The 144,179-nt window shown below is 39.5% G+C and overlaps 2 protein-coding genes, 1 long non-coding RNA gene and 1 pseudogene across 4 annotated transcripts; 2 read left to right on the forward strand and 2 right to left on the reverse strand.

Moving 5' to 3' along the window:
- Positions 1 to 8,029: 8,029 nt before the first annotated feature.
- KCNV2 (potassium voltage-gated channel modifier subfamily V member 2) lies at positions 8,030 to 18,519 on the reverse strand. Its single transcript, XM_039886857.1, has 2 exons — positions 17,143 to 18,519; positions 8,030 to 8,408 (listed from the first exon to the last, which is right to left on the reverse strand). Exons 1-2 carry the CDS (start codon positions 18,517 to 18,519, stop codon positions 8,127 to 8,129), a joined length of 1,659 nt encoding a protein of 552 aa, XP_039742791.1. The 3' UTR covers positions 8,030 to 8,126.
- On the forward strand, positions 12,064 to 12,182 carry LOC120593284 (uncharacterized; annotated as a pseudogene).
- Positions 18,520 to 29,024: 10,505 nt separating the features above from the next.
- LOC120606522 (uncharacterized) lies at positions 29,025 to 60,736 on the forward strand. Its single transcript, XR_005653906.1, has 3 exons — positions 29,025 to 29,377; positions 59,791 to 59,843; positions 60,683 to 60,736. It is a non-coding gene; the product is annotated as an uncharacterized LOC120606522 (long non-coding RNA).
- A 10,832-nt stretch (positions 60,737 to 71,568) lies between these two features.
- Positions 71,569 to 103,890, reverse strand: VLDLR (very low density lipoprotein receptor). Of its 2 annotated transcripts, XM_039886970.1 has the most exons (21): positions 103,790 to 103,890; positions 103,719 to 103,724; positions 103,485 to 103,620; positions 91,884 to 92,003; positions 88,259 to 88,381; positions 86,758 to 86,880; positions 83,230 to 83,601; positions 83,008 to 83,130; positions 82,799 to 82,921; positions 82,218 to 82,337; positions 81,988 to 82,113; positions 81,326 to 81,497; positions 80,513 to 80,734; positions 79,505 to 79,623; positions 78,775 to 78,914; positions 78,315 to 78,456; positions 75,490 to 75,636; positions 74,526 to 74,609; positions 74,068 to 74,148; positions 73,092 to 73,261; positions 71,569 to 72,208 (listed from the first exon to the last, which is right to left on the reverse strand). In XM_039886970.1, exons 3-21 carry the CDS (start codon positions 103,564 to 103,566, stop codon positions 72,173 to 72,175), a joined length of 2,625 nt encoding a protein of 874 aa, XP_039742904.1. In that variant the 5' UTR covers positions 103,567 to 103,620; positions 103,719 to 103,724; positions 103,790 to 103,890; the 3' UTR covers positions 71,569 to 72,172. The 2 variants fall into 2 exon arrangements, with proteins under 2 accessions (XP_039742904.1, XP_039742978.1); XM_039887044.1 differs by lacking the exon at positions 74,526 to 74,609 and having other exon boundaries at positions 103,790 to 103,889.
- Positions 103,891 to 144,179: the final 40,289 nt, after the last annotated feature.

The raw sequence follows: 144,179 nt of genomic DNA on the forward strand, positions 1-144,179 counted from the left end.
GCCCAGAACACACAGGTCTGCTGATTCACTTTAGAAATCTATAGGGGTAGGGAGAGAAAAATTACTCTTTTATGCTTTGAAGTCTCTTCCAGCAAGAGGAAGGAGGCAAAACTCAACAGCTCATTGCATTAGCTTTCCATTTATTCCTCGCAAGAGCCCTAGGCACCTGGTATTATTCTGCTAATCTTCAATAGAAGAAACTGAGGCTCAGAGATGTTAAATAACTAGCCCCAGGTCATAGAATCAGTGAGTGGCAGAGACAGGTTTGAACTCAGATATGTGTAACCTGAGCCACAGGCTGTGGGCCCTATAGTGCTGAGCTCCTATAACATGCTGGTCTGTATCTTCTAGAAGTTTCTGGACAATATCTCATTTTAAGCATTGCAACAACCCTGTGAGATAGGTATTTTTGGGCCACTCGATGGATTATGAAACTGGCTCAGCAAAGTTCAGTAGCCTTCCCAAGGACACAGAGCTTTTAATATCTACATAGATGAAACTTCCAAATACCCTTATCTCTCAGGTCTTTCATGCCTTTTCTTTGAATGGTTTTATCTTTTACCCAACTTCAGACACTCACTCCCACGATCTTACTCTAGAATGTGTCATCAAGGGAACCGCAGCCATTCTCTTAAGTCAACTTCAAATATCTCACTTTCTGTTCATCACTTTCTATTTTTCTAGTTCACTCTAAGTCTCTAAACGTCTAAAATTCTAAGTCTCTAAACTTCTAAAATTCTACCACACCTATTGGTTTTTCCACCTTTTCATTGTTCCCCATTCCCTCCCTAAGTGAGATCTTGTTGAGGAAAGGATCCAAAATCAGACCGGTGAGAAACCAAGCAGCACTCAGAGAGTTGGACAACTCAGGTTTATTACACCGGCGGTTCCAGAGGACCTAGTGCTGTGAAGATCTGGGTGCAGAGCTCAGTTGCAACAGCCCTTATATAGATCTGTTTTGGCAAGGGCTGATTGATTGATTTGTCCTCAGACGGTTACAAAGTGTCAGGAGTTGCTATGGTTGCAGGTAGTTACGTTGCATTACAAGGGCAGGAGTTGCTATGGGCTACCTGCAGTTACAAAGTGTTAGAAAGTGCAGGAGTTGCTAAGGGGTACAAACAATTGCATTTGTAGCTTAGATCAAACAAAAGGGAAGGTGAGTCTTTAGTTCATTTCAAGTACAGCCCATGCAGCAAGCATATTTACAGAAGCAGAACAGAGGGCTGATTAGCCTTTTGAATAAAAATTCCTCTTCAGTCTCACCTGAGGGCATTTGCTCTTCCCCAAATACCTTCAGGGTTAAGTCTTCAGCTTTGCTCTAATATCATCCTTCACAGTGAGGCTTCCCCCCATCATCTCATTTAAAAGTGACTCCCAAATTTGTTACTCCTTATAGATTATTTGTCTTCATAGTATGTATCACTAAGATACTACATTTTTTCCTTTTTATTTATTCCTCTGGGATGGAAGCTTTATGAGGGCATATCATTTTATTCACTGTAACCCAGTGGTTGGCACATATATGGATATCAATACTGTTGAATGAAAAAAATGTGCTAGGGCAGCATTTTGAACCCAGGTCCATTGGACTAGAAAGTTTCTCCTCCCCACTACTTGTTATTTCAAAATGAACTACAGTTATGAACCAGACTGGGAGCCATTGAGTAGCAGCTTTTCTTAGGGAATGCAGGTAAGGGGACTCCTTAAAACACCCCAGATGTAGCTGACTGGCAACATGTTATCAACTAAAATTTTCAAAAAATGAAAATTCAGATGGATTTCTGATATCACGAAGGCATGAACAAGTTTCACTGCTACTCTCCTCTTTTCTCTCTTCTTCCTCTTCCCTTCCCTCCTATCTTAACCTCCCTCTATTCTCCTGTTGTATACATCTTTCTATTTTCCTTTTCTCCCTTTTTCCCTCTCTGCCTCTCATTTTCTTAACTCTCACACCTTGACCCCTTTTCTCCTTTCCTTAGCTTTCTCAGAGAACAAAGAAAATTATTTTTCTGGAAAGAATTTTAATTTCTGAGGTGTGGATAAAATGAAATTGCCCCCTTTCCTGAGGTTCCCTTGAGCATCCTGTGCTTTAATGAAATAAATGGCCTGAAGGAAGATATGGTGAGCGGAAGTTGGTTGGTAGGTCTGTCGGGTTTGAGTTCTTTCTCTTCCTCCCTGTTTGGCCCCTGCAGCTCTAGGGAGATGGGCAGGACAGGACAAACTGATCACTGGCGCCTTGCCTGTGCTACTTCAAAAATAGGAATAAACAATAGCCTAGAGATTTTGAAGAAATCTGAAAGAAGAGAGGAAGAAGCCCCTCTTAATAGTGAATTTTGAAGCTGGTTGAAAACAATCTTTTTCCTGAAGGCCAAGTTTTTATTTCCATGGATGAGTGGGTTTAGGGGAGTCCAGTTTCTCTCCTTCCTCAATGAATTAGCCTATAACTGTTGCAAATGGTATAACCAAGGGGACAGATCTGATGGTGGGACATTGGCCCAAAAAGTGGGAAGCAGAGGTATCAGAAAGGGACACCACACAGAATTTGACAGTCTTCATTGGAATGTATGGAGCAATGTGGAAAGAACAAGGACTTTGGTTTCGGGCATACTTGAATTCAAATCCTTGCTGCATTTTTCTCCCTCTGAAACCTTGTCATATTACTTAACTGCTTTGTGCCTTAGTTTCCTCATCTGTCAAATGGAGATGAGAACAATCTCTACCTCTCCGAGTTATCGTGAGGACTAGAGATGATGCGTAATAATGATGTAAGTGATAATGATGATGATAATTAGCGTGAATTTGGATATTTACTATATGCCAGATATTGTGCTAAGTATGTACATCAGCTCACATAAAATGCTCAGAACAATGCTCAGCATATAATGGGCATTTGACACATTTTAAGTAGTAGTGTGTAAGAGAATGAGAAAATGACTTAAAGGAGACATGAACATTTAAAACACATGAATATTTCAAGTCACTTCTCTGTTGTGAGATGAAGCTTCCCTGGAACTTTGACACAAAAAGAAGTATTCATCGAGATGGATTAAGTTACGGTTGCAGAAAGAAACAACTCCACTTATGTATTTCTCACTTATATTAGGTGCCCAACAGGGGTCAGCCTAGAGTTCTGTTCATCATTGTCACTCAGAACACTTGGGAGATGGGTGCTCCATCCTGACATTTGATCCTACAATTTGGAAGACAGAAAAACAAAACAAACAAAAAATTGGTATAGCAAACAGTAATTAAATGCTTCTGCCCAGAAGAAGTAAAATGTCTCTTTTGCTCACATTCGTTCAGCCAAGGCAAGCCACTAGGCCATATATAACTTGAATGTGGTAGAAAAATACAGTCTACTTCCAGGAGAACTAAAATATTTGTCAACAAACCAATGAGCATGGATCCTAATGAGCACCACAGAAAGGCACGTTCTGGGTGGCGGATATCACTGGCATTCTGTTTATAAAGAATGAATAATAAGAGCTATCATGAACTAAGTAAACATCTACTATACGATAGGTATTGTGTCAGGTACTTTGCATTTAGATGTCAACCATCCCAAGAAGATTTTAATAATCTCCATATTACAATGTATAAACTGAGGCTCAGGGAAGTTCAATTACAAAGGCTCGTAATATTGAGGATAGCATAAGTATAGTCTGCAGGAGTTTTCTGAAATTACAGGAAAATCCTTCAAAAAAGGAAAGTGTACTAGAAGGCTATAGAGATGTTTCTAGTACCACTTTCTAATTTTTAAAGTGAGCACGTGCCAAGACAGTAGATAGGTCTTGAGTGTCACCTCTGACAGATTTGCATTGGCTGCTAGAGAACTGTGATGAAAAGGCTCTCCAATGGGAGAGAGTGATGTGATTAAGAATATCTGCTATGAGCATAGGAAAGGGGGATGGCAGCATGAAGACAGATGTTTGTCATCTTTGGGCACATTTCTTCTCTTGGTTTCAGTTACATCACTTACAAAGTAAGGTTAATAAAACCTTACCCGAGTGAAGGTAGAAACCTGGCCAAGATAATTTTTTGATGTCCTCAGAGGATACCTTCTGTCCCTAGGTGCATATATTCCAACTCATTTTATGCACACTATTCCATCATGTCATGAAAATTCATTACTATGTGTGGAATGGGGCAGAGGAAGTGAATTCAACAGATTGAGTCATTGAAAACTAAAAAGAGCAGAGACTTTGACAAGAAGAATAAATCATTTATTGGCACTTAAGGGTGCCAGTCATCACTGCCCTACCAACCATCTGTGAGCTGGATATGCCTCCTGGTGTATAAATCCAAGGGCTGTGTTTTTCATTCTTGGGTGATATGTGGGGGAGACATAAGTCCTCAGATAAACATGCCTCATCTTTTCAGTGGTGATTTGGGGAATGTGAATAATACATTTCTTTTAAGGTAGACAAGATGTACTTATCAGGATCCCAGTGGGAAATAGATGGCACATTCAATGGGTTTATTTAAAGAGATTTTAATAAAAAATTACTTAAAGAGGTATGGGCAGGATTTAGAGAACCTACAAGGGGTGGTGAGAAAATGAGTGGCTAGCAATGCAAAAGGCCATATGACTCAGGGATGACAGGAGAGAAAGGTGTTACTGGGACCCGTAAGTGCTGCGGCCGATCAAGAGGCTGCTCGGCTGATCATGGCTGTGAGAACTCAGCCACTGCCCAGACTATGGCCACATAGGGAGAAGGCGGGGGGTAAATATCCAGAACACTCTCTCCTCTCATCTGCAGATATCCTGCCGGAGGACAAGGGAACCAGGGTGGTACAGACGCCTTGGTCCATGCAGCATGGCAGAGTAGGGCAAATAATGGCTGTAGAAGGACACATGGAGAAGGCCCAGCCCACAAGAATAGATAACAAAGTAGAAAACACATGTGTTTTAGAGATGTCACATCAGAGTTGAACAGGGAGGGAAGAGGGAGCACTGAGGTGTAGGGAACCACATTCATCTTGATTTTGGGGGCCAGGGCATTGGCCTCGGAGAAGAGAATTTAAGCTCAGCAAAACTTAAACCTATTTTCCCAGTCCTAGACTCTTTGGGAACTTTTTTTCATGTGTGTGGTAACCTAATGTTTCCCTTTAATTTTAAGAAAGATTTCATGTGAACATGTCTGCTTATATCCTTGAAGCTGAAGTAAAAGAAGGGAAGTATGTTTTTGACCAATTTGGTTTAGGAGTTTGGGTGTTATATGGCCTTGGGCTGGCACGGCGAGGGATCCCAAAAGTCCCTCAGGGTAAAGGTTGGGAGCCACTAAAATGATGGAGTTGATCCTTTTAGAGCTCTTTTTGTGTTGCACATCCTTTGGAAGATTGCATCTTCTTTCTTCTCTAATAAAGGAAGTCTTTCCAAGCCACCAATCAGATCAACAACCTCTGCTTCCATTAATATCTGTGCTGACCTGGAAACCCATCCCACCTTCCAGGCCAGAACAGGGGGGCTGCTATGTTTTCTTCTTTTCTCAATGCCATTCCCCACAAAAGCCAAGCACCCCTCCTTACCTCAGGGCACATGCCCCCACAAGGGTAGAAGGAAGGCCTACAACTGCATTGCCCAACATGCAGCCTATAGCTATGTGTGGTCATTTAACTATTAAATAAAATTGATTAAAATTAAATAAAATTTAATACCTGAATCACACTAGCTGCATTTCAAGTGCTCAATAGTCATACATGGCTATATTGTATTAAACAGTGCATAACATTTCATCTCTACAGCAAGTTCTATTGGATAGACTGGTCTGGATCCTCGTGCATGGCTCTGGATAGGCTAGAGGGTTGGCAGCAGGATTCAAAAGCTGTCCCCCCACAGAATCCTCTCCTTGATAACAAGCGACTCTATCTGGGCTTGTATAGTTTTCCTGCACAGACAGCAAACTAATGATGATGATGATAATTGCAGCCCACATTTATTTAGTTCTTAACATGAGCCAATCAGAGTGCTTATAATACATATACCATTTAATTACTAGCACAGTTCTGAGAAAGACACTATTATCTCCATTTTAACAGTGCAAAAACTGAGGCTTAGAGAAATTAAGTAACCACACAACTGTTAAGTTGTACCATATGAAACTGCCAATATTCAGCCTTTTTTTTTTAATGAAAATGACAATTGCACATGCTTCAAACTCACAGTAAATGGCAGAGCCACATTTCAAATCTAGATCCAAAGACCATGTCAAGTTCGATGTGGCTAAAGTCTCTATAGGTGACTACCTTGAAACCTACTCTGTAGGGCTGTTGAAGGACTAAATGATGTTGATTCTGTGCCTGGCGCACAGTGGAGCTCATGGAATGTGGGTTTTTTTGTTTTGTTTTGTTTTTCATTTTCACTCCTTTCTGTCAGTCTCACTCTCTTGGGAGGCAGAGCGCAGCTGTCTGAGCAGATGTGGCCAGTGAGATGGGGAGGAGGGGACTGCTGTCATTTACCAGATTCCCTCTCAGGGACCTGGAAAAGTTCATCTTCCTCACCAGGGCCTCCCTCACCTTTCCCCCTACCAATCCCCATCCCTCTCTCTCAGGGAGTCTCTCCTGCTGGGCTGGTCAACCAGGGGTCATTCTCCCTGGGCCTTGAGCAGACAGAGGGGTGATGGACACTGGCCCTTCCTATTGTCTGTGCCCTTAACAGCACCAGCAGATGTACTTCATCAACAAACCCCTCCCATAGAGACCTCGAAAGGAGCCGGAAAGTTGGAGGTGGGCTGGAAAGGGGCAGCTGCTGCATTGAGCATGTCAGGTGGTTATGTAAGCTGTGCTCTGACCTCCAGCATGTTGTAACTCTGTTTTCATATTTCCTTCTGAGCCTGATTCAAAATTTTTCCTTCTTATTTGACAAGAGGGAAGAGAAGTCCAACTTGGCTGAGGATCCTGTTGTTTGGGTGAGGTTTTAAGACTAGGGGGTAATTTCCATCCATATGAGGAACCTTTGTCTCTCAAAAGCCATAGTATAAGATTGCCAGATTTAGCACATGAAAATACAGTTAAATTTAAATTGCAGATAAACAATAGATAATTTTTTAGTGGAAGTATATACCATGTAATATTTGAGACATACTTCTAAAAAATATTCCTTATCTGACATTCAAATTTACTTGGACATTCTGTATTTTATCTAGCAACCTTCCAATAGTAGGGCTTCTGTCCACCTTTTTTCAGATGTCAAGTCACTTATGATGTTAAGGTTTCAAAGGAGTGGGCGGGTTAGCACACTTGAGCATGTTTCACAGGGCAGGTCCGGAGGCCCTCCTATTAAATCTAGACCAGGGTTTCTCAACTTCGGCTCTGTTGACATTTTGGGTCAGATAATTCCTTGCTACGGGGCTGTCCTGTGCATGTTTAGCAGCATCCCAGGCCCCTACCTACTAGCTGCCAGTGGCTCCCTCATCCTTTCTTACAATGGTGACAATCAAATAGCGTCTCTAGAAATTGCCAAATGTCCAGGGAGGTGGAGGGCTGGACAATGACCAGATCTCCTCAGTTGAGAACCTACTAGACAACACCCACTCAAACAGTTTGAACAGCTTCCATTTATTGAGCATTTACAAATATTATCTCCATTCCCCATGCTCATATTATAAGGTAGGTCATATTACTTACATTTTACAATTGAAGAGACTGAGGCTCAGATAGTTAAAATAACTTATCCCAACCCCTACGGCTGGTAGATCTGGGCTTTTGAGCAAGACTGGTCTAACTCCAAAGCTCATGTAATTCCTGCTGCAACACACACACTCTGGAAATTTAAGGATTTTTTTTCTTTAAGGTAAGAAAATTTTTCTCAAGTCAACTCAAGTCCAAAAATATTTATTGAGTAGCCATGAGAAGCTCTAAGAGAAATCTAAAATGTTGTTCCTCAAAGAATTTTCAATATCTGTCATTGGGAAGGTCAGTCAGACTCTCACCCAAAACAACATGAGGCAGTCTGAGTTTCGGTTAAAATGAACATTTCTAGAGAGAGAACTCTGTAAACGTAATGCCCTTTGTGCACATCTGCCTCACGTGTCCTTTCACTGCCAATCCTGATAGTAAAGAGAAGGAAGGAGGAAGGAAGCGTTGGAGGTCACGGGATCCGCTGGCCACATGTGTCCTCTGGAATATTAATTCTCTTGCCTTGGAGCGGGCTGCAGGTTGCTTCTAGCCAAGCACTCAGCCACCTTCTTTCTGGCTCGTTGCATGAACTCCACCTTTCCCCTTTCCCTTCGTATGGCAGTGTACTCATAAGCCTTGAGCTTGCTGTAGTAATCGGAGAATTTATTGTAGAGAATGGAAATTGGCATTCCATTGAGGATAATCCCAAAAGCAATGCAGAGGAAGGCAAAAAGCCTGCCCAGATGGGTCTCCGGGTACATGTCTCCATAGCCCACAGTGGAGATGCTTACCTGTATTGGAAGGAAAGCAGGATTGAATTATTAGCACCTTGAGGGAGGAGAAGGGAGAGGGCAGGCAGGGAACTGTCTATCTCCCTGAAAATGCTTGTAGATTGTGTAACAGCTCCCCATGGAGCCAGCTTTAGGAGGTACCAGGAAGTTTGCCTGCAAGCCCTGTGTCATGGAAAGAACACAAGCTTTGGAGCTGAAAGACTTGGGCTTAAATCCTGGCTATTAGTTATAAATTTTTCTTATATATATTACAGGGGAGACAACACCAACTTTAAAGCGTTGCTGTGAAGAGCATATAAGACAAGGTGTACAGTCCCTCGTGTAGAGCAGGCTCAGTAAGTGTTGGTCTTTGCCTTCCCTCAGCTGGGGTCAGCTCTAGGATCAGGGTCCCTGGCTTTGCTTACATGACCAAGATGCTGAAAAGAGCTCGGGCTTGGAACCAGACAGACTTGGGTTCAAATCCTGACTCTGACCCTTCCCAGCAGAGTAACCTTGGGCAAAACATTCCTAGTTGCTACGCCTTCATTCCTTTATCTAAAACAGGAGCATATCACCTAACTCTCAGGCTTCTTGTGAAGATCCAATAGGAAAATGAATCTAAAATACTAAACACAGTATCAGACACACAAAAGTCATTGAACAACCTCCTTTGTTGTCCTTCTCTCGTCTTTAAGATGGAGACAATTATAATACTTCTCAGAGTTATTATGTAGTTCAAATGAGATGTTTTATATAAAGGTGCTTTAATTGCAAATATCTGGAGAAATACACTCATTATTTTGCGAAGGAACTCTTTTGTAAGACATTGCCAACCAAAGATATGTTCACCTGGCATGAAATTCTTCCCATCACTATTGTCACACTGCTTTAGATTCCACTAATTAGAGATTTATTTAGGTTAACAAGCTTCTTTTTTAATGTGCAGATACCCACGGGACTAGTTATTAGTCAGTGTAGCTAGAGAAAACCCGGGAAAATCTCTTGGGCCCTGTTTTTTATGCCTCATATACTAAGACTCACTTTGGTTAAATTACTAGAAGCCTTTGAGGGAGGGCTGTTGCTTACAGTGTGGGGGTGGAGGGGAAAATGCATGCACAACTCCAGGGACCACTGTTTCCTTCATTGATTTGTGTTGTTGCCACGATTTTCGGCCAGGTGGTAGTAAAATGTACATAGTCATCCTATAGACCTGTATCAAGATGCCTTTAAGTTAGAGATGTAAATATTTTTGTTTTGATGATGTAAGGGTTAGTTTGAACTTAGAACAAGTGTGATTGATTCGTTAAGATAAAATGGAGAAGTGGGCCAGCTAGGCAAATCTGGTGGAGTTGATAAGAACTGCAGCTCCATCTAGCCCGCAAAAAGAGAAAGCTTGCACCTCTCCTTCGGAGCAGATGAAGTACCCGCTCTGCTCTGTCACTGGTGAGAGACCTGCTGAAGGACGGGCTGCTACTTCCCCTGGGAGAATAATACAAGCAAGCATCTAAGAGGCAGGATGGTATAGACTAGGCTAAGGAAATAGGTATTATGTTAGGCTGTGTGGGTCTGAATCCACTTCTCAGCTCTGTGACTAGGGCAAGTCACATAAACTCTTTCTGCCTCTGTTTCTACTTTTGAAATGCGGGGAGACTAGTAGTATCTACCTCATGGGGTTGCTCTGGGAATTGAAGCAGTGCCTGGCACAAGGTGTGTGAGAGATAATGTTAGTTTTTATGCTTAGGAGCCCAACAGGCTGTGAAAAGAGGCTCCTCTCTGGCCCTTGCTGAATGCTTTGTGAGGGAGATTGGGTGAGTGGCATACTGGCCCCAGGAAAGAATCTCTTTTTCCTACCTTCTGGACCAAAGGATGATGAGAGGCAGTGATAAAGTGAGATTGTGGGTTATTCTCAAAGTGTACTCATATTTGTGTGAGTGTGCATGCTTCTTGTCACTGGCTACACCAAAAGTGAAAGAATCTAAGTTAGAGATCTGCCCAGGTGTGTGAACTGAACAATAGCTTTCATATGTCACTATCAGCATCACTCACACCTCTGTATGAATGTTTAGTTAGCCTACATTCCCTGGACGAGGACTAAAGGGAGTTTGGATATAGGGATGAGTGACAGGAAAGGTAGTTTAGAATAGGAAGTATCCATGAAAGGCCAAAGCAGAGACTTTGTGGTAAACCAGGCCCTCAAGCGTACAGGATTGGTGTGGGAAGGGCTAGGATACAGAAAAAGGAAAATAATTGAGACTAAGTACCTTTGTAAAATCTCTGATCAATCTCCATTCTGGTTTTGCTTCGCTCCCAAACCCAACTTCATTTTTTTTATTTTTTGGCTGAACTTTGAGTGAAAAGTCAAGAGCAAAGAGAACTGGCTTAAGGAAGATTAAATATTTGATGTGAATAATATGGTCTAAATATTTTTGTATATTTCGAATCTCTATTTTTAGAGAAAAGATATCTTCTGCTAGAAGGCTCTTTATGACTAGTGCTGAAGAATTTGTTCAAAACGCATAATTAATTTATGCATTGTCTGTTTTGTGGCTAATTTGACTCAACTAGTGATCTGCATTCTCGTTGGTTCCAAGAAAAACTCAGGATTCCTTGGCTTTAGGGAACTTTTTCTCCATGTTCCACAATCCAAACCATTTCTCCCAAAATGAGCATTAAAAATTGAAGATACCAGATTGATCCATGTGAACTCAGAATAAGTTCTCACATTGGCAGGAGTTGGGTTTGGAAAGATGACCAAAATTTCTACAATCCATCTTAACATCCTGAAAAAACTGCCTGGCTCAGCTATTCTATAAACTGGAAACTTACCATCCTGTTGAAAACTTACATATTTTCCCTGGCCTTTTCGTCCCCAAACCAGAATGTGACCTTCCCCCAGCAGCTCACCCACTAATCAGCAAATCCTGGCCTGCCAAACATTACAAGGAGGACAAGCATCCAATTTTTCTCCAAAACATTAGAATGACTATACTTGAATTTCTCCCTCAAAAAGGAATGTTTGTTTCCTTCATAATATACTAGACATAGATTAAGCCTTCGTAGCCAGTAATCCATGCATCTAGGATTTATGATCCCAGGGAATAAAACTGATTTTTCAAAATAATTAACACCCCTTCTAGTTTTCCCAAAGCATTTAAGGTGCTAAAGACTAACGTTTTCTTGAGAAAATTATTACATACCTCAATTACATACCTCAGCCCTTCAAAAGATTTAGTTTTAAAGGCTATACTTAGCCTACCCATGTTGCTGTTGCTGCAGATATTTTAGGAATTCCTCTTTGGATTATAATCTGCACAGAGGATTCAGTGGCACGACCTTGAAATAAGTGGTCTTGTTGGGCCATAATTAGGGCGCAATTATCTAATGCCTCAATTTAGATTAACTACCCCAAGGATTAACTTTAGATGCCAGTCTTAAACTCAAGGGTCTTGACTATTTTAAAACATTAAATCCACCCTCCAAAAGGTAGATTGAGCACCATTACAAAGAAGCAAATGGACATGTCACAGGCTCTGAAGATAATTCCTCAGTGGAATTCGAAGAATGTTTGATCAGTGGAAGCACTGATAGAATCAGGTCATGGGTGACTACCTTGAAGAGAACAACCAGCCTCATCTGACTATTATAGTTCTGACATGTATGTAAATTGCGTAATAAGGTCTACGGCCATGCCACTCTGAACAGGCCCGATTCCATCTGATATCGAAAGCTAAGCAGGGTTGGATTTGGTTAGTACTTGGATGGGAGACCACCCAGGAAGACCAGGTGCTGTAGGTGTAAAAAAAAAAAAGGATTGTAAGCTGACAAGGTCCTTTCTGTGAGGTCAACCAAGGGTTGCCTCGCCTAAAAATAATTGTGCTGTAAGGAGGAAGTGTGCAAAAGCTAAAGCAAGTTTGGGACCTATTAATCTACTCATAGAAAGGTACACAAGAATAATGATGCCCTTTACATCCTCAGCTTCTCCTTGCCCCATAAGCCTATCATGACCCACTTTGATCATATTGGTCAAATAGGAGGAGCAGAGTTTAAAGAGGTAAAAGGGCACCACTCCCAAATCAGGAGTCCACAAGATCAAAAGTCATAGAAGTGTCTAATAGCCTTTGCCCCATTTGTATAGCTCCTGTGCAATTGCCGAAGGAGCTAGAACTTTAATGGCTTCTGACACCCTTCTGTACTCTATTCTATAATTCTGCAACTGGGAGTCTGCAAACTACATTTCCCAGATTCCCTTGCCTACTGTCTTCTGGTTATGTTCTGCCAATGAGAGACACTGTTGGGAGACTGGAAGGTGCAATGAGGAGATAAGGGTCTCTATTCCTGTTTCTGTTTCTGTCATCCTCCAATAACAGCGGACATCTATGGCTCAGGCATATTCAGCACACCTGGCACTCATGGTGACATCTTAAAGGTCCTTGTGACAGCTACACAGAGGCTCCTCCTCTGTACTCCTTCATTCTGGTAATTCTGCCTTTTCCTACTTGTTCCCCCAATTCTAGAACCAACAGCTATTTCCTACAGTTACCAATCTTTGGGTTATCTCAGTTTCCCCTTTTTGCTTCTATCCTTCCCTGTATCAAATTTCCTCTGTTTAAAACACACTGTTTTCTGTTTTCCTGACTGTAACTTGACAGAGTCACCTTCCAAATGGGTCTCCTCAAAGCAAGCAAGCAATCAATAAAAAGCAAATAATATAAAATCTCAGTGATATTGTTAAGTACCACTCATTTGCAAGAAAATTATGTCATACTTTAGGAAAACAAAGATAGGAGCCAGGTCTCTGGGGCACAATTATCTAATGTCTCAGCGAGAGATATATTTTTTCTTTTTGAGGAGTTTTTGTTATTTTTTTGAAGGAATGAGTTCATGACATAGTTTCCTGTTTGGTTTCTACAGCTTTAACTCGCTCTGGTAAGCTCAGGAGGAAATTGTTTGTGGAACCGTCCAGTTTGCCCTTTTCTACATAAAAATATAGCCACACTGGAAGCCAATGGTTACAGCTTCATCATAGAGCTAATTGTTCTTGTTGAGCCGTGCCCAGCATTTCCCACACCCAGGCAACCCTGAGAGTTCCAACGTGGCTGGAGCTGCTCCAAGCGTGGGCCTATTTATCTGGACACTCAGAAGCTTTCCCAAGATGAAACAGTTGACCCTTTTGTATGTCTCACAGTCTCTCTCTTTCCTCAGTTGAGAAGGAGTCACTTCTGTTTTATTTTCCTCCAAATGAATCTGGCAGCAAAGGTTGTTGCCTCCATGTGATAAAGACTATTCGCTAGTCAGATACGGTAGCTTCCATTTATTGCAAATTTACTACAGGCTAGCATTTTACATATGTTTCCTATTACATTGGGGTTTACAAGTAACTTCCATATGATAGATGAGTAGGACCGGTCTATCTTACATCCTAACACATGAGCATTTGCAGACATGAGTGTCCATGAGGGATTTGTTTTGCAGCTGTAGGAGAATTCACAGTAATGAAAATTACTATATTCCTCTGAAAATACTGAGTAGAACAGAGGAAGGTTGCGGGTCCTTAGCATAGACAGAGGGAAGACCAGTAATAGTAAGTCGGATTTAGTAAGTTGGGGTTGACTGAAAGCACTAAACACACACACAAGAGTGGATTAGAGAATCTGTCTCCAACGTGGGTGACTGCATCACAAGGGATGCTGCACTGGACTGGGAGAAGAAAATTTCAATCCTATTATTCTGTATCCCATCTTTTAAATTTCAATGTGTGAGTATATGTTTTCTGATGTGTATAATATATTTGAGCAGGAATATCTTACTGAAATAGAATGACTGAATTACTGCACCTAATTCTTTATATCTTCCTATTTCTGAGCTCTTTACCATAGAACTTTACAATGCTTTCTTATAGCAGGTAGGCTAACCTGCCCTGCCCTTTAACTCTCAGTCTGGCTTTGTAACTTGCTTTTGCCAATGGGTTATGCAAATGACGTGGAACAGAAGCTTATACACTTGCTTGCGTGACTGGGGTTGCACTCCCTCTCTCTTGCCCTTTGCCTTAGCCATGGATACATGTCTGTTGGAGGATGAAAGGCATGTGACCTAGTTTCCTCCTTGATTTCAGCTGTCAGCCAACTGACCATAGGTATGTGAGTGACTGATTCTAGTCCAAATGAGAAGAACCTTCTAGATGAATTGCCAGTCTAAATTGTTGGCAAACTCATGAGCTAAAGAATTGCTTGGCATTTTAAGCCATTGAGTTTTGGGGTGCTTTATGAACCATCATAGTTGTGGCAATGAATAACTTAGAATTTATGAATAACTATATATTTATCATAGATGTGCTCAAAAATTTTTAATTATGAGACGTGTGACCAATAAAATGCTTGGAGACTGTTTGATCAGAGTTACTTCTAGTATTCAACCTCTCAGATTCTCATGTCTGTTTAGTCATGTCTATTTAGACGAGTTTCTTCTAATTGCTCAAAATTTACCTAAATGTGATCTCCAAGAGGGCTTCTCTGACCATCCCATCACAGGTAGATTCTGCCATCCAAGTCACTCTCTATTATCCTATACTACACACACCAATATCTGAAATTGTTATCTTTCTCCTTTGGAATCTTAACTCCACACGGAGTTAATAATTTTTACTAGTATAAATAATTCTCAGATAATAAAATGGACAAAGGGCATAGGTAAAAGTTAAGATTTGGAAATGGTAAGGTTGACATGTGCAAATTTTGGATTGTGAAAATGGCGCCTGATAGAGATAATGGCCACAAAAGAAAACTCATATTGGTAAAAAAGCAATAATTGGTAAAAAAAAAATAAAAATAAAAATAAAATAATAATAATAATAATTACTGTAGATAAAACCTGAATGTTGATTCAATTTTTATTGTAAAATTTATAGAAAACACTGTTCTTGAGTAAAGTAATCTTGTGCACTGTAAAAATGAGATAATTTGAAAGTTTTAAACATCCTTGAATGTTAAACAGATCAAGAAAATTAAATGGGATTAATGGGCATTCACATTAGGAAATTTTTTTAAAAGAAAAATCCAATATTAGCAACAAAACTAAAAAAAATACATTTATATTAATACACAAAAAGTTTTAAAAAAGATTTTGTGGGTGATAAATATAGTATCAAAGAGACCACTACGCCCAGCCTATCTATGCTAGCCTTCTAAGATATTTGGATGAATAGAAACTTGACTCTCTAAAAGTTAGAATTCTATCATCAACATTTGGCTTTGCTCTTTTCCCTTCCTGCTTTACTCAACTCCAAAAGTAAATGTCATTTGCTGGGGACAAATCATCCTCTATCTGCTTCATCTACACACACGGTTTACCTACTATGGGAATAACCTTTTGTCATTTAGAATAAGATCAGAAGAGAGGCATTTGGCTAGCTCATTTGGAAGAGCCTAATGTCATCCTGTCACTGAAGAACGCTCACAAATCCTGTTGTACATATTAGCACTTGCTTTCCAGGGAAGGAAGACTCAGTGAACTGTCCAGCTCTCCATCCTCCCCTTTTAGAGATGAGGAAACTGAGGGTGGAGAGTGAGAGTGAGGTTTCACAGCTCATTATTTAGCAGATCTGGAACTAGAATCTAAATCTTCCATTTCACTACACGACACTGTTAGGAGCCCTGGGTTGGCTCATCTCAGAAGTTTACACCAGACTGGGTTCTAAAATACCTAATGTTAATGTTGAAAATATCGACTTTCTAACATGGGAAAAACTGCTTATATTTGTTTAATGTCTTTAAAGGCATTACAAATAATCTACTTAAGAAAATAAGGAAACTGTACACCGAGTTCTTTTCTATGCCCATATGTCAACTTATTCATTAACCTGAAAAGACCCAGTCAGCATTTCCAGGAATTTGGGGATTTTCCAAGGATTTAGTCTAGCACCCCAGCGAGTAAATGCCATGTTATTATAAAGGCAAATATAAGTAATATATTAATTGTGCAAGGCCTGTAGAAGAACTAAAAGTGTGAAAGAGGCAGTGCTGGGATGCGGAAAGGGCATGAATTTTGCAGTTGACAAACAGGTTTCAATCCTCGCTCTGCCGCCTTTAGCTGTGACTACACCCAAACTCTGAATCTCAGTTCCTCTAGCTATTAAATGGGACAGTACTATTTGGTCCTGAAAGAATTTTAGTGACATTGGAACAAGTTTCAGTTTTAGAGACCTCTTTACATACTCAGATTTACCTAAAACCAGTGGGATTTCAGGGTTAATAGTGTTCAGTCAAGTCTCATTTCCTCTCCTGACTAAATCTAGTTTCCTTTAAAAATTGAAGTCATTTCCAACTTGTTCTGTTTTAAACAGAAATACTGATCATAACCACCTCATAAGGGTAAGATAAATTTATGTTACAAACTACTTAGGACAATAAGTGTTCAATGAGTGGCAAATAACAGGGACGATGATGAGGAAGCTTCCCACATACATCAACAATGAACCCCCCTTAAAATCTGCCTGTCAGGCGTTTTAAAAAATCTAGATTTTGAGACTCCGAGGACCAATACAAATTGGATTACTTACTGGACTACATTGTCTATGTCTTTCCAAACCTCTAATACCACTTCTGTTTTTCTTAACCGGGGGCAGTGATGGGATGGTCCTTGCACAAGGCAGGGGAACGAGCAGGGGATGAAGACAGGTGGCTGATAACCAAGGAAAGGGAGGACCAGCTCCCGCTGGGCTGAGAAAGAGGGTGAGAAAGCCCAAGGCCATGGTACTCACCGCGGCCCACCACCAGGCGTGGGGGATGCTGGTGAAGTTGGTGCCGGGCATGTCATGCTCCACGGAGTGGACGGCGGCGGAGAAGGTGAGGATGCCCATGGTGATGAAGAGCATCAGGCAGCCCACCTGCTGGTAGCACTGGCGCAGGGTGAAGCCGAAGGCTCGCAGGCCAGTAGAGTGGCGTGCCAGCTTGAGGATGCGGAAGATGCGCATGAGGCGCATAATGCGCAGTACCTGGCCCACCTTGCCCACAGTTTCGAGGTCGTGCTCCCTGGACGAGCCCTTGCTGCGCCGCTGGTCCTCGTCCGTGAAGCATTCAAGCAGCAGTTGCAGGTAGAGCGGCAGGATGGCCACCAGATCCACTAGGTTGAGGGCGCTGCGTGCAAAGCGCCGCAGGTCAGGCGTGGAGGCTAGGCGCAGCAGGTATTCAAGTGTGAAGAAGGCGATGCACAACATCTCCACATGCTCCAGGATGGGCCGCGTGCCGCCCTGCTCCGACTGCTGCTGCATCTCCTCCACCGTGTTGAGTGCAAGCGCCACGATGGAGATGAGCACAAAGAGGCTGGAGGCTACCCCGATGACCTTGGCGGCCACCGAAGAGAAGGGCTTCTCCATGAGGTTCCAGAGGCGGCGCCGCTGCGGCCCATAGAAGCGCATGTCTCGGAAGAGCTCCTCTGCCTCCTCGGCCTGCGCCTGGGCGCGCAGCTCACGCTGAATCTTGAGCTGGTCGCTCAGCTCGTCCCGACGCTCCTCGAAGCAGATGCGGCAGCAGCGTGGTGTGTACTTGAGCCGCACGCCCCAGTAGCCCAGCTCCTCTAAGAAGCTGCGCGGGCACAGCTCGTCCAGCACCAGCAGCACTCCGGACAGGTAGAAGTTGTAGACGAGCTGGAAGACGGCCGGGTCGCGATCAAAGAAGTATTCGTCCGTCTGTGCCTCATAGTCATCGCACAGGCCCAGCTGGCGGCTGCGGCTGGTGGAGGTGGCCAGGCGGCCCAGGCGCGTCTTGGGGTAGCAGGCCAGCTCGGTGTAGTCCAGGCGGTAGCTCTGGCCACCCACGTTCACGTTCAGTGTCGATGACACAGCTGGAAAGGTGGTGTGGCCATCCGACTGGGCAGTGTTGGCCTCCTCGGCCAGATCATCCTTGGCCAGGTCATCCTTCCACTCCTGCTCTTCTCCATCCTCGTCCTCCTCGATGTAGTAGTTAAAGCTGACCCCGGTCCACGGTGGGATGCTGGCCTGGGAGCCAGAACGGGCTCCCAAGGAACAGATGCTCCTGCGGTGTTGGCTGTTCCCTGCATGGAGTGTGTTGTTGTCACACTCAGTGATATTCCAGGGCTTGTAACTCCAAGACCGCCTCCTCTCGCTCTGTTTGAGCATGGCCGCAGGAACTAGACCCCTTGCTTTTCCTTCCTGGCTGTCGTAGGATCCCCAGCCTGCTCACTGCCACTAGGAGGAGGGAGCATGTGCCCAGCACTGTCTTAGACTGGCCTGGGCCACAGACGTCAGGGTCCCAGGCATTAATTACCCTGACAGCAGGCCCTCCTTGGGCAAGCCTGCCACAGGGGTCTGAGCACGTATGCAGGCGGCTGTTGAATGTTCTAATCTTGGGAAGAAGCAAGTGTTAGGAGGGATTTAGAACCTCTTAGCCTTTTCCCTCCCCCTCTCCCTCGACTCTGTGACGTAGGGGATGATTATGTGGTCTTAAATCTGTAGATAATCAGAAGGTGGCAGAGATTATTGCTAATAAAAATGTGGGCCACTCTAGGCCTTGCCCTTACGAAGTGCTCGGTGTACCTGTGCTGAGATGTAATCAACTGAATTAGCTATAGAATATTGCTCAGTTTCAGTTTTCATCTCTCTTTATCTCTCTCTGTTTCTGTCTCTTTCTCACCCTCTCTTCTCTTACAGAAAGGACACATCCCAAGACTGCTGGGTAGGTGTTGTTAGGGCCTTGGGACCCTGCTCAGCTGCTATATTAGGCCATATATAAAGGTTGCCAGACTTCTTTCCAAGGAAAAGGTCATCATTACTCTTCAAGACATCATTGTTTTAAAAAGTCTCCTTTCATATGTATGGCACTGTACTAGATGCTGGAAATGGAAACTCAATAGAGACACAATTTCAGCCCTCAAGTTGTTCATGGTTTTGTAGGTGATATAAATATGCAAGAACAACAAAAGAGTGAATAAAAAATAGAGAAGAGCAAGGGATTTTCTTTGTGCAGGGAATTTGTTTTTAAAATAAATTTATTTTGATTAGCTTACATATGTTTATGAGAAAAAATTCAAAAGCCACAAAGGTGCATTACAGTAGAAAGTTTCTCTCTCTCTCTCAATCTGGACTTTCATCTATCAAGTGTGTCTCTAAGGAGGCAATCATCATTAGAACTTTTTGGTTATCCTTCCAGAAATATTTTAAACATATACAAGGGAAAAGCTATTTCCATCTTTCATCTGAATAGCTCTCGATTATTAACATAATTATACTATATATTTTGCTTTTTCTAATTGACCATATATCTTAGAGGTGTTTTCATATCTGAACATTAATACTTGCTCATTTTGAAAACAGCTGCTTTGTAGGCTGGTAGCGACAGACATTCAGGTTGTTTTCTATCTTTGCTCTTATAAACAATGGTGCAGTAAATAATCTTATACATACAGGACTTTATATATGTTAGGATCTATGAAGAATAAATTGTTAGAGGTGGAATTGCCAGTCCAAGACCTCAGGTTTGTAATTTTGATTGATGATGCCAAATTTCCCTCATAAAAGTTTACCAGTTTACAGCTCACCATCAGTTTATGAGTCTATTATCACACTTCTTGAGCTCTCCCCATTTTATAGGTGAAAATGGTATGTAAATCTTAATTTACATTTTATTATGAATGCAATTGAGCATCTTTTCATGTAGGTTAAGAGCTATCTCTTTTCTATTGGGTTGTTGGTATTTTCTTATTGATTCATAGGAAAACTATATATCATGAAAACAGACCTATTGCCTATGATATAAACTACGCATATATTTTTTTTCTGAGTTTATCCTTTGGTGAGAATTTTTTCCCATGTAAAATATTTATTTTATGACTTCTAGGTATTATGTTTTTTAGAAGAGTCTTCACTCCTGTAATTCTTAAACAATTTTCTTATAGTTTCATTTTTCACATTTAAGGTTTTGATCCCTCAGGAATTATTTTTGATATAAAGAGTGAAATAAGGGTCCAACTTTATTTTCTGTTTTTTGTTTTGTTTTGTTTTATTTTTTTAAATACAGATGTCCCAACACATTAATAGAATAATCTGTCTTTTCTTCACTGATTTGCAGTGCTATCTTTATTATGTAGCTGAGTTCTAACTACACTTCAAAGGTGTTGGGACAGGTAACAGTTGCTACTGGTTCTGTAACTGCTAGTATAACAATCACCGATATTGTTTAGCTTCCAGTAGAACTTAGACCTACATGCTTATGGTAAAGTCTCTCACCAGCCCTAGCCATTAAGTTCTTCGATGTAGTTCTGGTGTTCTCCTGTTGGCATACAATATTGATGTTATTTCTCTAGCTGCATACTTAACTATTTTCCAGTTTCATCTCTTTATATTATCCCAAATACTGTCACACTTTCACCTGTTGTATATATTCATTTTTTTCTTCTGAATCACTTACACAGTTATAAAGAGGAAAAGTATTTTCATATTTAAAATTTTCTCTTTCCATTGCAATTATATAATACTTCTTACCTAAACTTTCAACATTCTTGTGGCTTTTGCACTTAACAAACATTACTCTATTGTTTTTAAGGCATCTCAAAGCATAAGAACCAAAACCATGCAGTGGAGTGAGGAATATTGACTTGATGACCGCACTTAGGTGACTTATACCCCAAACGCATCTGTTGGTGTGGGCAGGTTGCTTAGACTTTGCTCTAATGGGTATGTATGCAAGTGCAGTGGTAGACGAGTATCCATATATACTTTCCAACAAAGAGGACCATCCAGCCATGGGACGTATTTGTTCATAAAGCGGTGAGCTCCTTCTCCCTGAATGCATTTAAGGATCTATAGGGAGTGCTGCAGAGGGAAACCTGAATGGGTGAAAAGTAGGACTAGATGATCTCCAAGCCCCTTCTGCCTTGAAATTACTAAGGTTCTAAGTTTTCGCTTGATGTTTCCTTTGTCTTGAATTCCCTTCTGCCCTTATTCTCCTAAAGTCCTTGCTCTTCAGAAGTCAGATCAGATAGCATCCTTCTCTTTCAATGATCCTTCTCTGACATCTTTCACTGTTTCCCCAAGATGGATTAGATGCCCCTTCCCAGTGTTCTCATTGGCGAAACACATACCACTAACGATACAAGGCATTTATTTAAAAATTTTTTCCAATATTTAAGTTACGTATGTGCATTATAGAAAAAATTTTAAATAGCAGAATACTAATATTGATACAATAATAATTGTAGTTTGCCCTGATACTGTACTATGATAATGTTCACAACAATCTATCACACAGATGCTATAATTATTTCTATTTTACAGGTGAGGAAGCTGAGGCATAGAAGTTGAGTTGCCCAAGGTTACACAGCTAGTGGAGCTGGGTTTTGCTAACTATCATGCTAAAAAAAGCATATACATAAAAACCACCTATAATCTCACATCCAAAGACAATATTTTAACCTGTCTTCTTCCATTTAATTACACACACACATTTAACACGGTTGTGGTCATCTTGGATATAAAATTATGTATCCTGCCTTTTTCATTCAACATTTTAACATAGGCACTTTTGATATCTTATAAAACACTTTGTAAGCATAACTTTAAATGGCTAGAAAATATTCCATATTGTGGATGTACTATCTATAACTTGACCAAATCTCTTTTATTGAAGCAGATATTTTTCAGTATTCCACAATTATAAATAATGACGTGATAAAGGTTTTGTTTGTTTGAAAGATGGGTTTTTTGTTTGTTTGTTTGTTTGTTTTGGTATTCTGAATTATTCCTTGAGATAGTTTTGCCAAAATTTTTAGGCTATTCTTTTACTTCCGAGCCTTCCCATGTGCTGTTCCTGCTATTTCTTCTGTTTAGAACACTCTTTCTCCATACCACCTGTCTCCTCTTCCTCTAGCTAACTTCTGTTTATCACTTAATAGATGGAAGACTACTACTTCTTATCTTCTCCTCTATGATAGCCTTCCCTAATCACCTAACGCTGCATTCAGCTCTCCTCACAAGTGCTTCCATATCTTTACTTTGCCTATCATAGCACTTCTCACAAAAGCTTATCTGCCTACAACAAGACAAGACTGTAAGTTCCAGAAGGGATGGACAGTGTTCAGGATCTAGCCCAGTGCCTGGCATATAGCAGGCACTCAAAAAATATTAGTTGAAAGATGAAAATATTTCGTACATCTTGCCAACTTGCTTTTCCATTTGCTTCAGTTTATACTCTTACCAATAAAGTATAGGAATGCCTCTTTCACAGGAACTTAGCTGTTAGAATATCATTGCTGTTATTGTTAGTTGCTAAGTGATGGGTAAAAATGCATTGCATTTTTGTTTTAACCAACTCTATATTATTTATTTATGTTCCCCAGTGGCCTCCAAAGTCTTTAAGGTTAAAGACAATCTTGTCTCTGTGACATCAGCAGCCAGAAGAGTGTCAGTATGCAGCCGATTAAAAAATATATATATTGAAGGGATATGCAGAATCTCTCTGTATTAGTTTTTACAACTGTACGTGAATCTATAATTATCTCAAAATAAAATGTTAAAAAGATTTATCTCTCTGCATTAACATAATACCAACCCCACTCTGAAGGGAAAGAGAACTAGTGAGCTTTGGGGAAGTGTGACTGGGAACACTGGCTGGGAGTCTTACCTGCTTTTCCTTGGTGACAGAGATTGATTGGCAGCATAGTACAACAGAAAAGACATTGGAATTCAAACAGACTTGATTTTGCGTTTGATGTCAAAGTATTGGGCAAATTACTTAACTTTTTTTCATCTTAATTTTATTATCCATAAAATGATTGTTGGAAGATTTCTAGTTAATATAAAAAGAATAATCCTCTACTTTACCTTCAGTTGATCTTCCTATGCCCAATGCCTGACATATAATACTCATCAAAAGATGGTCATCTCTCCCTCATCCAGCCACCTCCTACTCTAATTCCTGATTATATACCTATAATACACAAATATATTTATTTTTAGTACATTAAACTTTCTCAGCACAGAAATAATGGTCACATTAAAATCGATTCCTTTGTGTTAAGCAGTGCTGACTGATAGAACTTTGTGTTGACAGAAATGTTCTTAAGGCTTAAAACACGATTCATGCCACTAAGGAACAGAATTTTAAATTTTATTTAATTTATATTTAAATTTCAATAGTCACATGTGGCTAGTGGCTACCATGTTGGACAGGGCAGTGTTAGGATATCTGTGTCTAGATCAGTTTCTTATAAATATGCAGTGCCACAAGCAGCAATGAAATTTCAAGACATTAACCCCTTAGCCATAGGAGTTTGTCCACATAAACTGGCCTACCACTTCTAAGACTAAAGGGAATGAGACAGAGGAAAAGTAATGGTGATAGGACAACTAGTTGAGCAATGGTATGGGACTGAGGGATTTGAGTAGGTGGAGGGTGGGCTTGAGGTGGGACAGTTCAAAACAGGTTGAGATTTAAAATGTCTTGGGAAGAAAGTAGTAGTAAAAGGGAGGAACAAAAGCATGAGGTAAGATCAAGGTTGTTGTATATAAACACCTTTGCAAATGTACCCAGAGTTTGTCCTGGGGGCGGGGAGGGAGAGAGGAAGGAAGACAGAGTACAGGTTTAGCGTTTACTTGGGAAATGTACTTGCATTTCCTTTAAGGCCTTTGAAGTCCCTGTCAGGAAAGAACTAAGATTGTAATTGTAAAGTGTACTTTGTACTACAGCAGCAGAATAGGCAGCCCACAACAATATATGCCTTAGAAAACCTTTGCCTTGGTTTCTGATTTTCATTTGTTATTTTTCCTAAACATATGTAGATAGACTTTCAACATGGTTCTTTTCTTTTTGCCTCAACCGGTGCAACAGATGTTGACATCTGTTATGCCATTTTGGAAATGGATGCAATCCAATTCAACATAAAGTGTAAACATATGTACTGTGTATAAGACGCTGTCCTGCTTTCAAGCCGGGAGTGTCCCAGTGGTTGTCTAGTCCCACTGCTTTAGAAATAAGGAAACTGAGGTATCAGATAAATCAGGCCATTTGCTCAGAGTCCCATAGATAGGTGAGTTGGTACATGCCTGATTCTAGAACCCTGTTCTAACACCACGCCAGTGCCCTTACCCCCTAACTTGACATTGTTTCATCATCATTGCATATAGTTTTCACTTTGAGGTTGTGTTTATGTGAAACAAGCGAGTTGTAAATTGGAAGAAGTGGTTTTGGGTAATTTAAATATCAGATCTTGGCATTTAATAGAGAGCTGGGCTCAGTTGTCCAAACTAATTGCCTTCGGTGATCTGATTCTGTGGAAAATTTCTCAGTCTTCCATTTTGTATTGAGTATGTTGTTGTATTTCACATACCTTGCAAAAACGATCTGTTCTCTTCTGCCCAAACCAGAACGCTGTAGTGGAGTAGACCAGGTCGATTTTTAAAAAGTTTAGCCTTGTATAATACAACACAGCTTTGCAACCCACTTCCTTCGGTTTTCCAGTGTTCTCTCTGGTTTCCATCTCTCTGTCTCTATTTCTGCATCCTGTACTTTGAGCAAAGAGACTCTCTGCCGCCAGGTCTTCAGAAGAGCAGAAATGAGTCTGCTGAACACTGCATTTGACACAGAGGGCAAGCATTTCCAGAAAATGCTTGCATCCAAAAGTTATTTTTCATCTCAAAATTTGCATTCAAAAACTCTACCAGGAAAGGGAAATATGCTTGAGAGTATGGAACATCTGCTCTGATGCTGGTATTACTGTGATGACTAGAGGCTCCCTAAAGTAGGGGTGACGGGAGCCAGATGATGCTCCTGAGGAGATTTGCCAATTTAAAAAGTGGCATCTGTGAAAACCTAGTAAGAATATAGGGAACGTGCTTGAACAGATGGTATGTGAAGAATATTGGAATAGTGCCATTTTCTGAAAATCTTTAAGGGTTAATAAATGTAGCAAAGGGGAGGAATTACAAGTGATTAATGATGACTCAATAATATTATTCAAATTCCCTATGTAGTTTTACTGCAAAACTGGTTATTTATTTTTTTGTATAGGTCAATAGTTATCAGTCATAGCAAAATTCTGTAGTATAGGTAAACGCTTTTTGTGCAGTTTTCTAAAACATTATGTCCCTGCATCACAAAAGTAACTCATAAAAATCAGAACAGAAGAGTTAGACCTTAGGTGATGAGTGTGTATGTGTGGGAGTTATACTCACTGAAAAGCATAAATGATAGATTTAAATAAATATGTCCATTTATATTATTCTGTTGATGTAGATTAAACTTTAAAGCAATGCAGTTGATTTTAGAGAACTTCATGAGAAAAGCTAGTATTCTGAACTGAAGATCAAATTGGAATGGACTAGCAAGGCATTGCCAAAAAAAAATTATGGAATAGATATAAACTATTATTATTGAAATAGCATCTATTTGTATGTAAACCTATGCTTGGTGATGCTAAATGGCTAGTGATTAATAAGTAGCTTATTCTTTCAAGAAAGATAATTTTCCTTGCCCCCATAATTTCACTCTTGATTTGTTTTAAAATTAATTTGGCAAAATTCAATTTTAGCTCCTGCTGTATAAGAACATCGCAAAACATGACTAATGTCAATTTAAAGAGGTTTTATTGCATGCATATTTTAAGATTACCTTCAGCTACAGGTAACTGAAAGATTGCTAAGTAATGGCTTCTACACAAGATGCCCAAAGATTGGCAGCTGGTGGAGGCTAAGGGGATCATCAAGGATGCAAGCTCCTCCAGATTATTTGTAAACTAGAAAGGTGCAGCATTTTGCCTAAATATGTATTCATTTCCTCTTTCCTGTTTCTGGACGAATAGGTCCTGCTGTGATCTCTATATCCAATGTCTATGTTCTAACATGAACATTCGTTTCAACCCATTGGTCACGCTCCTGGTACCTGGAGTGATCTCTCTCTTAAATTTTATTGCTTTAAAAAAGATCCTGGATCAATATTTTATTGCTTTAAAAAAGATCCTGGATCAATATTACAAAATTGACAATAGAGGATGTACAAAGAAGAAAATAAAATCCACCTTATATTTTACAACCCCAAGTAACTAGTTAACATTATGGTGAATATTCATCCAGAAATCATTATATCTCTGTATATCTATATATACACATACACAATTATATATACATATAATTTTACATTTTGTATGCTTTCATACACCTGTATCTTTATATATGATTTTACATATATAGGATAATGTAACATTTGATAACCTTTACTTAATGATATATAATAGTCATTTTTCCATATGTTTTAAAATTAATTTTAAATTTATATCATCTTTTTAATGGCTGCCTGGTATGCCCTTGTTTGTATGTACCCTACTTATTGTCTAACAAAATATTAAAAGTTTGAGCACCATCACAAGGCCCAGTTTTCCTCAAGTCTGATACCTCATATGTATATAATAATTGTACTATACAGTCTAAGTACTGGATTAGACTATATCAAGCAATATAGTCTAAACTCCTCAGACACTAATCTGAGAGGCAGAATGGTATGTAGAGGAAGTGAAGAGAACTGAGTTTTAGTTCCAGCTTGATGACTTATTAGCTATATGAACTTCAGCAAATTACCTCTCCCATCTGGGACTCAGTTTCTACATGTATCAAATAACACAAGAGTACAGGTGACATTTAAGGTCTCTTCTACTGACCCTCATGTTTTATGATTTTATAAAGCCTTGTCTTTCATTATTGTTATATAAGCTCCATGAGAATATGGACCAGGTTGGGATTATTACTTGTGTGTGACTAAGTCTGGCACTTAATAAGTACTCAATAAAAATTTGCTAAGTGGCCAAGTGAAGGTGCTATCTTACTTATATTCTGAATTGTTCTCTTGTACTAAGCCCTTTCCCTGTCCTTGCCTTTGGCCAGATATAGCTGTAGAAGAATTGTTCAGAATAGTTTGTCTTTCCATTTGGTCATATCTTGTTTTACGACTCTTGGTAAGATTTTATAGATTTACTTATAAAAGTCCTAAGTCTGCCTTGTTCAATTTCTTCTGAACTATACTGTCTGCCCTTGGAAATGTAGTATCTCCCACATTTTCATTTCTACATGGTTATTGCTGGTATGGAGAAAAGTTATTGATCATCATACATTTATCTTGAATTGAGCTATCTTACAAGGTAATTAGAATTATCTTATTAATTCTAGCAATTTTTCTTTTTTAAACTAGAGTTTCTAAGGTTTCTGGAAACAATCATATCAATAAATTATGGGAATTATCTCTGATTTTTAATGTATATACAGATGATATTATTTTCTTATTTTTTTAATTTGCTCTAGATGATATTATTTTCTTATTTTTTTAATTTGCTCATAGCTCCAAAAAATATTGAATAATAGAGGAAAAAAGAATATGGAAAGGAAATTCACAAAGTAGCAAAATAAATACTCAATAAACATTTGCTGCCGCTATTTCGGTTGATCCAGGAACAAGAAAACAATGCCAAATCCTACTTTTACGTGGTAAAACATACCATAATAAAAAAGAAATGAAAAACATTAAGTTTCACTGTTAGTCAAGTTTCAAAGTGGCAAAAAAATAAAAAGAGCTGTAACACTTATTGGTGGTAGGGTCGAGCCATCTGAATTGCTAACATCTTCAAATACTCTTGACTGACATATCTATTAAAATAAAAAGTTCACATATACATTGAGACAGCAGTCCCACTCGAGAATTGAGAAAGGTCTTATTTTCAAGATACTGCCATTTTGTTGATTATCTTAAAAATATTTTCCCCAAATATGGCTTGTATTTTTCACTTTCTTTTTGGCTGTTTTTTGATGTTCAGTTTTACATATTTTAATATAGTTAAATCTATCATCATTTTTGTAGCTATTATTTTTATATCTGCTTAAGAAGCACTTCCATACCATAAAATCATAGACATTTCCTTATATATATATATATTTTTACTTTCAGAGTTTTGCCTTTTACATTTAAGTTTTAAGTTTACTTGGAACATATTTACCTGGAGATATATATGAGACAGGGATATGGCCTGATCTGCAGTGTTCCTTCTGGCATGTATCAAGTCTTTACAGTCATATAGCTCTGTGTCTAGGCTCTCTCTTCTGTGTCATTGCCCAGTTTGTCTATTTCTGAGACAATCCTGTACTGTTTTTAACTGCTATTGGTATAAAGTTTTATAAGAAGCTTTGATTTATATAGGACATGTTTCTCAATTTTGTACTTTTTCTTCTTCCAGAGTATATTTGCTATTCTTGGGCTTCTGGATTTTCATGTGAATTTCAGACTTGCTTTTCAAGTTCAAAAAAATTATTTTTAAAGTTTTGTTGGGGGCTTAGATTGGAAATGAATTGATTTAATAAATCAATTTGAGAAAATTCCTATTGAAACTACCTAATATTTATCTCTGCATTTATTAGGTCTTTTAAAATATCTTTCACTAAAATTGTAAAATGTTCTTCTTAAGGTTTTGAACATCCTTCCTTAGATTTATTCCTAAGTAATTGAGAGTATTTTTGCTATTGTGTATGACCTCTCTGGTGGTTTTAAAGTATGCCCACGCATTCTTTGAAATGCCTCCCTTTAAAAGGTGGAGCTTAGTTTCGATCTTATTAGGTGTGGGATGGACTTAGAGACTTGCTGCTGAGGAAGAAAATAAAGCAGAAGTAACTCAGAGACTAGATCATAAAAGGTGCTATGGCTCTTCCTTGCTCTTTCTCAGATCAGCCTCTGTGCAGGAAGGCAACTACCATGTCATGAGGACACTCAAGCAGGCTTACAGAGAGGTCCCCACTCAGAGAACTGAGACCCGATAGTATTCAGCAAGGACTGAGGCCTGCAGACTCCATCCACAAGGGTCGATGGTCTTGGGAGTGGGTCCTCTAACCCCAGTCAAGGATTCAGATAACTACAGCCCCGCCAACACGTGACTGCAGCCTCATAAGAGACCTCGAGCCAGACTTTCCTGCTGAGCTACCCCAGACTCCTAACCCTCAGAACCATTAAGAGGTAAGAGGTAACAAGTGTTCGTTGTTTTAAGCCACTAAGTTTTGAAATAATTTGTTACAAAATAATAGGTAAGGAATACATCTTTTAAAAAATTGCTTTCTGTTTGTTGCTGCTATATAGAAATGAAGTTGATTTTTTACATTATTCTTGTAAGTGACCTATTTTGCTAAGCTCTCTTATAAATTTCAACAATAATAAATGTTCTATAGATTCTATTGGGTTTCATGTGAACAATCATCTTGCATGCACATAGTGGCAGCCTTTTTTCTTTCAAATCCTTATTTATTTTTTCTTAATATAGATGGCTTGGTCTTCAGTATGATATTGACTAGTGTTCTTATCCTGTTCTTGATTTTAAGGAGATTTTCTGATATTTTTTCATTTAGGAATATTGTTTCCTATGTTATTGGGTTAAGAGAGTTCTTGCTTAACTCTAGTTGCTTCCCTCAACACATGAACACATATGTACACGTTTGTGCTGGTATATCTGTACTTTACATTCTTTGCATGGAATTGATGAATCAGAAGACACAAACATTTAAAATGCTGTTGGGTATTGCCAAATCACCCTCCAAAAGATTGCATCAATATAGAACCCCACCAATAGTATATATAAATGCCTGCTTTTCCATGTTTCACCAACCCTTACCCCCAGAGAGAATCTCCATTTTCTTAATAACAAAAACAACTAGTTATATAGCTGTTACTATGTCCAAGGTACTGTTCTATGGCTTTATTTACATTCGCTCATTTAATCCTCACCACCACCCTTTGAGGTAGGTGTTATTGTTATCCCTGGTTTATAGAAGAACAACTATGGTATGGAGAAATTAAATAACTTGTCCAAGGTCACACCACTATTAAGTGACATAGGATTTGAACACAAGCAGTGTATCTCCCAAGTTCATGCTCTTAAACATTATGCTGGACTGTCTTTTATAGTTAACAGCTATTAGGTGCTTGCTATGTGGTGAGACCTGTTATAACACAATTAATCATTGCAATCACCTCGTAAGTACTGTTAGCACAAGACACATCTTGGTTCTTGAATGAAAGCATTAGTTTGATAGTGGCTTGATTGGGTGGTTGATCTTCCTATGCCCTTTGAATTTCCGAGAAGTGGTTTCTACATGCCATTAGGATTTGCCTTGGGACTGGAGATAGATTGAGATAGATTATGTGATTTGAGGAAAGGCATGTGGATGCCATTGGAATTTAGTAAGGATAGCATACATATCCATACTGAACAAAAGACAATCTGAAAGAGCAAGCGCCTGGGAAAGAGAAAGACTCAGATTTAATCTTTCTTCCGCTTACCAACTAGTGTCTTTCAAATCTCTGAGTTTTAGATTTTCTCATAAAATTTCTCATCTGTAAAATAGGGACAGTTATGGCAACTTTGTGGTATTATGAAAATTAAGTAAGATAGCCTGTATAAAGTATCTGGCCTAGTGCCTGACATGTGGTACTCTGCACATGTGAATTCCTTTTTCCTTCCCTCAAAGAAGCTGAGTATATGGGCCACAGATTTCTGTGTGTGAGGGTACAAAACCAGCCTCAAACTAAAACCTAAGACTTAGTGAATAATCCACACATAGACAGTTGAGAGTTGATTATGTGTGAGCAGATGTTTTTACTAATGTAAAAAAAAAAAAAATGTATAACTGACTGTGTGCCAGGTACAATTCAAATTACATATATAAATGCATTATATGTATAAATTTTAAAAATCTTCAACCAATTCTATAAATTATACATGATTATTATTATTCCCATTTTGTTGACAAACTGGCACAGTGAAATTGAATAACTTGCCCTTGGTCACCCAGCCAGTAAATAGCAGAGCTGTGATTCAAACTCAGGCTCTGGGTTCAGAGTCTTAATCTCATGTTTTTCTTCCTCTGTGATAGGTTGGAAGACAAATTCCTGACACCTATCTTAATAAGAAAAGGCCAACTAGCAAATTCACATCTTAGGTTTTTGTTTGACAGTCCATTTCCCATGAAGAAACTTTTTATTTAGGTTTTGACATTTTCTTTGTTATATCCAATAGTACGTATTAAAGTTAATTTGAATCTTTGCATTGTGTTTGTTTCATAAAAAAATCATCTGTCCATCCATCATTTCATTTATTCCTTCAACAATACTTCTTAGGCCTTTTAAAGGCAGGACAAATGCATGAGAATACTTGAAATTAAAAGACCTGGTTTCAAATTGTGTTTTCCCATTTCCTAGCTGTGTGACCTTGGGTAAGTCATTTATTTAACTATCTGAGCCTTAGCCTCTTTAGGTTAAATGGAAGAAATAACACCTATTTCTCTGGATTATGCTGATGATTAGACGAGATGGTAACGAAGGAAAAGTGATTTGCAAACCGTAAAGTGCTATGCAAATATTATTTGATATAGCTATTTTACAAAGAGGATCTAGCTAGAAGCCTTTGCTTACTTAAGCAAAAACCTAGTTTGGGGAATAAGGAGTGAATTAAATGGCTCACTGTTCTTCTTTCAGTGCTGATCTCAGCCAGGGTTTGAGGTTTAGCTGTGGCACCCGCATGTGAATAAAGAGAGGAGCTTTGAGGAAAGCTGGCATGGGATCCCACTTTCCCTCTTTCCCTTCGTATAAGTATCTCTATGGGAATGTGATAGGTTTGTCTGTCAGCAGAGTGTTGCCTCCTTTGTGGTCCAGAATACAAATTGAAATATTATGCTACAAAATTATTAGCACTTCCTTACACGGAAAACATGTTAAAAATAAACAAGTGGCTCATGGGAGAGGTGAATTGTGCTGAGGAGCTCCTGCTGACATGCTGCGGAGATGTCTTCAGACCTCCCAGAAGCATTTCAAACAGCAAGGAACTCCAATTTAAATTGCAGAGGACTTTTTCCCTTCCAGAAAATTGTCTTGTGTGCCAATGTTCCTTAAAACAGCTAGTTCCTGGAGTGACTGTCTGCATTAGAATCCACTAATGATAAATAAATGCAAGTTGAATAGATACCAGTTCCTAGACCCACCCTGCGGGGATTATTATTCTTCAGATTTGACACCAAGTTTGAGATTCTGTATCTTTAAAAGCTCCCAAGAAGATGCTAATTCATAGCTAGATATGGGAACCATAGCTTGGAGATGAAGATGAATGAGGCATAGGGGGATGCACAAGGCAGTGGGACTGATGAGTTTTGGGGACCAATTTTTGGAATGCCTCCATCCCAGTTCTGTTCACCTCCATATCCATCACGTACTCCCTTCTTTTCATGAAAACCTGTTTTCAGAATAGTTTTCTGGACAAGTGCAGCATACCAGTTTTAAATCATTTTAATAGCTGCCTTCTTGGTCAACGATTTGATGAGAATATAGGTCAATGATTTGAGGAGATTATTTGCATGATCCTTTTAATTCATGCTCTCCAGCCAGTTATGTAATTGATGTTGGAAAACCCTATTTCTGTGATACAATCTCAGTGCTCCGTTCTCTACTTTTCTGCTTTCTTTCTGTTATGAACGGCAAGTACTGATGGGCCAGGGTGTGTCTAAGGAGGGAAGTTCCTGCCTGGTTCCAAGACAGAAAAACAATCAGCACAAAAAACATTTGAAGCATCCTATTCTCAAGAATGTTGGAGTTGGTGAGACCTAAGGAAATATGCTGACAAAGGTTTGGAAGTCACTGTGTTTCCTAAGAAACTGGTAAGAGCAGGGCCACACAGGCACACCTGTGACTTAGGGAGCGATTGAAAATAGATTTGTTGGCTGAGTTGCTGTTGTGGTTTTCTCTGTATTCTTATCTTGATTAATGACTTTGTGACCAATCAAACCTGTGAGTTTGAATTCTGGTTTATGGCATTAACTATGTGACCAGGTACGTAACAGTTTGCTTAACTTGTCTTTTGTTTCCTCATCTGATAAAAGGATTTAATAACGCTCCAATTGCATGATTGGTTTGAAGCTATGTTGAACGCTGCGAGTGTCTGGTGTATCATAAAAGCTAGTTTCTGCTTAATCTGGAGCCCACTTCTGCCTTCTTAGTTTGTACCAGAGGGTGAAGTGGAAGCTGCTGTGAGGTAAATCAGTCCTGATAGGAAAATTTGTTTAGCTGAGTCTATGTGTCAGTGTCCCTTTATACAAAAGGTTGGAATACATATCTGTGCATATAACTTCATAAAGTACCCTCCATCTACACAGAAAGTGGCAGCTTGGTGATCTGCAGAAGACAACAAAGGAGGCCATTGAATCTGTGGAAGTGGCTATGGATCCAGGGAGATGTTTCAATGGTATCCCCACTGGTCCACCACAGGATAAATTTAACACTGCCCAATCAGCTGTAAGAAGGTCTCATTATGCATTTAGTAACATGATATCATCGTGGGTGAATTCCCAATTGTAATGTGAGACTCGAGAAGGCAAAGACACTTGGTTAATATAGTTTGACCTAAGCAGTCACAGACCAATCCTTCTGATTTTATGTTTTTGGCTGAAATACAACAAATGACTAACATTTTGCCATATGCAGAAGAACAATTTGAAGAGGGGTTGAGACTCACTGGGCTCCAGTTTTGACTTTTTTTTTTTTTTTTGTCTTTATTGAAATATAATAGATGATTAGTTGCTTGTATTTACATTGTGCAATTCAATGAGGTTTTTCTTTCCACTTATAGTTGGCATACAATAATATACCAGTTTTGGTTGTACAGCATAGTGATCAGAGATCCACATAACTCACAAAGTGATGACCCCACTAAATTTAGTACCCTTCTTCCCCCTTGCATATTTATTACAACATTATTAACCCTCTTCCTCATGCTACACTCTACACCTCCATGTCTATTCTGCGACTATCCATTTGTACCTCTTAATCCCTTTTCCTTTTTTTTCCGTCCTCCAACCTCCCTCCCATCTAGTAGCCCTCTAAATATTCTGAGTTTATTTCCGCTTTTGTTGTTTTTGTTGATTTTTTTCTTTAGATTCCACATGTACGTGAAATAATGCGATATTCGTCCTTCTCTATTCATCCCATTTTATTAAGTGCAATACCTTGTAGGTCCATCAAGGCAATATCTTTTTCCATCCCCTTCCTTTTAGTCTGTGTGTGTCTTTTAATCTAAAGTGAATCTCTCATTGGTAGCATATGTAGGGGTCTTGTTTTCTTATCAGTTCATCCACTCTATCTTTTAGTTAGAGCACTTAATTCTTTTCTATTTGAGGTACTTATTGTTAGGAATCTAGTTGTTACCATTCTTTATTTTTGTTTTTAATACATGTTTTTTTTTCTTAAAGAAGTCTCTCCATCATTTCCTGTAATACTGGCTTGGTGGTGATAAATTCCTTTAGCTTATTTTTGCCTGAGAAGCTCTTTATCTGTCCTTTAACTCTAAATGATAGCTTCGTTGGATAAAGTATTTTTCATTGTAGATCCTGGGTCTTCATCACGTTGAATATTTTGTGACAAGCCCTTCTGCCCTGCATAGTTTCTTTTGTGAAATCAGCTGCCAGTTTTATGGGTGCTCTCTTGTAGGTAACTTTCTACTTTTCTCTTGCTACTTTTAAGATTCTCTTTTTGTATTTAAAAATTGGCATTTTAATTATGATGTGTCTTGGTGTGGGCCTCTTCAGATTCCTGGTTTTTTGGTTTCTCTGAGCTTCCTGGGGTTGTATGTCTATTTCCTTCACCGGGTTAGGGAAATTTTCCATCATTATTTCTTCAAATAGATGTTCAGCATCTTGTTTTACTTTCAGTACTCCGATGAGACAGATATTTTTACCTTTAATAATGTCTCATAGGCTACTTAAATTATTATTATAGTCTTACTTCTTTTTTCTTGACATTCTGATTGAGCGTCTTTGCATTTCCTGTCCTCTAAATAGGTCATTTGATCCTCTTCTTTATTCACTTTGTTTATTCCATTTATTATACTCCTCAACTCAGATAATGTGTTCTTCATTTCAGACTGATTCTCTTTTATAATTTCCATTTCCATTTTTATGTTTTTTATCTCTTTGTTGAAGTTCTCACTGAATTTATCTACACTTCTCATAAGTTCATTGAGCATCTTTATAACCAGCGTTTTGAACTCCGCACCTGTTAGATTGCTTGACTCTATCATTCCTGTATCTCTGTTCTGTTCTCTCATATGATTTCTGCTTCTTTGTCTTCCCATTTTGGTTGCCTTTCTGTGTCTGTTTCTATATAGTAAGCAAAGCCCCTAAGTCTCCCAGTCTTATTAGTGTGCATTTGTGAAGTGGGTGTTCAGTGGCACAGTCCTGAGAGGGGTTCAGCTGCAGGCCAAATTTAGCCCAAGCCTCTACCCCTCCGGGACCATCTGTTAAGATTCAGCAAGCAATCCGCAGATGCTGTGCTTATAGTTGCCTCAAAAGGTCACACCAGAAACTGAGGCCAGGTGGCTCCAGTATGACTCTAGATGCTACTCAGCAAGGAGCATCTGCCTCACTGAGGAAACACCTGGATGTGGCTTGAGTGGAGCCGCGAGTTGGGGTAGGTGGGGTTTCAGGGAATCCTCTGAGCAGAGCGACCTCTGTTATCCAGTTTGATGACGTCTCCACTATGTCCATGCTGTGTCCGTGCACTGGGAGTGGGAGCTCAAGAGAGGAACAACGGATACCACTGGCACTTCTGTACAGAGCGAGTCTCACCTTGGCCCTCACTCCACAACTCAGTGTCTCCCTATAAGTCTCTGGTGCCCGCTGTATGCATCTGAACCAGCACTGGTGCTCAGAGCCAGCAAGTCTGTCACTGTGAAAGTCTGCTTGCGATGGCTCCTTTTCAGAGGCGTCTGCCGCTGCCGCTGCCGCTGCCGCAGCCTCTGTCTCACTCAGCTGCTCTGGACCCGGCCACCCCGCGTCCTCGCCCCCTCCTACCTTCTGCCATTACAGAGTGCTTTCTTGAATTTCTCCCGAGTTGTATGGCTTATTCCTCTAGATCCCAGGTGATTTTTCCTTGCTGTGTTCTCCTTGTTTCTGTCACAAATTTGATTTGGTCGCCAGAGGGATGAACAGAGCCTCTATCATCGATACTATTTTTTTCCCCTCCCGGTTTTGACTTTCTTGACTTAGAAGAGGGTCATCAGGATAAGAATAAGTGCTTGACCAAGAAGGAGCACCAGACTGAGAGTTTTGCACTGGGCAATTAGGCTCAGTGCTCCTTAAAAAGAATAAAACCTTAGCAGTGATGGCTGAGGTCTCATACGCTTCAAAACTTTAAAGTTCTTTGCTCATTTAAGCCTCACAACAACCCTGTGAGATTGATCATTGAAATCCCCATTTGACCATGAAAGGAAGAAGTCACAGAGTTATTTGGAGGCAGGGCCAGGAATGGACCTGTAGCTATAGGTCCCCAGGCCCAGGCTTTTGTACCAGGCTGTGAAATGGGCCTTAAGGAATAAGGGTGAGGTTTTGATAGTATTATGATGGCATAAAGGCCAGGGGGCCCAGGAATACTGAAATCCTACTCTCTTAATGAGGTAGATGCATTGACCTTGCAACAAAGAACAATGACAAAGAAAAGGAATCATTTTTCCTTTCCCATCTCTGCTTTCTCTCACCCTAGTCCTAGAAATTGCTTTCTTTTCCCCAAATGATGCCTATTGAATCTTGCAAAACAAAAGACGTTTCTTGCAGGAAAAAAAAAAACACCCTACCAGATTATATGCATTTTATATTTACTTGCTTGAAGCTTAAGTCTGATCAAGTGAGTTTTTGTTACTAGAGATAAAAGAACCTTGGCCAGGACACTAGCTTTGCCATTGAGAGATCACTATCAGCAGTGTAGGTATCAGAGTAGAAGTCAAAGACCTGATGGACAATGATTTTCCTCTCCAGGTGAGAGAGGAGAGAGGCATGCACTAGACTAGTGCCAGTAGAGATGAAGAGAAGTGAATAGCTTTGTAACACATAGATATTAAAATTGGCAGAATGTGGCAAGAGTGAAGAGGGAGAGAAGGCTCTAGGATGCCACCAGGTTCCTACCTTGAGTGACTGAGTGAATGATGAACTTTCTCTGGGACAGGGAACACAGGGACAGCAATTGCAGGACTATGAATACTGTGGCCATCAGATGATAATGATAAGGGTCAATGGTGATATCCGGGTGTGACAAAAGTAGTTTACTCTTTCACTTAGCTCAGAAACAATTGAGAATTTTTTAAAAATTTTTATCACCCTAGGCTTTCCATGTGCTTCATTCTCTCTCTGTAGTTATGTCTCTTCTCTTAATGGGTTCCTCATTTTCCTTGCTCCTCTGTCTGACCTACCCTGTACTTCTTTCTCTCCTCTCTCTCTTTTGCTTTATTATTTTCTTTTGTTTCCATTTGACTTCATCTTTACTTAACTTACCAGAATAAGAAATGAAAGTACTGTATACTTCTAAAAGTTGTATATTTGTGGCATAAATTTAATGCTTCATGCTCTCCATTTAAAAGCATTGTAACTTAAATTACCTAATTATAATGATCATTCGTATATAGACTCTGCAACCTTAAAAATGAAAGGTGGTTCCAATTAATACCTATTTTCATTTTTCAGTTTTCAGTATACATCCCCAGCTGGGGATTAATAATATGTGCCCAGTGAATTTGCTTCTTGTACCTATTACTGCCATTTCCTTTATTACAGATGGTCCCCAAAACACCCATTTCCCATTGGCTCCAGTTGTTCAAGATAGTAAAACTGCACATAAAAAAATCAGCTTTTAAAAAATAGCCTAAATCTGGAATGAAATCAAGTGAACCACAGAGTTGCCTCATCAACAACAAATATTCTTTATATCCCTTATGGATTAAGAGTCCCTGATACATATTGATCAAGACCTGTCACAGAATAGGACACCAGCATCCTTTTATTGTTCCCTTGTGGTTTATCTGTTCAATCCAATTTAGTTGTACAAACAGTTATTAGGTACCTATTAAGTGCTGGAAATGTGCAGTGTGCTGCCACTTTTAAATAGCACAACAAACTTCCCATTTAGCCCACATATTCGCCAACTCCTCAAGCTGCGCCCAAGGAGTGTAAATGAATGGGGACTTTAGTACTGGGCAACCCAAAGGGATTGAACACGAGCTGAGCATCAGGATGAGCCACATGTGGGGCTGGATGCAATTTCATATGTTAGAGCTTCGTTATCACAATATTCTAAGGTAGGTGTTGTTATTCTCACTTTACCAATGGGGAGACTGAGACTTGAAAAAGTTAAATGACTTGTAACACGTGTAGTAATCACTATTTCCTTTTTTAGGCTTCTCTTCTTAATTATAGAAAAATATGCATAACAGAAACTTGACTGTTTTAGCCATTTTAAGTGAACAGTTCAGTGCCATTTAGCACATTCACGATGTTGTACAATTATTACCATTATCCATTTTTTTTTAAATCCCAAACTGATACTCTTTATCCATTAAACACTAACTCCCCCATTCCCCTTCCCCCAGCCCTAGTAACCTTTAGTCATCTTTCTAATCACTATTATTTCAAATGATACTAAGCTAGCATCCATGGGAGGCCATAGAATGCAGTGGTTATGAGCAAAGGCTCTATCACCAGAGGCCTGTGTTCAAAAGTTGGCTTCTTTGGGATTATTATTATTATTTGAAAATTTAGTACCCTATTGCAAAAACAAAACAAAACAAAACAAAAAAACGAAAAACAAAAACTTTTTTATTTCAAGCAAAAGAGAGAAGGTTTTAGCTAGATTTTGAAGGTCAGGAAAGCTAGGTAACTTCATATGTCCAAAAGGAATTGTCTGCAAAATATGAAAGAGCACAGGAGGACCTTTCTGATGGAAGTTACAAGGACATACATTAGTTATGCAAAGAAATAATGGACCAGGGGTCCTCTTTGCTTTAGGAAAGGAGCCTAAAATGTAGGTCGTGAGTCTAGTGCTGAAAACAAAAAAAAGCTTAAGCTACAAAACTCCTCTCTCCCTCTCCCTCCCTTCCTTTCTCGCTTGCTCTCTTTCTCTCTCTCTTTCAGTGCATGTAGAGGATGACAAATTAATAGCTTAAGATATTGTTAGTGATTCTGTGCCAATCTAAGGGGAATGAACTTTTCAGAGTTCTCAGTGAAACAAAAGTAGGATTTTGCTTGACAGAATATAAGGAGAGCAAAACCTAATGAAAATCTTCCTAAAACCAAGAAACTTATTTCTTAGTAAGGAGTAGAGGGAGAGTATAGGGGAAAATACTTCAGTAGATGTCCTGACTTCACACATTCTTCTCCAGACAGACAAGGTTATTGACTTTTATTTCTTACTTCAAACTTTTGGCTGTTGTTTGTTCCCATCAACAAGGACAATATCACTAAATCAGTGCCACCCCATCAGTGGAGAGAGCAGGTGGTGGTGCTGAGAAGCTTCAGTGACAACATATGTCACAGTTGTTCACCCTATTAGTATCAAAAGGGGGACAGGCTGGAAAGCCAGCAAGGTTAGGGAGTAGATCGCAGAGAGACGTTGGCGGGGCAAATAGCTTCTGTCAGGAATGTCTTCTTCCTGAGCTCACTGTTATATTTTGATGTTGTATATCCTAGTGTTTCTTTTGGTTAGGGGGTGTGGATAGGTCTGAGACTGAAGATTTTGGGACACTGAGTTTACCTTCAAAGCCCGAGTCCTCATCTAAAATTAAAGCAGTGTGGGCTCTACTTTCTTAAAGTTTTCTAGCTCAAAAGTTAGAATCATTTTTATCCATTTTATGTTTTTATTGTATGAAAAATATCCATTTAGAATAAAAGTTGAGGGCAACTTTAATCAACTGTACTTATAATGGGTACAACCTTCAGAGATGGCAGTCTACTCATGAAATGTTGTGTAGATGGCATAGCAGAGAAGCCAAAATCAACCTGAAGCGATTACAATAAAGTCAGGAAGAGAAATTACTTGCTAATCTAACAATCCTAGTATTGAAGCGATTAAATTATAATGTCAAGAGTTATTATTGGAAAGAGGATATTTAGTAACTAGCTTAGAAAATGTCATGGGCTCTGTTTGTTTCCTAATGAAAGATTCATTTTTCAATTGGACCACAACTGGAAGTAATTCATCCTTTTTAAAATGATGTGACATTTCCTTCCTATTCATTTAGCAGGCAGGAGTTTGGTGATTTTTGCCAGAAACGATGTTTCCACAGAGAAAATGTTATTTCTACAAAGCACACACAGCTGCTAAGAACAACCTAAAGCTCAGATTAGAAAAGCAGAGAGGCCCAGCATCACAAAAGCTGGCCCAGGGCTGACTGGGGTCAAGTGCTAAGCAGCCATGCCTCTTTTTGCAGAGAATATTGAGAATAAGCAAAGCCTGACTTTCACAGAACTCAATGGATGCATTCTCACTTAAAGACTTTGAGGTGGTGTGTTAGCAAAATCTATGAACTTCCTCTAGAACAGAGAAGAGAGAGTTGGTCATCTCAGCCAGACAGTGTGATATCTATGGAAGAGTCTAAGTCACACTGGTTGTGACTTAATGATGAGAGACTCAACATGATTATCCTGAGTCACTACATGTCCTTTATCACTTATGGGTTTACGAATGAATCATACATTGTCCACAGTTTTCATTATAATCGTTGTCTGCAAAATTCTTTTGTCAACTTCATTGAGCCCAAAGTTCATTTTTCTCTCTTGATATTGTTGATTAGAGGTGTCTGGAAAAAAAATTAGCCCTACGTGATTTCCATAGGGCCAAGGTGGGTTGGCATCACCTCTTTGAAATGCTTACTTACCCTAGCTTTCTTCCATCAGGGGGTGCCCCATCTCGCAGAGACAAATTTCTTTTTACATGTCAACCGTCATATTTTAGCTGCCATGTGCTTTGTGACTTCTCCAGAAGCTAATATAGGTACCTATTATGGACTCAGGTGTGAGTCCCCCCAAAATTCATATGTCGGAGTCCTAACCTTAGTGCCTCAGAATGTGACTATATTTGGAGACAGAGAAAATTAAAGTAAAATGAGGTTGTCAGTGTGGACCCTAATCCAATATGACTCATGTTCTCATAAGAGTAGTATATGAGGACACAGATATGCACAGAGGGAAGACTGTAATAGGCCATCTGCAAGCCAAGGAGACAGGCCTCATAGGACACCAACCTTCCCAACACCTTGATCTTGGATTTATAGTCTCTAGAACTATGGGGAAAATGTTGTGTAAGCCCCTCAGTCTGTGGTACTTTACTATGGCAGCCCTAGAACAGAAATAGTCTCCTTTCTGCCACCTACATCTCCGATGCCTGAGTGCATAGACCAGGACAGTTGTGTTTGTTAGACACACAAAGGGGAAAAACAGATATGACCTACATTGAGCTGAAACACCTGCTCCTGTTTTCCAAGTCCTCTTCAAACTTCCCCTCCTATTCTGCATCTCGAGATTTATCTCTCTACCGTGAACTTGTCACAACGGTCTGACAAGTCCATTTACTGCCTTGTGTTCACTCTACCTCCATACACACTCTGCTAGTTGCAGCTTTTAGAAAAAGTATTCTCCAGCTTGGCATGTCCAGTCTTCAAGGCCCAGCTGAGCTGCTGACTGCTCTTCCAGGGTTCACCTTCTAAATGCCTGCCCTGCTTTATAATTTGTGCCACACCATTCAGGCTTGATTTTCTGTCTCTCTTTACAGCCTACTCGATTTTTTTTTTTTAAGGGCAGCTTACACAGGTACATAAAATGCAGCAAGATGGCAAAAACATATATTTGGCATAGGAGAAAAAGGAGAATAACGGTAGAGATTTAAAAGGGAGCCAGGAATGAGACAAACATCAGAAAGCAGACTAGTCTTGCTAAAATTTTGGCTCACTTTTCAAGAAACCTACTTGAAAACTGGAAACTTAACAGTTCTATAACTCATACTGTATATAAAATGGAAACAAACCGATTGCTCAGAAGTAAAACTGTTCCTGGTATCAAAAAAATTACATTTCTCCTGAGAGTTGTTAAACTGCTTTACGTAATGACTGGCTTTTTTTATCTTGACAGTGGCCAACAGAGGAGGTTTTATGAAATCCCTCACAGCGTTACACTGAAGTTGAATTCAGTAACGGCAGTTCTGTGGATGCCAAACAGTGGGGTTCAGGCACAGAGTCCTTGGTTGGTCTCCTTGAATGAGGGGACAGATTTCAGAGGTCTTAGAGAAACAGAGGGATTAAATATGCTTCAGGCAGTCCATCGTATTGCTTCTCTCAACCAAGCTTTGATGAATGCTAGATAGTAGTGAACAGTGAATTCAGTTTTTGTACAATGGCAAGAACCTATTCTGTTGCCAACTAAATTTCGATTGCTCACCTTAGAGTTGACTAAAACCAGGGGTAAAGATGCTGTTCCATTTGGTGCTCTAAAGCCAAGGAACCACAGGAACACACCTGCAGGGGAACTGAGTTGGGTGTCTTGGGCATTGCATTGAAAGAGATTGTACCAGCAAGAAGGAACTGGGGGGAGTCTCTGTACAAAGATACTAGGAGGTTTGTATTTCAGGATATGTTCTTGTGTTGAGAGATTTTGGGGAGAGGTCAAGGAAGCAGGAGTTTGCTCTTGATTGGGTGCTATCAGGAATTTGAGAGTAATTCTAGGATCGGGTATCTTAGTTTTTATCTAGAATGTAGGAGGACTGAAACATAACTAAAGCCGTGATTGGTAAGAAGCAGCAGTCTCGCTTATAAGCTGAGACGGAGGGATATTTGGTTATCTTGGTGATGTTCACACCTTGTTTTTGTCTGTGCCCAGACATGATTGTGGAGTGGATTTATTTTTGTCTCACTTTATCACAATAATAGAATGGCCTTGTCTGACACTGCCTCCTAGCAACACCAAGATCTATTTGCTAGTACCAGGCTGGCTCCTCCTCCCCACATCTATGGCTGCTTTTGTCTTTTTCACATTGTACAGGTCAAAGATCCCCATCAGGACAGGCACCCCACTAAATGAGGGGGAGAAGAGAATGCTTTCAAGGAAGGACAAGCTTTTCCCCTAAAACCTTGCTCTGAATCTGCTCAAACTCACAGAAAAATAAGAGAATTGAAGCCGCTTTTATTCCATATAACAAAAAAATAATTTAAACCTCCCCTCAAAAAGAATGTTTTAGGGCAAACCTCCCCATGCCCCAGGCAGTATCAATCTTCAAAATTAATATTGGCTCATTGATTCTGCAGCCCTGAATCCTCTGGTCTGGCTGCGAGACTTTCCTATATGTAAAATTTACTTTATCATCTACAGATTATAACCATGATTTTTTTCCAGATTATTTATGAAAAAATATATCTTTAAAAAGCCCTGAACTTTATATTAACTATTAACGCCAACATTATCAATATAATATTACATTATAGAAAGTTTATGGAGCAAAAAAGGAAAAAACTTTATAGTCCTAATTACTCTAACCCAACTATCGTCATCTCTTCTATTCTTTCTAGCTTTTTCATGTACATTTTTAAGCATGTTTAATCATACTGCACACAGTTTCATAATCTTTTTTACTTTATAATTTCAAGTCTTACATCTTTATGTAACTGCAGAATCATTTTAATGTTTTTAATGGCTATATAAAATTTTATGTAGATTTACCATTTACTAAGTTATACATCTGTTGGAAATGTGTATTTTTTTTCTTTTTCTGTTTCAAATAGCACTAGGATGAAGACTTTTCAAGCTTATAGGTTTTCTTCCATTTTAAGAGAACTATTCCTCCTACTTAAGATTTTCTCTTTACTCTTGGGTTTTGGGAATTTCGACAGAATAATGATAAATGCCCCTCTTCTTTCTATAATTTTGTCTGAAATTCATTAGGCTCTTTCAAGCTGAAACTCAGATTTTTTTTTTTTTCAGGGAAGCATTTTTTAAAATTTTGTTTCTTCTGCATCTCTTCTCTTTTTTCTTTTTCTTTTAGGACTCACTATCCACATGTTAGTTTCTCGGGTCTATTGTCCATGCCTCTTATCCTTCTCCTCCTTATTACACGACCTTATAATTTTTGCCTTGGGTTTTTATTCATTCCACCCTTTTGATTTTCCAGGCCACTGAATTTGACTATCAGTGGTGATCTTTTTCCCCTTAAATTCATTTACTGATTGTTTTAAATGTGTTCTCAGAAGTCTTTTTTCATATACTGAACTCGAAACTCTTTAAGTGTTATTATGATTATGATTATTATTACTATTTTGAATTCTTTTTAAAGGGTGCCCTCCATCTGCTCTAGTCAGCTTTATTTCATCAGGGACCTGCTCTAATCCTTTCTAATTCTCCCTTTCTCTGACTGCAGAGCTGCCTTAGAGTCTGTTTCTTTGTCTTTGCTGCTTATTGGGGTTCAGCTACTGGCATACCTTACCTGGGACGGAGGGTGGGGTGGGGTTGTGAAAGCAATGGAAGGTGTGAAGATCTGACCTTGAAAGCTGGCAGAGCTGCAGAGGAAAGCCATCAGCTCCCTATTGTGGCACTGGGTCCACCGGGCTGTCCTAGCCTCAGGGTAGGGAACCCTTAGTCCACTCATTCAGCTCCTCCTCAGCTCCTTGTAGCCTCCAGAGACTAGCTAATATCTGGCGATACTCAGGTCAGGTGATGTCACCTTTTCTTGTAGGAGTCCAGAACCCTACGGATCAAGCTCTCCCTCAAAGCTTGTCCTGGGATTATCTTTTGCTATCCACTGCCCCCCAGGCTCCCACCTGGCCCAGAGGTTAAAGCACCCTACTAGTGTTCAGTTTGCCTATCTACTGCCTGAACTGATGCAAAGATCAGGAGAAATGAGATAAAACTGGGTGTAGAGTTCTTTGTGTAGGAAAGACAGGATGCATCAATGCACTATCTTTCCGGCATCCCCTGCTACCATGTTTTCCACAATTATTTTTAATATTTTGGCTTAGTTATTTTTTTCCTATAATTTAAGAACCACTCAGTCAAATTTAAAAATTCCGTGGGTGTTTTTTTGGGAAAGTGATTTGGCATCTTTCGAATATTTAGTCATCGAAGATAGGGTTCTGTATTTATTCAAATATTTTTAATTTTATTTTCTATGTATAAGATCACACACTTTTCTCATTAAAGTTATTTTCAGATACTTGATTACAATCAAGGATTGTATTTCTTTTATTTGCTCACATTTTCTTTTGAATTATGCTAACGTTAATTTTCAAGATGCTCTTTCAGAGAGTTTTTATCCTGGACATAGTATAGAATCATCTGAGGAGCCCCATCTCCAGCAATTGTTCAAATTCAAGCCGTTGTTTTAGAATATTCTTTTAAAAAAATGCAACAGAAATACAACATAGGACATAAAACAATTGTCACCATTTTTTAACCAACACTCTGAAATTGGGGGTATTCACTGGGTTTCTTCTCAATCTCCAGGTTCATTTATGGATCCGAGCTGCCCATATTACTCATTCGTAAGTTCTCCAGTGCCTTCCCTCCTCCATCAGAGGAGTAGGGTGTTACCCTCCATGCCCATGTAGCCTGGTTCAGCCAATTACAGGAAAGATTTTAATTGACTTTTCCAGTGCAGCTACAGAGAAAATGATCACGAAGAACTGTGCACTTGCATGAAACATAAAAATAGCCATATATTTTTATTTCTCCATGAGAAGGAATAAGGAAATTTAACATCCTCTCCTTTTTTTCCCTTCAGAACAGAGATGGCTGTTTTAAATGGAGTAACAAAATAATACAGGATACATATATGTCCCGCCTCTCTGGTCCCCTGACACCCCAAGGACCTCCTCAGGGAGTCAAGCAGATGGCAGATGTGACCCAGCAAGGACACAGCATTTCTTATCCAAAGCAAAGCAGTTTAAAAGTGAATTGAATCATTAATTAATTTCAGAAAAGCATTGATTCATTTATTGTTAAAAAACTGTGTTTTTTTTTTTTTAAGTGAGATACTGCCCAAGGTATAAAATTTAAAAATATACAAAAATGTGGAAAGTAAAACAAGTTCCTCCTGCCATTGTCTTTATATTTCAGCACCTTTCCCAAGAGGAATCTCTAGTTATTAGTTGCCGTAAGTTCTTCTACAGCAGGGTTCAACAGACTTTTTCTGTAAAAGGCCAAATAGTAAATATTTTATTTTTCATGGGCTTCGGTTTCTCTCACAACTATTCAACTCTTCTATTGTAGTCCAAGAGCAGCTGCTGGCAACACAGAGAGTATATCTGTGTTATTTATGGACACTAAAATTTGAGTTTTAATGTCATTTTCATGAAATTATGTTATTCTTCCTTTGAATATTCTTCTTCTACTATTTTTTTTTTCTACCAGTGAAAAATATAAAAATCATAGCATGTAAAACAGATGGTGAGCTGGAGTTGGCCCTCAGGCCATACTTTGATGACTCCTGTTCAGAAGGCATTCCATGCATAGGCATTCCATGCATACACATATTCTTTCTGTTTCTTCATACATTTGTTTATAAACAGGCTCCATGTTGTACGTAATGTTCTCCACTGAGCTTTTTCTGTTAAAGCTTTCTGGTGGTCATTCAATATCAGTTCATAGAGTTACATCTTTCATTTTATTGGTTACATGATGTTCAGACATGTTCTCAGATATATTGAAGAATTTTAAGATTGTTTCTGATCTTGTCTTTTAAAAGTAATGCTGCAGTGTATATCCTTGTACATTTGTGCACCTCTGTGATTCTGTCTGTGGAAGAAATTCACAAAGGTGTAGTCAGAACTAATGATTCAGCATAAATATAAGTAAAATTACTGAGCTGTGATTTGTCCACTTTTATCACAGTTTATTACAAATTATGTCCAGACTGCACCAAAGCCCTGGGTGATTCTGAATCTTTTCAGGAGTCACTTGTCTATAGCGATACCAGAGGACGTGGCCTATATTTATAAGTATAGGTGTGTCTTAACTACCACACACAGTAGAGGGAAAAGGAGTATGCAGTGGACACCATGCATGTCACAGGCTTTCTTACCAGCCACAGAGCATGACTGGCACTGCACAGAGCTGGAGAGGAGAGAGGGATGGAGTTTGGGATGGGATATGAAAGGAAAAAATTTGAATTTTCATCATTTACCAAGAAATTACCTTCAAAAAATGATACACTAATTTTATAAATTTATTTTAATTATAGATGTCATCTAAATAATCTTGTGGTGAATCATTTTATAGAGTAACTAGTTCCCCCTAAAGTGGTTTGTTTTATAATCATATTTTGGGTTGGCATATGATAAGTTGTATTTATACCTATAAAAAGCTTTTGCACCGAGGATAATTGATGCCTCAAAAACTACAGATAATACAAAATCTGGTTTATCTCTGGTCCAACAAATGACTTAGTCACTCCCAGTTTCTGTTTTCCCACCTCTAAAATGAGAAGATTGGAATAGTTGCTCTCTATGGTCCTTTCCAGTTTCAGGATTATGCAAAGTGTAGACAATCAAGAAATGCCCAGTGGATCATGAGGCCCATGAGGACAAGGACTGTGTCTATTTTTTCTTAGTGTGGTATCCTGCTGCTGCTTAGAATAGTGCATAGCATGTAGTGGGCACCCAGGAAATATTTGTGAAATGAGTGAAAAATGAATGCATCAAATGACCATATTGCAGAAACTTTTGCTTTTGCATTTGTTGGAGACTCTAACTGTCTCCAACTCAAAAGTTATTCTTCCTTCCTCCTTTGTAGTAAAACACTGCTATTGTTTAAATGTCTATCCTCTTCCACATTGCCATAAGTTTCAAGGGATGTGGTCTTCAGACCGAGTGCTAAAAGATGGCACTGGCCAATCACAGCGATTTCATTTCTCTTGCCTGTGATTGCTTTGGCATGGTCATGTGATGTAATTCTGGCCAATAAGTCAGGGAGAATTGCTTCAGGATTCTAGGAAAGTTTCTTCACCAATAAGAAGGGACTTCTTGGATAAAGCACTCTCCCTGTTGTTGTTTTGTCTACTTGAGTCCTGGAACTATTGCCGCTAACCTCAGTCATGAGAGAACAAGTCAAGGACAAGCTGAGAAGCCCAGAGTGATAGAGCAGCAATATGGAAAGAATCTGAGTCCATGTGGCAGCATTGCAATCTTGAGGAAACCAACTCTGGAACAGTCTTGCTCCTGGATTTTTTATAAAGTGAAATGATACATTTTTTATGATACAGTCAAGATTTTTTTATTACTTGCAGCCAAAATCATTCTAATAATATATCACTTTTATAGTTATTATCCAGATGGCTTTGGTGAAAATTAAAGTCTCCATTGCTTATAACTTGGAGCTTAATGGGTAGAAAATAAAGATGAATTTTTTCATTCATGCTATGGAAAGTCATAGGCTAAAACAGGGAAGAGTCTAGTATTAATTTTTTTAAAAAGACATACCCATTGCAATTTTATGAACCATGTAAAGATATCATAGATATGGGCAGTTTTAAAAATGATTTGTGGGAATAGATGTGGTAGAATATTCCCAGCTTTAAAATGAAGTAACATTTGTAATTGGTTACATAGATTTTTTTTTTTTTTTGGCTTTGATTTTTTTAAGGTTTTAGGCCAAAGCAACTTGTTTCACATTTTATGGGAAATTCATGGCAAGATGCCAGCATTAATAACTGAATCAATAAAATATTGGCAAAGCACACACAGCTGCATCAGTATCATTTAAATCGAGACATGTCAATTCAGTGTTTACTTGGTGTCCAACCACAGCAGGAAGTTGGGTGCCGAGACAAGCTTGCTAGAAGTTCAGGCCTCTATACGATTAACTATAGTATTACAGGAGCAAATTATAGGATTAGCCGAGGATAAACTATTATTAGACCTGTCAATATTTGTTAATTGCTGGATAATGCATACATCTTATCTCTGCCTCAGCACAGCACCTCTCTCTCTTTTGAGCCCAAACGAACACACACACATTTTGGACTACAGTAATGGCAGTCAATCATGGTAAGCACTAAAAGACCCTGCAAACTTAATTTTTGGTTATACTATATTTTCTCAGGATTCTGGTGGTGACAGGTATCCAAAACTCTTCTCTGACACTCTTATTCCAGCGATGTCTTTGGTTATAGAAAGCACCATAGTGCTCAAATCATAGTCCCAAAACCACACAAATAAGGTTGTCACAGAAAAACAGAGCAACTGGATGATTGTGCTAGAAGAAAAGATCTTTGAAACCTTGATGGACAATTCTACTAGTTGTGGCAAAGAAGCGTTTCATTAAATTCTGTGATTGTGACATTCTTAGTCACAAACTGTCATAACTTTCTTAACCACTATTATTTTGTTTATTTTGCTTTTTCTTCCACTCCATATCTTCTCTCCTACTCATTTGCCTTCCCTCTGTCTTTCTTGTAGGTTTGAGGGAATGGAAATTTTCTTACAAGAGTACAAAATGGTCTTCCAGCTTTGCACAGATATAAGACCTATAACAATTGTAAAGCCATTAGTTAGAGGTGTGATAAGTGTCATATTCCACCCTATTAAGGTCTAGAAGCTTTCAGAGGGGGCTAAGTCCTCATTAGTGTGAATTGCATGCTTCAAATCCATCACTGTTGTTAGTTCCATGTGGTAGATGAAGCCTGATATAATGGAAGGAGATAGAGATTTAGAATGAAGCAGGCCTGAGTTCGCAAAGCATCTTTGCCACTCAATAATTGCATGACTTAAACCAGATAACTAGCCAATAAAAGAGAAATCTCAGTTTTTCACCTGCCAAATGGGATATTTATACTGACCTTGTAAGGATTAAATGGGAGGGAGCACAGGAAGCAGTTTAGCCCTTACTCATTCTACAAGCATTTATTGAGTACGACTCAGGCATATGTCTGAGGATAGGAAATTCAAAATCAAATATGTCACAGTGCCTGACCCTGAGGAGCTTGCAGTTCACTGGAGAAGGCAGACCTGCACATCAGTGATGTCAGGAAAAGAAGCACAGAGGAGGCTGGAGATAGTGGTGATGATAATGGTATAGCGACTGAGAAGACTTTCTAACAGTGATGATCCCTGAGATGTGTTTCAAAGAACAAATAGAAATTAAGTAAAAGAGAAGTGAATGGAAGGGTAGTTTGAGTTGAAGGAAAAACATGTAGTAAGGATACTAAGGTTTACCAGAGTATGAAGGATTACCACTGGGGCTACACAGCCGGGTTAAAGTTATAAGAGATGAAACCAGAGAATTTGTCAGGAAAGCCTCAGTAAAAGGCCTTGTGTACTAACATGTGAAAGTTTGGACTTAGCCAGTTCACTTGGTCACATAGCCCATAAGTGGTAGGTAGATCTAGGGTAGAACCCACATTATCTAAATCCAAGGCTAGGATGTTCTTCATTAGAGTGAGCTCTTGTTTCCTTCTATATGGGACCTTAACACAATGACTTCAACCTCAGTGCCTGCAAGGGTCACCCATAATGGTACAGTCTGAATTAGAGAATGTGAAAAGTGTAGCCTTGTTCTCCCCTTGGGGTGAGGAGGCACACGTGGACCCTTTGAAGGTGTTGGCTGAAGGGTCATTGGCAGGCCTGGGCAAAGCAGCTAGCCTATAGCTTCTAAAGCAGAGGAAGTCTGAAATTAGGTGGCAGAAAAAGATCAGTAGAAGGTGTGAATCCAAAAGTGAGTGAAGACTAGGAATAAAGGATGATGCCTATTGGTCAAGCAACAGGTAAAGACAGGTACAGAGTAGGCAGACTGGAATAGAGGTTGCAAAGAGGGAAAAGATTCAGAACCCTCTTTACAACCAGGGCTAGGAGGCTCAAAACCCCTTGTTATTTACTGGGTTACTTATAACCGAATGAATAACAATAAATAATCTCCGATTGCAGGGGGTATTCATGAGCAAGTCACTCTTATTAAATGTATAGAGTTGGCACAAAGAGCAAGTTGTAACTGGGCCCATCCGCTGTAACTGAGATCACCTTAACAGTACACCAATTTCATGCCCCTTTGAGGGAGCTTTCCACTTCTTTTCTTCCATATCTTAGCATGTGTTTTTACTTCTTGTGGCCTAAGACCCTCCAAGGGGACGGTACTATTTGAGTATTTATGTAATAAACAGTCTCTTGAAGATAACCCAGGCTTTAGAATTAAATAGTCATTTGTTGAAACTTACCTGCCTGAGAACATAATACTATCTTGGTCTGCTAAAGAACATCATTGTTCCAGAAAAATCAGGCTAGAGAGAATCTGCATTTCAAGAAAAGTTAGATGACAGAAGGAATCTGCCATTCCAGCTGCTTTCTGGGCTGTAGGGTAAATCCAATACACGTTTTCAAGCAGCGTCGTGTGGGTTATCCTGTTTCCGTTTGCTTTGCTGAGGTTAATTTCCAGGTCAAGTTTTTGGTGTTGGAACATGGCGCTCCAACTTTGGCAGTCCTTACTTGCTTTTCATAGAGGATTAATGTCATTATTGTTACCAAATAAGGGGGTCCACCGACTAACTGCAGCAGAGCCAAACGCTGAACATCAAGTTTTACAGTAGAGAAATTAAAGCAATTTATCGGTAAGGTGCCAAGCCAGCAAAAACAGAGCTAGCACTCAAAATCTGAACACCTTGATGGTTTTTTAATCAAGAGGTTTTAGAGGCAGAGATTGAGGGTTAGGTATTAAGGGTGAAGCTGATTGGTTAGTTCTCAGGTAAGCGTCAGTGGTTTTCCTTAGTCTGATTAATTCAGTTCCTGATGTCATCTTATCTGGTGCATTTGTCACTACTGTCGGGTGATCTAAATAAACCAAGATTTTGCAAGATGTCTTAGGATTGTGCATCAGTGACTTTATCTTTAAAGCGAAAGGCAGAAATTAAACATTTTGTGACTATTATTGTTTAAGCTATCATTGTTTTGTGCTTACCTAGCTACATTTTTTTTTATTATTATCTCAAGCACTTTTAAACATTTTCCCTGGATCTTGCTTTACAAGCAGGCCTCTAGAACATGACTAATATACTTTCTTAATCTTTGGCTACAAACTATGTGACAATCAAAGCAATTGAAACATTTAGTTAAAGCTCGTACCTATATTTCTAGACTCAGTGATCTAATACGCTAGCTAAACATGTTTACCGTTAACTGTGTTGTTTCAGTATGTGTCATTGAATGTAACCAGTTCTTTATTCCTCTGGCCCCACAATAGAGAAGCACACTTCTTTAAGATAATTTTTTCAGTGTTAATATGTCACCTTGATTTCAACCTGGAAATACTAAAGTACACTAAATTCTGGTGCCCTGAAAAGATCAAGGAATTCCTGCACTGCATTACCACAGACCAGCTGGGGCTGCACTCGTCCAAGACTTGCTTTTGGGTCAATGTCAGTCACTGAACCCTAAACCCATGCCTTTTGAGGAAAACCCAATACTCCAGTTTGCAATGATATTGATGCTTTTCAACTTACTTCAGAGCCAAGAAAGATAGGGCTCTTTATAAAATAGTTTACAGATTCATTGGTGTATTATATATAGTGATACCTGAAGCTTTTAAAAAATCCTTTTTAAAATTGTACAAGGCTGTGCCTTTATATGGAGCAAAGCTGCAAAAGCCATCTTTTCTGATTTATTAGAGACTGACAACTTCTTTTAGAATCATCGGTGGACTTTGCATCCAGCAGAATATACTGCCTGTTATCTCTACTAAGTGATCTGATTAAAGCACTGGCAGCCCTAAACTTTCAAACGTCACGATGAAAGGACCCAAACGCCCTTATAGCTTACTCCTGGAAATAGAACTTATCAAAGCCATTGTTAGAACAAATGTAGACTCTTGTTTCTTTCTCATCCTGTTTTTCTGCTTTCACCAATTCTTTAGGATGGCATGTGTGTGTGTGGGAAATCGCTCTCCTCCTTCTGAAGGGGTCCAGATCTTTTCAGAAGGGGCATGCCTTCCATCAATTCACTCATATGTAAGAATTGCATTCATGAATGATTAACACTCCAGTTTTCTCCTGTCCTGTAGAAACCATTCCTGTGATTTTGGAAATGTTCTGATAAATTTGGGTTAGAAAAACTAACAGGTAGAATGGAAGCTTAATGATAGCAGAGATTTTTGTTTCATTACTTGAAATATCCTCAGCACTTAGAACAGTGTCAGGCACAGAATAAGTGTTTAAAATATTTGTTAAAAAATAAAAGAATGAATGATTGAAGATGCAACTGTATTGGACATTAAGTTCTGGAGAGTAGAGGAGCTATTGGAAAAGCAGATGCTTGTATACCAATGTTCATAGTAGCATTTTTTACAGTAGCCAAAAGATGGAAGCAATGTTCACCAACAGATGAGTGAATAAACAAAATGTGTCATACCTACAATGGAAAATTATTCAGTCTTTTAAAGGAATGAATTTCTGTTACATGCCGTAAGATAGATGAACCTTGAAAACATTATGCTAAGTGAAATAAGCTATAAACAAAACATGTTATGTAATTCCATTTATATGAGGTAGAGTAGACAAATTCATAGAGACAGAAAGCAAATGATAGAGGTTACCAGGATCTGAGGAAGGGGAAATGGAGAGTTATTGAGTACAGGTTTTTCATTTGGAATAATGAAAAATTTCTGGGAATGGATAGTGGTGATGGTTGCACAACGTTGTGAAAATACTTAATGCCACTAAATTGTATACTTAGAGATGGTCAAATGGTAAATTTTGTGTTATGCTTATTTTGCAACAATTAATAAACAACTACAAAACCTGACATTTTAATATGCCCAGGAAGCAAAGGAAATCCTTTTTTTTCTTTGATTCTTCCTCTGTCCATGGTACAGATGACTTAGGCACCAAAGCAATGGCTCAGATTCAAGCCCCACCAGTTAATCTCTGAGTTCCAGTTTTCTCATTGGTAAAATGGAGGTGATAGAAGTACCGCATTATTATGACGTGAGAATAAAAGTTATCATGGTTGTAAAATGCTTTAGCACTGTCTCTGATACCTGGTAGGTGGGCAATAAATGGTCCATTCATATCTCTCCTACTCTTTCCCCCATCCCCATATCCTCACCATCCTCTTACAACTCTTTAATTTTTTTCTCCCATTTTGCAAAATTTGGTTTCCTGATCCAGGGCCTAGATCTCTAATAGATGATCGTCTCCTTGGCTGGGCTTCTCTCTATCTTTTATTTTTATGAAAAGATTACATAGACATAGTTTTAAAAGTCAAAAAGTTCTAAAATGATTATAATGAAAAACAGTGGTCTCCTCCCTTAATCCTAATCCTAGACACTCGGGGACAGGGACCATTAACTGTTATTGCTTTTATTGCTAATCGTTCACGCTCCTTTCTAAATAAGACTTCATTGCTATAGTTTTTTCTTTAGCTGGATATTATCCATTGACTTATTATAATAAAAGATAAAAATTTTGCTCAAAAATGTTTCCCAACTCTCTACATCCACATTGTTCCTCCCTACATGCTTTCATTACACAATTTTGGATTCTGTTAACAGTGTTTATCTTTTTAGAACAGTCTACATTTTATTCCCAACTGTAGTATTTTTATTATTTTTCTTGTGGAATTAGTTTTTATTTCCTTAGAAATAATAATCATTTAACATTTTGTTTGGTAAATCTTTTTTAATTACATTTTTTTATTAAAGTCTAGTTGGCATATTATATTAGTTTTAGCTGTACACAAAATAGTGATTCTTCATTTATATGCCTTACGATGTGCTCACCGCAATATATCTAATAACCATCTGTCTTTGTGCAAAGTTGTTATGGTATTATTAAATATATTACCTGTACTGTGCATTACATCCCTATGACTTAATTATTTTATAGCTGGAAGTTTGTATCTCGTAGTCCCCTTCACCCTTTCACCCATTTTCCCAACTTCTCCCCTCTGGCAACAGTCTGTTTTCTATAACCCTGTTTCTGTTTTGTTTGTTCATATGCTTTGTTTTGTTTTAGATTCCCCACATAAGTGAAATCATATAGCATTTGTCTTTCTCTGTCTGACTAATTTCACTTAGTATAATACCTTCTAGGTCCATCCATATTGTCACAAATGGCAAGATTCTATTCTTTTTTATTGCTGAATAATCTTCCATTGTAAATCTTTTTAAGACGCTGCATGTTTGAGGGTGGGGATGAGTAGATAAAGATACAGGGTAAAAATATATGGTGACAGAAGGAAATTTAACTTTGGGTAGTAAATACGCAGTATAATACATATGTGATGTATTGTTTAATTGTACATTTGAAGCCTATATAATGTTATTAGCCAATGTCACCCCAATAAATTTAATAATAAAAAAAAAGAGCTTGGATGTGTGAAAATGTGTTTATCCCCACATTTGATGAAAACTTAAGTATAGAATTCTAAGTTAAACTAATCTTTCTCCAAAATATTAAAGCCATTATTAAGTTTTATTCTAGTGTCTGGCATTGTTGAGAAGTTCAATGACATCATGATGTCAGATCTTTTATTTGTGACCTATTTTTTGTCCAGAAATATTTATGATCTTTTGTCCACAGTTTTCTAAAGTGTTGTGGCGATGTGTTGTGGTGTGTGTGTATGGGGTGGGGCGTTTACTGTGCCGGATCTTCAGATTGCCCTTTCTACATGGAAACTCGTGTCTTTCTCTTTGAGTAAATACTTATGTTATTTTTTTGATAATATTCTTCATTATCTCTGAACTCTCTTTCTGGAACTCTCTCTTTGAGTTTTGGATCTCCTAGACTGATCCTCTAGTCGTCCTGTATTTTTATTTCCTATTTTCTCCTATTTGTCTTTTTTCTATTTTTTAGAAAATATTTTCAACTTTATCTTTGAGTCCTTCTATGAATCTTTTTATTTGGTCATAGTATTTAACTTCCAAGAGCTTTTCCTTATTCTCTGAATGTTCCTTTTTATACTACCTTGTTCTTATTTTATACATGCAATATCTTTTGTCTTATAACTATGAATTATAGAGATATGTTGGACAATTTCTTCTTTTTTTCTCCATTTGACACTTTCTTCTGAAATTTTTCTTTCCCTCTTTAGTCAATTTTTCTTGGTGGGATATTTTTCTAAAAATTTGGGTGATCTTTGGCAGTTCGTTCATACTTAAGAGTAAGGGACTAAAATATTAATCAAAACTCTGTGGCATGAGCAGGATGTGTTCACTGGTGATTTTCCCTATCCATGATTTGGTCCAGGATCTGGCCATTTTTAGAGGGAATTCCAAAATTGGTAACTCTAGATCTTTTTTCTTGGTCAAATTTAAACCTCCAAATTTTTGTGCGTGTAGAGACAGGAATATAAATCTGGCTGAATCATCCTGGGAACTAAAAGAGTTGGGAATCTTAAAATGGACAATATTGACTTCCAACTTTATTGCCCTGTTTTCATCCAAAATCCTTCTAGTTTATTCCTTCCAGAGTATAAACTTTCAGATTTCTGTCAGAATTAGGGAGAGAGTCATCTGTGCTATGAAGAAAATCTCAGGAGTTTCTTTTTGTTATATGAGTCAGAGGAGGTAGAAATATTCTTTAAAATCCTGAATTTAGTAAAATCGGATCCATATTAAACCCCATGAATAGGGACAAAGAATTAAATTGTGGCACAGCCATATCATAACATATTTTATACCCTATAAAAATCACAATTTAGACAAATATATTACATAGGAAAATGGTCATAATGCATGGCTAAGTGAAAAAAATACAGGCTATAAGATGTGTGTAACATGATAGTGTTCTTATTAAAACAAAATCCAAAACTTTCTCACTATATACTTTTTCTATCAATAAATATTTCAGTAATAAGAGGAGAGATGTGTTAAGATAATCCAGGGGATAGATCTCTAAAAATAAAACTAAAAAGTTGTCTCTTCAAGTTTTTGTCCCATCTAATACAGACACCAGGAAATAGTTTTCCCGATCATTTTGGCTATTTTCTACTTCTAATCTTTTAATTTGTATGACTCATACATGCTTTTGCGTGACTATTTGGCCAAATTAGGAAGTGGGGTACAATCCCTATGACACCAGTTATTCCGTACTCTGTAGCAACTATCTCTGGCATGTACTCAGGAAACATAAGGACCCTGGGTCTGGTAGTCATATGAATGAAAAATGAAGGAGAGCAAGCTGCAAAAATATTTGGAAAAAAATAGCATTTTTGTTTTATTTCTGACCTCAGAAGGAATGTTTCTCATGTATTTCACCAAGTTTGAAAACGGCTGTTGGTTTAAGATTGCCATGTATTTTTATCATTTTAAAGAAGTGTCCTTCTAGACCTGGTTTTGAAAGAATTTTTATTAAAAAATGCTTAATGAATTTTATACAATGCCCTTGGGGCATTTTTAAATTATAATATACCATATTATATTGCTTAATATTAAATTATTCTAACATAGTTTGAGAATTGTGACTTGGCTATGATGAATTATGCCCTTTACAATATCATTGAATTTGATTTTCTAACATTTGGTTTGGAATATTTTTTCATGTGTGTTCATAAGTGATGATCTGTAGGGGTGTGTGTGAGTGTGATTGTATATTTGTGTGCATGCACACAAATTATCATTGTCAAGTGTGGAACTGGATAATTCTAGCTAAAAGCAGAGCATCAGATATATAGGCAGAAACTGATAGAACTTCAAAGAGCAATAGACAAATCCAAAGTTATAGTTAGAGATTTCAGTACCTCTCAACCATTGATAAAACAAGTAGACAAAAAATCTGCAAGGATGTAGAAAATTTGAACAATACTATCAACCAATTTGACCTTACTGGCATTTATGGAACACTCTGCTTTTATGCTTTTATATATTGAGACAATCATGTTTTTCTTTTTAATCTATTAATATCATAAATTATGTTGATTTATTTTCAGATGTTAAACCAACTCTGCATCTTTAAGATAAACCCTGTGTGATTATGACGTATTATCCTTTTTATATATTGTCAAGTTTGACTTGCTAATATTTTGTTAAGAATTTTTACATTAATAATCATGAAGGGTATTGATCTATTTCTTTTCTGGTAATATCTGTCTGGTTCTGGTATCCAAGTCTCTTGAAATGAGTTAAAAAAGATTCCTTCCTCTTCAGTTTTCTTGAAGAGATTTGGTAGAAATGGTATTATGTTTTCTTAAATGTTTGGTGGGATTCACTGGAAGTCCTCCATCTGGAGGGCCTCGAATGCCAGGCTTAAGAGCTTGGCCTTTGCTCTGAAACCATTGTTGCTTTTTATGGTAAAAAAAATTATGTTTGCAGAGTGTGTTTGGGGAAGATGAATCTAGAAGCTGTGGGCAGGAGATATGTGGGCAGTGGAGGCCTCGATATAAGCACCAGGAAGAACGTTATATTCTAATTTCCAAAATTCCTGCAGATAATGCTTCATTCAGTCTTTCACAGACTTGAGGGAATTCCCCTCAAGAAAGGAAACTGACTCCATTTGATGAAAGCTACAAATAGGCTGGAAGATGCCTTTTCTTTAGGAGAGACTATAAGAGGATGGGGGGTGGCTGCAACTATTGTCATTGAAAAACTACTCTTGGTGCCCAGGGTTTCCAGTTCAGCTAAATAAATCTACCCTGGCTTGACACTTGCTTCATGATGTGCCAAGATCAGAGTTAGGCTGCAGCATTTTTAAGTGACTGGAATTTCTTTTAAAGGAAAGTGGTTATTTGAGAGGTTTTTTTTTTGTGTGTGGTTTTTTTTTTTTTATCTTTACAAGTTAAAGAATCATAAAAGAAACACAAATATTTAGGATTTGTTCATAATGCAACTCTGTAAAGTTGCTGCCTCCCCATAACACGGGAAATTTGTCATTTTGAACCAGCACCATCTCTTGTTCTGGGCTTGGTAGTCTACATATCTCCTACACGGTCTAATATTTTTTAAGAACAATATTGCAATTTAATTTTCTGGTTGCGGCAGCCACTTTCAATGAGTTTCACTTTATTTCATCAGCTCTCAGGTTAGGATAGGCCCATGCCAACTGAAAAACTTAGTAACTCAAACTGCAAAAAATAACAACATGGATTTGTTTTCAAACTAAAACAGCCATATATTACAAGCTCATGAGTGAAAATATTTCCCAAAATGTATATTTTATGAGAATGTCTTTCAGCATTTTCATTGGTGCTGCAACTCAAACAATGCTTATGTATTAATAAAGCCAGCACACCTTTCTAATGTAATGTGCCGCTGGGAGAGAGGCAGTGTTCATATCAGTGGAAAATTCAACAGATTAGGGAATGACTTTTACTTGGCATCAGTGTGAAAGACTTGGCATTGTCAATATGGGCGGTGTTATTTTAAACACAGAACATCCTGCACAGTGATTTTCATTGTAAACCTAAAGTCTGTGATCTCAAGCTTCAATAAAATTTCTTCATTGGAAGTGAACCTGAAAAATGTAAAGGCAAACGTCTTTCAAACAGCCCTGAAAGAAAAACAAACAAACAAACAAACAAACAACGAAATGACCTTTGGATAGTACACATCTGTTATCCCATCTGGTCCTAAAAACTATGTGAAGTGACTAAGTCAAATTTTCTTATTGACCCATTTTTACAGATGAGGAAATGGAGGTTTGGAGCGGAAGAGAATTTACCAGGATTATAAAGCATGTAAGTGGCAAAACTAAGATCGAAATTTAAATCTCTTAATTCTGATTCCCATGCTTTCACCATTATGGCACGCTGCCTCTCTGGAGTCAAAATATGGGTATGGTGATTAAGTGATTTCTGATTTGCAGAACTCAAAATACACACACCTAATATGTAACACAGGGCAAGCCAATATTACACCCTGGGAGTTGAATATAAACTCTCAAATGTCACAGTTCTATAGAGAAAGAATTATGTTTTTCTATAAAATAAGACATCAATTCTGTGCATTAACATACTGTCTTGATGGTATCTCAGAGAATTTATGTGTAGAATCTTAAGGGAAAGGAGATAGTCTTGGAAAATGTAAATTTATTTAAATGTATACATCAGAGACTCCTACCTGGGATCTGGACCTTTTTAGATTCCGTAGGCAACAGGACATACAGGAATCCTTGAAGTTCAATGCAAAAGTTTGTGAGTATGTATGTTTTTTCAGGGATGATTCTTTGGTTTCATCAGACTGGTAGAGTGGTCTCTTTCTTGATGAACTCTCACCCTGATGGACACAAAAACATTTCTTCCTTTCCCTCATCAAGGCAGCCCCCAAAGATTTCTCCATCTCCTGAGCTTTCAGATCTTATTGTCTGCTTGCTACATTAATTGGTATCCATTGAGCAAGGCTTTGCCTTGTTACTTAACTGTATCCATAAATAAAAGGAACACCCCAGTCATCTATTTCAGAGTACCCAGAACCCTCCTATGTATGCGATAGGTGCTTAATTAATCACTGATTTATGAATCTTGGCTTTCAATGCTGTGATAACTAAGTTAAATTCTATTATTTACTCATTTTACAGATGAAGAAATGGAGGCTTGGAGATGGAAGAGAATTTACCAGAATTATAAAGCAAGTAAGTGACAAAACTAAGACTGGAACTCCTATCTCTTAATCCTTATCATAGAACTCATGAAGGCTTGTGGGATCAAGCCCTTTTGAAGCCATGCTATGTAAAGTACTTAGGTGGCAAATTAATTGTAAACACGAAAATGAAGTAATAGGTGGTATTATCAAATTATAGGGTAATTTTAAAAATAATCTCAGCAGTATATAGTAACCAGGATAGTGTTACCTTTGGCTGCTTATTCCCTTGGTTGGTTATGTGTTTATTTCAAACATGGTTCTATTGGCTCTAAGAATGTTCTGTGCGAGTACCTTATTTGGATGGCCATGTCTCAAATGATGTTAACCAGCACAACAAATTACGATGTTCCCTCATGGAACACTCAATAATTTTTGCTGTTTCAAAATATGTCTACCCTCAAGGATGTAAGATTTGCCGTAATGGTATGTATGCAAAAGATAGCTTTGTGCTCTCTGAAGTACTCCACAAAAGGACCTCCAAATTGTGTGGGGCATCAATTAATAGCAAATAACCTCTCAAGAGGACTGAGCTCAAGGACCAATGCTCAGCTGGAGGTGTAAGCTCTGTATGCTTGTTTACAAAATATTGCTTGCATTCATGGGATCAGTTTGTTTAACAAATAGTATTTACACATCTAAAAAATGCCCAACTTTGTGCCATACCCTGGAGGTTGGGGGACACAAGGGGGACCAAGACCAAATTTACATTAGAGAGATTTAAATTTCATTCAGTCAGGAAGCTTCACACATAAAAAAGGATAATCTCAAAATAAAAATGTGCATAATATTATAGAATTACATGCTAAGTAGACAAGAGACACACGACCCATACCGGAGAAACAGGGAAGGCTTCTTGGAGGTGGTGATATGTGAACCAAGTCTTAAATAGAGTAAGAGCCAAATGAGAAAGATGGGAAGAGCATGAGCAAAGGCACAGCTGTGTGTAGGAGGCAGCAGTATGCGAAAGGAAGGAGGGATTACAAACAGTTGAGCATTACCAGAGCATGGGGTTTGGGTCGTGGAACTGAAGGGTATAGAACTGAGTAGCAGGAATCAGGTCATGGTGGTCTTGAGCCTGAGCCTAAGGACCTTAGCTTTCATTCTGTGGGCAACAAGAAGTCATCTAAGATAGGGAGTGACACTGTCACATTTGCACTTTGAAAAGATGATTGTGCCAAAAGTTCAGAAATAGCCAAAGTAAAATCAATGAATCACTTAAGCAGTAATTGAGAAAAACATTGTGCACACACCAAAAAGAATGTTTGCAAACCAGGAACGCTCAAACTAAGACATGGAATGAGGCTCAGGGGTGTACTCTTCTTATATAGTGAAAAAGTGTTTTTACGGTGATTGGTAATTAAGCTAAATTAATGACTAAACTGTTTTTGTCTGCTCAGGGAAGTTTCAAGGCTGGTCTCTGTTTGCTTTTGATTTTAACAGTGCTATAGTTTGAAATACTCTCAGCTCCTACAATCCATTGCTATAATAAATTCTGCACACAGTCTAGTAAAATCCTGGGTACATGCCATCTAAAAGCCACCAGATCCCACCTAATAAATTTACAATTTGTGACATCGTCTGGAGTCATTCTGCCCCTTACGTTCCAGAATATATGAGCTTGAACTTCCAATTTCACATCCTGTAGGAAGTCCATTGTCCTAGCTGAGGAGGTCTGAATCCCTGGGGTGCTCCTGCTCCCTGGGTCTAAGCTTTTGCAGCACTACTGAGTTAGTTTAGTTCAGTTAATGGATTGTCCTGAAGGTTCTTCCCTGTTCTGCCGCCATGTCAACTCAGATCTAGGACTGGGCTCCTTTCTCAGACTTTCATCAACACTCACTCACACACTTTACTGAAGAACTGGAGAGGTGAAAAGCTTTACAGTGAAGAAAATGTCAGCAGTTCAGAATTGTATGTTAGTTGTTCTTGTTGTCTGTTGTTCTGAGCCACAAAGGTCAACTGCACACCATGTTGCTCCACCCTCTTCACTTTGTTGCCTGGCAGCAAGTCCTCCCCACCCCATCCCACCCCCCGCCAGAGGGCTCCTCACAGAACGCAGAGCGATTCAGCAGTCTACTCGTTAATCTACTCCTCAAACTCAAACCTCCTTTGGCAAACCCAAAGATTTTTCCATCTCTTGTAGCAATATAGAAATTTCCTTCACCAGGACATTCCCAGGCCCTCCTGCCGGGGCAAAAGAAGCTACAATTAGTTTTGGTTTTAAATAATGTTTTTTTTTGTTTTGTTTTTTACCCCATTTTCACCGGATTTCTGAGAGAACTTGAGATTCTGTGCAAGCTGGTATGCCACTTTGGGTGAATCGGCACTATGAATTAGGCCTATTGAAATCTTATCTGTCTCATAATGGAGAAAGTTCAGGGAGTGCTGGGAACACGGTGCCTGCAGGGGACAGGGAAGCGAGGGAGAGCAGCTCATGGTCTCTCTTCTCAGGCTCATCCTTTCTGGAGGTTACCGGATTCGGATCCTAGGATATATAGGAGGTTGGTTTTCTTTTCTAAATAGAAACAGGTACTGGGGCTAGTGTCTGGGAAGAGGCTGTTTCCTGTTTCAAAGCCGTTTGTTAACATTTGGCTTCTATTCTGTGACATACATGGATGGCCTTCAGAAACTTACCTCACTTCTTAACGCAGTAAAAAAAAAAAAATCCTTTCTTGAAATTTTGGGTCCTAGAAGACTCTTGTTTTCCAAAACAGTGTCTATTTCTGCTTTTTATACTAAAGGCTCACAAGCTGTTGCTGAATTTCTAGACTTTTTTAATGAGAGTAATTGTTATTACTCTAATTGTGGGTGACAACACATTTTCTGATGAATGGGGTCTCCTTGCTGGGTAAATTTAGGCAGATATTTTCTTCTTCCCCAACTGGGGCCTGTTATCAACTCTTCCAGACAGATATCCAAATCAGTGACCTTGGGGTCCACTTTAACTCAGAAATACCAGGATCCTAAAATTTAGGGGGTAAAGTAGTTATGATGATTCTCTAATGCCTTTAGGGACCAGGCAGGTAACAGGGAAAATTAACAGCAGATGGCTAGATGGAAAATGCTGGATCCTATTTAAAGTTATTACATTAAAAAAAATAATTGTGCTTTCCATAGAAAGCATGCTTTTAGAGTACATTACTCAAGAGCTAGCACGGAACTCTGGCCAAAATGACCCTGAGAAGAGATGCGTCTAGAAGGTAGGAAGGGACTCCCTTTGATTTTTGAATGGTTAAAACTTGTACTTCTGTGGACTGCATTTATGCTCCAGGCTCTTCTTCTAGATTCAGATTCCTTCATGAGGGAGAAGCAAGGCTTTCCTTCCAGCTTCCCTGCAGCCTTTTTGAGTTTTCCTACCAACAGGTTCTGCCTGTCATCCTTGCCCAGTCAGGGGGCAGCCAAACCGACATCCCACAAGCAAAGAACACACCTCAGAGAGGAACCAGCTAGATTTTCTCAGACTGGGGACTATCTTTCACGGCACATTCTCCACTCCAGGAGCACAGCCTATGCACATACTCCTCTTCACATGATTTGAGTAGAGCTTTCTTCCATCCCCACCAGCCCAGCCCAAGTCGGCTACCTGCCCTGGGGCCATAGTGTCCTAATGTATCTCCCTGTTTTCACCTTTGCCTTCTTGCAGTCTAGTCTCAGCAAAACAGCCAGCATGATCCTTTACAATGAGATGCCATTCTGCTGTCCCCAAACCTTCTCAAGTTGTCCCATCATTTAAAACCCTAAATCTTAGCCACAGCCTTTGATGTCTACATTGCTTAGTCTTTGTTGCTCCCTTCTCTTCTCCCTCTTTGCCTTGGCCACCTCCAGCTATGTGGCTGCCTTGCTTTTTCGTTGATGAATCAAGCATGCTCCTGCCTTGGACGTCTGCCTCTGCTCCGTCCTCAGTGGGCTCTTTCCCACACTTCCTCCAAGTTCTCTGCTCATGTCATCTCCATGGAGAACAAATTTAACTACTGTCGCTAATATAGCACATTCTATCATTCTCTATCACCTAATCTGGTTTTTCATTGGAGCTCTTATCACTACTTGCCATGTTAAATGTCTTCTGTGCCTGACTCCCAGCTAAAATAAGCACGTGAGGAACAAGGTAAGGCTTTGACCTGTCTTGTTCTCCACTTGTTTCCCCAGAATCCAGAATCTGGCACATAGGAGGTGTTGAACAAATGAATGAAATAAGAACAAAACATTTGGTGTATATGTGTGAGTGTGTGTCTAAGTGTAGGGGTAGTAGCTTTTGAAGGGGCCGATCCATATACATCCTTCCTCAATTTCATTAAATGTTCAAAATCTTTTTGCATTTTCCCCTGATGTTCAACATAGGACATGCCAATTATAAAACTGTGTTAGAACTTTTAAAAAACTGTCACTGTAAGTGCTCTGTGGCCTGAGAAGGAATGCCAATTGTTATCTAGTTACCTAAAATCATACTCTAGCATTTATAGGCTCTTTTCAAGCAATCATAATGCTATTCAATTGGGGTCAGGTAAAAAGGCAAATTTGCTTTTAGTTTTAAAGAACTAATCCTCAGCAAATTTTAAATGAAAATAGGTGAATTTAAGTACATATAAATGGCTATGGGTTGAAAACATAATCTCTGGCTTCAGTTAACCAGTAGGCAAGAAATGCCTCTGAACTACAGACTCCAGGATTCACTAAATGTTCAGGAAATTAGCATTCTCCAACATTTCCTAGATTATGAGCTCATCACACTTGCTGAGCACAGTAAATTCAAAGAGAGTGCTAACCTCACCTGCTGGAGTGGTACAAAGTTTAGTGTTTTCCTCTCCCACTGATTAAACAGATCTCTCTGTGTAATTGGTGGACTTAAGCCAGTCACCTGTGCTCTTAAATCAGAAGAGGGTCACACACGAGAGGCTTTCTGCAAAGCTTAAAGGTGCAAGATGATTAATCTTGATTTCTTGGAGTAAAAAAAAAAATAATCAAGTGCTAGCATTTCAAGGGAGATCTAAGAAGAAACATTTGCAGGAGGGATTTGTTTGTGCCCCAGATCTCCAAAGGAGCACAAATAAAGAATTTTAACTCCTAAAAAAATTAATCATGATTTTTTGGGGTACCAGTGAGGGAACTAGTAAGTATCATTTGAGTAAAGCACTCATATGTGTTGCCTCTCTCATGAGAACCCTATATGCGTAGGTGTTATGATTTTCAAAGGAGGGCAGAGTTGGATGATAAGTAACTTACCTGTGGCCACGGCTAGTTAAGTGGTGGAGAAAACATCCAAACTTACATTCACTGCAAAGCTGGTATTCGTGAGATATTTCACTCATTAAGTGAATCCTTAAATTCATTAAGAACTCACGGTTGAGCTTTAAAAGGTTTTTTTTTATTTTATAGTTTCTCTTTTCTTTAATTTACTTATTTTCCTCCTACTTTATTTTTCATTCTCTGAGCCAATTTCAAGATTTAGCACCCCATGTAATTCAGACAATTGGGGGCCATTGCTTGGGGAAAGCTTCAGCTGGAATATCTTTAAAGGTCACAAAAATGTAGCCTTATTGTAAGTGAATTTCAACACAGACCACTGATGAAGGGAAGGTATCAAAATGCTTTTACTTGCTTGTGAAGGCCCATCTTGTCCTGCCACCTTGGGGCATCCTCACATTCTCCTATTCTCCATCACCCACAGGGAGGAAGCTCTGGACTAACATTCCTTAGTAATTGTAGCCTTGATCTTCATTCCTTTCGTGGGAGGAGTGGAAAGGGAGAGTTTGAGAGGGTGACACAGTGGCTGCCCATGGTGAGGCACTAACTTTTCTTCTAAGTATGGCGAGAATTGGGACATCTCTCCTTCTGTCAGCTTGATGAGTCCAGATCTGTGTGGCCCTAGTCCTTTCCCAGAAAAGGGTGACTGAGCCATCTTCAGTGATTCAGAAGGGAGAAAAGGAGAAAGATTTGAGTAAAAGATTTTTTAAAAGTTCTCTAAGAAAAGGAAAAGCTCACAACAATTATCTCAAAAATAAACTTTTATTTAAATTAAATGTACAGTTCATTAATAAAAGAAAAATGTTTATAAATCAACAGGACTGGATACATTCCAACAAGTGCCTCTAGAGTTCTGAAGATGCTGAGCGTGATAGCTTGGTTGCACGCTCTGGACTCCAGAGACATTACGTAATCTTAAATCACATTCTGGTTTCAAGTGACTTTTTAAAAAGGGCAGGATAGTTTTTTCAAAGCCAGTCATTGTGTTCAAAGATTTTTTTACTCCCTGTGCCTGTGTGTAAATTGAGAAATACCCAGGTCTCAGGGGGTAGATTCCAGAATATCTAAAATCCGGTCCTGAAGTTATAGCATCATCACTCAGCTGAAACAAGTCACAGTTCTTCCTGTCTTCTTGGGCAAATCTCTCTTTAGGAGAGCCTTAAAATTTAAGATTTGTTGTATTATAGCTTGTTTTCCCCAATATCTTTATGTGCAGGAATGATGTTGCATGTCAACAGATTCCTTTAGGGAACCTCTATTTTCTACTTTGCAATCCAATAATCTATTTCTGCTTCACATAGATGGCAAAGGAAAATAATTCTGGAACTTCTGGCATCTTTTAAGCATAACACATAACCAACAGTTATTTGCTAACCTGACGTAGTAATGCTAGCCTTGTACTTCCAGCACACTGCCATATTGGAAGCCAGTCATTATGGGCACTGAGACACCTAAGGAACCGCTGAAGCATCCTAAGGTTAGCAGTAAAGGGGACTCAGCAAATAGAAAACATGACATCCAACTTAACCTTTACACAGTACACCTCCTTTTCTGAGAGGAGATGGCAGTATGCACATTGAGTTTGGAGTCACAGGTTATTTGTAGCCTCAGTTTTCACATTGGAGATAATACTTACCTATTCAGGTTGTTCTGAAAATCAAATAACGAGAGCATTTATTTTTCACATTATTAAACATATGGTAAGAAGTTAAGGGAGATTCAAATGCGTTAGCTGCCATTCAGACAGTGCAGGCCCCCAAATATTTGTTTCCATGTCTTTGGCAGTACAATCAAACTGCTGAGGCAGGATCATAACAGCTAAGTTTCTGGGGTTTAAACCGTGCAACCTTTCAAGACTTTTTGACTGTATAAAGGTGATACCGCTACTTGAATTTTAGACAGGTGTTGTGGAAAACACTTGGGGCCAAGTCTAATGCATGTTACCCTCAGTAATGAGTCAAGTTACCTGTGTCTCACTGGTAAAGTCACTTATAAGTTTCTAGACTGTGCCACAATAAATACAAAGAGAGGCATATCATTGAGAGTGATATTTAGCAGTGACATTTGCTTTGCACCTACTAAATGCCAGACGCTGTGCTGAGAGCTTCTCATGCGTTCTCACTTAATCCTTATTGTGTCACAGGAGACATTCCTCATCATCTCCATTTAGAGAGGAGATTAGTAACTTGCCCACTATACCACACGCAAGACTGATGCAGAAGTTAGTGCTGTTACCTTCCTTGCTGCCAATCTAGATGACTTTTCCCTTAAGCACAGTGAAGGAAAAAACTTTATGATGTGTCACAGGGTCACCTGAAGAGCCCCCAACCCCCAACCTCAGCCTGTCTTACTCCTACCTCAGTGAGCATGGGTAGAAAGAGATTTATAGAGGGACTGGCAGTCAGTGGTCCCACCTTGTTCTGTTTCTCTGATGAGCCAGCCTCAAAAATGCTAAACAGATCCAGGAGACATGATAGACAGATGAAACATTACTGAAATCTATTTCTTAGTAGCTTATCTATGGACTCCCAAATTTCACATATAGGACCTCATTTCTAACTTATCTTCAGCGTTTCATGTGTGAAAGTACACAGGAATAAGGAATGTATAGAGAAGGCTGATGACTCTTCACATGAAGCCATGTTGAGCTGGGAGGCTTCCATGCTTGATTTCAGAGAAACAAGTCCAAAGAAATAAGCCATTGTTTAATCTTTATATTCATCCCTCCTATATCTGGAAACAAGATACCTTTGAAGACTTTTTCTACTTTTACATATTCCTGAACTTGTATAGTTTAGGTCCATGCTATGGCTGAAACAGGGACATACCATTTTCAATTTTCCCAGAGAGTCAGGCTGAACACTTGGCTATGAAATTGAAGGGCTCAAATTCAGTGATCAAAATGAGTAGATTATATTCTTCATTCTTGAACCTAAATTATATAGCAAAATTGTATATGTTTTTTGTTTGTTTGTTTTGTTTTGTTTTGTTTTGCGAGTTTCCCCACCATTAAAAGCAAGGATTCTAGCTACCATTTGGGTTCAAAATAATAAACTGTTTCACTAGGTAAGAATTCTAGGAAATTATTCCAGGATTACACCCCCAGCATCTTTTGGTGAGAGGTGAAAATAATTAAAAAATAGACTTATAGACTTTAGTTAAGTCTCCCATTTCTAAATGTTAACTGAAGAGGTAGTCCTTTAAATGCCTTTTGCTATTGAAAGCCTGTCTTCTCATTTTTGGGAAGGGTCATCTGATTTCTAAATATATGAGGAATAGAAACAAATGCCAAAATGGAAGCCTCATTTTTGTTTTTAATTTTTTTTTTTTTTTGCTTTGTGTTCATCAAGAATAGAATATCTAGGGCTTGGAAATGATACCAAGGCTTTAAGATAGCTATAAGAATGTTTTAAGGGAGGCGGCTGAACAACTGGCACTCTTTCTTGCCAGATTGATAGCTTGCAAAAGCCACTTAAAAATCTGGACTTGAGACTTGGCTGGATTTCTTTACAGGGGCCACAAATGTTTATTCAACTATCATCAATCTTAGTAGCAATTCCTAAAATCTCTGGAGGACCCACTTTCAGTGACTTTGTGAGACAGGCTGATTTAACTCGAAGCATCTTCCTTTAGTGTTTGATAAGCTTCATATTTTACCTCTTAATTCTTGTCTCCTACAGTAAACTCTAGAGACACAGCCAACTTATGCAGTATGTTTCACATAGGATTCTTATAGTTCTTATTTAGATACTGAAACCCAAGGCTCTAGTCCCTCATGAATTACTTATTAATGCTGAATTGACTGGCCACATAACTATTCTTATTTCAGTAGTTACTTTATTTCTTCAAAAGAGTTTGTTCCTCTTAAGTTAGAGTTTCTGTCCTTGGGTACTTACTGGGGAGGCAAGGTAAAAGAATGAGATGCTTTAGACTCTTTGAAGGTTAGAAATTGGGACCTAGAGCCTGAAGGAACACACTAAGAGCTGGAATCTAAGAGAAGATAATGGAAAATAATGCTTGATTTTTTTTTCTTACAAATGATAAGAGCCTTATAGTTGAGGCTTATAGTTGACTAATACTCTATAATGCTTGTAATGAGGGAAGACACTGGTATCTTTAAGTTTCCTAGGAGAGAATTTCGTATTGCTTCAATTAAAAAAATTAATCAGTGGGTTTTGTATCACAGCAGGGTGAAAGTACCAGTCAACCAAATGGCCCTCAGAGTTGAAAAATGATGAATGCTAAACTATTAATCAAATAGGCACTTCAAACACCTCACGTTAGCAGGCCACATCTTGCTTACTGTAAGGACCATTTGAAGAGGAAGCAAGAGGTGAACAGCAGAGTCCTGCCTTCATGGCCACAGCCTTCTCCTTCTATATGGTTGACCTCTATACCTCCCACAAAAAAATGTCAACACCTATCCTTTAAATTTCATCCATTTGAGCAAAATGAAAAGAGTGTCTATTAAACAAGATGACAGAAGCAACTGCTTCATTTAGGACTAGTGATCTCTTTGTCTAAGGCCACAGGCAAGATGTCAACTGTCTTATTTATATTCCATAGGCAAGTGGAATAGGAGTCATCCACTGATCCATTTAACTACTCAACACATTTTCTCTTCATCTTTTTGCTACTGCATTTCATCTCCCAGAGAAACTGCTACACCTCTGCAGTTGACTCCCCACCTCAATTTGGACTTGGAGCATCTTCCCAGGGCTTCAAGTCTTATATCTTCCCTTGCTTGCTGGCATTCTGAGCTTTTAGAGAAAAGAAGTCATGGCTAATCTGATGGAAAACTTACTAAAGCCCTGTGCTACTTTTTCTTCCACCCAGATTCCTTATCTGCTCTTCATACTAAATGTTTCAGAAATTGTCCATAGAAGGAATCCATCCTATGCCAGCCAGACTGAAGAATTAGGAGATATTATAGATTCTTCATGAAGTCACATTAGAATGGTGGTTTTCAAACTCAAGTTTACATCAGAATCACTTGAATGGCTTGTGAGAACGAACATACTTTCTCGGGCCCCACCCCCAGAGTCTCTGATTCAGCAGGTCTGGGTCGGGGCCTGAGAATTTGCATTTTTAACAAGTTCCCAGGCAATGCAGATGTTAACCTTAACTCCACTGAGAACCACTGCTTTAGATTGTTCAAGAATGGAACTATTTTTTATCTTCTCCAGTTCTCTTCATGGTACTGTCCAGACTTGTAAAAGAAAGGCCTTTCCATGCCTTAGAAGGCACTTGTCCTCAAACTACATATAATGATAGAACATGAAAAACTGAGACTTCAATATGAAGAAGCAGAATTAATAGAAATTTCAACCTATGTTTCTAGATCAGGAAAACAAATTGAGAGAAGAAACTTTCCTCTAAGCAAGAAGAATTCTAAGTACAGGTTAACCTAGCTTCTTTTACAAAATAAATATTTGGGGAGCAAATATGAAGTGGTACCTTGTCCTTTTAATGCTTGGTTATAAGCCAAATTATAGCCTTAGTTGTACAACATCAAGATCCATATTTAGTTAGAACATACAACTTAAGCTGTTTATAGTTTTTCGTAGAGGAATAGGCACAAACCATGGTTAAGCTGCTTGGTTTAATTTTTAGCACTTGAAAAAAAAGTACAGTAGTTTGAACACTCAGTCTTTGCAAACCTCCATTGAGGTCAAAGATTTCATTCGTACGTACAAAATTAGTTTACAAATTTTTTGGCAATTTCATCTTAGTAACCCGTTTTATCCTATTGCCATTGTCCCAACCATTGAAAAAGTTTACAATAATTTACATAGAAATATTTTCAAAGTGCTTAAGAATAGTGATTGTTCTCTGGGATATTTACAGATGGCCTATACAATGTATGTACAGGTGGTATACACTATAGCACAAGTTTAATTGCTGGAATATGGCTTTCTAGGGAAAGTGCATATTTGGCCAGAGGTGGCAATACTGTCTAGAAATTTAAGGGTTACAGATACTTGGTAACCACATCCAAAGCTGAAGTAGAATGTAGACAGGAATATTTATGAAAGTCATATAAAAATGGTCAAGTATACAAGCTTGATCCACACAGATATCTTGATGTTCTTCCAGGCTGGAGGAAGAGACTTCAGCTCCTGGCTCGGTTACCATTCCAAACGGATATTATTGGTTTAGACTCAAAGGTCGAGATTTGTCTCAGAAGTCAAGCTAGATCATCATCTGTGCTTACGACTGATATCTGTGGAAAAGAAAAGGTATGGAGTGAGCTTGGCGATCACTCACTGAAGCAACTCATCTCTAAAAGGGACCTTGCTTTCGAGTCAGTCATTCAGAGATCAAAGATGCATAGAAGGGGGGAAGTCAGTTCCAAAACAGATTCTTCATGAAGTCACATTAGTTGTGTCACTAAGGCATTTTAACTTGAATTCAACTGTATTTGCTTGGAAGGGAGAGGAAACAGTGTGGATCAATCCTGCCTGTTCTACTTAATGGTCTTAAGTTCTAGAGAAAAATGTGAAGACTCATGTTTGTCAGAGATGGGCCACCATTCTTTGTTTCACCAGAGTGCTTGAGAGGGACTGCTCAGTACACGTTTAGTTCAGACTGTTCTCTAAGTGAAGGCCAAATATTCCAGTTGGGTTTCAACTGAAGAACAAGTGACTGACCCTACTGCTGACAGAAAAGTTAGTTATACTAGGTGGGATAGGACACTTTCAAGCATTTGGTAAATTTGGACCAAAGAATCTTACGCAATACACTGACGTTAAGCCAATTCCCCTATATAGGATATGCTAATTTACTTTTAAGCATCCAGCAGGAAACCGATTTAACAGTTCAAAAAAGAGCTACTTGGTTCATTCAAATATTTTCATATAATTGCTATAACCAAAAATACTTCAAATAGCGATGACCTTAAGTTGACTTACTTGTCATTCTTTCTGTACGGGGCAGATGCTTATCACCTGACTGGCTTGTATTCTAACAGGCTAGACTGTCTAATCTCCAGGTAGCAGACAAAGTATTTGGTGGCTCCATGATCCTAATGGCTCTTGAATTAGTGGTCTCCTTTTCACATACTCTTACTGCAAGCCATGGTGTGTAAAGACACAAATCTGACTTACTGCTGGGTACGTGTGTCCAACAGAAGCACTGTGTCTACCAATGTCTATTGACAAGTCCTCTTCGGTGGTCTTCAAGTACACAGGGTTGTCAAAGTTCATGCTTTTCATGTTCTTGTGTTGCCAGTTCCGCCACATCAAGTAGCCACCTACTGTTGCCATTGCTAAGAGCACTGAAAAAAGTTTGAAGGTAACTAAGCAAGGTCTAGTCTCAAAACACAGAAAAGAGATCATATTCATGAGTCCATGATTACTGACATTCATGTAAGTTTTATGAAGCTGGGATAAGGAGCTGGAAGCGAGTTAAGACCAGTGGTTAAATGTTATTCTATAGTCCGGTGCTGAACCCCACATATCCATCTGGGCAAGTATATAGTTCTGGCCCCTCCCCAGGCTGACTGAATTAAAACTGCAGAAGCTTCTGGAGAGCTCTTCAAGTGGTCGCCCTTGGGCATTTGCTAAGCCTGGAATCCAGTAATTTAGGATGAAGAGGCCATTATATCATAGTGCCTTAGAATTCACATACCCAATAGTAGCTTTAGAGGTTCTCTCCAGGTTTGAAAATTAACTATTTTTAATTTATTCTCTATAAGTCTTATACCTTCTCAGGAAGGCACTTAAGCTTCGTAGAATTATATAGATTGCAAAGGGGAATAGAACAGTGTTCTTTACTTAAAGGGACTTATTGTGAAAGGGGATAAGCCAAACTAACAACTCTGAAGCAGAAAGCAACAACCACCTTTCGTGTAGTTGTTGAACATTCATCACTGCCAGTCACTGTGTGAAGGATACCACTGAAGAGAAACATATGGACTCTCAGTTCAGTGTGCCGTGTTGGGGAGGGAGCGAATATAATTCAGCGTCACGAGCACTATGACAGCACAAGGGGCCATGGGAGGGGTATCTCGAGATAAACTATAAATGCTCATCTGGTATCTAAGAAGTTCGTTGGAGCCAGATATGTAGGAAATCTACTTACAGAGGGGAAGGATGGCCCAGGCAGCAGAAGTCCCTTTTGGAGGAACACTGACCTCTGATATTGCTGTGGTCACATTGATCCCTACAGGAGAATAAAAGGAATTAGTTTAGAAGGATCTCAATTTGGACTTGGAATTCTGTGTACCCATCCGGTGGAGAGCCTCATGCCCTTGTATTTATCACTGATGTTCAGGATCTGCTACAGTCATAGCAGGACACCTGGTCTAGAAGTATTTTAGAGTCACGCTGTTATGGCCATTTCACTACCATTTCTCTAACAGAAACCTCGATAAGTCAGGTCAGGCTAAGGTTTTCAGGTTCTAAGTCGTTGAAGTTGAAATGTAGGTTACCAGTAGGGGCAGAACTAGTAGTTAAAGGCTGCATTAATTATTTAAGCAATAGATACAAAGAGTGTGGCTGTTAGTTGAGATTAACAGTTTGCAGTACTGAACCCAATACCTCCAGGAACTAGTCCACTAGTTGATGAAATTTCTGTTGTCTTGGTATCTTTTGTCTCACTGTAAGTCACAGTAGTTGCAGTACCTGAATTATAAAAACCAAGAACCTGGTTAATGCCAAGGTTCCAGAGAGGCTGGCTGTTTAGTCCAGACAAGCCATGCGATAGGTTATTTTAACACCATGGAAAATAGACAAACCACTGCTGAACTAAGTTGCACGGTGAATGTGTCAAGACTGGGAGAAACATCAGACTTCAGGCAAGACCAGAGATATTGGAGACTTTGGGCAGGAGATTCAGCATTTGAAAATTGAGAATTCAAAAAGATGCACAGCCACACTTAATGACCCCCTCTAAGCAATGTCCTAGGCTCCAAAAGTTATAAGAAATGCTCTCAAAAACAGATCACCAGGCATACCAATCTTATTGCCAGGTTATCATGCAACTGCTTTCTCAGTAATTTGAGCTAGTCCCCGCAGGGATTCAGTATTAAGCTAATAAAAACCTCACAATATGAGTTCCTTGCTCACAACATGAAAGGTAAGAACAGAAGACTAAAATGCAAGTTTGATTTAAGCATGAGTTTAAGATAATGTCACCCATTGGGGCCATGGCCCTTTTAAAGCATAATTACAAACCTATCTTGTTGCAGGAAAATGCTAAGACTGTTTAATTATCTGCAAGTTGGCTAGCTCAGTGCTGTTATGGGACTAGCTGGTACAAATCAGTACGAGGCACACTGACACTTTGACGAAAGTGTCATCTGTAGACTCATCTCATGTTGAAATGAGTTAAAAGTCAATTCTGAAGTAACGACATGAACACCTGGCATGCAACAATAGCAGGTATGTTCTCGAATCTCAGAGTTAGTTAAAATTCTAAAATCCAGGCTAATTTTTATAGCTAGTGTCTTATTCTGTTGCCTGTTGTATGTCTTGCTTGAGGATGAAACATAAAAAGCCTTACTTTGGCACTCACGACCATTTTTCTCTAGATTGTACCCATTGGGACAGGAACAAGTGTATTTTGGAGAGTGATCGTTAATCTGTGGTGCTGGCAGGCATAAGTATTCACATCCTCCATTCTCCATGTCTTCTTCACACCAGTTTTTACCTGGTCAGAAACAAAGTGCTTTAGAATAGATATACCAGTGTCTGCTATATACATAAAACCCTGTTTTAGAACAGAACAAACGGACTCATGGACATTAAAAATAGACTAGTGGTTATCAGAGGGTAGGAGGGAGGAAGGAGGTAAATAGGGTAAAGGGGGTCAAATATGTGGTAGCATTAAAGAATTAAAAAAAAAAAAGGTAAGCTAACAAAACAAAACCAAAAAACCCCTGTTTTAGGTTAAGAAAACATGAGTCTTTGTTCTCAAGGAACTTAAAATTGTCTACTCTGTCAAACCTTCAAGTTAAACCAATATTAACGAAGAATAAATATAAGGATACAGGCAGCATGCTCTCAGAACACCACAGATCCAAAGAAATTTCTTGGAAGCAGAATAAAAGTTATGCCTTAAACAGATGGGTGGTGAGGGAGCAGGTGGAGAAATGAGGTGAGTGACCAGAAGGCTCAGAGGAAGGAGATAAGCATGGTCTCCTGGCTTTGTCTTGTCTTGTTCCCGCAAAGTGGAAGGAATGAGCTCTAGGGAAATTTAAGGGTTTTACTTATTTATTTATACACATATACCATTCCCTTTCCCCAGTTCCCCTTCACCTGTTCAACCTTCCTCTCTCAAGCCTTCGTAGCCACCAATCTATTTCATATCTCTATAGTTTTCCCTTTTTCAGAATGTCATATAAATGCTGTTACACAGCATATGGTCTTTTCAAACTGTCTTCTTTCCTTTAGCAATGTGTCTTTAAAATTTATGAAGTGTATCTCATTGTGGCTTAGTCATTGTATTTTCCTAGTGACCAAGTGTTTTGAGCATCTTTTCCTGTACTTATTGGACATGTACAGCTTCCTTGGAGAAATGTCTATTCAAATCATTTACCCATTTTTAATTGGAATATTTGCTTTTTTGTTTTTGAGTAGTAAGAGTCCTTTATATATTCTGGATAATAGACTCATCGGCTTTATGATATACAAATATTTTCTCCCATTTTGGGGTGTTTTTTTCACTTTTTGATCATATATTTTGAATCAAAAAAAGTTGTAAAATTCTGGTGAAGTTCAATTTATTTATTCTGCCACTTGTGCTTTTGGTGTCATATATTAGAAACTATTGTTTAACCCAAAGCTATGAAAATTTACTCCTATGTTCTTGTCTTTTTAATGAATGTGTTTCAAGGTCCTTCAAGAAACTAAGTGTGAGCATTCTGTCCTATGGGTTCTAAAGCTCAGTCTTTTTCAATCTTATGTCTCCAGGGCCTGAAACTATACTTGTCATGTAATAGACTTAAAAAAAATTATTCTCATCCTCCACCCTTCCTTTTTGGCAACCCTCAACTTGTTTTCTACATCTATGGGTCTGTTTCTGTTTTGATCATTCCCTTATTTTGTTTTTGTTTTTTAGATTCCACATAAAAGTGAAATCATATGGTATTTATCTTTCTCTGTCTAGCTTATTTCACTCAGCATAATACCCTCTAGGTCTATCCATGTTGTTGAAATGGAAAGATTTCATTCTTTTCTATTGCTGAATAATATCTATCTATATCCCATTTATGTATATCTCATTTATATAATATATAAATAATTATATTTATATGTATATATCTTCTTTATCCATTCATCTATTGATGGACATCTAGGTTACTTCCACAGCTTAGCAACTACCAGTAATGCTGCAATGAACATAGGGTTGCACATATCTTTTTGAATTACTGTTATTTTTTCCTTCAGATAAATACCTAGAAGTAGAATTGCTAGATTGTACAGCAGCTCTACTTTTAAATTTTGAGGACTCTCCATACTGTTTTCCATTAGGCTGCACTAATTTACAATCCCACCAACAGTGCAGAAGGGTTCCCTTTTCTCTACATTCCGCTGATACTTGTTATTTGTTGATTTATTGATGATGGCCATTCTGACAGGTGAGAGGTGATAATCTCACTGTGGTTTTGATTTGCATTTCTCTGATTAGTGATGTTGAGCATCTTTTCATATGGCTGTTGGCTCCCTGTATATTATCTTGGGAAAAATGTCTATTCAGGTCCTTTGCCCATTTTTTAAATGGCATGTTTCCCTTTTTTGCTGTTAAGTTGTATGAGTTCTTTATATATTTTGGAGATTCACCCTGATTGGATGTATCATTTGCAAATATCTTCTCCCATTCAGTAGATTGTCTCTTCGTTTTGTCAATGGTTTCCTTCACTGTGCAAAACCTTTTTAGTTTGATGTTAAGGGTTTCATTTAGATAGAACCAGTAAAGTATTTTGAGTGGGAGGCAATATGACCAGATATGTTTGAGGATCTACACAAGCCTATATAAGGTGTATCATGAGGGGTAAGAGGATGAAGGAAGGGAAGTTTGTGGCTACTTTAGAGGCTAGTGCAGTAGTTTTAGCAAGGCCAAGGGGATGTGGAAAAGACTGAAATAAAAGACTGAAAACGAAGTGTTGGGAGAGAAGATGAGAACTGAAGTTCTGAAGCTCTTTCACTAGGAAGTCAGAAATAGAATACACCAAATACCAGGTTTAAAGTGTTTGAGGTAGGGTACAGGAGGGAAAAGTTCCACTTTAGAGCAAGTTGAGTGGCTAAAGAGCTACTGATACCCAGTAGGTATGGTGTCATCCTGCTGCCCTTAAAGTAGCCACAAAGGGCTGTGCTTCCCCACGTTACCTGTTGGCTGTACAAGTTCATGATAGACAATGATGTCTTGGGCATCATTAAGGTTGTTAACTAGAGTGGCCAGCTCCGACCCAGTGAATTTATTGGCACCATAGACTGCTTCATTTTCCCCATCTATCCAGTAGACACGGTCCTAAAACAGAACCACCAAATTAGCACATACACATACGATGAACACAAGTCACTATCTAAGGTCATTATTATTTATTGGTGATTTTAATGGACTAAGTCTATTTAAGGCCGTCTGGGACATTGGATGTAAAACTGTAAGACGAGCAAGTTCAGATTTCTTAAAGTGAGGCAAGGCATCTGTATCTAACTTGTCTCAGGTTTTAAGTGAAAGCATTTTCTCAAGTCATGCTCCTTTGCCCTTCCACCATGCCTGTTCTCTCTCCCCAAGGTGCTACAGTAACTCAAAGATATACACTTAGATGTGAGGCATGCGTCTTACCTCAAATATTGTTAGTGCAAGAGGATGAGCTAGGAACTCCAGAGACTTTAGCACTATCCTACGATCTTGGCCGTTCAAGTCCACACTGGATAACATGTGCAACTTAGAATCAAGCCAATAGAGACGACTCTTTATAAGGTCTAGGCAGGAAAAGAATTTCATTATATAGTAAGTCAGTATTGCTCTGGTTTCCATTTAATATATCTAAGGAATCTGGTATTCTACTTTTCTAGCAGGGGTTCTCAATGGGATCCCACAATGTGAAGCAGCCTGCAGAATCTGTACGCACAGTCATTTGGAGGGATTAATAGGGGCACCAAAAATTCTTAACATAATTGACTGAAGAAACGTCACTCCATAATGAAAGTTTTAAGAGAGGCTGCACTTTGTTATTCTCCCCTGATGAGCCAGAAGAAAACTGTTATAAGCCTGCAATGTGGAACAGGCTAAAGCACTTATGCCAGGAATATTTAGGTTGAGAGTTCCCAAGACCCAAGAATCACTGAGTTTGTGTCACATATTAGGCTGAAATGGACAGTAATTATGCAATATGTAATTTAAATTCACCATTCCACTTGTATAACTCAGTTATTCACATCCAAAACTCCTGCTGTAGAAGGAACTGTGAGAGTTGTCTGCTATAGTCCAGAATTAACTATGGAGATAAGTTAAAACTCTGTGAAGACAGTTGAATTTGTGGGCAAGAAAGAAAGAACATAAACATACATACCAAGTGTAATTCCGTTAGGCCATTGGATCTCCATAGTCACCAGCGGCCGTCTATCAAATCCATTCATTCCTGCTTTTTCTATTTTAGCTGGTTCACCCCAGTCTGACCAGTAAACAAAGCTGGGAAGAATTAAATCAGAAATAAGCCTCAGCAGTTTAGAATGAATAAAGTTGTGGCTTAAGACAAACATTCAAAGAGTGAACAGAAAACTGGGGATTGATGAAGACAAATAGTAACACTTCACAGTCTGAATTATGTTCTGGGTAAACAAAAGAGAACGCTAAGAATCTACAAGCTCATTAATGGTATTAATCTATATAAGTCTAACATTTAAATTTCGGCCCCAAATCACACGTTATATATTTCATTTATAAGAGGTCAATTCTTTTAGAGGAGTGAAGATGAATAACAAGTTTTAGAGCAAGAGTAGCTGATCGTGTGCTAGCGAGGCTGCATGGGGGTCAATTGTGATTATTGCAGCCTTAGCTTCCTAAGCTGCTTTTTAATGTTATTTAGTGGCAATTTAGGAAACCTCTCAGTGAAATATTTCTAGAGAGGTCTGTTGATGTCAACTGGACTTTCAAACAACTTGCAGTTTAGATGAAAGCCTTGAGGTAATGTGGTTACCAAAGTCCTCACAACTCATGCAAATATTTAGGTTTGATCACCCAGAACTAACATGACAAAGCATTCAGGCAAAAATTAAAAGTCACTTTTGTAGAAGTGCGGGGACCATAAGCATTCAGATACACCACTGGTGTATATCAAATCACCATTGTTTCCTTAATGTCAACCTGCAGTCATATTGCCCTGGGAGAGCCTATCATATAGATGAGGCCTTCCCTGGGTTGCTCAATTGTGGCACCACTGACATAATGAGCTGGGCAGTTCTTTGTTATGGGCAGCTGATGAGTCTTGGTATTTCAGTTCTACTTCAGGCATGAGGAAAGCACCTGGCCTACACGGACAGCATCTAAAAGGCTAAGTGATGAAAAACACAATACAAACCCAGACAGTGGGTCCACTGCTATGGAGGCAGGCTCTCGTAAGTCAGAGTTAAACAGGAACTTCCTCTTGGTTCCGTCTAGGGTAGCTACTGAAATAGTCTTAGAAGCCGCATCAGTCCAGTAGATGGTCTTGTACACCCAATCAACAGCAATGGCTGCAGGATTATAGACATTGTCGATCATTTTAACATGTCTACCAACCTTGTCATCATCAATTGAGGCACTGAAACAGAATAGGTCACAAGAAATTTAAGAGTTTGACACCATCAGAGCCTGGAAAATGGACTTTCTGCTTACAAAATGGTCAACTTTGTTCAGAAAGAACTCTAGTAACACCAGAGCTCACCACTCAAATTATTTAACTAAATTAACAATAATGGAGATTATCTAGTTGCGGGTATGTATTCTATATGGAAGAACAATACACTTTTAAGTGAAGCTATTTGTTTCAGTAGCCGTCATCTGAGTTTCTATAGTTCCCATTAAGAAAAAACTTCACTACCATTTCTATTTGTAGCAACTATAAACAGTTCTTAAATAACTCTAGAGAAAGAGGAGAAAATAGGAGAAATTAAGATGTCATCTGCTATAATCTTATAGCTGTAGCCATTTTTTACTTCATAGGCAACTGTTAAGTTTCCAATGAGGAACTGATAGTAATTTAAAAGTTAAAGAATTATTGTTTAGATTTACTATTCTCAGTGAACTAGATGCTAGACTGGAGCTAGAGACAAGAAAAATTCTTCTAAACCTTCTCAAAGGCCAAGTGACAATGGCTTTTAGGCCAAGACACAAAGAGTGGAACTAAAGTTACCTGAAGATGGCCTTTTGGCTTAGATCAGCCCAGAATACTTTCTGAGCAGCAATGTCGGCATCTAGAGCCACAGTGTTTCTTAGCTGTTCAACTAGTTGGATATATTCTTTCCTCTCTAAGCCAATCTTCCTGATGTCTCTTCGATTAGTGAAGATCAGACTTGGCTCTTTGCCTGCAAGACAGAAGTCGAGTTTATTTAGTTTTGCTGTAAGAAGGCAAGGTCTTTCTAAGTTACTTCCTCCCAACAGAGGAGCACTTAAAAAGTGAAGGCACTGCTGAACACCTCAGGGTGACTTTTGCCAGAGTCCGGGACAGTGGGACCCGCAAGTGCTTCCCACTGTTTAAGAAGTTCTGGGATCACGGCATTCAACAACAGGGCAGCTGATGAATAAGTTACTTATTTGAATTGTATTCAAGTTTTGGAAGCAGAAAGTAAGCAAGCCTGGTAGATATTCATGGTATCATATACAAAAGGAATTAACCAAGGTAGGAATCTGGGGAAATCATCCGCTCTTTGATCTATGACATTGCACTATGAATTTAATAGCATCGCTCTCGAGTACTATTTTAATTTCATATTTAGTTTGACTATAGTAGTCACTGGCTATACCTTTCACAAACACTTAAAGGTACTGGAACTACACCAGTTCAAGTCCATTTACCTACTGCCTTGCACACGCCAGTAGCAAGATCCATTTGATAGCCACGACTACATTCACACTTGTAACCGCCTTTTAAGTTGATACAAATTTGACTGCAGATTCCCGGATTTTGGCATTCATCAATATCTAGGAGGGAAATTAGAATTAGTCTTGCCGTTCGTAGATAACCTACAGAGATGTACCGTCCTTTCCCATCAGCCCCAGGACTTAGGTTCTCTTCTTTGACTCACCTCCACAGGTTTTCCTATCTATCAGTTCAAACCCAGCTGCACAGTCACATTCATAGCCTATAACTAGGTCCTTGCAGATATGGGAACATCCACCGTTATTAACCAAGCATTCATTTACGTCTGAAATAAAAATGAAGTAGAGTTACTTGACGGCTTATTCCAAATTGATATCTGTCCTATTAACATTTAAATTCTAGTCTATCTGCAATAACTTATCTAGTTAGTCTGGCCAAACTTATGATTTTTCCAAGAGCTAAAAATATGTCTTATAGATATGCATCTTAAGAGCATAGTGGAAGAAATAATAGACCCAATCTTCTTAGCCAGTTAGTTACCAGCTGGTTAAGCAGTATTTGGTCAGGTTTCTCTATTACAAATCAGTTATTTTTAAGGACGTAAATTATGATCTAGTTTGTCACTGTTTGGGCTTTTAAGTCATAAAAATTCACTCTCGAGTCCAACAATTGAACTTCATTCATTAAAAGTAATTTAACCAGACATTATGCAGGGTCCAGACAGCATAGTTATGCTGGGCCTAATTATCCTTCCTGACTCTGTCCTCAAGCAACCCCTTCACTTACGACATTCTTTCAGGGGCTCATCACTCCAGTCCTTGCAGTCCTGCTCCTGGTTACATACTTTACTGACATCTATGCATTCTCCACTTCTGCACAGAAATTTGCCGGGGCCCAAGCACTGATTGACTACAAAGAGAAACACAGACAAGAGATTCCATTAGTGGGTCTGATCGGAGCAGCCCCTTGACTAACCCACAAGGAGAGACCCTTACCATTTTTGCAGTTGACTTCGTCAGAACCATCGACACAGTCTCGGATTCCATTACACTGCCTGCTGCCATGGATACAGCTACCATCCTCACACTCAAATTGGTCAGGTTGGCAGGTTCGAGAAGCTACAGAGGGAGGGAACACCAGGAAATGAAGCCAGCCAAACTGTCCGCAGTTGATACATGGAGAACCGAACATGCCATACTGACAAGAAAGCTACTTACGACAGTTGATCTCATCGCTGCCATCCTTGCAGTCAGGATCCCCATCACATCGCCACTTCCTGTGGATGCACTCACCGGAGCCACACTGGATCTCACTGGCTGGGCACTTGAAGTGTATCACTGGCTGGCGGCCACACTGTTCTAGGGACTCATCAGACTGGTCTGAGCAGTCAGCATCATCGTCGCACTTCCAGCTGATGGGGATGCAGGAGGAGGAGCTGCACTGGAACTCATGGGCGCCACAAGATGGTGGGGCACAGTCGAGCTCATCACTGCCATCATTACAGTCATCCTGGCCATTGCATACAAAATTCCTGGAGATACAGCGGCCACTGGAGCAAGTGAACTCGTCAGAGCTACACGTTATGTTGCCTATTGAGAGAGAGGATGCCCCACTGAAAGGGTATCAGGACTGGTCCTTTCATGACTCTTGTCCCAAAATCTAACCTGCAGATCTTTGATCATGAATCCTAGCTTTCTAGCTTACCTTAAAAGCTAAAGTAGAATTATATCCAAGTTCCTGGAATACTAGGAAATTGTCTCACTACGTAAAAGATGGAATACGAACAGAAATAAAGGACTAAGAAGGGAGTTGAAGACTAGAAATTAATTCGAGATGAGAATCACAATTGACTCTTATAGGAATAGTGATCAGTAACTTAAACTATAACAAGGAATTTCATTATGGAAGGCAGAGACTGAGTTATCTTTAAATGGATACACTGCTCATCAGGCCAGACCACATCATTAACTGAGACTATCATGCATCAGGTATTCAGGCAAACATATAATAAGCATTATGACACTATTACCAAAAAGAAGCCATTATGTTACACCACCATACACATATCCTTCTCTGCTGATCCTTCAAATGAGGATCAGGAATAACAGGTCTTAAAAACGTAAATGTTTTAGAAAATCACTTCTAGGGCTACAATCACAATCTAGCAGCCAGGTATGCTTATGATGATAAGCTAATCAGAGTAGGCAGTTTGTACTTTGACTCAAATTCTGGCCAAATGCATTTTTTAAAAAAATGGAACAAAAAATCATCAGATTTGTATGGAAGCACAAAAGATCCCGAATTGCCAATGCCATCCTGAGAAAAAAGAATGGGGCTGGAGGCATCACTCTGTCCAACTTCAAATTATACTACAAAGCAACAGTAATCAAAACAGCATGATATTGACAGCAAAACAGACACACGGACCAGTGGAACAGAACTGACAGTCCAGAAATAAACCCATACTTATATGGGCAAATAATTTTCGACAAAAAAGCCAAAAACATACAATGAAGGAAGGAAAGCCTCGTCAATTAATGGTGCTGGGAAAACTAGAAAGTCACCTGCAAAAGAATGAAACTAGACTATTGTCTATCACCACACACCAAAATTAACTCAAAATGGATTAAGGGCTTGACTATAAGACCTGAAACAATAAAATGCATAAAAGAAAACATAGAAACTAAATGCAAGGACCTTGGACTTAAAGAGGATTTTATGAATTTGACCTCAAAGGCAAGGGAAGTAAAAGAAAAAATAAATGAATGGGACTACATCAAACTAAAAAGATTCTGCTCAGCAAAAGAAACTGTCAACAAGGTAAAGAGAGCCATTCGAATGGGAAAATATATTTGCAAGCAACACCTCCAATAAGGGCCTAATATCCAAAATATCCAAAGAACTCATACAATTCAATAACAACAACAACAAAAAAGATCCAATCAAAAAATGGCCAGAGTACCTGAACAGACACTTCTCCCTAGAGGACATACAAATGGCCAACAAATATATAAAAAGAGCTCAACATCACTAGCTATTAGGGAAATGCAAATCAAAACCACAATGAGATACCATCTCACACCTGTTAGAATAGCTATAATCAACAGGACAAGTAATAACAAAGGTTGGAGAGGATGTGGAGAAAATGGAACCCTCATACACTGCTGGTGGGACTGCAAATTGGTACAGCCACTATGGAAAACAGTATGGAGGTTCCTCAAAAAACTAAGAATTGATCTACCATATGATCCAGAAATCCCTGTACTGGGTATATACGCCGAAGATTTGAAAACCCATATCCAAAAAGATATTTGCACACCGATGTTCAAAGCAGCATTATTCACAGTGGCCAGGACATGGAAGCAACCGAAGTGTCCTACGATAGATGATTGGCTAAAGAAGCTGCGGTACATATATGCAATGGAATATTACTCAGCCATAAGAAGAGATGAAATACTGCCATTTGCGACAACATGGATGGACCTTGAGATAATCATGCTAAGCAAAATAAGCCAGACAGAAAAAGTTGAAAATCACATGACATCACTTATATGTGGGATATAAACCTAAAAGCAACAAATGAACAGGACAAACAAAATGAGACTCATGGACATGGACTATAGACTAGTGGTTACCAGGGTACGGGGGTGGGAGTAGGTATATAAAAAAAAAAAAAATCATTTCTTCAATTAAACAAATTAATTTAAAAAAATTCTGGCCAAATGAATTAAGGTCACAATTTGGTGGTAATTAAGGTAGAGACCATTGACTCTCTTGGGAAGCAAAGTCTAGATTTAAGAAGGAAACACTTGGCAGCTCCAGGGCTTACTAATACATAAAGCTCAATTCTAGAATTAAACACCAAAACTCATTGGACTAGGTGCAGTAGTATTGCCCTCAGAAGGTGACTTCTACACGCAAGACTGTTATTTCAACTGCAAGTGCCCTCAGCCCACTTGTACATGACTGCATCAGGTGGCCCACGCTTGTCAGACTTGGAAGCTGTATTTTTAGAGGCCCTATAAAAAAACGTGATAGCAATGAAAGAGCAAAGCAATGTTTGTTCAACCTAGAGATTTTCCCAGGGCCTCACCTTTAACATGTAGCATTTATTACACATTTTCCAGGAACAGAAGCATGAGAGGAAGCAGTTGGCTTTTACAAGTAGAAACTGTGACAGGAGACAAAGGTACCACGAGTTGGGTAGGGTTGTCTTGGGTATCTGCTAGCAAGATGTTAATTAACACTTCTGTGCCTGTTTAACTTTTGCAAGGGTTAAAACAGAATCTAGTTTTGGGGCTAAGAAATGCTTGTATGATACTCAACTAATTTATTACAATAAGCAGATCCAGTTTAGACCTAGGAATGTGTTTGCTGGCCCTGGTCCCCTTCTAGTTTTATTAAGCCAAAGTAAGGAAGGCCCATTAGCTTTGTCCTAACAGAGGTAAAAACCCATATGATTGGTGCTTCACTGAGCTATTTCTAAATTTAAGTGCCTCGAATGACTTACCTTCTTATTTCTATTTGTCTAAAAGAAACACCAAAGCAAGTAGTGGTTGATTACTACATGAACTTCTTTCAGACTTTTAGGGCAGTTATGAAGGACAAGTAGTTGAGCAGATAGTAAAGTCACTGAAAAGCGAGTCAACGTAACTGCATCTTCATGCTTAAGTTAGCTTCCCCTGCCCACCCTTCTTTGAGCAAAAGGGCCTTTGGGATAAGCCACTCAACACTGATCTTCTTACCACAGTTTTCTTCATCTTCTCCACTGTCACAATCATTTTCACCATCACATCTCCAGGACACTGGGATACACTGAGTAGAATGGGCGCCACAGCTGATTGAATTTATGCGGCATGTTCTCATATCTGTTGATGATATACAGTCTCAAAAGAGCCTCCAAACTCATCAGTGCAAAGTTGCTCTTGTGCTGCTTGGTGGTGGTAACACCTATAACTCAGTGGCCTAGCATACTGCTGAGATTCGACTTACTAGTTAAAGCCTGGGTACATCCTGCACCAGCTCCATTGCTTAGAAGTCATACCAACCTATGCCACCTGGCAGTACGTGAGAGCCCTGACCGTGTTATTTCTTCAAGGTTCCGTGGCATGCCCAGTCCTGGCTTTTGTTTCACTTGGCATAGTTAGGTTTATTGGCTGGCCTGCTCCTTGGCCATTATTTATCTGTTGGATGTCAAATGGCACACCCAGATATCTAATCCTGACTTCATTAAAGGCCAGACGGTCTAACACCTACAGAGACTTCCTTCTAGATTCCTTTACAGGTATCCTTCACAAACTCCCTTAGATTTATATCTTGCAAAGTAGGGATATCCTCCACTTCTTGACTTTTCTAGGTCATCTTCCACTAAAACTTGGGGCACGATCTTTATGGAACCTGACTTGACCTGTGGTAGCTCACCTGCCTGGACCAATATTCTTAGGAATCTTCTCACTTCTTGCCTAGAAATTTGATATCACACAGTTATTTTCCTTTGTGCTTGACTTTTTTTGGTAATCATTTTCCAGACCAAAACTTTGTTCCTGTTAGTCCTCCACTTTTAGTGCTTCAACAGGTCTCCGCTGCCTCAAAATGAACTCTTTTTCTTTACCTTGACATTCAAATAATCCCAAATCATCCTCTTCTGTGATCTAGCAGACCTTTTTCCTGAACATAGCCTAAGGACACAGATATGTATTTGTATAGCTATGAAGTTTCTTTTATTTAAAAACAAGCTATAAGCTCCCTGTTTCAACAACTTTAGGTTACATGTTTGTTCAAAATCACTATATCACCCTACTTCTAGTCATTTTACCCCTTCAGTAATAGATTTTTTTCATAACATGAGAAGCTGTGCATTTAAAAGCTTATACTTGGCCCATGGGGGACCCTCACGTCTTGACTTAGCTTCCAGGACCAGAGTACCATCTGCTCAGAGTCATCATTATTAAACATTTGAAATCTGTGCACCTAGCCAAGGAGTTCTTAATGAAATCTGCTGGCTTCAGTCTTAAATATTCAATAGTGAAGCTACCCAAGAGAACGTCAGTCTTGTTAGACTAGAGAGAATATTCTTTAAAGGACACTGATCAACTGCTAATGACCTGACTGACTTTGGAGTCAATTGATCTACACTTTAAGGGAGTCAAAGCAAAGCTAACACCAAGTATTGAATTATACAATACTCAGAGCTATGAGACACAGAACAGCTTGGAAAAGTTCAAGTCCAAAGCAAGTCACACTCACAGCACTGTTCCGGGCTTTCATCAGAACCATCTTCACAGTCAGGATCCCCATCACACTGCCATCGGCTGGGGACACACTGGCCATTGTTGCACACAAAGTCAGATGCAGCACATGTCTTCTTCACTACAAAAGTTTATTTGCAGGGTTAAAGTTGAAGTTGCTGACCCAAGAATTCTATATTCCCACTGAGGGAAAAGCTGCATTTTGATATGTTTTACTCCCAAAGCACCAACTGCCAATATCTAGGAGAACCTTAGAAAAATCTCCGCTGATCCCAGAGGAGAAGTGCTCATTTGAGAGAGTTGGAGGATACTGAAGACAAAGATGTCCCATTACCTTACAACTCGAGGCTACCTTACAACCCTTTTTGCAATGTTGAGATTAAGTAATAGTTTCATTTTCTTCATGCTTTTCTTCCAATGCCTTCAAGTCCTTCATGAGTTTAATAGCCAAACATTCCATCCTGATTTAGATCATACTATAATTGTTCTAGGGGCATATCTTAACAACGCATGGGTTTAGTGTAGAGCTAGAAGAAGGCCAAACCCCATTATTGAATAGTCACCCCTATAGGTCTATTGGGGCAGAGGAACCCAGCCACTAAGAAATAGAGAAAGCTAAAACCCAAGTGTAAGACAGGTAAAGTTTAGAATCCGGAACAGACTAACACCAACCAGCTCAAAGTCACTGAAGTGCCTAAGGAAGCTACCAGAACCCATAACTGACAAGTTAAAACAGCCTATAACAAGGTATCAGTTCTGCTACTAACTCTTACTAGGGCAGGCCTTTTCTCCTACAATTAGGGTGTACATGCAATTGGTTGTCCAAATTGGGGTAATCTCAATAGAAAGGGGACATGGTTAATTATACCAGGAAGATAAGCATAAACCAGGACTTTCGTAAGCAAACCAGGCAGCTTGGTCGCCCTCCCATGAGGAAGTCAGAAAGTAAAAAGAGTCTTGAAAAGTAACCACATAGGGTGTTCTAGGCTCATTTTTCTTGGACTACGTTCTTCCTTGCCTATGTGCCTATACTTTCTGTCTGAATTTATGGTTTAAAACGTTTTTCTCTAACATATTCTGTAATGATAAATCAGCTAAAAGCTGGAAATTTGCTGAAAATTTGAAAGAGATTGCTTCAAGTCAGGGGTTTAAGCCAGGTACAACTCTGAGTTTCGAGTGTCTTTTACTTGTGGGCCACTCTGGTTTAGCCTCTGGTATTACAAAGCAGGAGATAGTGATTATAGTCAATTTCTAGAACTCAAGATGAGGAATTATGATGATCTGATAAGGATAATCTCCTTGAATTAGGTAGCCAAAGAAACAATAAAGGTCACATCAGCTCTTACAGTCACATCTGTTCCTAAAATCATTCAAATCCCAGTGTGAACGTTTAAGTGATACTGAAGGCCTCTGTTCTCCTGAGCATGTAGGAAGATGTCACAGGGTCTGTAGAGCCAGTTGCTATAATTCTACCTGTGATATTCCTCAGAATTAGCAAAAGAGGGGGTAGGGAATGGTTGTAAAGAGACCACATGATTTTAAGAAGTATAAACTATTACAGGGCTAAAAAGGATTGGCTTTACTACAAAGTGAGCAAAAGATAGATAGGGACAGAAAAATTGCTAGAGTTCTCTCCATTCTGAGCATAGACTGCAAGGGTAATGAAAAGCTATTTGAACTGGGCCTTGAGAGATGGATAGAAATTTAAATGTACCACAGGGGAAGAGAACTACCCGTTACAGATTTAGGGTATCAGATACTGATTAATCAGCTCAGCCTAACACAGAATAAGTTACTGAAACCAACAGAAACACATGGCTTGTGCCATCCAAGCTTAAGCTGACAAAATATGCAAGTTGAAATGCTTGAAAGAGCCCTGCTGAAACTGTAACCAAGTTCAATATCAAGAGGTTGGCCCGAAAAAATAGAAAGTAGCTTTATAAGTTTTAAGTTATTGTGTAGCTTTTCTCTTCCATGGAGTAACATCTCAAAATAAGCATTCAGTGCCCCCCTGAAGGAAAGTGCCTCCCACTTTCCTTCTCTATTTTCACACATGGGAGGCAGAGACAAATTCTGGCCAAAAATATATTTAACTGTTCCCACCTTCCGTGATCTTGATTGTATATACATCTGCCTCCTCTTTACCTCTTCCAACCCTTCTGCCATGTGGCTAGACGTTATTCATGCAGATACTATTTTAGGAAAAGCCAGTGATGACCCCTAAGATGGCCCAGGTTAGCTTTCACTTAATCAGTCAGATGGTAAAAGAAGACACCTAAACATAGAGAATAATTACTTTCTAAGAAAAAGCAATGGGTTTTGCCAAATATATAAGTTTAGAATAGAGGAAGAATTGCTACTTACACCAAGAGAACAGCTGACAAGAGTGAGGTCCTACCAGTGGGATATTTAATGAGGAAATTATATTACCTAGGTAACCCAGAAATAGCATGGAACTCAATGTCTTATAGAGTAGATAAAAATCTTAATGTTGGAATGCAAATAATGGGAAAGTATTGCATAGGAGAACTATGGTTGGTCCTGAAACTGGAGAGAAGTTTCTTCCCTGAGTCTATAGAATAGACTTCCTGTGCTTCCAAATGAGCTATTAATCCACATATTGGCATGAAAACATCCACAGTATTCTGAGAGCTCAAGCATAGGGCAGTCTGCCACAATGTTTACACTATAATATTTCAGTAACGGTACGTGAAGAAGTAGGTAATGGCACACAGATGAGCAGCTGATGAAATCTACAGTAAGCTTTTATTTTCCTTGTTTCTTGTTTGTACAGTGGACATCTTTAGATAACATCTTTTCAAAGGCAAATGACAATATTATCACCGACATTCACACAACATTGTTTCAAGATTTTTACAACATAAAATAAAGGGACCGTAAAGCAAACTTCAGCATGTAGTCAAGGTAACTAAATGTCATCTTGACATGTAGTTCTCAGCTGTTCTGGTGTGACACGAGGTTACACAGATTGAATACACAGGCATTTCTCACAATGACCTTTTGATAAACACCAATCAACAGGTATAATAGTATATCCCCATTCTCTTGCAAGAGATGTCTTCTACCCTGCCTAATGCTTTAGAATTAGTATCTATTGTAGGCAGATAATTGAAAAAGAATTCATATGTGATCTTTGATCTGTGCTGGCTTGTAGTTTCTATGGCAGGAGTTAATTAGCCCCCTGAAATATTAGGGGATTTCATATTGTCCGTGGCTTGCTTGCTTTCTTTTTTGGGATCAGAGCCATTTGAGAATTTAAAACAAAGTGTGTTCGAAGCAGTCTTCTATTTCCACTTCTGGTCCTTCTCTCCCTTCTCCTAGCTTCCTATACCAAATGTTTGCTTGACCTAAGGTAAACCAGGTCCTGTCATTTGAAAGAAACTCTACTTTATCCTCGACATTCTGTACTCATGTTGATAGCCCCATGTCAAACATCCCATTATATTTCTCTGGACCAGGAAGTACAGAATCCTTGGACTCTGGTTCAAAACAAATCTTAGAAATGGATCTTGTTTTCAGAATCTCGATACATTTGTAGAAATTAAGATAATATTACTTTTCAATAAAATGCATTGACAAGTAAAATTGTCAATCTTACTCACCACAGTTCATTTCATCACTGCCGTCAGCACAGTCTTCATCCCCATCACATTTCCACAGCAGCGGGATGCAGTGGCCATTCGTACACTGGAATTGGGAAGATTCACACTTGGCGTTTCTTCCTAAAATCAGGAGAGGACACTTAGCTAAGCCTGGGATACCTGGGTGGTAAATTAGAGATGATAGTTACCCAAAACCCATATCCTCTGAGGATGGCTGCAGACTCAGCAGGCTACAACATTCTGGGGGGCAGAGCTAGATGGGTCTTGACACAATGGCTGACATTAATTGAGTTCTCAACTGGGCACACACCATATAGATAAGACGAGATTTCTCAGCCTCTCTCGCACTGAGGCAGAGCCATAAGACCAAGTTCTGGCTAATGGAATGTAAGCAGGAATGGTATATATAATTTCTAGGAAATATCCTCAAAGAGCCAGGGGATCCATTTTCCTTTCCTTTATTCCTTTCTGGTTTCCGAAAATGGGGCATGGTGGCTGGAATAGTGATCTTGGGCCAAGGTAGCCAGACCAAGATAGAAAGAACCTATATTGTCCAGAGACCATCGGGGCATTTTCATCTGCCTCTGGACTCATTTCTGTTATTTAAATCATGTGTGTGGCTATAACCACAGAGCAAAATCTTAATCCTTTAATGGCATTTCTGGCTCACATTCCATACTGTTATTCATGAATGATGCTCCTATTACAAGCAAGGTAAAGGAGATTTAGAAGGGGTGGCAAGGAAAGGGGAGATGCAGAGGTTTAATACATGGTTCCCCATCTTAGAACTTGAGGTCTGATTGGGAAAAGGCATATTTGCAAAATGACTCCAATATAAGATTAAAAGTATCAAAAAGGTACAGTTAAGGCAGCAGTCCCCAACCTTTTTGGCACCAGAGACTGGTGCTCCTATGAGAATCTAATGCCTGACGATCGGAGGTGGAGCTGAGGTGGTGGTGCTAGTGCTGGAGAGCGGCTGCAAATACAGATGAAGCTTCGCTCGCTCACCTGCCGCTCATCTCCTATGTGGCCCGGTTCCTAACAGGCCACAGACCAGTACCAGCCATGGCCCAGGAGTTGGGGACCCTGAGTTAAGGGGCAAATGTAGATCATTTTTAATTTAGTGATGGGAGAAAAGCAAAGTAAGATAGAGCCACAGACTTGGATTCTATTTCCCTGCACCTCAGTTTTCCTATGCTCAATGTATGGATATTTAATTCACACAATGATATGAACTAATTCTTTTAAATAGCACACTTATTTATTTATTTTTTGCCTGATACGGGCCAGCTAACGTTCAGGTGTTTCCTATCATGAGCAGGTCTGTTCTGGAGGATGTGATTTCTTTGAGATAAAAGGCAAAGATTTGGTTACTCATTGCAAACATACTGCAAACATTTGAGAAACCCGGTGGAGCCATATAGTTCATGCAGATTACTTATGGAGGCCTTCCAAGCAGAGAGCCTTATGATTTCCTGCCACCTTTCAGCATCTGCAGCTGTGACATGCTGGCATAAGAACAGATGCTACAGTGGCAAACACAGACTGGAACTTTTGCATTATGTACACAATACTCTTGTTGGCGTCCCTACTATCAGCTACTCCCTACTGCCTGGGAGCATTCTATGCTTTATGACTAATTCCCAGGCAGATTAAAATTTGGTCTATACAATACCGGTGTGGTTACCTTCTTAGGTATTAAATGAATGCATTCATTTAAAACCTATATGTATCACTCTGCTCCCAAAAGTTTAGTTAAGCTAGGACGCAGATACAAAGCAGTATGATTTGATGGCTTTCCTACCTACATTTCATACTGTTAATTCACTCCACAAATATTTTATTGGGTATAAGATACTAGGGATTTAGAAGACAAAATGAAGGGAGGGTGGAGGTTATTGTCAGGGAATAGCACCTGCTAGTTTTTATACTGCTAGACCAAATCTGAAATACCTGGCTGCCTTTTGCCTTCTACCAATCATCACTGTAGTCTCAATACAGTCTCACTATACTCAGTGCTGGGGTACCTGTTCCAGGGGCCATTGGTTGTAGTTCTATATCCCCACTACCTTTGAGGGCTGTGGGAGTGATAAAAATCTACTTTGAGTACTTTATTTGAGAAGTCGAAAAAGAACAATTTGTAGTCAGAGTACATAGATATAAATATACTTGGAAAGAATAGTCAGGATACTGTACAGACGTTGATATCTACACTGTCAAAAAGGTAACCACATAATAAAACTTGGACAGAGACTTAAAAATGTCTAATGATGATTTTCCAATTCAGAGTAAGGAACCTAGAAGAGCTCTTTAAAATATGAGTTTTGAAGCTACAGATTTTATAGATACTCAAGCTGGCCTGGGATAAAATACGAGCACAAAATATCCTAAGGCTGATGATTAGTCGGTCCAGTATTGCCTTAAAGATGGTCTCTGAATGTAGTTGTTACATGCAAGCTATCAACAACAACAAGTGATATTAAAATCCAGGCAAATGCTGCTTCTAGAGTCAATATTGAGTAGGCTCAAGACAGACAGAAGTATGTTTTTTGTGTTTATTCCATTAACCAAAGAGAAAAAAGGAGTTTAGTTTCTTCACTTATCTCAGATATTTCCATTTCACCCAAGCTTCTGCCTGTCCATGACACACACACGACCCTGCATTAGGAAGGGGGAACAGTTGAGGTTAAGAGTACAATATGCTCCTAAATGTCCCTACTGGTTTTAAAAAAGGAGTGAGATGGGGGTGGGGTCTTTATAAAGAACCTTTTAGAATGAGGCGGATGATGACCTTACACTTTATGGCCAGGTCTCTTCGTTTCCTCAGCACTTTCCCGGAGATTGTTACTGGGCAGAAAGTGCTTCCTAGTTCTGTTAATTCCCTGTAGCATGCAGAGTTGTGAGACCTCAGCCACCTGACTACAACACTGTGGGGTTTCTGACCAAGTTTCAGAAAGATTCTACATTTACACCTTTGTCCAACTGGGAGGGCTGCCGTATAGATAGAGCTCGAGAGACTCTAAAGCACCACATGAGTTAAGAAGCTTTTGGTTTCCAAAGCTCTGGGGATTACAGGATTGTGGACCTGTAGTCTATTTCCATCCATGACAGTTAAGTCTCAAGTTCAGTATTATACTTTAATAAAGGGAACAGGTTGAGCTGGAAACCATCTACACCCAAGGTTCTTTTTATTCGTAGGCTCGGCCAAAGCCAATGATGCCTCAAAAAATAACCTTAGAAGTAGAAGCACTCTATATTCCAGAGTCTGTCTGCTCAGAAAGGTGAAAAGTTGGAGTAAATGTGATTTTTAGTGGGTTCCATAGGGTTCACAGGGATACCTTAGGGACAAAGGGATAGATGAATTGGGGGGAAATGCCATGACAGTGGGAACCTGGGTGTTCTACCTCTGTTTGGAGCTGGAAGGTTTCCTTTTGACTATCAGAGTTTGTGTAAGAATTTGAAAAGAGTTCTATTGCTTTAAGAAATTAAACTGTTGGACTAGATCTAGGTTTCCTTCTAGCTCTAATACTTAAAATATTCCTGCCACTTCGGGTCAGGGCGTGGTAAATCACTTATACCTAGTTACAGATGTGGCTATTTAAAATTGTAATAAATGAATGCCCAGAAGTGTCCAAGGATCACTCACTTACACTATCACTTAACAGATGGATTCAGACTATGCACACTTACTTCAAGGCCCCCATGTCCCAGGAGCCTTGCTTACCTAAATAGTTAACGTTGCTACCCAGACATGCTGGCAGGTCACTGGGTCCAAGAAACTCAGGGGTTTTTTTGTTTGTTTTTTTGTTTTTTAATGCAAATAGAAGTCAGCCTGCTGTTGTCTAATTGCCCCTGCAAGGGTTAACATGGAAGAACAATATGTAAGCTTCAGTAACAACTGCACAGACCTTAAAGTAAAACATCATGCCTTCACAGTGGGCTACAAATTTCCCTGTAGGGATCCCAGCCGCACCTTTGCAGGAGGAGCACCCAACAGGAATGCCCAGAATATGAGATGTTTCTGGGCATCAGGCTCAGACATGAATTTCGACTTGCTCAGACGGGCTCCCGCTGCCACCCTGCTGGGACTAGCAGGGCCAAGTATTCAAATCTCTCACACCCCTCCTCACTGCTTGAGCATGTGGGTGTTATCAGCTCCTGGAATTTCTTCAGTCCATTTGTTTTGGCACTCTGGGGCCGCCAAGGGCATTTATTTTTAGTCCGGCTCACTTCTACTGCTTGCCACTTTGATGCCAATCTTTCTATTCATAGGCAAAACTTGTTTTAGGACAAGCAGATTTCCGAGTCAGCAAAGTTTTCCTACAAGGGAGAAGGTTAGTAAGAGGAACTACACTAAGTGACAGGGCCACTAAAATATCAAGCACAAAGGTTGTCTTCCGGCCTTAACGTCAGCCTCTGAAAGCACTGTAAGAACGACGTGGCAACCAATGAAAAACCATTAAATACTTAGGTTAATCCTTCTTATTCACTGAAAAAGTATATCTTACAGTTCAATTGTCAGAAGTTTTTTCCACTTATATCAGATTGAGATCATCTTAAGGATCATCTTGAGGATAATTTAATTTATTTTTATTAGCTAAGCACTGCTCCAAGACTTCCGTCTCTCAGTTCATTTAGTTTTCAGTCTAACACGGTCAGCGCTACCGTTCCCCTTTTATACATCAGGAAACCTGTCCGGGGAAGGGAAGTACAGTACTTGCCTAAGATCGCTCTGGGCAGAACTAAAATTTGAACCTGGGCAGTTTGCCTCCAGATACTGTGCTACTGAACCTGCATACAAACTAGAACGCCTGACTCAGGACTACTTCCTTCTAGAATATTCTGTTGATTTGTAACTTGGACGGTAGTTTAATCCAGAATTAGGTAGTTTTCCTTGTCAAGATGACACTCTCCTAACACAGCTTTATTGTTGAGATAGAACCTTCCTTCCCTTCCCCATTTTAATTTTTTTAAAATGCTGCTAGAGTATCCTCAGCAGGTCTTTTTCTAGGAGGAATACTGTGCTTGATTTTCTTGTCTAAGGCATATTGGTCAACTCAGAGCAAAGGCCCTCCTGATAGTCTTTGGAAGTTATTAGTTTTTCTGGGTGATGAACTGCGAAATCGGTGATTCTCAAATTCCAGTTTACCTCAGAATCCCCTGGAGGGCTTGTTAAAACTCAATGCTGGGCCCCACGCCCCAGAGATTCTGATCCAGGGGGTCTAAGGTAGGGCCCAGGTTTGCACTTCTAATGAATTCTCAGATGATGCTGACACTGCTGGTCCTTGACCACACATTGAAACCACTGTGGGAAGGTTAGGAGGCTAAGAGTCTACCTACACAGGAGATGACTATTTCATTTTCAGGACTGGAATAAACCGTACTCACCCACATAAGCCCTCATGCCATCACTGGATGGACGTTGGTGGTAAATGCCAGTCTTATAACAGACATTATAGTGACAACCTGACATAAAGCCTTTGTGCCCATTAGGTAGGTAAAGTTTATCTAGATGTCTTAACCAGAAGGCATGGTAAAGAACTTCTAAAATCTGTCTTCCTCTCTCATGTGTTCCATCTTTGACTGGCCCATCACTTACTCTAAATCAGTAATCCAATAATGAACCCAAATTCTTCTCCCCTGACATTTTGCCATCAAGCCCTGGCTGTGGCCAAGCCCTTGTCTCTCTCAACCTAAATTTGTCTCCTGTTCCTCTGCCTCTAGGTTGCCACGTTTCACATCCAAATCAAGATGGTGATTCAAACAACCTAGAATGGCCCAACGTGCCAAAGATAATATCAATTCCAGGCTTCCCACTGGCTCTAGTTCCCTACCTACTTCCTCTGACTTTTCCGTTATTTACCATCCGCCATCTGCTCAGGTTACACCGAGAGGCCTCGCTCACTTCCCCAGACCTGCAACCCTCACTGTTGCTTTGTTTTGCTTTGCTCATGTTACTTACGCCTATCCACTCATCTGTCAGGAGTGGGCTCACATGTCACTTCTTGAATGAGACCCTCAGCTCCTTTCTTGACCAGTTAGGTGTGGTCTGGCTGTTTTCCTAGAGTCTCCTGCGCCTGTTACACAGCTATTATGTACTGAGATGCCCTTACCTGCTTGTTTCCATCTGTATGAATGGAGATCCCTTAATGTAAGGTCTGGAATTTATTTTCGTACCTTGGGACATGGTACTTAACATCTAAAGATTCTTTAGGCAGTAGTGAATATTCCTGGATTCATAAGGTGATTTGTTAGTTCACTAATAAAGCTAGTGTTCTATAGAGTTTTTTTTCAAAGCATTCTTTCCAGCTTTTCTGAACCTAGAACCAAGTGTGACCAGTTGTTTCACCAGCTAGAATACCTTGAAAGACTAAGTTACAAAGGCCACCATTCCCTATGCCTATGAGGCTACTACTTTCACCTTATCTTTGTGACATTTTATCATTTAAAACAGTGCACTTTTCTACTCTTATGTCAGAATGAGTGTGTCAGTGTATGCTGGCCTCATTTCCATGTGAGGAGAGAGGTTCTGACACATGGGGAAAGTTAGCATTGGCTAACTGGTAAAGTTAGAAGTTTGATGTATGAGACCCAGATTTTACTTTTGACATGTTTTAGGTTCTTTGGCAATGTTGGCTGCAATCCATGGTGCTTGAATTATGTCACATTTGTAAGATCACCTGCAGAGACAGAATAGCTTTTGGCTTTTTTGCATCAGAGTCTAAGTTCTTGGTGTTTTGGGGGAAAATTTGTAAACTGTAACTCAAGTAGCATGTGGGAACTCCAGCAATCTTCAGCTGCTATCTGCCTATTTTATGATTAAGTCTTAAGCACTGGATCTGCTCATTCCTATCTAGTGCTTCTATTTCATTTTGTCTTTGGATCACTGAATTCCTGGGTTGACTTCCTTTCTAGATTAAATGCCAGGAAGGAAGGGACCAATTCCCTGGTCACTATGTCCCCAGGGCTGGTGCCATATGGTAGGTACTCAGCAGATGGAAATAAAGTGGGTTCAAGCAGATGTAAAGAAGAAGGTTGGCACCACCTACTTAGTGAATCTACAGATCCGTTAATAACTCAGATGTTGGGAAGGCTTCTTAGGAAAACCAAAGATTAGAGGCAGTCTATAAACTTAGGAACCCAATTTACTCATAGCATTTGGGGAAAGTATTAAGTTATAACACATGAAGTCACTTGCAAATATTTTATTTAAGGGAAGTATTAAGTTAGAACACATGAACTTATAAGTAACTTGAAAAAGTTGTCTATCGCCAAAGTTTTATCACCTCCCTTGCTTGGCAAATCGCAAGCCCTACCCCTCCCCACCGCCAACACCACATCCAGACACTCAAAGGCCATCAGCCAGCAGGGCTGACCAAGATGACCCAAGCTGGTGGTAAGATCGACCATTCTAGCCGGTGGTCCCATCTTGTAGTTTCTGCCTCCAAAGTTATCTCTTAAATACAAGGCCATGAATACCCTCCTCACTGTTCCACTCACCCATGTAGCATCTCTAAGGTACAAAGTGGACAAAGGATCTCTAAGCAAATATGAAGCCTTTATTTTTTTAAGCAGAATCTTAAAAAAATTCTTACTCTCTCAGCATCTAGCGTTCATTCCTTTGCTTAGAATCCAAAATAGCCAATGCGCCCAAGCTTTCCTAGAAAATGTCACGTGAAGGGAAAAATATGCTAACTTCAAGGTATCACCTGCCATCTCATTTAGATCCTGCAGTGTGTCTAGCATATCTAACTAGGTAGTATTCACGATGTCTAGAGTTTTTATTGCAAGCCAACAGAAGAGTTTAGAAAAATGATACTAATTCATACTGAAAAATGTAGAGTGAAATTGAGATAATTTTCACATGCAAAGCCAGATTCTCCTAGAGCTACATCATACTCTGCCTTGAAATCCTCTGAAAAGCTATCAGTCTTCAGATTTCCTAGCAAAAAATTCTAGCTGGGCAAAAAAAAATTGTCCCTGGACCACTTACGCTCAACAGGTATATCTCATCTATCACCTCTGCGGAAGGTATCCTTGGACTCTTTGTCTTGAAAGTAGTCCGCGTGCTGTGGTCTAAGTACTCTTTTGAGATTAACTTAAAGTAGAAGGGAACATCCTAAGCAATTCTGAGGCTATCAACTAATCATCTCAAGAGCAGTTGTATTAGCCCACCCCAGAAGCTCTCCTAAGGCAGGTACATTTATCATAAGCATCATTACAGATCTTACCATAGCCCTCTGAAGCATCTAATTTTATATAGGCTGGTAAGTGAAAGTGGCTTTCCAAAGAAAGGTCAGCACTCAGAATTAATTATGACTTGAGGTCACACAGGTGACTGCCTAGACTTGATCACCATTCCCTCTACTGAAAAGGGCAGCTTTGTTCACATTCTGTGAGTAGAAAACAGTCTAGATATTTAATGAGTTATCTATACATCTATGCTGTGCTCTGAGTCTTCTGCTCTTTGAATCAAAACCTGAAGCCATATGGCTAGGAGCTATCTGTTCCCTTGATCTTACAACCATGCTCTACTCTAGGAATTCTTGTTAAGTCTTATCAGTTTGATACTCCTACTAGAACAAAAGGGGCTTGTAACTACTTTTCTCCTTTTCTAAAAGTATAACAAAATTACTTAAGTGAAATTGAGTTTATGGTTATCCAATTTTATAAATGACAGAAATACTTCAATCGGGCCTTCACTTCTTTTGAGCATGGAGGCTGCCGTAATTAAAATATGCAGTTTTGCTATACTAAAGTCTTAACATTTGGCAGCTCTACTGAACTTAGCCTTTAGACATGCTTTAGGTATCTGGAGATTCAAGCAATAAAAACAGTCAAAATGACACAGGAGAGATGCATAGCTAAATGTCACGTGAAGTGGGCAATGGGGTGATTTAAGGAACAAAGCTGCTCCAGACTTCAAGAAGCTGTCAGTGTCAATAAGAGCTTGCCTGGTGATGCTCTTTAAAAGCCTCACATTCTCATTTTTTGGCCTAGATGAGGAGTATGATCAATGCTACACGTTCCCTTGGTGCTACAAGATGAGCCAGGTTTGTTGTCCCCTTGCCCTCCAGTCTCCTATCCCTCCAAGTCTGTTAGTACCGCCAATTTCACCAACCCAGCACCCACAATAAGAGTTCTGTCTACTCTTTTGCTAGTTGCTAGCCATATCTGAATAGGTCTCACAAAACCTTTGTCTTTCTAGGCTTTGGCCTTAACAAATATATGGTACTGCAGATCCTAATCTTGACTAACTAGGCTGGAGGAAAATGTTTTCTAGGGATTTTGCAATCAGGTGTATTACACTACTGAATTTTAACTTCTCTTGTTAGCCTGCCTTAAGTTCCCTGCTAGGGTCTTTAAGCACACCTTCCCTATCCTAGAGTATTTTAGACCAGCGCCATGAGTGTATGTACATTAGTGTGTGTGGCCAGGTGGGGAGAAGGGTAAGTGTAGACCAGGGCCAGAAAGTCAGCCTACATGCCCTGGACTTTGAACTTCAGATAGGAGCCAGTCTGGGTTGGCTTAAGGTCAATATCTGCCTCAGCTAACCCCAAATTCCCTGTAGTTGAGAAGGATGTGCCATTCAGAAGGATCCGCCCTTTGAAGAATTTAAGTCTTGCATGGGCTTCTATTTTCCACTGTTCATGGCACGTCACAATGTCATTAAGTGACCTAGGGGAGCAAAAGGGATCCTCACCTACCTAATACACATGCCCTTAACTAATTCAACAGTTTGGGCGCAGTCCTAGCATTCTATAGGATAAAGTTAACCTCCAATGGAAAGTTATTATATGTTAAATTAAGAGAATTACATGCAGCAAAGAGAACATACAGCAAAAATGAATCTTTTCTCCTACTTTTCTGGACAGTTATCAGTAAGTTCTGATATATTTTAGTCTTTTGAAATGATATGAAAAGTATAATGGAAATCATGGCACTATTCTGAGAAATCGTTTAATAAGTTAGTGCTGTTCATCCATTAATGATTAATGTTGGAGTCTGAAAACTCTTGTAAACAGGGCTTTTCCAGGCTCTCAGGTTTGTTACACATCTGAGCCCATCTTCATGATCCACTAGCGATTTCCAAGAAGCCCCGGCAGGGGAAAACATTTTAGAGACAAGTCAGCCTGAGCCTGTCTGGCCTTTTACATTCCCTTAAAGATAACACTTCTTAGACTGCTAAATTGTGAGTCCGTGGAACCATGTGATCCACCTAAACGTGACCGGGTGGCCAGCCAATCACAGAGGGCAGACAAGTCCGCCTCAGCTTCACAGGCTCAGGACAAATGGAAGCAAAGGGCAGGGGCCATTCAGAGACTTGAAATCACCAAATACTGCCTGAGACTGCTTGACCACACACTTTAAAGTTCGCTCTCACTTCAGAAGACACGTGAATGCAGGCAGGCGGGCCTCCTAAGCCACCGGGCGACATAAGCTAGGGACTCTGGAATGGGTACTTAGGACAGGGCAGCTTTCTGTCCCAATTTCCTAGAGCAAACCCCTTGGTGTCAAATCAAGATCACTTCAGGAAGCTGCCAGCATCCTAACCAAATCCTCTTAGAAAGGCTTCCCGTCGCCTGCCCTGCAAAGTTGTGAGGACAGAAGTGGGAAAGTAGCTGAGGACAGGGCTCCCAGGCCCAGTGCGGCAGACTCTGGGGACTCGACAGTCCCCAACAAGCCACAGCCACACACCAGCTCTTGAGCTACTCCCTTTGATCTATTGTTTAAAATGAAAGCTAATTACAGTCAGCAGATTAGGACTCAATTCCTCTCGAGGAAATCTCGCAGGAACGAGTATCAAAACCTGATTAAGTCTTCGTTCCACTCTCCTTCCCGGTTCAGCGGTATGAGAGACCCGAGGGGTTTGCAAACACGGCGGGAGGGGTGTAAAGGGGAGAGGGGATAAACATCTAGAGAGGAGTCCTATTTCAAGCCTCACTCGTCCTCTAACCCATACTCCAGAGAGACAGCCGGGTGCTGGGGGAGTCGCAGTCCGGGTGCGCAGGCTGCGCACTTCTCCAGGGTCCGTGGAGACTACCGACTGCAGCCCACCAAACACGCGCCCCTCACCGCCGCTGGGGACACACCGCCCCAGCCGGCACCCGGCGCCCGCGTCCCCGGAGACGCCCACCCGCACCCACCGCCGGCTCGCGCCCTCCCTGAAGTCCAAGAAGCGCACCCGCGGCTGCCGCGCACGTCTCCGCTCGGCCCTCTGCCTCCTTCCTAACACTCTGCCTGCCAGAGGAGACAGAACCATTGTTCAATGGCTTGGAAGCCCATATTTCCCAGCCCCTGCCAAGCGGGGTGAAAAACGAGGCAAAGCCGCGGGTCTGGGGGTGGGAGTGTAAGGGAATGAAGACTAGTTCAGGCAAGGCTTTAAGGATACCCCAAACCCCATCGTCCCCCAAGCCCGGCTCTCCGTAGCCGCGGCGCTGACAGCTCAGAGGCACCGCCAGGGTGGGGAGGAAAAGAAGGCGAGGGGAGCGGAGAGGCGCCTCCTAGGAGCGGGGTGGGCAAAAGGAGACCCGCGCCTGGGGGAACCCTGGCGCCCCGGCTGGGTCTGGGCAGCCCGGGGAGGGGCGCGTCCTCACTTACCCGCTCGGGTGGCGTCGCTCTCCCGGGGCGTCCAGCACAGTGCAAGAAGCAGCCAGAGCGCCCAGAGCGCGGACGTGCCCATGGTGCCCGCCTGGATGGTGCCGCCGCCGTTCGCTCCGCACAACAAGTTACCAGCCTTTCGGAAAGGAGGAAGGAGGTGGGGGCAGGGAGGGGGGGGAGGGGAGGAGGAGGGGAAGGGAGAAGGGAAGGGGAAAGGAGCTGGGAAGAAGGCACCTCCCCCTTCCTACACTGCACAATCTCCTCCCCACCAGCCAGCCACCACTCACCCTCCACTACTACTCCACTCCCTGCAGCAGCTGTGCAAGGCGAGCCTGCGAGAAGAAAATAATGCAGGCGCTGCAGGAGAGAGGGCAGAAGAGGGGAGGGTACAGGAGAGAGGAGGGAGGGGGTGGGAGCTAAGAGCAGAGGAAGGCCAGAAGAGAAGAAGCCCCGGAGCACCCACACTGGCGACTGCTGGAGCGCGGGGTGAGGAGCTGGGAGGGGGCAGGAGGGGGAGTGGTCAGAGGGGCGGGGGAGGGCGGGGGGGAGAGGAGGCTTCAGCCCTCCTGTCTCATCGACGCGCCCCTCATGTAAAATCGCGGCAGCCAGGTGCCTGCGCCAAGGGTGTGTGAGTGTATGTGCGAGTGTGAGCGTGCGGGCGTGAGTGGCCGTGGCGCCGCTGCCACCCGGACTGCTGCTGGGGCCCAGCTGCTCCGCGCGTACGCCAGGGGCTCACGGGGGCCCGGGGCGGCAGCTGGTTGGCTCGCGCGCAGCCTTCGCCTCCAATCCTCGGCGCCTGCCCTAATTTCCTGATCCAGGGAACCTGCCGCCGCAGCAGCTGGGCGCTCCCTACAGTCATTACTGTACCCTCCCGGCAGCCTCCAACAGTAAATGCAGCGGCGGCGGCGGCGGCAGCAGTTAGCGCCGATGCAGCTATTGCTGCTATTGCCTCTGCCTTCTCACTAACGGGGCTTGCGGCCCGGGGTTGGGGGTGGGGCGCGGTGCAGCTTCCAGGGGCAACAAGCATCTGCGCCCCAAAGAGAGGCTGGTACTGTGAGGCTGGTAGGTAACGTCTTCCTCGGGCCTCCTCTTTCCACCTGAAAGTGCTGAAGAGAAGGGGGTCTAAATGTTTGGGCTGCACTGATGTGGAGTTCGGGATGCCTGCCTCAATTGCCATTTTTTTGCTAAAAATTAAATGTGTCTTTAAGTGAGAGTGTGTGTGAGAGTGCGCGCGGTTGTGGCTTGTCCTCTGTAATAGACCCGGACTAAAATAACCTAGTCTAGGATGAGGAGAAGGAAATTGCTAGCGCAGCTCTGCATTCTCTCATCAACGATTAGAGTTAATTGCTAATTGCACAAAATGATAGTTTAAGGGCCTGTAATTAAAAGCTGAACCTTTTCTCGTTTGGGGGAGGGGGAACCCGTAGGTTTATTCTTCTTGATATAGTTTGTAATATTCAATTACATGGCTTCAGGAAAGAAAAAGGAAGCAAAGGCAGGACTCCTAGGATTGATCCTTATTTTGTGCCTAGCATTATTGAGCCCAAAATTTGCTTTTGTTTACTTCAGTTTTATTACACACTTTCCGCTGGTTGAGATGCATTGTCTGCTGTGGTCTAATAAGCATCTAACAAGACGTGGAGGGCACATCGAGCTATTTTACCTTCTTAAATAAAGGGTTTATATATTTTTAAAAAGTTGTTTTTATCATGAAAGCTCAAACTCTGCTGATTTCAATAGGACCATATTCTGATGGAATTCTGTTGGTGATATGAAAAGTAGTGGGCACTGCCTAGTTATATTCTGCTTGTCCGGGTTCTTCTGGGTATCTGTCAAGGCTAGTCATCAGATGGGATATATATTAGGAACTTACTGTATCCAGGAGAGGAAGACCAGAGGAAAAATTCCAGGTCAGGCTACACTTTGGTGAGGCCAGAGGACATTCAGATTGTGACTGATAAACATGAAGGGGCTTATATCTGTGTATAGGTGGAATCTTGCACAGCAGCTCAGTTTGATTGCTATTTTGCCCACTCCGTGGTTACATGCTTGATACAAACTGTAACGGCCACGGGCATGTTGCCTGTGAAACTGATTTGAAATTTGTTTTATGCCATTTTGTAGTGAAGATGCATGTGGGTGTTGTTCACCTAAGAGGCATTAAGGTGTGGTAGTAAAACTTTAGGTACATACTTGGGGTTCTGAAAAACCATCTGATAATGAGCTGTGTCACTTTACAGAAGAGAAAAGGTGCTGGAGCAGATGAGTGGCCTTAATATGAGCAGGTGTAACAGTCATGTGGCTTGTTTTAAATATTTTACTCACAGATAAATGTATGTTACAAGCTGAACACTGATAAGGTATAACAAGATTTATCTTTGACAGACATGTGTTATACTTTCTATCTCTCCAAGAGTTATAAATAAACTGTTGGTGAACTTAGCTGTGGCTCTGCGTTCAATTCTGTAGCTTTTTTGTTGAATTAAAAGAAAGCATAACTTTCGACTCCCACTCTGATTGGCTATGTAACTTGGGGGAAATCACTGTGCCCATTTCTGACCTGTAAAGTAAAAACATCAATCCACATCATATCAAAGTGCTCTGTGGCCTCAAGGACCAGCTCTCTGCAAAGCATTGATTTTTAGAAGAAAAGGTTTATAAGGAGGAATTAATTTGATTAATACAGAAAATAACTAAATGACCAAAAAAAAAATAAATAAATTTATCATGAATGGAGACTGGTGTGGTTGAACAAACTGGGCTTAGAGCGGTTGACCCTGCTAGATTCAGAAGACTGTAGGTAAATGCATAGGCAATCCCATTCCTCCCACAATCCACCCCATTCATTTATCTGCAGAAGGAAAACTCCTTAATTATTCCTGGGTAGTAGGCAGTGGGCATATAAAGATACTTACTTGAGGAAGCTCACTCAGGATCTGGTGGGGAGGCAGAGAAATGGCAATTACATTACCCAATGCACAGCACAAGGGATGCTCGAGGTACTATAAGATTACAGGGGAAGAGTAGCTAATCTGGCGTGGGGCTGGGGCGGGGGTGTGGCGAGAGTATCAAAAAAAGGCTTTCTAGAGCAGTTGTGCCTGAGCTGACTATAGTCATTTTTACCAAGCAATTCTAATTCTCCTTACTGCTGGACATATGGAAGGATTGCACTTCCTGGCCTCCTTATGGTGGGGTGGGACTGAAAGACTAATTTCGGCCAATTATTTGTGAGCAGAAGTTACAGGGTGCCACTTGCAGACTAAAGCATTTAATCGCTTGCATGAGACCCTCTCTTTCTGTCTGCATGATGACACAAAATGTTCAAGAGGTGTCTGCTCCATTAGCCTGGTCTCTGAGTGGCTAGATGAGTAGTCCTCTGCTATTTACATGTTTCTGGCAATGGTCACATAGTGTAGAGGTCAGCAAATAGCCAGTGGCCAGTTTTGTACGGTCTATCAATTAGAATGTTTTATATATTTTTAAAAAGGTTATATCCAAAAAAAAAAGAAAAGAAAGAAAGAAAAGAAAAAAGAAATAGGAAGAAAAAACTATGCAACAGAAACTGTATGTTGCTCACAAAGCCTAACGTATTTACCATCTGCGTCTCCAGAGGAAAAAAACAAACTTCCTGACCCCTAACACCAAGTGAGTGAGAAATAAACCTACTGAGCTTTTGTTACCTCAGGATGACCCAGCATTAACCTGACTAATACATGAGGTGAAGGGGGAAGGAAGACCATGGCGAGCAGAGTGAACAAAGGCAAGAGAGCATCAAGTATTCAGGGGAATATAAGAGATTCGGGATGATTCAAAGATGGTGGTCAGTGGATAATGGTGGGAAGTAAGGCAGAAGAAGACAAGCAAGGACCGGATTATGTGGAGACTTGTATGTCATGCTAACATGTTAAACTTCATCTTGGCCATGGTGAGGACTTGTGATAATTTTTTTTTATTTTTTAAAAATTAAGTTATGCAAGTTACTATGGAGTAATTATAAGATACAGAAAAAATAAAATAATTTTTTAAAAGCATACTTTTGGTACCCAGAGATATCAACATATTTTATTTATTTCCTTTTAAAAATATATTTAATTTTATCTTCAAGTCTCAGATTTGCATTGACATTATTATAATTGGTTCAGTTATTGGCTCTCTTTATTTCCTTATTTGTTAATTTACCTTTGTAAACAATTTTTTAAAAAGTATCCTTGAGCCCACTATCACCTCCAAGAAAGAATATTGACGGTAACACACATCCATCTAGCTGCTTTTCTGTGAACGCATCTCCTAGCCTTCCCCCATGTAGGAAACCACTACTGTGATTGATTTTGATCAGAGGCAGGACCTCCAGTGTGTTTCCCAAAGTTCACTCTGGCACTAGTATGAAGGGCGTCTTATTTGGGAGGCAGAATAGGATAAGACTAGAGGAAGGACAGTTAGAGACCCTAGTAGCCAGAGGAAACATAAAGGAAGGAGGGGAAGAAGCTGTTATTTGCAGTCTGAAATGTTCATTTAATTTCTTCGAGAGTTTTTCTCCCCAGTCCTTTGGATATATCTCTTAGGATGGTGTTTTCCAAACATGCACCATCCATAAGAATCCCTGGAAATGTCTACCAAAAGAGCAAATTCCCAGGTTTTTCCGCAAAGACCCTCATCGGGTAGGTCTAGGGCAGTGCCCTCACTCCAGTCGATGCTTAGGGTTAGCCAGGATTAAGGAACTCTCTCAGAGAATTCTTCAATGCAGTTTTAACTGCCAAGAAACATTTTTTTTTTCCTCTCAAATATGTATACCTTTGTTTGTTCATTTTCTTCAGAGAAAATGCTAAGGTTAATGTGGGGCATTTCCTTAAGCATGTAAACTAATAAATATAAGCAGCAGAAGTAATCTTCAAACCAATTTGCCAGTTTGAAGCACTTACTATATTGTCTTCTATGCCATAGCTTTACTGTAGGAAGTAAGAAGTGAAATGAACTGTCCCTTTCTGAAGTATTTGATGGCAACTTCCCAGGTCTCCATTGCATCGTTTTCTAATTGTGTGATAACTCCGTAAAATGAACGGGATTTACCCCACCCCAGACTCTGTGGGCAGGGCCTGATGATCTAGACCAGTGGGTCACAAACTTTAGCTTTCATAAGAATCACAAGGTTGGCTTGCTGGACCCCACACCAAGAATTTTTGATTCACCATTTCTGGGGTGGAGCCTAAGAATTTGTATTTCTAACAAGTTCCCAGGTGATACTGAGGCCATTGGTCAAGGACCACACTTTGAGAAACACTGTTCTACCCCCATCGACATAGATTCCCCATTCAGTCACTGTGATTAATTCAGGGGCTGCAACCAGTCAGCCTATGGCCTTCTCCTGACCACAATGATTGGATGTTTCAGCCTTTAGCACATTACACAAGTTGGTACGGTTACAATGAAGACACTTTTGCTTGGTTAGAAAAGCACTTTTTTCTAAGCAATGTGGTGTATGGACGTTAGGCATTGTGCCACCAAGAAAGAAGCCAAGTTGAAACTGACTGACTCATGTTGAAGAGGAGGCTGAGAGAATCAGAGAAACAGCACCCAAACTTGACCTCGAGCCTCAGCCCAGGTCATCTTCACTTGAAAGCTGCCATTCTGTAGGACTTCTCGCTTATGTGGTCCAATAAATTCCCTTTGTGGCTTAAGCCAGTTTGGACTGAGTTTCCTGCTAACTAACAAGTAACTAACTGATAAAGGTGCCCTCTTGAGGGATGTGGTGTGCATACTGTAAAGCACTGGGAAAAATTCCACATATGGCCATCCAGTGGAAGTAACATGCCCATCCCTTCCTAGAGAGTATTTGGAAGAGGAATGAAGGTATTAGTAAAGACTGTCTTAAACGACTTTCTTGTGCACCTTGGCCTAGTCAGCTCTCCACCCCCACATCAACCCCAAATCAAATGCTCAGAGTGGACTTATTACAAATGAATCCCTATTGAAGGTTACAGTCTAATAACATATTTTTGAAATTACAAGGCCAAAGACTTTTGCAGGCTGTTTTTGAATAATTTCATAAAGTAAAAATGGGGCCAGATGTGGTAAAGAGTTTATGGCTAGTGTGAAACTCCAAAATGGGTATGAAGCTAGACCAATGGTTCTCATTCAGAAGTAATTTCCCTCCTCCACCCTGCCCCATGAATATTTGGCAATGTTTCAGGACATATTTAGTTGCCATGCCTTGGAGAGAGGTTCTACTGACATTTAGGGGGTAGGGCTACTGCAGAATGAACATCCTGCAGTGCACAGGACAGCTACCCCACAACAAAGAATGATCTATCTGGTCCAAAATGTCAATGGTGCCATGGTTGAGACAGCCTGGGCTAGACTTATGAGAAGTCAGATGATTCTGTAATGTGTTAGCTTTTCATCTGGAGCAGGGTAGGGCAACATTATTTGGAACTTGGATCGCCCAAAAGAAAGTTGTTCTCTCTCTGAACAAAGAAAGCACAAACTGGGTTTTGTTCAGTTGAAGATAGATGTGAATGCAGTATCAGAGGGCAGTGGGTAGATTTACAGACCTGGGAGATGTAAAGCAAACAAGTATTTTACATTTAAATTGAATAGACCAGTTTAGGGCATCCACATTCCAGCTGCGTTGTGAACTCATTGGTGTCCTTTATTTTGCAGTATTAGGTTTTGTTTTGCTTGCTTTTCAATGAAGGAATAAAGTGCTGGAACTCTTCTTCTTTGCTTTTCAGAAACTCTGATAGTTAGTTTCTAAGATTCTGGTCCCAAATTTAATTGCTGTGATTTGTCATAAATGCAATTTACAGGAGATTTTGAAATGTGGCGCCATGGCATTTAAAACACTTATAACAGGAGTTTCAATAGAAATGGAGATTTTGTGGCCCCTACTGGGCTAGCCCAGTATAGATGCTTTTTAGGACATAAGAATTTTAATCTGCCTGTTATGAGTAATGCAGCAAGGTTTTAGGTATGTACCATTTCACCATGACAGTTCCATTTTCAAACTTTTACAAGTTTTGTGGCAGTGGATATTTGATGTACATAATGTTGTCTTCTTATATGTGAGATTTAAATTCATATTACGCTACTGCTCATACTCCTGAGTGGCTGAATTGCTGAGTGGCTATGCTTTTTCTAACCTGGCGCTTGGGGAAAGTTTTGTCTTAGTATCTCCAAATTGTTTTAGAAACACATTTATGAGGAGCTCCAATGCCGATAGCAACCGTATCTAGAGTATGGAGAAGAGTCCCAATTCTCAAGCCTGCTTTTTAGGGTTCTATGGTAGAAGGTACGAGTAATTTGGAATTGTTGGAGCATAGAGTGGCATGGGGCGGGAGTGCAGCTGAGGAAGGCATTTGAATATTATTTGGATTTTTATCCCACAAGCAATTAGTATGCCATCACAGGTTAAAACACAGATTGCTGGACAATGGAATTAGATATGGATATTTAAAAATATGACTGGGAAGGTGATTATGATTTTACAGGATCCAGAGGGCACCCGTGTGGTGCCCGCAAACCTTTGTGCACTGAATGAATGCAGAGAGGCAGTGTAGGTTAATGGTTAAGAGAGAAGGTGCTAGAGCCAGTCTTCCTGAATTCAAAGCCTGGCTCACTTACTAGCAGTGAAAATTTAGGCCAATTATTTAACTTCTCTCTATGCCTTAGTTTTTATGACCTGAAAAATGGTCATAAATTCATGCACTTCTTATGAGAATTTAAGGCATTCACACAAATAAAGCAGTTAGAACAATGGCATATAATAAATGCTCAAGAATTGTTAGCTACTATTGTTAATAATAATGGCATTTGTTATTGCTACTGCTGTTGTTATCAGTAGCCACCATATAAAAGACAGGCAAAGAGGTTACAGGTATGGGCCCAGGACTGGAACGATGGAAGGCAGTGATTCTGTATCCTGCCTGCAGATTAAAATTTCCAGGAGAGCTTTTAAGATTATCAATACTGGAGTTTTACTCTGAGCAATTCAATAACAATGTCTGAAAACAGGGCTTGGATATGAGCATTTTTAAGCTTTCCAGGTGATTCATGTTCTAACTGTGACTCACTCAGTGTCAAACCTGAAGCTCTGGGCAGGGTAGCATAGAAGGAAAACTGCCCGGTAAAGTTTAAATGGACTTCACCCTTAGGGAGATTGGAAGATTGTGGTGGCTGCTACAGAAGAAGCAAGAACAAATCCCTTACTAGTATTCCACAATGGCCTACTCTTCCTCCCTCTGTGAATCTTGCTTCTGGCTCGGCATCTCACATCCAGCTAGATTTCTCAATAGTAGGAGATCCAAGGGCTATGGGAGGTCAGAAGCTCTTCACAGCCAGACTACGAGGAACCCAGCTGGCGTCTACCTATCAGTGATGGATTACATATCACCAATCCCATGCCTTTACAAATCAATCTACCACCAAAGACTTGTTGAATGCCTTCTGTGGGACCAGCTGCATGCCAGGTGACTGGAGGGTGGCAACAAATAGTAATGTGGTTGCTGTTGGGGAGGGAGTTTTTATTGCTTTGTTTGCTTTTTCTATGGGAGCCAAAATTCAGGCTTGTTAAGTGGTAATTGACAGTCCTTTCTTCTAAGGACGTTTTCTCTTGGATTTGCTGCCAATAGGAAGTGTATTATTCCTCAGAGTACTATAACATTCATTTATCGAGTGCCCACTCAATTATGAGGCATGACAGAGTTTGCCATCTAAAAGAGGAAAGACCACTTAATGATTTCTAGAGTCAGAAGTCTGGAATAAATGGATAGACAGATCAAAGAGTTAAGGGGATTCCATTGTAATTGGAGAAACACTTTTAGCAGGAGCCGAGTCTTCCACTGGAATCTTAAAGGAGCCTTTGAATAAGTTGTGTGGGAGAGAAAGTATGTTTGTGAATATAAAGTAATAGTAATTTCAGCTGATCATCTGATAGGGCAATGAAGTGCAGGTTGTGGTTAAGTTAAACCGTGGTGGGAACAGACCTAACACCTGGCAGAAATTAGAATTCTGTTTTGAGATCTTAAGGATTATTACTTCCACCCCAGGATAAATTGAACTCTCTCAGAAAATGTGCTTATCACAGCAGTTTTCTAGGTCTGATTATTTTTCTGGATGAACAATTCTTGCATGTGAGAGAAATCAAAAGCTTCACCTTTTGAGAGAGGTTTCCTTTTAGAGTTGGAGGTGGTTCATGGTTATTGACCCAAATTGAAGGACAATTGACATTTAATGACCCATATCAGACCTGGGTTCTAAATTGACTTGGATTTGCTTTGGGAAGAAGATAATGGAAGGCCCTTTGGAAGCACAGATCAGAGGTCACATGTGGATAGAGATAGAGAGGTGGGGAAGGATTGGGATTAGGATGAGGGAGTTGGAGAAATGGGGCATACTTAAGACTTCTATTGAATCGAATGCTTGCCTTTCACCTTCGTATTCATAACATATCAATTTCACCAGTATCTTTCTTTGAAATCAAAACTTCCTTTCTCCTGCTACAAAAAGTATGCACTTTGAGGATGAAAATGATGGTTTAAATACTTGTAGGGCCTGCCATGTTTTGTGAAATCTAATCGGAACATATGAACAGATCTTTCTAATCAGGTTCTCTTGGTGAAGTCCAGAATGGCACCCTTCTGGGAATAAGTGACTGCAAGGAGGATGGATTGTTGTTTAGTTTTCTTTACATTCCTTCATTTCTCTTCCTCCCCTTTGCCAGTAACTCAAAGAAAAAACAAAGGGGTGAGTGAGAGAGGGCTGGCTGGCACAAAGGCTATTCAAAACGCTCAACAGAAAATCTATGAAGGTCATGGAAGATTTCCTATTATAGTGGTTCCGTAGCACTCGGTGAGAGGGGTAGTTTTCTAAATGTGAAACAAACAAAAAAATGATAGCTATGTCTTAGTGTGAGAAGAGTGTCTTGAATTTGCATATTGCCTTTCTGCTTTCTGCAAACATGACATCTTTACTCTCTGGGTGGAGACGATGGACTGACTCTCAGGAGAGTAATTCCTCTACAGCAGTTTGGAGGAGCTCAAGCACAGATCCGTGCCTTTATTGAGTTTAAGCCAGTGTCCTCAGATTGTTTGAGTTCTAAATCTTACATATGGAAAGATGGATGTTAGTATGAAATGTGGCTAGATAGTCTAAGTGAGGTCTCTTGATGAATCTTGTCTTATGTTTTAAAAAGGCACACTGTAAATTTTTATAGTTTCTTATTCTTTCTCCCCAAATGGCCATGCTGAGCTGGCCTCCATCTAGCATCTTTTTTTGGAGTAAGGCAAAAATAAAATGATAGAACAAAACAAGAGACACCAAGTAGTATTTATGTTACTATGACAATACCAAATTGGTTCATCTCAGGTAAAAGTTGGAGTCTCAGAGAAGATCCTTTGAAGAGAGAAATGAAAACATCCTATCTCTCTCTGTCGTTTTGATTAGGACCTTGTGGCAGAGTGCAATATTTAGAAATTTTGTTAATAACTTAAAGGAAAAAAAAAACAGTAGTTATCATTTCTTTTTCTGTTTTTGCTAGAGCATCTTAATCACATCCAATAAAGTTGCTTATTTTCCTTTTCTTTATTCTACCCCTAGTCCCTGCCCTGCCTTCTTCCTGGCTCTCTTAAGAAATCTCAGGAGGTTCTGCCTATAGAAGAAAATTCACAGGATATGAAGAGAAATGGAACTGTGCCTTGTAGATCTAATATCATTTCCTCAAATCAAGTCCACTTAAGGGGAAGAGTCACTGGAGAAATTATCAGAAGTATTGCAACAAGGATTATTTGGAAATTGAAGGTGAAAACAGGAACTAGTCATCATCAGGTCAAATTCTCTTCCCATTTCCTCTGACTCGGATATTAACTGGCTTCAGTTCATTTATTTCTACTAACAGGTCTGATACCCTGTTGGATAGAGTAGCTGTTCCATTAGAATCTTTATTTTCTTAAAAAACAAAGTTGATTAAGTAGATGGGAAAGTTACTGGCCATTTAAATCTTGTTCTGCTATAAATACTTGCATCTAGACTTGACAGTGTACGTGTTGGGTTTACAACCACAGCAGCATATTGACTGTGCCTTCCCATTTGGTTATCTGGATTTTTTGAGGGCTCTTTGTGTTTTTCTCCCCAAATACTCTCTTGTTAATATTTTTAAATATCTTCTTAGGGGTATGGTGGGAGCCTTTGATTTATTTGCATTGAATAAGAGACTGCCATGGTTTGTGGCACTTATTTATAACTGGACTGCCAAATTCATCCTCTCGACTTGCTCTGTTGTACACATTAGTCTTGCTGAGAAACTTCTAAGTGTCTTTCTTTCCAAAAGCTAACAACCTTAGTATGGACACTTAGAGCTTCCTGCCCCCACCCATCTCTGTAAGTTTGTCACCTGTTCTTTCTACCTAGAACCCCCTGCTACGGTCATGTGTTTTCTCAGAGCTTACCTTTGCTTTTGGTTGCTAGTATCATGTAGGAGGGGAATGTCTATGATATTTTTACCATCATATACATGTTGCCACATCCAGTAAGGTTGGGGATCGCAAAACATTACTACTCATTTGCTTTCCTTTTGATATTTTTTAACCTTCTAAGGCTCTGTCTAAGCTCTTCAACTATATTGATATTTCTGTAATTTTGAGGATCACAACCCCGGACCCCTCACTGGAAGGCTCCAGTATGCACATATTTAAAGGGCTCTTTAAGTGATTAATGGGAATAATCTGTCCTCAGCCCACGCTGATTGTACCTTTTGTAACCTACTGAAATTCCTATCAGAATCAGAGCTCAGACCCCAAATTTTTGAAGCCTTCATAAACTTCTGTTCTTTGGAGCATGTAGCATGGCCCTCTCATAGATGTGACACTTTATACTGGAATCCTTGTGTAACTTGAGAGCATAGAGTCTGGGACTGGACACGAGATATCTATCTTGTACTAAAGTTGCTTCATGGAAAGAAGTTAATGGTGGGATTCCACTGTGTATAATTTTAACCACTGAATGTGATCTGTGCTACTCGTTCATTGATGTAGATTATGCAGAACAAGCACCGTTCTTAAGGCATAATCTCTGACGGGGTGCACGCCTTTCCCATGCACACAGCCTGGAGATGCTCCAAGTGGTGGTAGCAATCACTGGCTTCCAGGTCTTGGAAGCCCACAGCTTTTCTCACTCACAGAGCTGGATGCAGCTCACATATCTGCATTAGTTCTGAGAGGCACGCAGGAGAGCTAGTCCACCAGAACCTGGTATGCTCTCCCAGAGTTCAGGTGTGCCATCCGAGGAGATATGGTGAGGTGCCCATATTTGATAAGGGAAAGGAAGAATGGCCCTTGTCAAAGCAGCACGGGATTTCAAAGAGGAAAGGGACACTCCTGTGGTGATGAGTAACTCACACTGAAAAGTGGCACTCTTGAAACTTCCTGCTCCTCCCCAGGCCCTGCAGGACCTTTGAGCTTAGGAACCCTGGGAATAATAAGCAGTGGTGTTTGATAATTCCAATAGGAAGTTTGCAGCCCCTAAAGACAATTTTAAATTGCCTGGACACATCCCATTACTAAGTAGCTGAGTGAGTAACAGGTAGGAGATTGCATGTGAGAGTGTGTGTGTTAGAAGGTTTTTGCTGGTGATAAAATACTGTCCAAATTGTAAGTAATATCCTCTCTGCTTGTCTAGAGGGTGACTCTGGTGACCTCATTTGAGAAAGAAAATACATTTTTCAAAGGGGCATTGTAGAAGGAACTTGTTTGACTCTGAGATGGCTTTGCAACATTTTCCATTTTCATCACTTTAATGTGTTATGACCTGTGCTGGCATTCGGATTCCAAAACTGGGAGCCGAGTCTAGACTGTTACTCATGAGCTCTATGTCCTTGAGAATGTGCCTACCTTCTGAGCCTCATTTTCTCCATCTTGGTAAGGAAATAGTTCTTGCCCTACGTATCTCTTACAGCATTCCATCTGCTCCAAAGAGAGAATGTACATATAAGTGATTGTCAGTGGTTTTCATGGAGTAGCCAGTGAGATTTTTGCTATGACAGCGTGCTGATAGTCTGAATTTAAAATTATAGGGGAAGGAGAAGTTAGGGTAAGTAACTTTGTATAAGTACTTTACTGACTCTCCTGTAAAGGAAAGGACCAAAATTTTATCCCCCTCTTCTTATAATTTCAGGTTACGAACCTACCTTCGGGGTGGGCTGGGCAGTCCACTACCACAGGAGTACAAAGAGGCTTCTTAAAAAGCTCTCAGGATGGAAGGATGTGCTAGATGTGAGCAGTGGTGCTGGATGTTGACTGGCTCCAGAAAAAGTAAAGGATTCAGCCTTGAGCCAATGGTTTTGTAGATGAATCTAAAGAGATAGCAGTTGGGAGCCCAAGTCATTTTTTGTATGAGGCACCCTCAGCTGAGATAACACTGAGTAGGAGACCTCCTTCTTTTAACCTGAGGATCCATGTTGCTTAGATGGGAGTTTGCACTCTGTTTAGTGAGAGAGTAGCGCGGTTTTTAATACTATGTATTGCCCCCTTCGAAATACTCTGAAATGAAAATCATAGATAATACCACATGCATACATATATAACCTGTAAAAATATAACCAAAAAAATGCCCTAAGTATAAGAAAAAGAAATGGAAAACAATTTATAATAAAGCAATATGGCCCGACCACACCAGAAGACACAATGCAGCAGTCAGACGTTGCTCATGTAGAATCTCTGTAAAAACATGACCACATAGGCCAACTGATATAAGTATAGTGGGCTGGAGACTCATATCACAAGTGGTGTAGCTGCTAGTGATATGATTTTTTGAAAAGACGAGCCACAATTAGTGATGTCCAAACAAAATAATAGCAATCTTTCCTTTACTGGACACAGTTGCTGCATTCCTAGAAAATCTGGTGGATGTTAAAACTACGCAAAAATATTTTGTGCTTATATATAAAACAGAATCAGGATCCGGGCTCAGATCATTATAAACTGGAGAAAACCCTTAAGACTGGGTGGTCCCTGGCCCTGTCCTCTAAAAGCCAACAACATACCTTCAGTCATGTGACAACCAAAATGTGCTTTCTAGTTCCAAAACACCCTCTGGAGGTGGTGCCGTCCTCATGGAGAAGCTCTAGGGTAAAGGCCCAGGCTCTCACACACTGCTCTGGACACAGCTGGAAGTAACTATGCCTTCTAGTGAAGGCAGTGATAGCCAATAAAAGATCTTTTTGAATTTCATGGGACACCAGGGCTGCCATAGTGAAATAACATAAACTGGATGGCTTAAACACCAGGAATTTATTTCTCACAATTCTGGAAGCTGGGAATTCCTAGATCGAGGTGCCAGCTGATTTGATACCTGGCAAGGGCTCTCTTCCTGGCTTGCAGATGGCTGCCTTCTTGCCATGTCCTCACATGGTAGAGAGAGAAGAGCACTCTGGTCTCTCTTCCACTTCTTATAAGGACACTAATGCCATCGTGGAAGCCCCACCCTCATGACCTCATCTCAACCTAATTATTTCCCAAGATCTCACCTCCAGGGCCACAATATATGAATCTGGGGGTGGAGTGTGGGGGGGGACACAAACATTCAGTCTATAACACCAGATTTCTGGCCTGCCTTTTTTTCTAAAGCAAATGTCTTCTGTTGGAAACTATTATGGTCTTCTGAGATCAAAGGAGCACATCTGAGCTCTGGCTATAGGGGCTAACTGGGAGCAAAGACTAACAAACCTTTGCCCATGAGGAAATACTGGGGGAGTTCTTAGATCTCCTGAGGTGGGCAGACCCTGGAAAGAGATTTTCTGCTCTTCTGGACAAGTAGAGTCCCAAGCAAGTTATGTTCAGGAGCATATACCTGGGAGTTAGACAGATCTGGGTCTGAACCCTGTTTCTGTCACCTGGGAGCTGTGTGACCCTGGGCAAGTTACTCAGTGGTCTGAACCTCAGCACGAAAATGGGGATAGACTTAACCTTGAAGGTTGGTGGTGAGGGGTAATGAGATCTTTTGTCAAGTTTTGCAGGGTTCTAGGCACATAATAAGATCTCATTCCATTTAACTGTTGTTGCTTTTGGTAATACAGTCATCTTCTGAGGATTTATTTTTGTGGGGAAGGGCATTAGTCACAACTGAGGCTACTTAGAGCAACCTTGTGACAAGGTACAGCTCCATTTCAGCAAAAAAAAAAAAAAAAAAAGAGATTGAAAGTTTTTCTAGAAAGTAATTTAGGGGGAAAACAAGCCAGTTCTTGATCCTATTACGTGGGATATTTTAAACCTGAAAGCAAATAGCTTCCCTCTGACCCTTAATACTTAAGGGTATTCCCTCATAATACTTCATACTGAGTCCCGAGGGACCTCTGAGGTTAACTGAGGAATTATGACAATGATACAGTTGTATAATCTTTATACAACTGAAGGTATATGCAAAGGCTGCCGTGGAATTACATGTTTGCCATCTCCTGTTGAACTCTCCTCAGCTAAAGTGACTTAGCACCTATCACTACTACTCTGTGTGGAAGGGACCTGGAATAGAAATTCATGTGATTCTTCCTTACCTATACTATTTTCCTAAAGAGTGGGTGCTAATGTGTGCTTATGCTAATGCAAAACAAGCAACCAGGCACTCTCGTGCACACATATTTTCCTGCGACCAACCACAGAGAAAAATTGTTTGAATGTATTTAATGAAAACATTTTCCTAGCTCAGAACTTCTTAAAGAGATCCATATGGAAACGTCCCAGGTTTCTTAGAGGAAATATTGAAGCTTGCAGTATTCTTCTTTTTATCAGTGATATTTTGCCAAAGAAGATGCTGGCTGTCTTTTTCACTGAAGAGCAAAAGGAAATTTTGATCATATACTTCCATCAGTCCATGGCACATTTTCAAATTTGTTTTCCTTTATAACATTAAGGTAGGTGCTTTTTAACTTTAACTATCTTTTTTCATAAAGGTTTTAAGACAATTAAAAAAGAATACAAAATATAATGAGGATTAAGGGGAAAGAGAAATAAGGCAAAATTGGGCATAGAAAATGTGTGCCTGTAAAACAAAAATTTGGTTCTAGATTTCCCTATGACCAAGGCAAAGAGGAAAATCTCATTTGGTTAAGTGAGTTTTAAAAACGAAGTTTCTTAGCAAAAGCTAAATTGTCCCTGACATTGAGAACAGAAATAAGTTTTCCCATGGGTACTCGTAAAGAGTATGATCAATTTCTTCAAATGCCCAACAGCGGCTGCCACTGAATTATATGGGACTGTTCTACAGGACATCCCTCATTGTTGCCATTTTGCCAAAGTATAATTCTATAAAGGTAGAGAAAGAACCTCCAGGCAATTCTCCATTTATGCTATTCATTTTCAACTGAACTTTTGCAAAATGTTGAACAGCAAAGAGTTAGAGGTCATCTCTGAAAAGTACCTGGAATGCAGTTCTTTGCAGATGGGAAAGTGTAGAGCCATCAGAACAGTTCCATAAGCTGGGAAAGAGATGACAGAGATTTCTTTATAAATATAAAAATGAAATCCAAAGGTATAAAGGCTGGAAGGGAAGGCCACCTACTTCTGCATGTAGAGGTGCAAATGCATCAAAGAGGTATAGAAAATTTGAGGGAAAGGAAATAAAAATGAGTAATTTTATTACTTTAACTGCTATTAACACTGTCGTTTATTTCCTTTTCCCCCTCATGAATAATATGAACACAATCAGAATTTGCAGACAATTTTATATCATTTTTTCAAGTAGCATAAAATGAGCTAATGTATTTTATGTTATTTGGTGTGTGGGTGCTGTGATAGGGTTCCCACCATGGCTTCAGAACTTCCATAATGTGTGTTACATACCCACATGCCACGAATACACAACGCTTTGGGAAAAATAAGAAAAAAAGCCTATTTAAGTGGATTGTTAATCAGTAAAGAGACCAGAGGAGTTGTGGGAGGTGAGACTTGAGTGTGGGGAGGAATGTAATAGAAACAGAATCAGAAGGAGAAAGGACTGTGAGAACATCAGCCACTAGAGGATTCCTAACCTCTTGGGGCTCCCCACTAAGTGAGGCATTGGGGTTTCAATTTCATGTGTGTCTCAAGATGAAACAAGTGTACGTCCTGTAATATTTTTAAAACTAACATGAATAAGATCTGCCTTTTGATAAAAAGAGGTAAAAATGGAACATTAGATGGGTCAAATAATACGATGGTATACTGGTACTATTTGGCAAGTTTTTTCTCTTTTAAAGTAGCTATTCCTGCACTCCCTGTTTCACAGTTAAGAATTTTTCTTTTTCGAGGGTGGGGGACAAAAAGTCATCTATTGATTATAGAGGGAGATACTGGGGTTTACATTCAAACTAGTCCCCAACTGCAAATACTTCTCAATAATTCACTATTCACTTGGTTCGATTTTGTGTTTCTTTCTCCCCAAAATAAAACATTTCTGATGCTTAAATATAACTATAAATTCTTTGAAGTCACATCTTGAATGACCTCTAGGTTCTGATGTTTTTCCGTTGACCTTGTACAGATTTTTTTCTTCTCTTATTGTATTGCTTTGAGATGTGTCATTTTCTTCTTTGTTACTTTGAATTACCTTCTATTTCAGGAAGGGATGGGTAAGTGCATTTTCTTAAGTTGTAGTTTTCTGCTGGCCAGATGCTGTGATAAAATTTCATTTTCTCCAGGGACTGAAGTATGATTATCCAGTGAAGGGGCTAACCCTTTTTCTTTCTAATCACATGTGGCTTAGAGAAATTGGTCCCCATGTGTATGATTGCTTTGTTCTCTGACAGGTTAAAAAATCAGGGGAGGGAATCTGTCAGTATGTTGTCTCAGACAATCCCTTTTGTATAAAACAAAAAACAAAAAAACAAAAACTATATCTTCTGAGGAAATTCAACCAAATGTGACTTTAACCATCTAAAATCTTCCTTTCCCAAGAAATGAGTGTAAGTATCTGAAAAGACACAATGAAATTAGAACCTTTCGATTGATTTAATTAAGCAGCTGGGATTAATGAGAGGATGTGCTTTGCCTGCGGTAATAAATCCTCCTCCATTAACGAGTATTCAGTTAATGAAAGGAAACATTACATGTTTGGAGTTTTATCTTTTCTCCAACATTGAAAATTGTATAAGTTGCTAGTTTTACTACTAGAAGCTGATGTCTCATGAAAATAAAAACTCCAGCTTTCTTATATCAAAAGGAAATAGATTTTTATTTTATTTTATTTTTTGCTCCTAGTACATGGAGGCAATCATCAGTATGTTTACGGCCCACACATTTATTTCAGAAATGTAAATACAGTATAGGTCTTCATCATATAAAAGGTCAATTTCTTGACAAATTGATTCAGAATTTCACTGTAAAGTGAATTCTCTTTTCTCATTGGCTTCTATTTTAAAGCCAGAGAAACACTGCCATGTTAGACTATAAGAATGAATTCATAGTGTCTGATGAGAGGTTCAGATGGTTACCAAGCCTCTGGAATTCTGGGAACATCATTGGAATTCACCTGTTGACTATAATGCTCTTCTTTCCTTAGGGGCCTTGGGTAGTACTGTTCCTAGAAGGATTTCTCTGGCCTTTCCCTGGGTTCTAAGAATTTCTGTCTCTGTTCATGGCTTCTAGAAGTTCTTTATTCTTCCTTTAGTTTGGGTACTACTTGTGTATACCTCTGTAGATCTGGGCATTAGTATCATTTTACCACTGGGTCCACTGACAGCCTCATGGAGCCTTCCAATGTGAGTTTCCTCCTTTTCCCCTTCTTCCCCCACGGAGCAACTCCTTTCCTCTCGTTTCCCTTTCTAATCCTGCTCCTCTCTTCTAACTCCCCTTGTCCTCCCTCCCTTTCTCTCAGCGTGTTTTGGTTTCTTCTTTTTATTTTGAAATATTAAAAAATCTAGAAAGACAGTAATAAAACAAATGACCTATTTCCACTATGAAAATTTATAATTAACATTTTAAACTTCAAATTTGATATTTTAAAATAAAATAAACTATTCCAGGTAAAGTCCTTTAATGCCCAGGTCCCATATTTTTCCTTGCCCTTCCTAGAGGTAACCCCCATTCAGTGTGTGTCCATTGAGCCAGAGATTCATTTGATGACCCTTCTTTGTCTGAGTGACCATGTCAACTGGTGCCCCACAGAAGGCCGTCCTCCTGCTTTGGGTCATTACTTTATTTATGTCAGTGGAGGCTGTGTGCTAGATGGGGGCTGTGGCTATTCTAGAAGGAGATTTAATAAACATCCATTCTTACTCAAGTTATATAGGACAATAAGCTGATTGAGTGGCCCATGGGTTCATTTTGTGGGGAAGAGTCAAGTGCAGGAGACTTTAGCAGATTCAGCCAGGTCCTTTCAAGCCACAGGAGTTCTTGTTGGAGTTTTGTCTCCCTGGTCTCCCATCTGTATAAGCAGCTAGGTCCTTAGTGACTGCTCCTAATTCTTTCTTTTCCAGGAACCCTAACTTGGATATTTAGCATTCTTAACCACATTCTTTATTTTCCTCTTGGTTTCTTATGGATTCTAAGTTCACATTTTTAATCCCGGCCTCATGGCTGTTTCCTGATTCCCTGGTTGGTATTGATATTCTTAAATCTAACACCATCCCCAAACTCTTCTTAATTCAGTTGGAGAAACTCAGCAATGGGCTCTGATACTTTCTTCCTCCTAACCCACCAGAACATGCTAGGAATTAGGAAGAGTCTGGTAATCTACCTGGCTAAGCTTTGACTTTCCCCCTAGATCTGCACAGCTTTATTCCATTACTGCCAACTCTCAAGTCCTTGGGTGTAAGTAGGGTCCCAGGAAGCAAAACTTAGTGGTGTTGGGAAGCCTGGAGCCTGAGTTGTAAACACCAACTTTATGAGCAGCCTCTAGCCTACTAACATCTTAGAGGGAGTGAGTGGGCATGGGAATTGGTAGTAGTTCCAAGGTTCTCTTCTAGGTCTCCTCTCAGTATTGAATCAAAGACAGAAGCCTCTTCTTTCTAGAGCTCCAGGAATTGTTGACAGTGACATGGAGACCAAGGCTGACAATGCTGGGCTAATGCTGGATGTATGTAGGGTACCTTCTCACACACTTCGCCACATTCATTGTATGTGAAATGGTCAATTCACGAGCTTCTTTATGAGCTTCTTGTTGCTGTGTTTCTTCTCATCCTTCTTCCTTTAGCTTCTTTCCATTAATTTTTTCCTTCTCTTCTTGCCTTGACTTACAGGTCTTTTCGGCTTTCTTACTCATTATATATCCATTTAACTTGTCTGCTCAGCTGGTGAATTGTAGTGGCACATAAATGGGGAAATGAAAATGATCGATCAGCCTTGTATAAAGCCTGCCAAATTTTTCATTATCCCTTCTCACTTTCACCAAATACCAGGGGAATAATATGATGGGTAATAGATTCCAATAGGTGCCTGAGATTCAGGACTCGTGTTGTAGATTCTAACTCCCCTTGTCCTCCCTCCCTTTCTCTCAGCGTGTTTTGGTTTCTTCTTTTTATTTTGAAATATTAAAAAATCTAAAAAGACTGTAATAAAACAAATGATCTATTTTCACTATGCAAAATTTATAATTAACATTTTAAACTTCAAATTTGATATTTTGGGGAAAATATATTCTATTTAAAGTCCATAAAAATATAATATTAAAGAACAATTCTGTCTTTATTTTTACATATACCATTTTTAATGTTAATTGATCTTATAATCCCCACTCCCCCCAGTGATTAAACTTGTGGTCCATGAGGAAGAGTAATTGATCCACTTTTTCTATATGTATGCCATGTCTATTCAAGGTTAAGTTATAGTGTTTGAGGACTCCCTTATTTGTCCCTTTTGATGGTTTTTAAGGAAAACAAGCCAAATAACATAACCAAATATTATAAAACGTCAAACAATACAAAATAAAACTTTGCTTTTTCTCCTATAAATTAGAACACCCTCAAGATTCGAAGCCAGACCTCTCAGTGTGTGCCTCTTCCTGGCAGCAGCAAGAATATTGAATCCATTGATACCCGACCATTTGGCTTAGTGAATTCTAATGCTAGAATCCAGCATTTACCACCTGGGGGACCATAGACAAATCATGTAACCCCTTTGAACCTCAGTTTTCTCATGTGTGAAACAAGAGTTGAGGAAACAAGCCTATCTGAGGATGTTGTGATAAGCAGAGGTAGTGTGTGAAAGGGTCTCAGCAAAGTTAGGGCACAGAATCAGCACTCAGGTGTGGCTGACTCACAAGTACTGTTCTTCCTCTGCCTCCTGTCCTGTTCCCCACTCCCTTCTATAGTGAGTGGTTCGAATCACAGCTCTGTCATAGATGCCTGGCTTTACTCTTGACTCCACCCATTCTTGTTATGTCACCTGGGACAAAATCTTCTATCTTGCTGGTGGTATCTGGAAATTGGTGATGATGATGATGACGACAACAACGACAACGACGATGACAGTGACGAGGATGATACACCCAAGTTCATTTCAAGTTTTAACACATTGCCTGGAACATAATAAATATTCAACAATTGTTTTTTATAACATGATTATTAATATTACCTCAAGGATCCGAGTCTTGGAGTCCTTGCTGAATTTCTGGGGTGTTGGCAGAGTTGAGATGGGGATGGGGTAAACTATAAAGTTTAGATGAGTAATTGGTGACTCTTCAGAGCAGACATGCTGTCTTGATTTGTTCATTTAAATTTAGGTGAATCTTAAGTGATCTCTAAGGTTCCTTTAATTCTAACACAGCATCCCCCCAACCCCCAGCTCACCCAAGATGATGACAGAGAAATGGAGCTGCTTTAGGCTAGTCCTGTAAGGCAGCAAGCAGGTTCTTTTTTCTGGTCTTCTCCACACCCCCCTCTTCTGTCTCTCTGAAACGTAAATACGCTCAAGGAGGGTCTCCACTTGGGGTGTTTCCAGTCAGCCCACCCTGCTGATTTACAGTTAGTAGGAATCAACTGACAATTGTTTGAAAGCAAAGACAGGACCTGAGGTAGGTCCTGGGAGCAACACCAGTGTAAAGAACAGGGTAGAAGGACCCAAGGGCAAACTGCCTGTTTTATAGATTTTACTGAGTTCTTTTAGATTCAGCAGCTCCTTTGTTGGGGCTGCCTGGGATGCAATCTACATACAGTGCATTGCCTTTGCCCTTAACAAATGTAAATACTCTAATCACTCCAGCTCTTAGTTTGGCTTCTTCAAAACACTATTAGGCTGAACCTAATCCATATAAACTATAATATTCCTCTGTCCTGTGGTAACTATACACTCCTTTTCTCTAGCATAGTCAAGCCTCATGGCTTGAACAGTAGCTCAAGTCTGGCTTTCCCAAACCATTGAGAAAGAGCCCTTTTCCTCACCTATGGGTGATAAGCAAATAGCAAGCAGTCATCATCCTAGAGCACTAGCAGCATGACCAGGCTCTCAGTCTGCCTTCTCAGCAAACGTGGCAGTCATCATTCTCTGTAGTGTTGTGACTCAGACTGGACTCTTGTCCATACCTAGTGGAGCTTGTGCACATTCTCTGAAATGGTTTAAATTAGGGGGTTATACAAATCATTACCCCAAGTCATCAAAACACCAATTAACTCAATAACCATGACCTTAAGCCAGCTGTTTCCCTGGGGAATGTAAAATTGGAAACCAATGCTATAGCGAGCTTGGCTCAGCCATGAGCATTCATGAAACAAAACTAAATATTGCAAGTGTAAATACTGTAAATATTCCAGTTTAGAGGGGCAATGGAATGCCTCTCTTTTTGGAGGGAAAGGGTTATGGGGACAAAGAGAAATGTTCAGAGAATGATAAAAAGAGAGTAGATCTGGGGGAACATCGTTATACGTGAACATCCGCAGCTCTCCTACGTTGTTGATAATATCACATGTTATCTAGTATGCTTAATGTGTTAAGAAAAGTTCTGGTTAAACTTCTCCTAAGAGGTTAATATCTTTGGCAACGATGATATAAAAAAAATAAGCTAATCTCATTATACATGCTGATCGTATATAATTGTATTCCTTTAAAATTATACTTTTGAAGATTAAATTATACTTTTCATGAAATAGAAGAGCTAGTTTTATAAAGGAGCTATGGGTGCTTTTTTTTTTTTTTAAAGTATTTTGAGTACTTCCTCTCCATTGATCTGATCATTTAATAATGAAAAACATATTTTTTTTCTTCATACTAGAAGCTGCTATACTCAGTTAATATGGCAGTAATCAGAGTAGGTTTTCTAACCGAATGAGGGTCCCACAAATATTACAACCAACGGCTTTGGAAAAAGTTTTTTTTTTTCTGCATGTAAAATTAACTGTGTATGTAGCTTATTTGAAAATATTCAGAAAAGTATAAAGAAATGAATATTACTAATGTAAGCACATCACAAGACTTATTAATACTTTGCTGTTAATACTTCAGTATCTTTCTTCTATTTTGTATGTATGTATTTTTCACATAATTTGGATTATACCATAACATCTACACTTTATCCTACCTTTACATACATCTCATTAGTAAGTTCATATTTGTGAAGTTTTTTTTTTTTTCTGAAAATGTTTTAACACAAATGTGTCAGGCTATTTAATTGTATTCATTGTTGGATATTGTCAATAATAACTAACGTTGCTGGGAATATAAACTTCAGTATATTAATCTTTAATTCTCACCTATTTCTTTAGAATATTTTGTTTGAAAAGGAATCAATTTATTTAGGCATCTCACATATTGCCAAATTGCATTTTAGGTAGATGATACCTAATTTTCACTCATTATTGTTTATGTACGCTCTGAGTTCACTGTACCTTCAAGTCATTGAGCATTATTTTCTGATCCAATTTTTCTCAACTCTGGCTTCACTTTAGAATCAATACAGAAGTTTTAAACAAACAAACAAAAAAACCTCTGCCTGTGCTCTACCCCAAACCAATTAAATCAATTTCTGGGGAGTTGAGGGCCCAAGGCATCTGTAAGTTTAAAAGCTCCAAAATAAGTCTAGTTGATAGAAGGGGTTCAGAACCACTTTCTTAATTGAGTAAATGAAAAATATTCTATTCAAAGCCCTTTGATATCAAAGCATATTAGAATCTAAGTAGTATATATTTGCTCCATTAGCTTGAAAAGCATGCTGTGAAAGTATCATCCTGGCAAAAACATTTTGCCCCAAGTGGATTTTCATGTACTTGGACAAAAAAAAAAATAAATAAAAAATAAAGCCATTTCATCACCAAAATAGAATCCTCATATCCGCTTCTTACCTTATTACATTATTACATTATTTTTACATTATTTTTCAGAATAGTTTTGGAGGGCCTCTTCTACTTTTCCCCCTTTCATCTCTAAACATCTCTGAGGCTCTTTTAGTAGTAAGGTTGGATTGTCTTCTTTTAGAAGTAGTAAGTTTAAATTGTCTTAATTTAATTAAAATTAAATTTAAATTTATCAAGTATTTCATTTATTTTGTCATTTTCAGCACCAGGCCATACACCGTCAATGCAAGGGTTTTTTCTGTATTCTAACATAACATCATTTCCTCATTTTATTTGTTGTTTTCTAGACAAAAATACTAAATAAGACTATAAATAGTTTGGCTTGTCGGGTCTGATGAAGCTCTAGACATGTTCTGGGTCCTGCTTTTGGTTGCATTAGTCCAGGGAAACTCTTTACGCTCACCTTGTTAGGGTAAATGAATGTGAAATACTCTGCTTTTCGGTGAAATATTTTCCTGTGTGTGAGAAATAGGAAATATTTCCTTCTCACTTATAGTGATCGTTCTTAAAATCTGATTCCAGGTATTTATGTCATCTGCTTAAAGGCTGTTATTCCATCCTGCCCTCCCTACCCTTGTTCTTCCCCAAGAAGAACTCCCTCTCCCACAACCCAAATACTTGTTTTCCCATACTCTTGCAGCCAACAGTGGCCACATAACACAATTTTGTCCAATTACATGTCAACAAAATTCTGCCGACAGCTTTGGGGAAGAGTTTTATTTTCTGAATAAAGGGTACAGTGATACTGGAACCCCATCCGCTTCCTTCTGGCCTTGCATTCTAATGTGATGCCTGGATATCAATGGCCATGTTGCAACCATGAGGTAGCTGACCTGAGAGAAAGACCAAGAGAATAGCAGAGACATGGGCTCTCCTATCTTTGAGCTGGTGAACCTGCACTAATCATTGCCTGCATCCAGACTTCTTTCAGGAGGAAAACGTGCTTTTAGTCGAGTCAATGTTAGATGGGTTTTCTGTTAGTGTTAGCTGAAAGCATTCCTAACTCACCTAAATATTAGTTAATATCACATTTGGCCATCGATTATAGTTTGCTGTTTCATATTTCTTCCATATTAGAGCTGAATTAAAAAGGCCGAAACCATTCCTAAATGAGACAAGGCCTAGCTATCTTATGTCCCTTTCATTCTCTTCTCCTTGGGCAGTGATCGGATTTGGACCAGTTACGGGGCTAAGAACTGGGGGAAGTCACTGCTTCTTGCTGACTGTCTCTGATTATGTTCCTACCTGTGTTGGTAGGTCAGCTTACTTCAGTCTAAAGCTATTTAGGCTTAATTCGAATAGAAAAAAATGGGAAGCTATTGTTTATACCAACTTCTCCAAGCTTTCACCTTTGATTTTGAGCCCACAAATACACGTAATGATAATTGTTTGCTTCCTATTTGCTATTGCTTCTTGTGGATTTGTCTTTTAAAATTCTGGTAGGGTGGAAAGGATGAAATCTAAAGCAGAATATCAGTACCTCTTGCTCTGAATACCATCTATACTACTACAATTTTGACACAATTCCTTCACCTTTAATGATTGATAATAAATGTAATTTGAGGTTGCATCTATTTATTCTGTGCTGCCAAATGTTATGCCAGTGCCGTAATTGGTTTTGTTAGAGTGAGCGCAAAGCCTTAGGTACATAAAGCAATTAAAATATTTTGACGTTTTGCATTAATCACTGAAGCATCACAAATTTTTGATCAGCTATGTGATGTACATATTTACTGAACACAAGTAGATATGATTCATGTGCATTCAACTAGGGGATGGCCAAGGAAATGCAAAAATGTTTGAGGTTAGAGAAATATATCAAACATTCAGTCACTGCTAGAATAGCTAAGTATTGAACCAAGTGGGAAAATAAAGGTAAATTTAATCTCTTCTGTATAGTCATCACAAGCTTTACATATTTCGAATTTTTAGCTAAGAGAATTTTAGATAGGTTTTGCATTGCTTTCCAGCTGTTCACTATTTGTTTCTATTAAATGTAGGAATTTCTAGAACTGGTCAGTATTTTGCATTACACTTCAGTCTTCTTAAGTCTGTGGAAATATAATTTAAAAAATAATATTTACAGTTATAGGCTTGAACTAAAATGGTGAAACAAAGACCTAGTTTATTGGTAACCAAGAATCACTGAGTTCATCTTTCTTTTCAGATGTAACGTGTTCTGGACCATGAAAACAGCTATGAAAAAGAGCTTCTTTGCAGCCTAAGTCATAATACTTGCTCACTGGAGCATACTCTACTTAGCCTGTCACCATGATTTTAGCTCCATCTGATTGGAACAGAGATTGATCATGGGAAGAAGCAAATCTTTGTCCAATGTTATTTCCTAGCAGAGTGCCTAGGAAAAAGTTGCAGAGGAAAACCCAGGCAGATCCTTTGCAGACTGACACATGAGATCATCTAGTAACCTTTTCCAAAGAAGGCTCTTATTAAGAAAAATCTTTACTTTTAATTTACTTAATCACTTTCAGCTTCTTTTGAGGCCAGATAACTGAGTGCGAGCTTCAGCTTGACATCTAAAATGGATTTTTGTCGTCTACCCTGTACCCCAGGCTTCTTGGTATGTTCTTTGCATGTTTCCAGGTGAGAGTGGGGTCAGTTCTCTGTGAGATCAGGATGTGGCTGAAGGAAAATATGTCCCTTTCCAACTCTTCATGTCTTTCTAGAGAGGTTCTGGCTCTTCCTTATTCAGAAGTAGAACCAAAAAAAAAATCAGACTTCATTCTAGAAATCAGCTGCCAAATCTTGAAATACCACAATGGCAAGCTGAGTGTCAGTGATGCATGACTACAGGGGGCGGTGTTCTTCCCTGCCGACTCTACGGTCATTAACACTTCTCCATGGTAAACCAAGTAATAGTTACCTTACTTCTTTACAGACAGAGGAACTGGCAAGAGAATGAACTCTCTCAGTGTCAGTGACTCTCAGTTAGACCCCACCCAGTGTTCTCATTCAGCTCCTAGTCTTTGCTTTGTTCTTGGCTTGCCATGGCAGAAACTGGCCAGAATCCATCACCTGGTTGAGCGTGAGCCCTACTCCTCTTTTCCTGGTCTCTCCTCGTTAAAGATCAGCACAGACAACCCCTAGTGTAGTAAGACTCAGTAAAATTCTCACAGGCCTCAAGCAATGAGGATAAGAATTAAAAAAATAATCTCTGTCATAGAAGCTAATTGTGTGTTTTTAATTAATTGCTCCAATTAGTCACCACTCTTCTAGTTATGATACTTTATAAGTGTCAGCTGGGATGCTTATGGAAGTGGAAATTGCTGTAATGGTCAGGTACTCATCAAATAAAACTCTTACTATGTGCAATTAGCTTCCCTTCTTGATTTCATGGTAACCCTGGGGAATGTGACCAGCAGCATGGATGCAGCCTTGCCACAGAATGAATGGCATCAACCCATTTCTATTTCTATAATTTTGATAGCCTAAATATTTTATTATAGATAAAAGTCGGTCATCAAAGATTGAACAATTAATGATGGGATAATTTAAAAGACTAGTCTTGCCCCTTTGTTAAATTTTGTGATTTAAATTTTGACAGCTAAGAGCAGTAGATGGTGTATAGTTAAGGGCTTAGAGGAAAAAGTCTTTCAAAGATTTTAACTAAACACTTTAGAAGCATCCTTAACATATTATTGATATAGATCTTTGTGATTAGCACATTTATTTGTTCATTATAGCATCACAAATAAGAAAGATGAGATCAGGCTATTTTAGTTATATACCTGGAACTCATAAAACCTTTTTCCTCAAATATTCACGCTTTTCCTTCTGTAGCCTAAAATTTTATTATACAATAAAGTTTGCTTTTAAATAGAGCTAGTGCAGTATGGCGCTTATTGTTATATGATTATTTAATAATTAGAATTTTTCTACCACAATCTATTTTTTGTGGTTTCTTTTCTTTTTTTATTTTTACTATAGTGATATTGATTAATGAAATCCAGTAAGTTTCAGCTGTACATTTAACAGTAAGGCATATATATATTACATTGTGTGTTCACCTCCCACAGTTAGATTTCTTTCTGCCATCACATATTTGACCCCTTTTACCCCATTTACCTCCCCCCTCTCACCTCCTCTGGTAACCACTAGTCTATTGTCCATGTCCATCAGTCTGCTTGTAGTGTGAAATATTACATGCAGAAAAGTGCACAAGACATTTAAATAGATAGCTTGTTGGTTTACCATGAAGTAAAAATCTCTGTAAGCACACCCAGGTTAAGAAATAAAATATTGATTGCAACCCAGAAGTCCTCATTTCTCCTCCTGATCTTTCCTTCCTCCCCACAAAAAGGCAACCATTTTGAAGAAATCATTCAATTTGACTTTCATTTTTATGTTTTGAGAAGATGGGTATTGACCTCATTGCTTCTTTGAAAGCAAATTTTTTAAAATTCTAGCTGCATTTAAAACTTTTCTCTTTGTATTTTGTTTTCAGCAGTTTTACTATCTTTTGCCTAGGTGAGGATGTATTTATCCTACTTGGAGTTCATAGGACATCTTGAACCCACAATTTCTTTGTCATCATTTTGGAAAATTCTCAGCCACTATTCCTTGAAATGTTGCTTTGGTCTCATTTTTTCTCTCCTTTCCCTCTAGAATTCCAGAAGTGTGTTTGATCTTTTCACTATTTTCTCTGCTCTTTGACCTCTTTTAAAAATATTTTCCAATTTTTTGTCTTAAGCTTCAATCTCTGTGTTTTTCCTTATTCACTAGTTCTAGTTTATTAAGTCTCTCTTCAGCTGTGTATCAGTTGTTCTCAACTGATCCATTGAGGTCTTTATTTGGTTACTATATTTTTCAATTCTAGAATTTCTACTTAGTTATTTTTCAATCTGATATATCCTTTAAAAATAATTTCTATTCTGTGCTGAATTCACAATTCGTTCTTTTATTTCCTGGAAAGAGCAAGCATAGTTTTGTTTTTATGTTTTGTATATTTCATCGCTATTCATGACATGTGAACCTTGATGAATATCACAGGAGTGATGCAGTGTTACCCTTGGCACTGTATTCATTGTATTCCTGACATGGTGGTAACAAAAGAGCCAGCTAAGATTCTCTTTGGATTTATTTATAGACTTTCCTTTTTATTATGAAAAATTCATAATATATACTAAAAAAGAAGAAAAAGTGTATGAATTCTCTAAAGTACATCACCCAGTTTTAACAATTATCAACATTTAGCAACCGTAGTTGTTTTAAGGTTCATGTCTGATAAGTCTAGTATCTGGATCTACTGTGGGTTTATTTCCATTTTCTGTTGGTTCTATTGTTTCTTGTTCTCATCTTCTTGCTAATGTTTTATTGTGTTTCAGAAATAGTATTGACAAATCATTTGTAGATATAATTTGATGTCTAGGATAATTTCTTTTTGCAGGGAAGATGTATATGTTCTACTACATGCCTGGCAGAGCTTGCATCTGGACTCACCTTAATCTAATTTAGGGATGAAGATGACTCAAAGCTGAACTGAAGTTACTATAAGAGCCAGCAGCTGCCTCTGGTCCTCTCTGTTAGAGTGACCGAGGCTCTTTCCCAAGTTTGTCACTCTATCCCCAGAAGACTGCCAAAAGTGCTGCTTAGCATTTTGACTGCCTCTTCCTGAATTGGTAAACTACCCCAGAAGAAAAACCCAAACACTGACCCTTTACTATCCTGTTAGCTCTCCAGTATGTCAAGTAGTATACATGTACATGATGAGTGTGTGTGTGTGTGTGTGTGTGTGTGTGTGTGTGTGTGTGTGTACATCTTAGCCTTAGCTGGAGGATTGGTCTAAATCTCCTGGTCTACCATTACTAGAGCAATAGCCTATTCTACATATTTCTTAAACAGTATCTCATCCTGCAGACCTTTATACTAATCATTTTTAAAAAGAAAGTTAAACGATAATATATAATTACCATTGCATATGGATTAATTGATTTCTGTACTTATCAGTAAGAATTTATTGATCCCTGTTTCTGTAAACTACTTGTTTGTTCTCAGATTCACCCCTTGTTGCTTTTCTTCTCTGATTTGTATCATACATTTGGGCTCTTTCACTCTTTGGCTTCCAAACAGGTGTGACCAAAAGGAGGAACTGGTAAAAAAAATGGGGGGGGGTGGCAAGAACCGATAAGAGAAATCAGGGCATTCTCATCAATCCTTTCACTTCCTTTGATATCTCTGACAGTAGCTATGTCTCCTCCGTGGTTCCAGCTCTTACTGGAACACCCTGGCTTCTGGGCTGTGGTAACAGCTCTTCCCATTGTCTTCCCTATTCCTAAGGGTGGTAGAAACATCCTGTTGTTGCTAGCTTGTGGGTTGTCTTACTCCATTTGGCTTCTCAACCCTTCTATTACTCAGTTCCCTCCAATTCCACCATATCATAATTATCACTGTTTTAAAAATCTAGTACAGTTACTTATTTTTTCTATAGGGTTTTGTTATGGTATGAAGTATATGGTACACAGTTATTATCTTCAAGGAAGGTATAATCTTGACAAGGAATAAAAGACATCTGCATATGAAGAAATTACATATGACCACATGTTAAGAGTCTGCCTTAATGATTTGCAGTAGAAGGCCAAAGCACTCAAAGAAGGGAAAAACCTCTGGAATTCTAATGACCTTTAGGTGGAAGTGAGGTAAGTTATAGAATAGAAAAACACTCCAGGTGGAAGACAGGATCAAAGAAATGAAGTAAGAAACTTCTGGAAAACAAAATTTTTGTTCAAAATCTCCAAGTAAAAGCAGCTATTGAAATTATTTTCCCTTCAAACTAATGGTTTATATGAGTAATGTGGTGATTCTCAGGCAGACTTTGAAAAATATTTAAACTTCGAAAAACATTTAAAACCGATATGATGACGTTTTCAATCTCACATTATGCATTTGGTTACTGGTCCTAAACTTGAGCATCACTGGAAATTACACTGTCGTTCACTGCCAACAAGTTCTGTCATTTCAGATGCTACCAACAGACAGCCAGTTGGAAGCTGAGCAATGAATGATAGTCATAAAACTCTTGAGCAAATACATGTTTTTGCAGTGAATCAGGTTCATGGGTGCATGATGAGATTCTCTTTCTAAGCAAGGATGTCCCTGTGCTTTTAGGTGGACTGAGGAATCTGAAATAAGTTAGGAGATAGAAGGCAGATGTGGAGATAGAATTGCTTTGATGTAGAGTGATACTCTGTAGCTGATTTTTATTGTGTTGCCAAGCTGTGGGCAAGCCCAGGGCTGGAGTGCTGACATGCCTCTCTGTTCAGTGTATGTTGTCTTGATATACTCAGCGGGAAGATCGTTGGATTTGTGTCTGTTCGGAGTTAGAGACCCTTCTTTGATCCATTTTGGCTGTTTGTTCTTGGGTAAAGAATTTAACTACTTATTTAAAATTTATTTTCCAATTACAGTTGACATACAATATTATATTAGTTTCAGATGTGCAACATGGCGATTAGATATTTCTATACCTTCTGATGTGATCATCCTGATAAGTCTAGTAACTATCCAACACCAAACACAGTTATTACAATATTATTGACCATATTCCCTGTGCTGTACTTTATATCCACGTGACTATTTTTATTACTGTCAATTTTTACTTAATCCATGGGAATTTAACTTCTTGAGTTTTGCCTTCCTCTCTGTAAATTAGGAAAAATAATGCAATCTCTTAGGAGGCTATCGTAATAATTAAGGTGAAAGTGCTTAGTAAATTGTCTTACAAATGTAGCTATTTCTTGCATAAACCTGTGATACCTCCCCACTATATCCAAGCTACTATGCTTGGGCAGGTTATAAAATTTGCTAGGGGAGAGATAACAGACACCTAGCTACACTTTCACATAAGATCTTGTGCTTATAACACAGACGAGGGAGAATCGTATTATTTTCTTTTTGCTTTTTTTATTTTCCATTTTTCAATTGCCACTCTTAAAATTCTGGCCCCTGGCCCATAGAATATTTGTACTCATTTTACATATTACCCATATGACCTGCTTGGCTCTGCTCCAAAGGCGGAGGTTGAATTAAGTAAATGATCTCTTTATTTGCTTTATTGCTAAGCTCCATTTCCTCTCCTTACATCCTGGAGCCCTCTTAATATATACATGGCGTAAGATGTACATGAACTAACAAGTCATTATTTACAAAGCACATTTTTCCCTCTTTAGGGCCTTATTAGCAATTGGTAGTCTTAAGATTTCAACTTCTAGGCAGGCTCCTTATCAAGTATTCCTTGGCTCCATTCTGTTCGTCACCCTATAGCCACTCACTGTTAAGCCATCTGCTAAAAATCATAAGAAATAGGCTCAGGAGGCCCTCTCAAGCTTCTAGCCTTTCCTACCCAAAGCAAGTGCTGAAACTGGCCAGAAGTCACATTATTTACTGGGAGAATAATAGCCTCTTGCACTTTATTCTTGTCAACTAACCACAATAATATGTTTGACATGAACTGCCTACTAATTACTTTTATTATTCCAGAGGTTTCTTTAGCAACAGTCCTCCTTTGTCCCCATTACTCCCAAATTTTCAAATGTCTAAAAATATCATCTTAAATATATCCTCGAAGACAGAATAAATTCTAGCATACACATTTTTCTATTTACATCTCCACCTTGCCTCTATCTTTGCCAAATCTTTCAATCATTCACACCAAAAAAATGCTAAAAGTCCCTCATGATTTCTCAAAGAGAAATTGAAGCGTTTGAAGAGTTCTCTTAACTCAGATGTGAGAAACAATTGAATATTCCCCCCCCCTTAAAAAACAACAACAAAAACCCAACAGAGTATGGTCTGTATTTTAAATTTTACGAAACAGTTTTAAGCTATCAGAAGCCTAGAAAACATATGTTAATACTGAGCTTCTGAATGCCAAAATTTAACCTGGAATTTGAAAATAGATAATGAAGACACCCAAGTAGTGGAAATAAATGAAATAGCACCCATGGATCACATTCAAACTTGTAAGCTAAATTTGATCAAGCAGTTCACAGCAGATTAGCAGCTGTGAATCAGGAATGGAAATGTGGGCACCCTATGTCCTTGTTAGCCAGGTTGCCATAATAAAACACCACAGATACTTCCTTCTGTGAAGGCTGGGAAGACCAAGATCAAGGCGCTGGTCAATTCAGTTCCTGGTAAGGGACTTCGACCTGCCTTGTAGCCTGCCACCTTCTCACATGACCCTTCCTCAGTGAATGCATATGAGGAAAGAGAGAGAGCAAGCTCTCTAGTGTCTTTTCTTGTAAGGGCACTAATGCCATCATGAGGGTCTCACCACTAAAACCTCAATGGTGAACCTAATCACCTTCCAAAAGCCCCATTTCCAAATACCATCACTTTGGGGCTTAGGGTTTCAATGTATGAATTTCAGGAGGACAAAATTCAGTCCATTGCATCCTGCTAAAGTCAGGTATACCAGCAATAGCCAAAAGAGAAATAGTCCCTTGATAGGGACTATTAGAAAGAAAAACTATTATAACATTTTATTTTTAAGAGAGACCATTTAGTTCAGGGGACATGTCACTCTGTGGGGGTCGTGGTTCCTGAGGGCATCGTGATTCATAGTAATTAGTCTGATTTATTATGAACAAGCTGAAGTAGCTTCAGTGCCCTCTGTCTAAGAAGGAAGAGTGTACTCTATTTCAGAATTATTTTTGTCAATGTACTTAAAATATCGATGTGTCTGTGGGTTGCAATCAGTCATGTGAAATATCCATTTATGTTGGTGGTTCGTTTTCCCAAAACCTGATGAATCTCATGCATTAACAAACAATAAGTATTTTATAGGATCAGTCCATAGGATACTATTTTCAAAGATCAATTTTCTTTTAAACTGAATTATGCAAGAGCTAACATAATTTAGTGTTGATATTTCAGTCACTGAAAATCATCCATCAGGTTGTTCACTTCCTAGCACCCAGGTTGACAATGTTCACAATGCTTTCTTATCCAAGCATGTCTATGCATGGCAAGTCTTATTGCCCTTTAATTTAAAGCTAGTAATACAGACTGGGGGCTCAACAGAAGAGAGGACTTAGTTTGACCACAGTTCTTTCACCTGGGCCAAGGACCAACAATTTCCTGATTTGTCTGCCCTTTGTCTAAGTGCTTTCTCTCTTGTTAATAGCCATTTCTGGACTCGTGATTGCAATAGCCCGATTTCCTTTTTTACACCTGCCATACTCACCATGCAATCAGCATCTATTTCCACAATGAGGCTTATCTTGCCAGGATACTCGAAGTCATTTGGCTGCAGTTTCCTATATTAGTCCCTACAATAGAGATGGCCTTGCCAAGGGACCATAATAATTGATATCATTTGGCTAAGGTGCCCATACTCTCAATGGTGTTTGGAAGAGTACAGTCAGTTTCTGCCTCCACAATTCTCTTTTTATGTAGGTTTTTTACTTCAGAGAAACCCCCATTTGGCTGACAAAATCCTTCTTTAGCTATATTAAAACCTTTGAGTTCTGGTCTCACTGGTGGTAGTACTGGGCTGTCTTGCTAAGGTGACACTGTAGATCTTGGTTATGAGCCATTACATCCTGATTTTACAGTTTATGCCTGGGCATAATCTTACTCTTTTAGATCTGTGTTCTTTAGGAGGATGCCTCTCTGTAGTACCCCCAAATCAATATGTACCGAATAATGCTATGTACTTCATGCTTTATCTCATATCCATATATAATCTATTAGCAGATCCCAGTGGCTCCATCTAAAAAATGTATCTTGATTCTACTGACTTCTCTCACCACCTCCACAGCTGTCACTCTAGCTCAGGCTTCCAACACATCAAGAATGTTCCTACCTTGGCGTTTCTGCACTTGCTACATGTTCTGGAGGGATAGGACTGTTCTTTCCTTCTGATATGTGATGTCTCAGTCCCCTACTTCATTCTGAGCTCTGTGCATATGTTCTGTCATTGGAGAAGCCCTCCCTGACCACCTTATCTAACTAAGAGCCTCCTACCCCCATGGCGTATTACTTGCCTCTTTTCACCCTACTCATTTATTGGCTCATTAATTTTTTGTCTTTCTCCATCCATTAAAATATGAGCCCCATTAGGCTCAATTATAGCTATATCCCCAAACTCTAGAACAGTGTGTGGCAACTAGTATGCCCTCAGGAGATATTTGTTGGTTAATTGACAGAATGTTCTTTATCTTCTTGAACCCTCACAGCAAAGCTTTCAGGTATTAGGTGCTGCTATTCCAATTTTGTAAATAAATTGAAAAAGCAGGCTGAGTCACTTGCCTAGAGAATACAGCTACTATGGAGCTGAGGTTTGAATTTTGGTCCTCAGGACCCCAAGTTCAGTGTCCAGCATATCATACTTTTAATCCCATGTAATGATGAGGAACTCCAGTGATATTAGTGAGTGCTGGGAGATGGTACTCCGGGTCTTGGCCATTGATGTTCATGGGCAGGACAAAAGCATTAGGTTATACTTGATTTTACAGTTGATAATGAAATTTCTCAGGAAGCTAAGTTGTGGCCCTCCCACATATCTATTAATCAGGCCTCCTCAATTTCAATATGGAAGACATCAAGTTTAGTGTTCTGTGTTCTTGGCATTCTGTCTGAATTAACAAGTCAAAACTTGCTGATTAGTCATAAGGTTACAGTAATTACTTATTTCCTCACCCTCTGCCAGGTAGGTAACCATAACAGGAAAAGAGTATGTATAGTCTGGGTCGAGAGCCAGAAGACGGGAAGTTAACCAGATCAGAATCATTCATTCAAGGATCAGAGTCAAATGACCAACCACAGATCCAAGAATATTAGACATTATATTTTGGGGGGGGTTTAGCAATAGGGTCTTCATATTGATGGATTACTAGCCTATCACAAGAATGCCTGGCTGGTGTTAGACAAGGAAGGCCCTGGCGACTAAGTGCCCACACTTGCCTTTTGATGCTGCCTCTTGGGCCAGAGTAAGGCAAGGTCAGGGGCCAGACTGACCCAGACAGTGTGTGCCTCTTGAATATACTACCCCAGCCATGTGACGTCAAGAGGCTCCATGAGCGGCTGCTAGGGTATATATTAATGGGTTTATCTCTGAGTGGACAATGCTGACTGTCTCACAAGTTGATGCCACTTGGTTTTTGTTTCTGTGTAAATAAAATACTAAAGATCTGTAGCTCCCATTTTAACTTAAATGGCTACAAACACAAGTCTGTTGAAACTCCAAGAAATAAGTGGTTATACATAAATATGTTTTTTAAAGAGTAAGGGTACAATGAACTCAACATGAGTCAGCATATGGGAATATTACTTAGGGGGCGAATGTGACTCTGGAACTTGAAAACAGACACCTAGCAGGAAGTTCTTTTTTCTGCATACATCTTTTTGACCACATATTTTTAGACACCTATTATGTGCCAGGTAAATGTTATATGCCAGCAAGGCACAGATACAAGAGCTAGCTAGTTCTCAAAGGGCCCAGGATCTGGTGATTTCTCTGTGGGCCACTTCTAGATTCATATATTCCTATTGCTTTCAGATTTCAAGAATTCTAAAAGGGGAAATGAAAATTTGGGATAAATGAAAAAGGAATTAATTCATTAGTTTTGAGATGATTTAATGATCAATTAGAGGAAAGATACAGAGAGCATAACTGGTAGTTTGTCTTTCTTCACATGTAATGAGGAGGTCTGTGCAACAAGAGAGAAGATATTAAGATAGAATAGATGTAAAGACTTTTCCTTCTTGGCTTTAAAACAATGAAAATATTTGCATAGACCCTAGGTACATCTTGGGTTTGTGTGCAAGTGTATGTGTGTATTTATCCGCCCGCCTCCAAATTTCTATATTGGAGTCCTAACCCCCAGTACCTTAGGATGTAACTATATTTGGAGAATAGGGCCTTTAAAGTGGTAATTAAGTTGAATGAGGTCATCGGGCTGGGCCCTAATCTCACATGACTAGTGTCCTCATGAAAAGAGATTAGGACATAGACTGGCACAGAGGGAAAAACGTGTGCAGATACAGAGAGAAGATGGCCATTTACAAGCCAAGGAAAGAGGCCTCAGCCCTGCCAATACCTTGATCTCAGACTCCTGGCCTCCAGGACTGTTAGAAAATACATCTATTGTTTAAGCCACCCAGTCTGTGTTACTTTGTTAATGACAACCCTAGCAAAGTAATACAAACAGATATGCAAATATCCAGCCCTAAAGGTTTTAGGAACTTAAAAACCAAACATATGTATCAGGGCTACTTTAGAAAGAAATATTCTCAGGTGCTGGGCTTGCTAAATTCAATGGTAGAATGAGAAATAATCCTAACTGGATACTCTGGCTACATGGATGTTATGTGCTTTATGATTCTACTAGCTCGTTCACTCAGTGAATATAGTTTTTTAAGCTCCTGCTATGTACCAGCTTTGACCTAGGTGTAAGAAATACAGAATGATTGACACAGGGATTTGTCCTCAAGGAACTAGTTATGGATGACTGTTGCTACGGAATGAGGTCTTATGATGTATATAAGAGCAGGGCACCTAACCCAGCAGGGCGGTTTTTCCAGCTCGTATTCCCGCAGTCAATGGACTTACACTTGGTCTTTTCCTTACTTATTTCTCCTAAAGTCCTCTTTCTTATTGATCTTCTCCAGTTCTTTTTTTTTTTTTTTTTCCTATATGACTAAGTATTGGATATCATCCCAGAATGTATAGTAATTCAGTTGGGCTCCCAGGAAGGCTTTCAGAGAACATGACGTAGTTTATCAGACTTTGTGTTAACTCTGACCTGGAGCATTATCATCTATCTGACTCGATTCCAGAAAAGAGAACCACCTTCTGTGACCTCTTCACTTGTGTTTCAGGCCATAAATAGGTGCTGAGGCCCTGCCAAGTTGGGGCACTGTGGTTCATAAGGGTCTGTCAGTTTCTCACAAACATTATATAGCAGTAGAATTACTATTCCACCCAAAGTGACTCATAAAATCTGCACTTCTTAAAAGGGAATATTAGAAATCTCACCTCTTGCCTATCACTAAAATGAAATGATAAGTTCTGATTCTCAGTTGAGTGCCCAAAAGAGTCCTTAGAGGAACCGAAGGAGAAATCTGGGAAACTACACTTTGATTTGCCCAAGGGATATATTAGGGAGCAGGCAAAGTAGAATTTTTAGGTAATATTTTAAATCTAGGATTGTGATAAAATAAAAATGATGTTTGATATCTATTTGTACTTTACATCTACTTGTATCTATTTTTATTCAGGGTTCTTCAAAGAAAGAGGGGTGGGGGACTTATTTTAGGAATCGTTTCATATGAGTATGGGGGATGGCAAGTACAAAATCTGCAACATAGGCCAACAGGCTGGAAGCTCATGCAGGGTTTCTATGAAGCAGAATTCCTCTTTTGTGGGAAACTTCGATTTGCAATTAAGGCCCTCAACTGATTGTATGATACTACCCACAATATGGAGAATAATCTGCTTTATTTAAAGTCTGCAAATTATAAATGTTAATCACATCTACAAAATACCTTCGCAGCAACATCTAGGCTACTGTTTGACCAAACAACTGGGTACTATAACCTCACCAAGTCGACACAGAAAATTAACCATCACATTATTCTTAACTAAAAGAAGTAATGTGAATTCTTCGTCATGTTATTGAATAAGAATCTCAGTGATGGTAACAAGTAATCACAAAAATTCTCTAAACTTTATATTCATTTCTCTTTATATGCTTTTCATCTTAAAGTTTTGAGCCACCGCTTCACAAGGCAGGCAAGTCCATCTTTTAATAACTCTTATAGTTGACAAGCCCTTGCTTGAATTGATTTAGTCCCAATCCCTCTTCATATAACTGACATGTTCCAGTTGTACCCTCTGGAACAACACCGAAACAGGATGAAGACCAATTCATCTAAAATAATGTCCAATGTGTGTTCTATGAGATGTTCATTTTATGTAATGCTCAGCGTGCGAGTGGGGAATAGAGAAGGTTCTGTGGTCAAATAAGGCTGGGAAAGATTGCTTATTCTTACTTTGGAAGATTTATATGACTCATATCAAAGGCTTTGAAATTCTGCAGCAAAGAAAGAAGTTAAACTAAACTTTAACTGAGCATTTCCCAGACACCTGACCTTGAAAAATCCCCTTTCTTCTTTTCCATCCTACAGAATATAAATTGAAAAAGTCTACAAAATTCCGACACTATCAATAAACAGCCTTTAGTTTAGATACTCTGTCTCCCTGGTTACCCCATGATTGTTGTATTAGAGCTCTAGAACACACCACCCCAGTCCTTAAAATAATAGCAATTTATTATTTCTCCCAAATCTACAATTCATGGGTGATTCCAATTATCTGGGCTGGTCTTAATTGATCTTAAGTGGGTTTGCTTATGTATCTGCGGAAGTGGGTAACCTGGGGGCGTGGCTAGTCTAGTCTAGCCTTGGCTGGGATGACTCAGCTTTATTAAATGTGCCTCTCATATTGTTCCAGTAGTCTATCCTGGGATATTCTCATTGCAGTGACAAAGACTGAAGCAGAGGAAATGGAAGCAGGCAAGCAAATGCTTTTCTAAGTCTCTGCTTGCACCACCTTTGCTAACATTATGTTGGCCAAAGCAAGTCCCCTGAGCAAGCTCAGGGTGGCAGGGTTCTACAGAGTTATAGGGCAAAGGGGAAGGATGTGGGGTGGCCATTAATTGAGGCCATTGGTTATATTCATCTCTAATGCAACTGTCAAATGCAAATCTGATAAATGATGTCAAAATAGGTGCATCAAAATTGCCAGGGAGTGCATAGTAAAATTGCAGGTCTTCAGATTCCCACCCCTCAGAGATGCTTAGAGTGGGATTGGGTACCTATAGTCCTAAAAACTCCTCAGGTAATACTGATGATGAGCATGTTTGTGAACCCCTGGTCTAGAACTCATTTCTGTTTAATAATATTAATTAAGCTCTTATGATGATAAGTGCCTCAAGGGATATAGAAAGAGGTTTAAGCTGAAGTTGGTGTTTCTTCCCAATGAGCTTCTAATTTCAGGCAGATAAGACTAATATGTGATAGTTATGTAGCAGCAGATGAGTTTTCAATCCCATTGCTGCCATGACTCTTCCCTGGCCTAAACTCTGTCCTGGCTCTAGGGATCCATGCTATTAGATCATTTTATTACCTAACTGACACATTTCATTCTGTGTGTGCCATGCAAATTTAGCTAGACTTAAAAGGGGCTGAGAATAGATGTTTTCTTCCCAGAGGACCAAGGATGCCAGGGGATCAGTAGAGTTACTATTGTAAGTGAATTAACTGTGAAAATGTATTAGTACCAAGCATCTATAGACTGAATAAAGTAATCTCCCAAATATACATACAACTGTTTTCCCCAAAGATATTTATATACTGTTATGATTAGTAATAGATAGGCATTACTGAAGTCATTATAACCAATTATTTGTGTATTTATATATAATCTCAGTCAACAG

The sequence above is a fragment of the Pteropus medius genome, unplaced genomic scaffold, assembly GCF_902729225.1.
Source record: "Pteropus medius unplaced genomic scaffold, Ma_sr-lr_union100, whole genome shotgun sequence".
In the NCBI taxonomy this organism is placed as follows: domain Eukaryota; kingdom Metazoa; phylum Chordata; class Mammalia; order Chiroptera; family Pteropodidae; genus Pteropus; species Pteropus medius.

Excerpts from the sequence above, each read along its gene's own strand:
- KCNV2 (XM_039886857.1), bottom strand. The coding sequence starts at position 18,519 with ATGCTCAAACAGAGCGAGAGGAGGCGGTCTTGGAGTTACAAGCCCTGG. Across the intron at positions 8,409-17,142 it reads ACGCCTGGTGGTGGGCCGCG|GTAAGCATCTCCACTGTGGG; the intron begins GTGAGTACCATG and ends CTTCCAATACAG.
- VLDLR (XM_039886970.1), bottom strand. The coding sequence starts at position 103,566 with ATGGGCACGTCCGCGCTCTGGGCGCTCTGGCTGCTTCTTGCACTGTGC. Across the intron at positions 82,114-82,217 it reads AGATAGGAAAACCTGTGGAG|ATATTGATGAATGCCAAAAT; the intron begins GTGAGTCAAAGA and ends TTTCCCTCCTAG. Across the intron at positions 73,262-74,067 it reads CTGGGCCATCCTTCCCCTCT|TGCTCTTAGCAATGGCAACA; the intron begins GTAAGTAGATTT and ends AACTTTTTTCAG.